The following is a 144,179-nucleotide window of genomic DNA, read 5'->3' on the forward strand; positions in this document are numbered from 1 at the left end:
ACCTAATTTCATGTCCCTCATGCCTCAAATAAAGGCAACGTTCATCAAGATTGAGCATTGTAAAATGAAGCCATGCCCATCGCAAAAGAAGATGACAAGGGTTTGTGGGAGCAATATCACATAATACTTCTTTCACACATTGTCTTGTACTGAATTTGATCCTTGCTTGATTCAGATGATGGCTTGTTGGTAACTTGAGTTTCTCCACCAATCTTTGGCTTACAACATTGTTGTCGCTTTCGTAAACGAATGCAACTAAACATGGGTGGCCTTCGATTAAACACCTTGTTCTCTACTACCTTTTCCATAATGTTTTTCTTTACTTCCTTTTCTTTTTCTTCAATTTCCCTTCCTTCTGCAGTTTATATTTCTTCTTTTTCTATTCTTTCTTTTTCTATTTTCTCCTTCAACGTATGTTGATCCTTCTTGGCTTGTCTTGGTGTCATAAATTTCAACTTCATTTCATGTCCCTCATTCCTCAAATAAAGGGAACGTTTATCAAGATTGAGCGTTTTAAAATGAAGCCATGCCCATCTCAACAGAAGATGACAAGGGTTCGTGGGAGCAATATCACATAATACTTCTTTCACACATTGTCTTGTAGTGAATTTGATCCTTGCTTGATTCGGATGAAAGGTTGTTGGTAATTTGAGTTTTTCACCAATCTGTGGCTTACAACATTGTTGTCGCTTTCATAAACGAATGCAACTAAACACGGGTGGCCTTTGATTAAACACCTTATTCTCTACTACCTTTTCCATAATCTTTTTCTTTACTTCCTTTTCTTTTTCTTAAATTTCCCTTCCTTCTACAGTTTATATTTCTTCTTTTTCTATTCTTTCTTTTTTCTGTTTTCTCCTTCAACGTATGTTGATCCTCCTTGGCTTGTCTTGGTGTCATGAATTTCAAATTTATTTCATGTCCCTCATGCCTCAAATAAAGGGAACATTCATCAAGATTGAGCGTTTTAAAATGAAGCCATGCCCATCTCAAAAGAAGATCACCACAGTTCAAGGGAGGAATATCACATAATACTTCTTTCACACATTGTCATGTACTGAATTTGATCCTTGCTTGATTCGGATGAAAGCTTCTTGGTAACTTGAGTTTCTCCACCAATCTTTGGCTTACAACATTGTTGTCGCTTTCGTAAACAAATGCAACTAAACATGGGTGGCTTTCGATTAAACACCTTGTTCTCTACTACCTTTTCCATAACCGTTTTCTTTACATCCTTTTCTTTTTCTTCAATTTCCCTTCCTTCTGCAGTTTATTTTTCTTCTTTTTCTATTCTTTCTTTTTCTATTTTCTCCTTCAACGTATGTTGATCCTTCTTGGCTTCTCTTGGTGTCATAAATTTCAACCTAATTTCATGTCCCTCATGCCTCAAATAAAGGCAACGTTCATCAAGATTGAGCATTGTAAAATGAAGCCATGCCCATCGCAAAAGAAGATGACAAGGGTTCGTGGGAGAATAATCACATAATACTTCTTTCACACATTGTCTTGTACTGAATTTGATCCTTGCTTGATTCAGATGAAGGCTTGTTGGTAACTTGAGTTTCTCCACCAATCTTTGGCTTACAACATTGTTGTCGCTTTCGTAAACGAATGCAACTAAACATGGGTGGCCTTCGATTAAACACCTTGTTCTCTACTACCTTTTCCATAATGTTTTTCTTTACTTCCTTTTCTTTTTCTTCAATTTCCCTTCCTTCTGCAGTTTATATTTCTTCTTTTTCTATTCTTTCTTTTTCTATTTTCTCCTTCAACGTATGTTGATCCTTCTTGGCTTGTCTTGGTGTCATAAATTTCAACTTCATTTCATGTCCCTCATTCCTCAAATAAAGGGAACGTTTATCAAGATTGAGCGTTTTAAAATGAAGCCATGCCCATCTCAACAGAAGATGACAAGGGTTCGTGGGAGCAATATCACATAATACTTCTTTCACACATTGTCTTGTAGTGAATTTGATCCTTGCTTGATTCGGATGAAAGGTTGTTGGTAATTTGAGTTTTTCACCAATCTGTGGCTTACAACATTGTTGTCGCTTTCATAAACGAATGCAACTAAACACGGGTGGCCTTTGATTAAACACCTTATTCTCTACTACCTTTTCCATAATCTTTTTCTTTACTTCCTTTTCTTTTTCTTAAATTTCCCTTCCTTCTATAGTTTATATTTCTTCTTTTTCTATTCTTTCTTTTTTCTGTTTTCTCCTTCAACGTATGTTGATCCTCCTTGGCTTGTCTTGGTGTCATGAATTTCAAATTTATTTCATGTCCCTCATGCCTCAAATAAAGGGAACATTCATCAAGATTGAGCGTTTTAAAATGAAGCCATGCCCATCTCAAAAGAAGATCACCAGAGTTCAAGGGAGGAATATCACATAATACTTCTTTCACACATTGTCATGTACTGAATTTGATCCTTGCTTGATTCGAATGAAAGCTTGTTGGTAACTTGAGTTTCTCCACCAATCTTTGGCTTACAACATTGTTGTCGCTTTCGTAAACAAATGCAACTAAACATGGGTGGCTTTCGATTAAACACCTTGTTCTCTACTACCTTTTCCATAACCATTTTCTTTACATCCTTTTCTTTTTCTTCAATTTCCCTTCCTTCTGCAGTTTATTTTTCTTCTTTTTCTATTCTTTCTTTTTCTATTTTCTCCTTCAACGTATGTTGATCCTTCTTGGCTTCTCTTGGTGTCATAAATTTCAACCTAATTTCATGTCCCTCATGCCTCAAATAAAGGCAACGTTCATCAAGATTGAGCATTGTAAAATGAAGCCATGCCCATCGCAAAAGAAGATGACAAGGGTTCGTGGGAGCAATATAACATAATACTTCTTTCACACATTGTCTTGTACTGAATTTGATCCTTGCTTGATTCAGATGATGGCTTGTTGGTAACTTGAGTTTCTCCACCAATCTTTGGCTTACAACATTGTTGTCGCTTTCGTAAACGAATGCAACTAAACATGGGTGGCCTTCGATTAAACACCTTGTTCTCTACTACCTTTTCCATAATGTTTTTCTTTACTTCCTTTTCTTTTTCTTCAATTTCCCTTGCTTCTGCAGTTTATATTTCTTCTTTTTCTATTCTTTCTTTTTCTATTTTCTCCTTCAACGTATGTTGATCCTTCTTGGCTTGTCTTGGTGTCATAAATTTCAACTTCATTTCATGTCCCTCATTCCTCAAATAAAGGGAACGTTTATCAAGATTGAGCGTTTTAAAATGAAGCCATGCCCATCTCAACAGAAGATGACAAGGGTTCGTGGGAGCAATATCACATAATACTTCTTTCACACATTGTCTTGTAGTGAATTTGATCCTTGCTTGATTCGGATTAAAGGTTGTTGGTAATTTGAGTTTTTCACCAATCTTTGGCTTACAACATTGTTATCGCTTTCATAAACGAATGCAACTAAACATGGGTGGCCTTTGATTAAACACCTTGTTCTCTACTACCTTTTCCATAATCTTTTTCTTTACTTCCTTTTCTTTTTCTTCAATTTCCCTTCCTTCTACAGTTTATATTTCTTCTTTTTCTATTCTTTCTTTTTTCTATTTTCTCCTTCAACGTATGTTGATCCTTCTTGGCCTGTCTTGGTGTCATGAATTTCAAATTTATTTCATGTCCCTCATGCCTCAAATAAAGGGATCATTCATCAAGATTGAGCGTTTTAAAATGAAGCCATGCCCATCTCAAAAGAAGATGACCAGAGTTCAAGGGAGGAATATCACATAATACTTCTTTCACACATTGTCATGTACTGAATTTGATCCTTGCTTGATTCGGATGAAAGCTTGTTGGTAACTTGAGTTTCTCCACCAATCTTTGGCTTACAACATTGTTGTCGCTTTCGTAAACAAATGCAACTAAACATGGGTGGCTTTCGATTAAACACCTTGTTCTCCACTACCTTTTCCATAATCGTTTTCTTTACATCCTTTTCTTTTTCTTCAATTTCCCTTCCTTCTGCAGTTTATTTTTCTTCTTTTTCTATTCTTTCTTTTTCTATTTTCTCCTTCAACGTATGTTGATCCTTCTTGGCTTCTCTTGGTGTCATAAATTTCAACCTAATTTCATGTCCCTCATTCCTCAAATAAAGGCAACGTTCATCAAGATTGAGCATTGTAAAATGAAGCCATGCCCATCGCAAAAGAAGATGACAAGGGTTCGTGGGAGCAATATCACATAATACTTCTTTCACACATGGTCTTGTACTGAATTTGATCCTTTCTTGATTCAGATGAAGGCTTGTTGGTAACTTGAGTTTCTCCACCAATCTTTGGCTTACAACATTGTTGTCGCTTTCGTAAACGAATGCAACTAAACATGGGTGGCCTTTGATTAAACACCTTGTTCTCTACTACCTTTTCTATAATCTTTTTCTTTACTTCCTTTTCTTTTTCTTCAATTTCCCTTCCTTCTACAGTTTATATTTCTTCTTTTTCTATTCTTTCTTTTTCTATTTTCTCCTTCAACGTATGTTGATCCTTCTTGGCTTGTCTTGGTGTCATGATTTCAAATTTATTTCATGTCCCTCATGCCTCAAATAAAGGGAACATTCATCAAGATTGAGCGTTTTAAAATGAAGCCATGCCCATCTCAAAAGAAGATGACCAGAGTTCAAGGGAGGAATATCACATAATACTTCTTTCACACATTGCCATGTACTGAATTTGATCCTTGCTTGATTCGGATGAAAGCTTGTTGGTAACTTGAGTTTCTCCACCAATCTTTGGCTTACAACATTGTTGTCGCTTTCGTAAACAAATGCAACTAAACATGGGTGGCTTTCGATTAAACACCTTGTTCTCTACTACCTTTTCCATAATCGTTTTCTTTACATCCTTTTCTTTTTCTTCAATTTCCCATCCTTCTGCAGTTTATTTTTCTTCTTTTTCTATTCTTTCTTTTTCTATTTTCTCCTTCAACGTATGTTGATCGTTCTTGGCTTCTCTTGGTGTCATAAATTTCAACCTAATTTCATGTCCCTCATGCCTCAAATAAAGGCAACGTTCATCAAGATTGAGCATTGTAAAATGAAGCCATGCACATCGCAAAAGAGGATGACAAGGGTTCGTGGGAGCAATATCACATAATACTTCTTTCACACATTGTCTTGTACTGAATTTGATCCTTGCTTGATTCAGATCAAGGCTTGTTGGTAACTTGAGTTTCTCCACCAATCTTTGGCTTACAACATTGTTGTCGCTTTCGTAAACAAATGCAACTAAACATAGGTGGCTTTCGATTAAACACCTTGTTCTCTACTACCTTTTCCATAATCTTTTTCTTTACTTCCTTTTCTTTTTCTTCAATTTCCCTTCCTTCTACACTTTATATTTCTTCATTTTCAATCTTTCTTTTTCTATTTTCTCCTTCAACGTATGTTGATCCTTCTTGGCTTCTGTTGGTGTCCGAAATTTGAACTTCATTTCATGTCCCTCATGCCTCAAATAAAGGGAACGTTCAACAAGATTGAGCATTGTAAAATGAAGCCGTGCCCATCTCAAAAGAAGATGACAAGGGTTCGTGGGAGCAATATCACATAATACTTCTTTCACACATTGTCTTGTACTGAATTTGATCCTTGCTTGATTCGGATGAAAGGTTGTTGGTAATTTGAGTTTTTCACCAATCTTTGGCTTACAACATTGTTGTCGCTTTCATAAACGAATGCAACTAAACATGGGTGGCCTTTGATTACACACCTTGTTCTCTACTACCTTTTCCATAACCGTTTTCTTTACATCCTTTTCTTTTTCTTCAATTTCCCTTCCTTCTGCAGTTTATTTTTCTTCTTTTTCTATTCTTTCTTTTTCTATTTTCTCCTTCAACGTATGTTGATCCTTCTTGGCTTCTCTTGGTGTCATAAATTTCAACCTAATTTCATGTCCCTCATGCCTCAAATAAAGGCAACGTTCATCAAGATTGAGCATTGTAAAATGAAGCCATGCCCATCGCAAAAGAAGATGACAAGGGTTCGTGGGAGAATAATCACATAATACTTCTTTCACACATTGTCTTGTACTGAATTTGATCCTTGCTTGATTCAGATGAAGGCTTGTTGGTAACTTGAGTTTCTCCACCAATCTTTGGCTTACAACATTGTTGTCGCTTTCGTAAACGAATGCAACTAAACATGGGTGGCCTTCGATTAAACACCTTGTTCTCTACTACCTTTTCCATAATGTTTTTCTTTACTTCCTTTTCTTTTTCTTCAATTTCCCTTCCTTCTGCAGTTTATATTTCTTCTTTTTCTATTCTTTCTTTTTCTATTTTCTCCTTCAACGTATGTTGATCCTTCTTGGCTTGTCTTGGTGTCATAAATTTCAACTTCATTTCATGTCCCTCATTCCTCAAATAAAGGGAACGTTTATCAAGATTGAGCGTTTTAAAATGAAGCCATGCCCATCTCAACAGAAGATGACAAGGGTTCGTGGGAGCAATATCACATAATACTTCTTTCACACATTGTCTTGTAGTGAATTTGATCCTTGCTTGATTCGGATGAAAGGTTGTTGGTAATTTGAGTTTTTCACCAATCTGTGGCTTACAACATTGTTGTCGCTTTCATAAACGAATGCAACTAAACACGGGTGGCCTTTGATTAAACACCTTATTCTCTACTACCTTTTCCATAATCTTTTTCTTTACTTCCTTTTCTTTTTCTTAAATTTCCCTTCCTTCTATAGTTTATATTTCTTCTTTTTCTATTCTTTCTTTTTTCTGTTTTCTCCTTCAACGTATGTTGATCCTCCTTGGCTTGTCTTGGTGTCATGAATTTCAAATTTATTTCATGTCCCTCATGCCTCAAATAAAGGGAACATTCATCAAGATTGAGCGTTTTAAAATGAAGCCATGCCCATCTCAAAAGAAGATCACCAGAGTTCAAGGGAGGAATATCACATAATACTTCTTTCACACATTGTCATGTACTGAATTTGATCCTTGCTTGATTCGAATGAAAGCTTGTTGGTAACTTGAGTTTCTCCACCAATCTTTGGCTTACAACATTGTTGTCGCTTTCGTAAACAAATGCAACTAAACATGGGTGGCTTTCGATTAAACACCTTGTTCTCTACTACCTTTTCCATAACCATTTTCTTTACATCCTTTTCTTTTTCTTCAATTTCCCTTCCTTCTGCAGTTTATTTTTCTTCTTTTTCTATTCTTTCTTTTTCTATTTTCTCCTTCAACGTATGTTGATCCTTCTTGGCTTCTCTTGGTGTCATAAATTTCAACCTAATTTCATGTCCCTCATGCCTCAAATAAAGGCAACGTTCATCAAGATTGAGCATTGTAAAATGAAGCCATGCCCATCGCAAAAGAAGATGACAAGGGTTCGTGGGAGCAATATAACATAATACTTCTTTCACACATTGTCTTGTACTGAATTTGATCCTTGCTTGATTCAGATGATGGCTTGTTGGTAACTTGAGTTTCTCCACCAATCTTTGGCTTACAACATTGTTGTCGCTTTCGTAAACGAATGCAACTAAACATGGGTGGCCTTCGATTAAACACCTTGTTCTCTACTACCTTTTCCATAATGTTTTTCTTTACTTCCTTTTCTTTTTCTTCAATTTCCCTTGCTTCTGCAGTTTATATTTCTTCTTTTTCTATTCTTTCTTTTTCTATTTTCTCCTTCAACGTATGTTGATCCTTCTTGGCTTGTCTTGGTGTCATAAATTTCAACTTCATTTCATGTCCCTCATTCCTCAAATAAAGGGAACGTTTATCAAGATTGAGCGTTTTAAAATGAAGCCATGCCCATCTCAACAGAAGATGACAAGGGTTCGTGGGAGCAATATCACATAATACTTCTTTCACACATTGTCTTGTAGTGAATTTGATCCTTGCTTGATTCGGATTAAAGGTTGTTGGTAATTTGAGTTTTTCACCAATCTTTGGCTTACAACATTGTTATCGCTTTCATAAACGAATGCAACTAAACATGGGTGGCCTTTGATTAAACACCTTGTTCTCTACTACCTTTTCCATAATCTTTTTCTTTACTTCCTTTTCTTTTTCTTCAATTTCCCTTCCTTCTACAGTTTATATTTCTTCTTTTTCTATTCTTTCTTTTTTCTATTTTCTCCTTCAACGTATGTTGATCCTTCTTGGCCTGTCTTGGTGTCATGAATTTCAAATTTATTTCATGTCCCTCATGCCTCAAATAAAGGGATCATTCATCAAGATTGAGCGTTTTAAAATGAAGCCATGCCCATCTCAAAAGAAGATGACCAGAGTTCAAGGGAGGAATATCACATAATACTTCTTTCACACATTGTCATGTACTGAATTTGATCCTTGCTTGATTCGGATGAAAGCTTGTTGGTAACTTGAGTTTCTCCACCAATCTTTGGCTTACAACATTGTTGTCGCTTTCGTAAACAAATGCAACTAAACATGGGTGGCTTTCGATTAAACACCTTGTTCTCCACTACCTTTTCCATAATCGTTTTCTTTACATCCTTTTCTTTTTCTTCAATTTCCCTTCCTTCTGCAGTTTATTTTTCTTCTTTTTCTATTCTTTCTTTTTCTATTTTCTCCTTCAACGTATGTTGATCCTTCTTGGCTTCTCTTGGTGTCATAAATTTCAACCTAATTTCATGTCCCTCATTCCTCAAATAAAGGCAACGTTCATCAAGATTGAGCATTGTAAAATGAAGCCATGCCCATCGCAAAAGAAGATGACAAGGGTTCGTGGGAGCAATATCACATAATACTTCTTTCACACATGGTCTTGTACTGAATTTGATCCTTTCTTGATTCAGATGAAGGCTTGTTGGTAACTTGAGTTTCTCCACCAATCTTTGGCTTACAACATTGTTGTCGCTTTCGTAAACGAATGCAACTAAACATGGGTGGCCTTTGATTAAACACCTTGTTCTCTACTACCTTTTCTATAATCTTTTTCTTTACTTCCTTTTCTTTTTCTTCAATTTCCCTTCCTTCTACAGTTTATATTTCTTCTTTTTCTATTCTTTCTTTTTCTATTTTCTCCTTCAACGTATGTTGATCCTTCTTGGCTTGTCTTGGTGTCATGATTTCAAATTTATTTCATGTCCCTCATGCCTCAAATAAAGGGAACATTCATCAAGATTGAGCGTTTTAAAATGAAGCCATGCCCATCTCAAAAGAAGATGACCAGAGTTCAAGGGAGGAATATCACATAATACTTCTTTCACACATTGCCATGTACTGAATTTGATCCTTGCTTGATTCGGATGAAAGCTTGTTGGTAACTTGAGTTTCTCCACCAATCTTTGGCTTACAACATTGTTGTCGCTTTCGTAAACAAATGCAACTAAACATGGGTGGCTTTCGATTAAACACCTTGTTCTCTACTACCTTTTCCATAATCGTTTTCTTTACATCCTTTTCTTTTTCTTCAATTTCCCATCCTTCTGCAGTTTATTTTTCTTCTTTTTCTATTCTTTCTTTTTCTATTTTCTCCTTCAACGTATGTTGATCGTTCTTGGCTTCTCTTGGTGTCATAAATTTCAACCTAATTTCATGTCCCTCATGCCTCAAATAAAGGCAACGTTCATCAAGATTGAGCATTGTAAAATGAAGCCATGCACATCGCAAAAGAGGATGACAAGGGTTCGTGGGAGCAATATCACATAATACTTCTTTCACACATTGTCTTGTACTGAATTTGATCCTTGCTTGATTCAGATCAAGGCTTGTTGGTAACTTGAGTTTCTCCACCAATCTTTGGCTTACAACATTGTTGTCGCTTTCGTAAACAAATGCAACTAAACATAGGTGGCTTTCGATTAAACACCTTGTTCTCTACTACCTTTTCCATAATCTTTTTCTTTACTTCCTTTTCTTTTTCTTCAATTTCCCTTCCTTCTACACTTTATATTTCTTCATTTTCAATCTTTCTTTTTCTATTTTCTCCTTCAACGTATGTTGATCCTTCTTGGCTTCTGTTGGTGTCCGAAATTTGAACTTCATTTCATGTCCCTCATGCCTCAAATAAAGGGAACGTTCAACAAGATTGAGCATTGTAAAATGAAGCCGTGCCCATCTCAAAAGAAGATGACAAGGGTTCGTGGGAGCAATATCACATAATACTTCTTTCACACATTGTCTTGTACTGAATTTGATCCTTGCTTGATTCGGATGAAAGGTTGTTGGTAATTTGAGTTTTTCACCAATCTTTGGCTTACAACATTGTTGTCGCTTTCATAAACGAATGCAACTAAACATGGGTGGCCTTTGATTACACACCTTGTTCTCTACTACCTTTTCCATAATCTTTTTCTTTACTTCCTTTTCTTTTTCTTCAATTTCCCTTCCTTCTACAGTTTATATTTCTTCTTTTTCTATTCTTTCTTTTTCTATTTTCTCCTTCAACGTATGTTGATCCTTCTTGGCTTGTCTTGGTGTCATGAATTTCAAATTTATTTCATGTCCCTCATGCCTCAAATAAAGGGAACGTTCATCAAGATTGAGCATTGTAAAATGAAGCCATGCCCATCTCAAATGAAGATGACAAGGGTTCGTGGGAGCAATATCACATAATACTTCTGTCACACATTGTTATGTACTGAATTTGATCCTTGCTTGATTCGGATGAAAGCTTGTTGGTAATTTGAGTTTTTCACCAATCTTTGGCTTACAACATTGTTGTCGCTTTCATAAACGAATGCAACTAAACATGGGTGGCCTTTGATTACACACCTTGTTCTCTACTACCTTTTTCATAATCGTTCTCTTTACATCCTTTTCTTTTTCTTCAATTTCCCTTCCTTCTGCAGTTTATTTTTCTTCTTTTTCTATTCTTTCTTTTTCTATTTTCTCCTTCAACGTATGTTGATCCTTCTTGGCTTCTCTTGGTGTCATAAATTTCAACCTTATTTCATGTCCCTCATGCCTCAAATAAAGGCAACGTTCATCAAGATGGAGCATTGTAAAATGAAGCCATGCCCATCGCAAAAGAAGATGACAAGGGTTCGTGGGAGCAATATCACATAATACTTCTTTCACACATTGTCTTGTACTGAATTTGATTGTTGCTTGATTCAGATGAAGGCTTATTGCTAACTTGAGTTTCTCCACCAATCTTTGGCTTATAACATTGTTGTCGCATTCGTAAACGAATGCAACTAAACATGGGTGGCCTTCGATTAAACAGCTTCTTCTCTACTACCTTTTCCATAATCTTTTTCTTTACTTCCTTTTCTTTTTCTTCAATTGCCCTTCCTTCTACAGTTTATATTTCTTCTTTTTCTATTCTTTCTTTTTCTATTTTCTCCTTCAACGTATGTTGATCCTTCTTGGCTTGTCTTGGTGTCATAAATTTCAACTTCATTTCATGTCCCTCATTCCTCAAATAAAGGGAACGTTTATCAAGATTGAGCGTTTTAAAATGAAGCCATGCCCATCTCAATAAAAGATGACAAGGGTTCGTGGGAGCATTATCACATAATACTTCTTTCACACATTGTCTTGTAGTGAATTTGATCCTTGCTTGATTCAGATGAAGGCTTGTTGGTAACTTTAGTTTCTCCACCAATCTTTGGCTTACAACATTGTTGTCGCTTTCGTAAACGAATGCAACTAAACATGGGTGGCCTTCGATTAAACACCTTGTTCTCTACTACCTTTTCCATAATCTTTTTCTTTAGTTCCTTTTCTTTTTCTTCAATTTCCATTCTACAGTTTATATTTCTTCTTTTTCTATTCTTTCTTTTTCTATTTTCTCCTTCAACGTATGTTGATCCTTCTTGGCTTGTCTTAGTGTCATGAATTTCAAATTTATTTCATGTCCCTCGTGCCTCAAATAAAGGGATCATTCATCAAGATTGAGCGTTTTAAAATGAAGCCATGCCCATCTCAAAAGAAGATGACCAGAGTTCAAGGGAGGAATATCACATAATACTTCTTTCACACATTGTCATGTACTGAATTTGATCCTTGCTTGATTCGGATGAAAGCTTGTTGGTAACTTGAGTTTCTCCACCAATTTTTGGCTTACCACATTGTTGTCGCTTTCGTAAACAAATGCAACTAAACATGGGTGGCTTGCGATTAAACACCTTGTTCTCTACTACCTATTCCATAATCGTTTTCTTTACATCGTTTTCTTTTTCTTCAATTTCACTTCCTTCTGCAATTTATTTTTCTTCTTTTTCTATTCTTTCTTTTTCTATTTTCTCCTTCAACGTATGTTGATCCTTCTTGGCTTCTCTTGGTGTCATAAATTTCAACCTAATTTCATGTCCCTCATGCCTCAAATAAAGGCAACGTTCATCAAGATTGAGCATTGTAAAATGAAGCCATGCCCATCGCAAAAGAAGATGACAAGGGTTCGTGGGAGCAATATCACATAATACTTCTTTCACACATTGTCTTGTACTGAATTTGATCCTTGCTTGATTCAGATGATGGCTTGTTGGTAACTTGAGTTTCTCCACCAATCTTTGGCTTACAACATTGTTGTCGCTTTCGTAAACGAATGCAACTAAACATGGGTGGCCTTCGATTAAACACCTTGTTCTCTACTACCTTTTCCATAATGTTTTTCTTTACTTCCTTTTCTTTTTCTTCAATTTCCCTTCCTTCTGCAGTTTATATTTCTTCTTTTTCTATTCTTTCTTTTTCTATTTCTCCTTCAACGTATGTTGATCCCTCTTGGCTTCTCTTGGTGTCATAAATTTCAACTTCATTTCATGTCCCTCATTCCTCAAATAAAGGGAACGTTTATCAAGATTGAGCGTTTTAAAATGAAGCCATGCCCATCTCAACAGAAAATGACAAGGGTTCGTGGGAGCAATATCACATAATACTTCTTTCACACATTGTCTTGTACTGAATTTGTTCCTTGCTTGATTCGGATGAAAGGTTGTTGGTAATTTGAGTTTTTCACCAATCTTTGGCTTACAACATTGTTGTCGCTTTCATAAACGAATGCAACTAAACACGGGTGGCCTTTGATTAAACACATTGTTCTCTACTACCTTTTCCATAATCTTTTTCTTTACTTCCTTTTCTTTTTCTTCAATTTCCCTTCCTTCTACAGTTTATATTTCTTCTTTTTCTATTCTTTCTTTTTTCTATTTTCTCCTTCAACGTATGTTGATCCTTCTTGGCCTGTCTTGGTGTCATGAATTTCAAATTTATTTCATGTCCCTCATGCCTCAAATAAAGGGATCATTCATCAAGATTGAGCGTTTTAAAATGAAGCCATGCCCATCTCAAAAGAAGATGACCAGAGTTCAAGGGAGGAATATCACATAATACTTCTTTCACACATTGTCATGTACTGAATTTGATCCTTGCTTGATTCGGATGAAAGCTTGTTGGTAACTTGAGTTTCTCCACCAATCTTTGGCTTACAACATTGTTGTCGCTTTCGTAAACAAATGCAACTAAACATGGGTGGCTTTCGATTAAACACCTTGTTCTCCACTACCTTTTCCATAATCGTTTTCTTTACATCCTTTTCTTTTTCTTCAATTTCCCTTCCTTCTGCAGTTTATATTTCTTCTTTTTCTATTCTTTCTTTTTCTATTTTCTCCTTCAACGTATGTTGATCCTTCTTGGCTTGTCTTGGTGTCATAAATTTCAACTTCATTTCATGTCCCTCATTCCTCAAATAAAGGGAACGTTTATCAAGATTGAGCGTTTTAAAATGAAGCCATGCCCATCTCAACAGAAGATGACAAGGGTTCGTGGGAGCAATATCACATAATACTTCTTTCACACATTGTCTTGTACTGAATTTGATCCTTGCTTGATTCAGATCAAGGCTTGTTGGTAACTTGAGTTTCTCCACCAATCTTTGGCTTACAACATTGTTGTCGCTTTCGTAAACAAATGCAACTAAACATAGGTGGCTTTCGATTAAACACCTTGTTCTCTACTACCTTTTCCATAATCTTTTTCTTTACTTCCTTTTCTTTTTCTTCAATTTCCCTTCCTTCTACACTTTATATTTCTTCATTTTCAATCTTTCTTTTTCTATTTTCTCCTTCAACGTATGTTGATCCTTCTTGGCTTCTGTTGGTGTCCGAAATTTGAACTTCATTTCATGTCCCTCATGCCTCAAATAAAGGGAACGTTCAACAAGATTGAGCATTGTAAAATGAAGCCGTGCCCATCTCAAAAGAAGATGACAAGGGTTCGTGGGAGCAATATCACATAATACTTCTTTCACACATTGTCTTGTACTGAATTTGATCCTTGCTTGATTCGGATGAAAGGTTGTTGGTAATTTGAGTTTTTCACCAATCTTTGGCTTACAACATTGTTGTCGCTTTCATAAACGAATGCAACTAAACATGGGTGGCCTTTGATTACACACCTTGTTCTCTACTACCTTTTCCACAATCTTTTTCTTTACTTCCTTTTCTTTTTCTTCAATTTCCCTTCCTTCTACAGTTTATATTTCTTCTTTTTCTATTCTTTCTTTTTCTATTTTCTCCTTCAACGTATGTTGATCCTTCTTGGCTTGTCTTGGTGTCATGAATTTCAAATTTATTTCATGTCCCTCATGCCTCAAATAAAGGGAACGTTCATCAAGATTGAGCATTGTAAAATGAAGCCATGCCCATCTCAAATGAAGATGACAAGGGTTCGTGGGAGCAATATCACATAATACTTCTGTCACACATTGTTATGTACTGAATTTGATCCTTGCTTGATTCGGATGAAAGCTTGTTGGTAACTTGAGTTTCTCCACCAATCTTTGGCTTACAACATTGTTGTCGCTTTCGTAAACAAATGCAACTAAACATGGGTGGCTTTCGATTAAACACCTTGTTCTCTACTACCTTTTTCATAATCGTTCTCTTTACATCCTTTTCTTTTTCTTCAATTTCCCTTCCTTCTGCAGTTTATTTTTCTTCTTTTTCTATTCTTTCTTTTTCTATTTTCTCCTTCAACGTATGTTGATCCTTCTTGGCTTCTCTTGGTGTCATAAATTTCAACCTTATTTCATGTCCCTCATGCCTCAAATAAAGGCAACGTTCATCAAGATGGAGCATTGTAAAATGAAGCCATGCCCATCGCAAAAGAAGATGACAAGGGTTCGTGGGAGCAATATCACATAATACTTCTTTCACACATTGTCTTGTACTGAATTTGATCCTTGCTTGATTCAGATGAAGGCTTATTGGTAACTTGAGTTTCTCCACCAATCTTTGGCTTACAACATTGTTGTCGCTTTCGTAAACGAATGCAACTAAACATGGGTGGCCTTCGATTAAACAGCTTCTTCTCTACTACCTTTTCCATAATCTTTTTCTTTACTTCCTTTTCTTTTTCTTCAATTTCCCTTCCTTCTGCAGTTTATATTTCTTCTTTTTCTATTCTTTCTTTTTCTATTTTCTCCTTCAACGTATGTTGATCCTTCTTGGCTTGTCTTGGTGTCATAAATTTCAACTTCATTTCATGTCCCTCATTCCTCAAATAAAGGGAACGTTTATCAAGATTGAGCGTTTTAAAATGAAGCCATGCCCATCTCAACAGAAGATGACAAGGGTTCGTGGGAGCAATATCACATAATAGTTCTTTCACACATTGTCTTGTAGTGAATTTGATCCTTGCTTGATTCAGATGAAGGCTTGTTGGTAACTTGAGTTTCTCCACCAATCTTTGGCTTACAACATTGTTGTCGCTTTCGTAAACGAATGCAACTAAACATGGGTGGCCTTCGATTAAACACCTTGTTCTCTACTACCTTTTCCATAATCTTTTTCTTTACTTCCCATTCTTTTTCTTCAATTTCCCATCTACAGTTTATATTTCTTCTTTTTCTATTCTTTCTTTTTCTATTTTCTCCTTCAACGTATGTTGATCCTTCTTGGCTTGTCTTAGTGTCATGAATTTCAAATTTATTTCATGTCCCTCATGCCTCAAATAAAGGGATCATTCATTAAGATTGAGCGTTTTAAAATGAAGCCATGCCCATCTCAAAAGAAGATGACCAGAGTTCAAGGGAGGAATATCACATAATACTTCTTTCACACATTGTCATGTACTGAATTTGATCCTTGCTTGATTCGGATGAAAGCTTGTTGGTAACTTGAGTTTCTCCACCAATCTTTGGCTTACCACATTGTTGTCGCTTTCGTAAACAAATGCAACTAAACATGGGTGGCTTCGGATTAAACACCTTGTTCTCTACTACCTATTCCATAATCGTTTTCTTTACATCGTTTTCTTTTTCTTCAATTTCACTTCCTTCTGCAATTTATTTTTCTTCTTTTTCTATTCTTTCTTTTTCTATTTTCTCCTTCAACGTATGTTGATCCTTCTTGGCTTCTCTTGGTGTCATAAATTTCAACCTAATTTCATGTCCCTCACGCCTCAAATAAAGGCAACGTTCATCAAGATTGAGCATTGTAAAATGAAGCCATGCCCATCGCAAAAGAAGATGACAAGGGTTCGTGGGAGCAATATCACATAATACTTCTTCCACACATTGTCATGTACTGAATTTGATCCTTGCTTGATTCGGATGAAAGCTTGTTGGTAACTTGAGTTTCTCCACCAATCTTTGGCTTACAACATTGTTGTCGCTTTCGTAAACAAATGCAACTAAACATGGGTGGCTTTCGATTAAACACCTTGTTCTCCACTACCTTTTCCATAATCGTTTTCTTTACATCCTTTTCTTTTTCTTCAATTTCCCTTCCTTCTGCAGTTTATATTTCTTCTTTTTCTATTCTTTCTTTTTCTATTTTCTCCTTCAACGTATGTTGATCCTTCTTGGCTTGTCTTGGTGTCATAAATTTCAACTTCATTTCATGTCCCTCATTCCTCAAATAAAGGGAACGTTTATCAAGATTGAGCGTTTTAAAATGAAGCCATGCCCATCTCAACAGAAGATGACAAGGGTTCGTGGGAGCAATATCACATAATACTTCTTTCACACATTGTCTTGTACTGAATTTGATCCTTGCTTGATTCAGATCAAGGCTTGTTGGTAACTTGAGTTTCTCCACCAATCTTTGGCTTACAACATTGTTGTCGCTTTCGTAAACAAATGCAACTAAACATAGGTGGCTTTCGATTAAACACCTTGTTCTCTACTACCTTTTCCATAATCTTTTTCTTTACTTCCTTTTCTTTTTCTTCAATTTCCCTTCCTTCTACACTTTATATTTCTTCATTTTCAATCTTTCTTTTTCTATTTTCTCCTTCAACGTATGTTGATCCTTCTTGGCTTCTGTTGGTGTCCGAAATTTGAACTTCATTTCATGTCCCTCATGCCTCAAATAAAGGGAACGTTCAACAAGATTGAGCATTGTAAAATGAAGCCGTGCCCATCTCAAAAGAAGATGACAAGGGTTCGTGGGAGCAATATCACATAATACTTCTTTCACACATTGTCTTGTACTGAATTTGATCCTTGCTTGATTCGGATGAAAGGTTGTTGGTAATTTGAGTTTTTCACCAATCTTTGGCTTACAACATTGTTGTCGCTTTCATAAACGAATGCAACTAAACATGGGTGGCCTTTGATTACACACCTTGTTCTCTACTACCTTTTCCACAATCTTTTTCTTTACTTCCTTTTCTTTTTCTTCAATTTCCCTTCCTTCTACAGTTTATATTTCTTCTTTTTCTATTCTTTCTTTTTCTATTTTCTCCTTCAACGTATGTTGATCCTTCTTGGCTTGTCTTGGTGTCATGAATTTCAAATTTATTTCATGTCCCTCATGCCTCAAATAAAGGGAACGTTCATCAAGATTGAGCATTGTAAAATGAAGCCATGCCCATCTCAAATGAAGATGACAAGGGTTCGTGGGAGCAATATCACATAATACTTCTGTCACACATTGTTATGTACTGAATTTGATCCTTGCTTGATTCGGATGAAAGCTTGTTGGTAACTTGAGTTTCTCCACCAATCTTTGGCTTACAACATTGTTGTCGCTTTCGTAAACAAATGCAACTAAACATGGGTGGCTTTCGATTAAACACCTTGTTCTCTACTACCTTTTTCATAATCGTTCTCTTTACATCCTTTTCTTTTTCTTCAATTTCCCTTCCTTCTGCAGTTTATTTTTCTTCTTTTTCTATTCTTTCTTTTTCTATTTTCTCCTTCAACGTATGTTGATCCTTCTTGGCTTCTCTTGGTGTCATAAATTTCAACCTTATTTCATGTCCCTCATGCCTCAAATAAAGGCAACGTTCATCAAGATGGAGCATTGTAAAATGAAGCCATGCCCATCGCAAAAGAAGATGACAAGGGTTCGTGGGAGCAATATCACATAATACTTCTTTCACACATTGTCTTGTACTGAATTTGATCCTTGCTTGATTCAGATGAAGGCTTATTGGTAACTTGAGTTTCTCCACCAATCTTTGGCTTACAACATTGTTGTCGCTTTCGTAAACGAATGCAACTAAACATGGGTGGCCTTCGATTAAACAGCTTCTTCTCTACTACCTTTTCCATAATCTTTTTCTTTACTTCCTTTTCTTTTTCTTCAATTTCCCTTCCTTCTGCAGTTTATATTTCTTCTTTTTCTATTCTTTCTTTTTCTATTTTCTCCTTCAACGTATGTTGATCCTTCTTGGCTTGTCTTGGTGTCATAAATTTCAACTTCATTTCATGTCCCTCATTCCTCAAATAAAGGGAACGTTTATCAAGATTGAGCGTTTTAAAATGAAGCCATGCCCATCTCAACAGAAGATGACAAGGGTTCGTGGGAGCAATATCACATAATAGTTCTTTCACACATTGTCTTGTAGTGAATTTGATCCTTGCTTGATTCAGATGAAGGCTTGTTGGTAACTTGAGTTTCTCCACCAATCTTTGGCTTACAACATTGTTGTCGCTTTCGTAAACGAATGCAACTAAACATGGGTGGCCTTCGATTAAACACCTTGTTCTCTACTACCTTTTCCATAATCTTTTTCTTTACTTCCCATTCTTTTTCTTCAATTTCCCATCTACAGTTTATATTTCTTCTTTTTCTATTCTTTCTTTTTCTATTTTCTCCTTCAACGTATGTTGATCCTTCTTGGCTTGTCTTAGTGTCATGAATTTCAAATTTATTTCATGTCCCTCATGCCTCAAATAAAGGGATCATTCATTAAGATTGAGCGTTTTAAAATGAAGCCATGCCCATCTCAAAAGAAGATGACCAGAGTTCAAGGGAGGAATATCACATAATACTTCTTTCACACATTGTCATGTACTGAATTTGATCCTTGCTTGATTCGGATGAAAGCTTGTTGGTAACTTGAGTTTCTCCACCAATCTTTGGCTTACCACATTGTTGTCGCTTTCGTAAACAAATGCAACTAAACATGGGTGGCTTCGGATTAAACACCTTGTTCTCTACTACCTATTCCATAATCGTTTTCTTTACATCGTTTTCTTTTTCTTCAATTTCACTTCCTTCTGCAATTTATTTTTCTTCTTTTTCTATTCTTTCTTTTTCTATTTTCTCCTTCAACGTATGTTGATCCTTCTTGGCTTCTCTTGGTGTCATAAATTTCAACCTAATTTCATGTCCCTCACGCCTCAAATAAAGGCAACGTTCATCAAGATTGAGCATTGTAAAATGAAGCCATGCCCATCGCAAAAGAAGATGACAAGGGTTCGTGGGAGCAATATCACATAATACTTCTTCCACACATTGTCATGTACTGAATTTGATCCTTGCTTGATTCGGATGAAAGCTTGTTGGTAACTTGAGTTTCTCCACCAATCTTTGGCTTACAACATTGTTGTCGCTTTCGTAAACAAATGCAACTAAACATGGGTGGCTTTCGATTAAACACCTTGTTCTCTACTACCTTTTTCATAATCGTTCTCTTTACTTCCTTTTCTTTTTCTTCAATTTCCCTTCCTTCTACACTTTATATTTCTTCATTTTCAATCTTTCTTTTTCTATTTTCTCCTTCAACGTATGTTGATCCTTCTTGGCTTCTGTTGGTGTCCGAAATTTCAACTTCATTTCATGTCCCTCATGCCTCAAATAAAGGGAACGTTCAACAAGATTGAGCATTGTAAAATGAAGTCGTGCCCATCTCAAAAGAAGATGACAAGGGTTCGTGGGAGCAATATCACATAATACTTCTTTCACACATTGTCTTGTACTGAATTTGATCCTTGCTTGATTCGGATGAAAGGTTGTTGGTAATTTGAGTTTTTCACCAATCTTTGGCTTACAACATTGTTGTCGCTTTCATAAACGAATGCAACTAAACATGGGTGGCCTTTGATTAAACACCTTATTCTCTACTACCTTTTCCATAATCTTTTTCTTTACTTCCTTTTCTTTTTCTTCAATTTCCCTTCCTTCTACAGTTTATATTTCTTCTTTTTCTATTCTTTCTTTTTCTATTTTCTCCTTCAACGTATGTTGATCCTTCTTGGCTTGTCTTGGTGTCATGAATTTCAAATTTATTTCATGTCCCTCATGCCTCAAATAAAGGGATCATTCATCAACATTGAGCGTTTTAAAATGAAGCCATGCCCATCTCAAAAGAAGATGACCAGAGTTCAAGGGAGGAATATCACATAATACTTCTTTCACACATTGTCATGTACTGAATTTGATCCTTGCTTGATTCGGATGAAAGCTTGTTGGTAACTTGAGTTTCTCCACCAATCTTTGGCTTACAACATTGTTGTCGCTTTCGTAAACAAATGCAACTAAACATGGGTGGCTTTCGATTAAACACCTTGTTCTCTACTACCTTTTTCATAATCGTTCTCTTTACATCCTTTTCTTTTTCTTCAATTTCCCTTCCTTCTGCAGTTTATTTTTCTTCTTTTTCTATTCTTTCTTTTTCTATTTTCTCCTTCAACGTATGTTGATCCTTCTTGGCTTCTCTTGGTGTCATAAATTTCAACCTAATTTCATGTCCCTCATGCCTCAAATAAAGGCAACGTTCATCAAGATTGAGCATTGTAAAATGAAGCCATGCCCATCGCAAAAGAAGATGACAAGGGTTCGTGGGAGCAATATCACATAATACTTCTTTCACACATTGTCTTGTACTGAATTTGATCCTTGCTTGATTCAGATGAAGGCTTGTTGGTAACTTGAGTTTCTCCACCAATCTTTGGCTTACAACATTGTTGTCGCTTTCGTAAACGAATGCAACTAAACATGGGTGGCCTTCGATTAAACACCTTGTTCTCTACTACCTTTTCCATAATGTTTTTCTTTACTTCCTTTTCTTTTTCTTCAATTTCCCTTCGTTCTGCAGTTTATATTTCTTCTTTTTCTATTCTTTCTTTTTCTATTTTCTCCTTCAACGTATGTTGATCCTTCTTGGCTTGTCTTGGTGTCATAAATTTCAACCTAATTTCATGTCCCTCATGCCTCAAATAAAGGGATCATTCATCAAGATTGAGCGTTTTAAAATGAAGCCATGCCCATCTCAAAAGAAGATGACCAGAGTTCAAGGGAGGAATATCACATAATACTTCTTTCACACATTGTCATGTACTGAATTTGATCCTTGCTTGATTCGGATGAAAGCTTGTTGGTAACTTGAGTTTCTCCACCAATCTTTGGCTTACCACATTGTTGTCGCTTTCGTAAACAAATGCAACTAAACATGGGTGGCTTCGGATTAAACACCTTGTTCTCTACTACCTATTCCATAATCGTTTTCTTTACATCGTTTTCTTTTTCTTCAATTTCACTTCCTTCTGCAATTTATTTTTCTTCTTTTTCTATTCTTTCTTTTTCTATTTTCTCCTTCAACGTATGTTGATCCTTCTTGGCTTCTCTTGGTGTCATAAATTTCAACCTAATTTCATGTCCCTCACGCCTCAAATAAAGGCAACGTTCATCAAGATTGAGCATTGTAAAATGAAGCCATGCCCATCGCAAAAGAAGATGACAAGGATTCGTGGGAGCAATATCACATAATACTTCTTCCACACATTGTCATGTACTGAATTTGATCCTTGCTTGATTCGGATGAAAGCTTGTTGGTAACTTGAGTTTCTCCACCAATCTTTGGCTTACAACATTGTTGTCGCTTTCGTAAACAAATGCAACTAAACATGGGTGGCTTTCGATTAAACACCTTTTTCTCTACTACCTTTTTCATAATCGTTCTCTTTACTTCCTTTTCTTTTTCTTCAATTTCCCTTCCTTCTACACTTTATATTTCTTCATTTTCAATCTTTCTTTTTCTATTTTCTCCTTCAACGTATGTTGATCCTTCTTGGCTTCTGTTGGTGTCCGAAATTTCAACTTCATTTCATGTCCCTCATGCCTCAAATAAAGGGAAAGTTCAACAAGATTGAGCATTGTAAAATGAAGTCGTGCCCATCTCAAAAGAAGATGACAAGGGTTCGTGGGAGCAATATCACATAATACTTCTTTCACACATTGTCTTGTACTGAATTTGATCCTTGCTTGATTCGGATGAAAGGTTGTTGGTAATTTGAGTTTTTCACCAATCTTTGGCTTACAACATTGTTGTCGCTTTCATAAATGAATGCAACTAAACATGGGTGGCCTTTGATTAAACACCTTATTCTCTACTACCTTTTCCATAATCTTTTTCTTTACTTCCTTTTCTTTTTCTTCAATTTCCCTTCCTTCTACAGTTTATATTTCTTCTTTTTCTATTCTTTCTTTTTCTATTTTCTCCTTCAACGTATGTTGATCCTTCTTGGCTTGTCTTGGTGTCATGAATTTCAAATTTATTTCATGTCCCTCATGCCTCAAATAAAGGGATCATTCATCAACATTGAGCGTTTTAAAATGAAGCCATGCCCATCTCAAAAGAAGATGACCAGAGTTCAAGGGAGGAATATCACATAATACTTCTTTCACACATTGTCATGTACTGAATTTGATCCTTGCTTGATTCGGATGAAAGCTTGTTGGTAACTTGAGTTTCTCCACCAATCTTTGGCTTACAACATTGTTGTCGCTTTCGTAAACAAATGCAACTAAACATGGGTGGCTTTCGATTAAACACCTTGTTCTCTACTACCTTTTTCATAATCGTTCTCTTTACATCCTTTTCTTTTTCTTCAATTTCCCTTCCTTCTGCAGTTTATTTTTCTTCTTTTTCTATTCTTTCTTTTTCTATTTTTTCCTTCAACGTATGTTGATCCTTCTTGGCTTCTCTTGGTGTCATAAATTTTAACCTTATTTCATGTCCCTCATGCCTCAAATAAAGGCAACGTTCATCAAGATGGAGCATTGTAAAATGAAGCCATGCCCATCGCAAAAGAAGATGACAAGGGTTCGTGGGAGCAATATCACATAATACTTCTTTCACACATTGTCTTGTACTGAATTTGATCCTTGCTTGATTCAGATGAAGGCTTATTGGTAACTTGAGTTTCTCCACCAATCTTTGGTTTACAACATTGTTGTCGCTTTCGTAAACGAATGCAACTAAATATGGGTGGCTTTCGATTAAACACCTTGTTCTCTACTACCTTTTTCATAATCGTTCTCTTTACATCCTTTTCTTTTTCTTCAATTTCCCTTCCTTCTGCAGTTTATTTTTCTTCTTTTTCTATTCTTTCTTTTTCTATTTTCTCCTTCAACGTATGTTGATCCTTCTTGGCTTGTCTTGGTGTCATAAATTTCAACTTCATTTCATGTCCCTCATTCCTCAAATAAAGGGAACGTTTATCAAGATTGAGCGTTTTAAAATGAAGCCATGCCCATCTCAACAGAAGATGACAAGGGTTCGTGGGAGCAATATCACATAATAGTTCTTTCACACATTGTCATGTAGTGAATTTGATCCTTGCTTGATTCAGATGAAGGCTTGTTGGTAACTTGAGTTTCTCCACCAATCTTTGGCTTACAACATTGTTGTCGCTTTCGTAAACGAATGCAACTAAACATGGGTGGCCTTCGATTAAACACCTTGTTCTCTACTACCTTTTCCATAATCTTTTTCTTTACTTTTCTTTTTCTTCAATTTCCCTTCTACAGTTTATATTTCTTCTTTTTCTATTCTTTCTTTTTCTATTTTCTCCTTCAACGTATGTTGATCCTTCTTGACTTGTCTTGGTGTCATGAATTTCAAATTTATTTCATGTCCCTCATGCCTCAAATAAAGGGATCATTCATCAAGATTGAGCGTTTTAAAATGAAGCCATGCCCATCTCAAAAGAAGATGACCAGAGTTCAAGGGAGGAATATCACATAATACTTCTTTCACACATTGTCATGTACTGAATTTGATCCTTGCTTGATTCCGATGAAAGCTTGTTGGTAACTTGAGTTTCTCCACCAATCCTTGGCTTACCACATTGTTGTCGCTTTCGTAAACAAATGCAACTAAACATGGGTGGCTTTCGATTAAACACCTTGTTCTCTACTACGTATTCCATAATCGTTTTCTTTACATCGTTTTCTTTTTCTTCAATTTCCCTTCCTTCTGCAATTTATTTTTCTTCTTTTTCTATTCTTTCTTTTTCTATTTTCTCCTTCAACGTATGTTGATCCTTCTTGGCTTCTCTTGGTGTCATAAATTTCAACCTAATTTCATGTCCCTCACGCCTCAAATAAAGGCAACGTTCATCAAGATTGAGCATTGTAAAATGAAGCCATGCCCATCGCAAAAGAAGATGACAAGGGTTCGTGGGAGCAATATCACATAATACTTCTTTCACACATTGTCATGTACTGAATTTGATCCTTGCTTGATTCGGATGAAAGCTTGTTGGTAACTTGAGTTTCTCCACCAATCTTTGGCTTACAACATTGTTGTCGCTTTCGTAAACAAATGCAGCTAAACATGGGTGGCTTTCGATTAAACACCTTGTTCTCTACTACCTTTTTCATAATCGTTCTCTTTACATCCTTTTCTTTTTCTTCAATTTCCCTTCCTTCTGCAGTTTATTTTTCTTCTTTTTCTATTCTTTCTTTTTCTATTTTCTCCTTCAACGTATGTTGATCCTTCTTGGCTTCTCTTGGTGTCATAAATTTCAACCTAATTTCATGTCCCTCATGCCTCAAATAAAGGCAACGTTCATCAAGATTGAGCATTGTAAAATGAAGCCATGCCCATCGCAAAAGAAGATGACAAGGGTTCGTGGGAGCAATATCACATAATACTTCTTTCACACATTGTCTTGTACTGAATTTGATCCTTGCTTGATTCAGATGAAGGCTTGTTGGTAACTTGAGTTTCTCCACCAATCTTTGGCTTACAACATTGTTGTCGCTTTCGTAAACGAATGCAACTAAACATGGGTGGCCTTCGATTAAACACCTTGTTCTCTACTACCTTTTCCATAATGTTTTTCTTTACTTCCTTTTCTTTTTCTTCAATTTCCCTTCGTTCTGCAGTTTATATTTCTTCTTTTTCTATTCTTTCTTTTTCTATTTTCTCCTTCAACGTATGTTGATCCTTCTTGGCTTGTCTTGGTGTCATAAATTTCAACCTAATTTCATGTCCCTCATGCCTCAAATAAAGGGATCATTCATCAAGATTGAGCGTTTTAAAATGAAGCCATGCCCATCTCAAAAGAAGATGACCAGAGTTCAAGGGAGGAATATCACATAATACTTCTTTCACACATTGTCATGTACTGAATTTGATCCTTGCTTGATTCGGATGAAAGCTTGTTGGTAACTTGAGTTTCTCCACCAATCTTTGGCTTACCACATTGTTGTCGCTTTCGTAAACAAATGCAACTAAACATGGGTGGCTTCGGATTAAACACCTTGTTCTCTACTACCTATTCCATAATCGTTTTCTTTACATCGTTTTCTTTTTCTTCAATTTCACTTCCTTCTGCAATTTATTTTTCTTCTTTTTCTATTCTTTCTTTTTCTATTTTCTCCTTCAACGTATGTTGATCCTTCTTGGCTTCTCTTGGTGTCATAAATTTCAACCTAATTTCATGTCCCTCACGCCTCAAATAAAGGCAACGTTCATCAAGATTGAGCATTGTAAAATGAAGCCATGCCCATCGCAAAAGAAGATGACAAGGATTCGTGGGAGCAATATCACATAATACTTCTTCCACACATTGTCATGTACTGAATTTGATCCTTGCTTGATTCGGATGAAAGCTTGTTGGTAACTTGAGTTTCTCCACCAATCTTTGGCTTACAACATTGTTGTCGCTTTCGTAAACAAATGCAACTAAACATGGGTGGCTTTCGATTAAACACCTTTTTCTCTACTACCTTTTTCATAATCGTTCTCTTTACTTCCTTTTCTTTTTCTTCAATTTCCCTTCCTTCTACACTTTATATTTCTTCATTTTCAATCTTTCTTTTTCTATTTTCTCCTTCAACGTATGTTGATCCTTCTTGGCTTCTGTTGGTGTCCGAAATTTCAACTTCATTTCATGTCCCTCATGCCTCAAATAAAGGGAAAGTTCAACAAGATTGAGCATTGTAAAATGAAGTCGTGCCCATCTCAAAAGAAGATGACAAGGGTTCGTGGGAGCAATATCACATAATACTTCTTTCACACATTGTCTTGTACTGAATTTGATCCTTGCTTGATTCGGATGAAAGGTTGTTGGTAATTTGAGTTTTTCACCAATCTTTGGCTTACAACATTGTTGTCGCTTTCATAAATGAATGCAACTAAACATGGGTGGCCTTTGATTAAACACCTTATTCTCTACTACCTTTTCCATAATCTTTTTCTTTACTTCCTTTTCTTTTTCTTCAATTTCCCTTCCTTCTACAGTTTATATTTCTTCTTTTTCTATTCTTTCTTTTTCTATTTTCTCCTTCAACGTATGTTGATCCTTCTTGGCTTGTCTTGGTGTCATGAATTTCAAATTTATTTCATGTCCCTCATGCCTCAAATAAAGGGATCATTCATCAACATTGAGCGTTTTAAAATGAAGCCATGCCCATCTCAAAAGAAGATGACCAGAGTTCAAGGGAGGAATATCACATAATACTTCTTTCACACATTGTCATGTACTGAATTTGATCCTTGCTTGATTCGGATGAAAGCTTGTTGGTAACTTGAGTTTCTCCACCAATCTTTGGCTTACAACATTGTTGTCGCTTTCGTAAACAAATGCAACTAAACATGGGTGGCTTTCGATTAAACACCTTGTTCTCTACTACCTTTTTCATAATCGTTCTCTTTACATCCTTTTCTTTTTCTTCAATTTCCCTTCCTTCTGCAGTTTATTTTTCTTCTTTTTCTATTCTTTCTTTTTCTATTTTCTCCTTCAACGTATGTTGATCCTTCTTGGCTTCTCTTGGTGTCATAAATTTTAACCTTATTTCATGTCCCTCATGCCTCAAATAAAGGCAACGTTCATCAAGATGGAGCATTGTAAAATGAAGCCATGCCCATCGCAAAAGAAGATGACAAGGGTTCGTGGGAGCAATATCACATAATACTTCTTTCACACATTGTCTTGTACTGAATTTGATCCTTGCTTGATTCAGATGAAGGCTTATTGGTAACTTGAGTTTCTCCACCAATCTTTGGTTTACAACATTGTTGTCGCTTTCGTAAACGAATGCAACTAAATATGGGTGGCTTTCGATTAAACACCTTGTTCTCTACTACCTTTTTCATAATCGTTCTCTTTACATCCTTTTCTTTTTCTTCAATTTCCCTTCCTTCTGCAGTTTATTTTTCTTCTTTTTCTATTCTTTCTTTTTCTATTTTCTCCTTCAACGTATGTTGATCCTTCTTGGCTTGTCTTGGTGTCATAAATTTCAACTTCATTTCATGTCCCTCATTCCTCAAATAAAGGGAACGTTTATCAAGATTGAGCGTTTTAAAATGAAGCCATGCCCATCTCAACAGAAGATGACAAGGGTTCGTGGGAGCAATATCACATAATAGTTCTTTCACACATTGTCATGTAGTGAATTTGATCCTTGCTTGATTCAGATGAAGGCTTGTTGGTAACTTGAGTTTCTCCACCAATCTTTGGCTTACAACATTGTTGTCGCTTTCGTAAACGAATGCAAGTAAACATGGGTGGCCTTCGATTAAACACCTTGTTCTCTACTACCTTTTCCATAATCTTTTTCTTTACTTTTCTTTTTCTTCAATTTCCCTTCTACAGTTTATATTTCTTCTTTTTCTATTCTTTCTTTTTCTATTTTCTCCTTCAACGTATGTTGATCCTTCTTGACTTGTCTTGGTGTCATGAATTTCAAATTTATTTCATGTCCCTCATGCCTCAAATAAAGGGATCATTCATCAAGATTGAGCGTTTTAAAATGAAGCCATGCCCATCTCAAAAGAAGATGACCAGAGTTCAAGGGAGGAATATCACATAATACTTCTTTCACACATTGTCATGTACTGAATTTGATCCTTGCTTGATTCCGATGAAAGCTTGTTGGTAACTTGAGTTTCTCCACCAATCCTTGGCTTACCACATTGTTGTCGCTTTCGTAAACAAATGCAACTAAACATGGGTGGCTTTCGATTAAACACCTTGTTCTCTACTACGTATTCCATAATCGTTTTCTTTACATCGTTTTCTTTTTCTTCAATTTCCCTTCCTTCTGCAATTTATTTTTCTTCTTTTTCTATTCTTTCTTTTTCTATTTTCTCCTTCAACGTATGTTGATCCTTCTTGGCTTCTCTTGGTGTCATAAATTTCAACCTAATTTCATGTCCCTCACGCCTCAAATAAAGGCAACGTTCATCAAGATTGAGCATTGTAAAATGAAGCCATGCCCATCGCAAAAGAAGATGACAAGGGTTCGTGGGAGCAATATCACATAATACTTCTTTCACACATTGTCATGTACTGAATTTGATCCTTGCTTGATTCGGATGAAAGCTTGTTGGTAACTTGAGTTTCTCCACCAATCTTTGGCTTACAACATTGTTGTCGCTTTCGTAAACAAATGCAGCTAAACATGGGTGGCTTTCGATTAAACACCTTGTTCTCTACTACCTTTTTCATAATCGTTCTCTTTACATCCTTTTCTTTTTCTTCAATTTCCCTTCCTTCTGCAGTTTATTTTTCTTCTTTTCCTATTCTTTCTTTTTCTATTTTCTCCTTCAACGTATGTTGATCCTTCTTGGCTTCTCTTGGTGTCATAAATTTCAACCTTATTTCATGTCCCTCATGCCTCAAATAAAGGCAACGTTCATCAAGATTGAGCACTGTAAAATGAAGCCATGCCCATCGCAAAAGAAGATGACAAGGGTTCGTGGGAGCAATATCACATAATACTTCTTTCACACATTGTCTTGTACTGAATTTGATCCTTGCTTGATTCAGATGAAGGCTTGTTGTTAACTTGAGTTTCTCCACCAATCTTTGGCTTACAACATTGTTGTCGCTTTCGTAAACGAATGCAACTAAACATGGGTGGCCTTCGATTAAACAGTTTCTTCTCTACTACCTTTTCCATAATCTTTTTCTTTACTTCCTTTTCTTTTTCTTCAATTTCCCTTCCTTCTGCAGTTTATATTTCTTCTTTTTCTATTCTTTCTTTTTCTATTTTCTCCTTCAACGTATGTTGATCCTTCTTGGCTTGTCTTGGTGTCATAAATTTCAACTTCATTTCATGTCCCTCATTCCTCAAATAAAGGGAACGTTTATCAAGATTGAGCGTTTTAAAATGAAGCCATGCCCATCTCAACAGAAGATGACAAGGGTTCGTGGGAGCAATATCACATAATACTTCTTTCACACATTGTCTTGTAGTGAATTTGATCCTTGCTTGATTCAGATGAAGGCTTGTTGGTAACTTGAGTTTCTCCACCAATCTTTGGCTTACAACATTGTTGTCGCTTTCGTAAACGAATGCAACTAAACATGGGTGGCCTTCGATTAAACACCTTGTTCTCTACTACCTTTTCCATAATCTTTTTCTTTACTTCCTTTTCTTTTTCTTCAATTTCCCTTCTACAGTTTATATTTCTTCTTTTTCTATTCTTTCTTTTTCTATTTTCTCCTTCAACGTATGTTGATCCTTCTTGGCTTGTCTTGGTGTCATGAATTTCAAATTTATTTCATGTCCCTCATGCCTCAAATAAAGGGATCATTTATCAAGATTGAGCGTTTTAAAATGAAGCCATGCCCATCTCAAAAGAAGATGACCAGAGTTCATGGGAGGAATATCACATAATACTTCTTTCACACATTGTCATATACTGAATTTGATCCTTGCTTGATTCGGATAAAAGCTTGTTGGTAACTTGAGTTTCTCCACCAATCTTTGGCTTACCACATTGTTGTCGCTTTCGTAAACAAATGCAACTAAACATGGGTGGCTTTCGATTAAACACCTTGTTCTCTACTACCTATTCCATAATTGTTTTCTTTACATCGTTTTCTTTTTCTTCAATTTCACTTCCTTCTGCAATTTATTTTTCTTCTTTTTCTATTCTTTCTTTTTCTATTTTCTCCTTCAACATATGTTGATCCTTCTTGGCTTCTCTTGGTGTCATAAATTTCAACCTAATTTCATGTCCCTCACGCCTCAAATAAAGGCAACGTTCATCAAGATTGAGCATTGTAAAATGAAGCATTGCCCATCGCAAAAGAAGATGACAAGCGTTCGTGGGAGCAATATCACATAATACTTCTTTCACACATTGTCATGTACTGAATTTGATCCTTGCTTGATTCGGATGAAAGCTTGTTGGTAACTTGAGTTTCTCCACCAATCTTTGGCATACAACATTGTTGTCGCTTTCGTAAACAAATGCAACTAAACATGGGTGGCTTTCGATTAAACACCTTGTTCTCTACTACCTTTTTCATAATCGTTCTCTTTACATCCTTTTCTTTTTCTTCAATTTCCCTTCCTTCTGCAGTTTATTTTTCTTCTTTTTCTATTCTTTCTTTTTCTATTTTCTCCTTCAACGTATGTTGATCCTTCTTGGCTTCCCTTGGTGTCATAAATTTCAACCTTATTTCATGTCCCTCATGCCTCAAATAAAGGCAACGTTCATCAAGATTGAGCATTGTAAAATGAAGCCATGCCCATCGCAAAAGAAGATGACAAGGGTTCGTGGGAGCAATATCACATAATACTTCTTTCACACATTGTCTTGTACTGAATTTGATCCTTGCTTGATTCAGATGAAGGCTTGTTGGTAACTTGAGTTTCTCCACCAATCTTTGGCTTACAACATTGTTGTCGCTTTCGTAAACGAATGCAACTAAACATGGGTGGCCTTCGATTAAACAGCTTCTTCACTACTACCTTTTCCATAATCTTTTTCTTTGTTTCCTTTTCTTTTTCTTCAATTTCCCTTCCTTCTGCAGTTTATATTTCTTCTTTTTCTATTCTTTCTTTTTCTATTTTCTCCTTCAACGTATGTTGATCCTTCTTGGCTTGTCTTGGTGTCATAAATTTCAACTTCATTTCATGTCCCTCATTCCTCAAATAAAGGGAACGTTTATCAAGATTGAGCGTTTTAAAATGAAGCCATGCCCATCTCAACAAAAGAAGACAAGGGTTCGTGGGAGCAAGATCACATAATACTTCTTTCACACATTGTCTTGTAGTGAATTTGATCCTTGCTTGATTCAGATGAAGGCTTGTTGGTAACTTGAGTTTCTCCACCAATCTTTGGCTTACAACATTGTTGTCGCTTTCGTAAACGAATGCAACTAAACATGGGTGGCCTTCGATTAAACACCTTGTTCTCTACTACCTTTTCCATAATCTTTTTCTTTACTTCCTTTTCTTTTTCTTCAATTTCCCTTCCTTCTACAGTTTATATTTCTTCTTTTTCTATTCTTTCTTTTTCTATTTTCTCCTTAAACGTATGTTGATCCTTCTTGGCTTGTCTTGGTGTCATGAATTTCAAATTTATTTCATGTCCCTCATGCCTCAAATAAAGGGATCATTCATCAAGATTGAGCGTTTTAAAATGAAGCCATGCCCATCTCAAAAGAAGATGACCAGAGTTCAAGGGAGGAATATCACATAATACTTCTTTCACACATTGTCATGTACTGAATTTGATCCTTGCTTGATTCGGATGAAAGCTTGTTGGTAACTTGAGTTTCTCCACCAATCTTTGGCTTACAACATTGTTGTCGCTTTCGTAAACAAATGCAGCTAAACATGAGTGGCCTTCGATTAAACACCTTGTTCTCTACTACTTTTTCCATAATCTTTTTCTTTACTTCCTTTTCTTTTTCTTCAATTTCCCTTCCTTCTGCAGTTTATATTTCTTCTTTTTCTATTCTTTCTTTTTCTATTTTCTCCTTCAACGTATGTTGATCCTTCTTGGCTTGTCTTGGTGTCATAAATTTCAACTTCATTTCATGTCCCTCATTCCTCAAATAAAGGGAACGTTTATCAAGATAGAGCGTTTTAAAATGAAGCCATGCCCATCTCAACAGAAGATGACAAGGGTTCGTGGGAGCAATATCACATAATACTTCTTTCACACATTGTCTTGTAGTGAATTTGATCCTTGCTTGATTCAGATGAAGGCTTGTTGGTAACTTGAGTTTCTCCACCAATCTTTGGCTTACAACATTGTTGTCGCTTTCGTAAACGAATTCAACTAAACATGGGTGGCCTTCGATTAAACACCTTGTTCTCTACTACCTTTTCCATAATCTTTTTCTTTACTTCCTTTTCTTTTTCTTCAATTTCCCTTCCTTCTACAGTTTATATTTCTTCTTTTTCTATTCTTTCTTTTTCTATTTTCTCCGTCAACGTATGTTGATCCTTCTTGGCTTGTCTTGGTGTCATGAATTTCAAATTTATTTCATGTCCCTCATGCCTCAAATAAAGGGATCATTCATCAAGATTGAGCGTGTTAAAATGAAGCCATGCCCATCTCAAAAGAAGATGACCAGAGTTCAATGGAGGAATATCACATAATACTTCTTTCACACATTGTCATGTACTGAATTTGATCCTTATTTGATTCGGATGAAAGCTTGTTGGTAACTTGAGTTTCTCCACCAATCTTTGGCTTACCACATTGTTGTCGCTTTCGTAAACAAATGCAACTAAACATGGGTGGCTTTCGATTAAACACCTTGTTCTCTACTACCTATTCCATAATCGTTTTCTTTACATCGTTTTCTTTTTCTTCAATTTCCCTTCCTTCTGCAATTTATTTTTCTTCCTTTTCTATTCTTTGTTTTTCTATTTTCTCCTTCAACGTATGTTGATCCTTCTTGGCTTCTCTTGGTGTCATAAATTTCAACCTAATTTCATGTCCCTCACGCCTCAAATAAAGGCAACGTTCATCAAGATTGAGCATTGTAAAATGAAGCCATGCCCATCGCAAAAGAAGATGACAAGGGTTCGTGGGAGCAATATCACATAATACTTCTTTCACACATTGTCATGTACTGAATTTGATCCTTGCTTGATTCGGATGAAAGCTTGTTGGTAACTTGAGTTTCTCCACCAATCTTTGGCTTACAACATTGTTGTCGCTTTCGTAAACAAATGCAACTAAACATGGGTGGCTTTCGATTAAACACCTTGTTCTCTACTACCTTTTTCATAATCGTTCTCTTTACATCCTTTTCTTTTTCTTCAATTTCCCTTCCTTCTGCAGTTTATTTTTCTTCTTTTCCTATTCTTTCTTTTTCTATTTTCTCCTTCAACATATGTTGATCCTTCTTGGCTTCTCTTGGTGTCATAAATTTCAACCTTATTTCATGTCCCTCATGCCTCAAATAAAGGCAACGTTCATCAAGATTGAGCATTGTAAAATGAAGCCATGCCCATCGCAAAAGAAGATGACAAGGGTTCGTGGGAGCAATATCACATAATACTTCTTTCACACATTGTCTTGTACTGAATTTGATCCTTGCTTGATTCAGATGAAGGCTTGTTGGTAACTTGAGTTTCTCCACCAATCTTTGGCTTACAACATTGTTGTCGCTTTCGTAAACGAATGCAACTAAACATGGGTGGCCTTCGATTAAACAGCTTCTTCACTACTACCTTTTCCATAATCTTTTTCTTTGTTTCCTTTTCTTTTTCTTCAATTTCCCTTCCTTCTGCAGTTTATATTTCTTCTTTTTCTATTCTTTCTTTTTCTATTTTCTCCTTCAACGTATGTTGATCCTTCTTGGCTTGTCTTGGTGTCATAAATTTCAACTTCATTTCATGTCCCTCATTCCTCAAATAAAGGGAACGTTTATCAAGATTGAGCGTTTTAAAATGAAGCCATGCCCATCTCAACAAAAGAAGACAAGGGTTCGTGGGAGCAAGATCACATAATACTTCTTTCACACATTGTCTTGTAGTGAATTTGATCCTTGCTTGATTCAGATGAAGGCTTGTTGGTAACTTGAGTTTCTCCACCAATCTTTGGCTTACAACATTGTTGTCGCTTTCGTAAACGAATGCAACTAAACATGGGTGGCCTTCGATTAAACACCTTGTTCTCTACTACCTTTTCCATAATCTTTTTCTTTACTTCCTTTTCTTTTTCTTCAATTTCCCTTCCTTCTACAGTTTATATTTCTTCTTTTTCTATTCTTTCTTTTTCTATTTTCTCCTTAAACGTATGTTGATCCTTCTTGGCTTGTCTTGGTGTCATGAATTTCAAATTTATTTCATGTCCCTCATGCCTCAAATAAAGGGATCATTCATCAAGATTGAGCGTTTTAAAATGAAGCCATGCCCATCTCAAAAGAAGATGACCAGAGTTCAAGGGAGGAATATCACATAATACTTCTTTCACACATTGTCATGTACTGAATTTGATCCTTGCTTGATTCGGATGAAAGCTTGTTGGTAACTTGAGTTTCTCCACCAATCTTTGGCTTACAACATTGTTGTCGCTTTCGTAAACAAATGCAGCTAAACATGAGTGGCCTTCGATTAAACACCTTGTTCTCTACTACTTTTTCCATAATCTTTTTCTTTACTTCCTTTTCTTTTTCTTCAATTTCCCTTCCTTCTGCAGTTTATATTTCTTCTTTTTCTATTCTTTCTTTTTCTATTTTCTCCTTCAACGTATGTTGATCCTTCTTGGCTTGTCTTGGTGTCATAAATTTCAACTTCATTTCATGTCCCTCATTCCTCAAATAAAGGGAACGTTTATCAAGATAGAGCGTTTTAAAATGAAGCCATGCCCATCTCAACAGAAGATGACAAGGGTTCGTGGGAGCAATATCACATAATACTTCTTTCACACATTGTCTTGTAGTGAATTTGATCCTTGCTTGATTCAGATGAAGGCTTGTTGGTAACTTGAGTTTCTCCACCAATCTTTGGCTTACAACATTGTTGTCGCTTTCGTAAACGAATTCAACTAAACATGGGTGGCCTTCGATTAAACACCTTGTTCTCTACTACCTTTTCCATAATCTTTTTCTTTACTTCCTTTTCTTTTTCTTCAATTTCCCTTCCTTCTACAGTTTATATTTCTTCTTTTTCTATTCTTTCTTTTTCTATTTTCTCCGTCAACGTATGTTGATCCTTCTTGGCTTGTCTTGGTGTCATGAATTTCAAATTTATTTCATGTCCCTCATGCCTCAAATAAAGGGATCATTCATCAAGATTGAGCGTGTTAAAATGAAGCCATGCCCATCTCAAAAGAAGATGACCAGAGTTCAATGGAGGAATATCACATAATACTTCTTTCACACATTGTCATGTACTGAATTTGATCCTTATTTGATTCGGATGAAAGCTTGTTGGTAACTTGAGTTTCTCCACCAATCTTTGGCTTACCACATTGTTGTCGCTTTCGTAAACAAATGCAACTAAACATGGGTGGCTTTCGATTAAACACCTTGTTCTCTACTACCTATTCCATAATCGTTTTCTTTACATCGTTTTCTTTTTCTTCAATTTCCCTTCCTTCTGCAATTTATTTTTCTTCCTTTTCTATTCTTTGTTTTTCTATTTTCTCCTTCAACGTATGTTGATCCTTCTTGGCTTCTCTTGGTGTCATAAATTTCAACCTAATTTCATGTCCCTCACGCCTCAAATAAAGGCAACGTTCATCAAGATTGAGCATTGTAAAATGAAGCCATGCCCATCGCAAAAGAAGATGACAAGGGTTCGTGGGAGCAATATCACATAATACTTCTTTCACACATTGTCATGTACTGAATTTGATCCTTGCTTGATTCGGATGAAAGCTTGTTGGTAACTTGAGTTTCTCCACCAATCTTTGGCTTACAACATTGTTGTCGCTTTCGTAAACAAATGCAACTAAACATGGGTGGCTTTCGATTAAACACCTTGTTCTCTACTACCTTTTTCATAATCGTTCTCTTTACATCCTTTTCTTTTTCTTCAATTTCCCTTCCTTCTGCAGTTTATTTTTCTTCTTTTCCTATTCTTTCTTTTTCTATTTTCTCCTTCAACATATGTTGATCCTTCTTGGCTTCTCTTGGTGTCATAAATTTCAACCTTATTTCATGTCCCTCATGCCTCAAATAAAGGCAACGTTCATCAAGATTGAGCATTGTAAAATGAAGCCATGCCCATCGCAAAAGAAGATGACAAGGGTTCGTGGGAGCAATATCACATAATACTTCTTTCACACATTGTCTTGTACTGAATTTGATCCTTGCTTGATTCAGATGAAGGCTTGTTGGTAACTTGAGTTTCTCCACCAATCTTTGGCTTACAACATTGTTGTCGCTTTCGTAAACGAATGCAACTAAACATGGGTGGCCTTCGATTAAACAGTTTCTTCTCTACTACCTTTTCCATAATCTTTTTCTTTACTTCCTTTTCTTTTTCTTCAATTTCCCTTCCTTCTGCAGTTTATATTTCTTCTTTTTCTATTCTTTCTTTTTCTATTTTCTCCTTGAATGTATGTTGATCCTTCTTGGCTTGTCTTGGTGTCATAAATTTCAACTTCATTTCATGTCCCTCATTCCTCAAATAAAGGGAACGTTTATCAAGATTGAGCGTTTTAAAATGAAGCCATGCCCATCTCAACAGAAGATGACAAGGGTTCGTGGGAGCAATATCACATAATACTTCTTTTACACATTGTCTTGTAGTGAATTTGATCCTTGCTTGATTCAGATGAAGGCTTGTTGGTAACTTGAGTTTCTCCGCCAATCTTTGGCTTACAACATTGTTGTCGCTTTCCTAAACGAATGCAACTAAACATGGGTGGCCTTCGATTAAACACCTTGTTCTCTACTACCTTTTCCATAATCTTTTTCTTTACTTCCTTTTCTTTTTCTTCAATTTCCCTTCCTTCTACAGTTTATATTTCTTCTTTTTCTATTCTTTCTTTTTCTATTTTCTCCTTCAACGTATGTTGATCCTTCTTGGCTTGTCTAGGTGTCATGAATTTCAAATTTCTTTCATGTCCCTCATGCCTCAAATAAAGGGATCATTCATCAAGATTGAGCGTTTTAAAATGAAGCCATGCCCATCTCAAAAGAAGATGACCAGAGTTCAAGGGAGGAATATCACATAATACTTCTTTCACACATTGTCATGTACTGAATTTGATCCTTGCTTGATTCGGATGAAAGCTTGTTGGTAACTTGAGTTCTCCACCAATCTTTGGCTTACCACATTGTTGTCGCTTTCGTAAACAAATGCAACTAAACATGGGTGGCTTTCGATTAAACACCTTGTTCTCTACTACCTATTCCATAATCGTTTTCTTTACATCGTTTTCTTTTTCTTCAATTTCCCTTCCTTCTGCAATTTATTTTTCTTCTTTTTCTATTCTTTCTTTTTCTATTTTCTCCTTCAACGTATGTTGATCCTTCTGGGCTTCTCTTGGTGTCATAAATTTCAACCTAATTTCATGTCCCTCATGCCTCAAATAAAGGCAACGTTCATCAAGATTGAACATTGTAAAATGAAGCCATGCCCATCGCAAAAGAAGATGACAAGGGTTCGTGGGAGCAATATCACATAATACTTCTTTCACACATTGTCTTGTACTGAATTTGATCCTTGCTTGATTCAGATTAAGGCTTGTTGGTAACTTGAGTTTCTCCACCAATCTTTGGCTTACAACATTGTTGTCGCTTTCGTAAACGAATGCAACTAAACATGGGTGGCCTTCGATTAAACACCTTGTTCTCTACTACTTTTTCCATAATCGTTTTCTTTACTTCCTTTTCTTTTTCTTCAATTTCCCTTCCTTCTGCAGTTTATTTTTCTTCATTTTCAATCTTTCTTTTTCTATTTTCTCCTTCAACGTATGTTGATCCTTCTTGGCTTCTGTTGGTGTCCGAAATTTCATCTTCATTTCATGTCCCTCATGCCTCAAATAAAGGGAACGTTCAACAAGATTGAGCATTGTAAAATGAAGCCGTGCCCATCTCAAAAGAAGATGACAAGGGTTCGTGGGAGCAATATCACATAATACTTCTTTCACACATTGTCTTGTAGTGAATTTGATCCTTGCTTGATTCAGATGAAGGCTTGTTGGTAACTTGAGTTTCTCCACCAATTTTTGGCTTACAACATTGTTGTCGCTTTCGTAAACGAATGCAACTAAACATGGGTGGCTTTCGATTAAACACCTTGTTCTCTACTACCTTTTCCATAATCGTTTTCTTTACTTCCTTTTCTTTTTCTTCAATTTCCCTTCCTTCTGCAGTTTATTTTTCTTCATTTTCAATCTTTCTTTTTCTATTTTCTCCTTCAACGTATGTTGATCCTTCTTGGCTTCTGTTGGTGTCCGAAATTTCAACTTCATTTCATGTCCCTCATGCCTCAAATAAAGGGAACGTTCAACATGATTGAGCATTGTAAAATGAAGCCGTGCCCATCTCAAAAGAAGATGACAAGGGTTCGTGGGAGCAATATCACATAATACTTCTTTCACACATTGTCTTGTACTGAATTTGATCCTTGCTTGATTCGGATGAAAGGTTGTTGGTAATTTGAGTTTTTCACCAATCTTTGGCTTACAACATTGTTGTCGCTTTCATAAACGAATGCAACTAAACATGGGTGGCCTTTGATTAAACACCTTGTTCTCTACTACCTTTTCCATAATCTTTTTCTTTACTTCCTTTTCTTTTTCTTCAATTTCCCTTCCTTCTACAGTTTATATTTCTTCTTTTTCTATTCTTTCTTTTTCTATTTTCTCCTTCAACGTATGTTGATCCTTCTTGGATTGTCTTGGTGTCATGAATTTCAAATTTATTTCATGTCCCTCATGCCTCAAATAAAGGGATCTTTCATCAAGATTGAGCGTTTCAAAATGAAGTCATGCCCATCTCAAAAGAAGATGACCAGAGTTCAAGGGAGGAATATCACATAATACTTCTTTCACACATTGTCATGTACTGAATTTGATCCTTGCTTGATTCATATGAAGGCTTGTTGGTAACTTGAGTTTCTCCACCAATGTTTGGCTTACAACATTGTTGTCGCTTTCGTAAACGAATGCAACTAAACATGGGTGGCCTTTGATTAAACACCTTGTTCTCTACTACCTTTTCCATAATCTTTTTCTTTACTTCCTTTTCTTTTTCTTCAATTTCCCTTCCTTCTACAGTATATATTTCTTCTTTTTCTATTCTTTCTTTTTCTATTTTCTCCTTCAACGTATGTTGATCCTTCTTCGCTTGTCTTGGTGTCATAAATTTCAACTTCATTTCATGTCCCTCATTCCTCAAATAAAGGAAACGTTCATCAAGATTGAGCATTGTAAAATGAAGCCATGCCCATCGCAAAAGAAGATGACAAGGGTTCGTGGGAGCAATATCACATAATACTTCTTTCACACATTGTCATGTACTGAATTTGATCCTTGCTTGATTCGGATGAAAGCTTGTTGGTAACTTGAGTTTCTCCACCAATCTTTGGCTTACAACATTGTTGTCGCTTTCGTAAACGAATGCAACTAAACATGGGTGGCCTTCGATTAAACAGTTTCTTCTCTACTACCTTTTCCATAATCTTTTTCTTTACTTCCTTTTCTTTTTCTTCAATTTCCCTTCCTTCTGCAGTTTATATTTCTTCTTTTTCTATTCTTTCTTTTTCTATTTTCTCCTTCAACGTATGTTGATCCTTCTTGGCTTGTCTTGGTGTCATAAATTTAAACTTCATTTCATGTCCCTCATTCCTAAAATAAAGGGAACGTTTATCAAGATTGAGCGTTTTAAAATGAAGCCATGCCCATCTCAACAGAAGATGACAAGGGTTCGTGGGAGCAATATCACATAATACTTCTTTCACACATTGTCTTGTAGTGAATTTGATCCTTGCTTGATTCAGATGAAGGCTTGTTGGTAACTTGAGTTTCTCCACCAATCTTTGGCTTACAACATTGTTGTCGCTTTCGTAAACGAATGCAACTAAACATGGGTGGCCTTCGATTAAACACCTTGTTCTCTACTACCTTTTCCATAATCTTTTTCTTTACTTCCTTTTCTTTTTCTTCAATTTCCCTTCCTTCTACAGTTTATATTTCTTCTTTTTCTATTCTTTCTTTTTCTATTTTCTCCTTCAACGTATGTTGATCCTTCTTGGCTTGTCTAGATGTCATGAATTTCAAATTTATTTCATGTCCCTCATGCCTCAAATAAAGGGATCATTCATCAAGATTGAGCGTTTTAAAATGAAGCCATGCCCATCTCAAAAGAAGATGACCAGAGTTCAAGGGAGGAATATCACATAATACTTCTTTCACACATTGTCATGTACTGAATTTGATCCTTGCTTGATTCGGATGAAAGCTTGTTGGTAACTTGAGTTTCTCCACCAATCTTTGGCTTACCACAGTGTTGTCGCTTTCGTAAACAAATGCAACTAAACATGGGTGGCTTTCGATTAAACACCTTATTCTCTACTACCTATTCCATAATCGTTTTCTTTACATCGTTTTCTTTTTCTTCAATTTCCCTTCCTTCTGCAGTTTATTTTTCTTCTTTTTCTATTTTCTCCTTCAACGTATGTTGATCCTTCTTGGCTTCTCTTGGTGTCATAAATTTCAACCTAATTTCATGTCCCTCATGCCTCAAATAAAGGCAACGTACATCAAGATTGAGCATTGTAAAATGAAGCCATGCCCATCGCAAAAGAAGATGACAAGGGTTCGTGGGAGCAATATCACATAATACTTCTTTCACACATTGTTTTGTACTGAATTTGATCCTTGCTTGATTCAGATGAAGGCTTGTTGGTAACTTGAGTTTCTCCACCAATCTTTGGCTTACAACATTGTTGTCGCTTTCGTAAACGAATGCAACTAAACATGGGTGGCCTTCGATTAAACACCTTGTTCTCTACTACCTTTTCCATAATCTTTTTCTTTACTTCCTTTTCTTTTTCTTCAATTTCCCTTCCTTCTACAGTTTATATTTCTTCTTTTTCTATTCTTTCTTTTTCTATTTTCTCCTTCAACGTATGTTGATCCTTCTTGGCTTGTCTAGATGTCATGAATTTCAAATTTATTTCATGTCCCTCATGCCTCAAATAAAGGGATCATTCATCAAGATTGAGCGTTTTAAAATGAAGCCATGCCCATCTCAAAAGAAGATGACCAGAGTTCAAGGGAGGAATATCACATAATACTTCTTTCACACATTGTCATGTACTGAATTTGATCCTTGCTTGATTCGGATGAAAGCTTGTTGGTAACTTGAGTTTCTCCACCAATCTTTGGCTTACCACAGTGTTGTCGCTTTCGTAAACAAATGCAACTAAACATGGGTGGCTTTCGATTAAACACCTTATTCTCTACTACCTATTCCATAATCGTTTTCTTTACATCGTTTTCTTTTTCTTCAATTTCCCTTCCTTCTGCAGTTTATTTTTCTTCTTTTTCTATTTTCTCCTTCAACGTATGTTGATCCTTCTTGGCTTCTCTTGGTGTCATAAATTTCAACCTAATTTCATGTCCCTCATGCCTCAAATAAAGGCAACGTACATCAAGATTGAGCATTGTAAAATGAAGCCATGCCCATCGCAAAAGAAGATGACAAGGGTTCGTGGGAGCAATATCACATAATACTTCTTTCACACATTGTTTTGTACTGAATTTGATCCTTGCTTGATTCAGATGAAGGCTTGTTGGTAACTTGAGTTTCTCCACCAATGTTTGGCTTACAACATTGTTGTCGCTTTCGTAAACGAATGCAACTAAACATGGGTGGCCTTTGATTAAACACCTTGTTCTCTACTACCTTTTCCATAATCTTTTTCTTTACTTCCTTTTCTTTTTCTTCAATTTCCCTTCCTTCTGCAGTTTATATTTCTTCTTTTTCTATTCTTTCTTTTTCTATTTTCTTCTTCAACGTATGTTGATCCTTCTTCGCTTGTCTTGGTGTCATAAATTTCAACTTCATTTCATGTCCCTCATTCCTCAAATAAAGGAAACGTTTATCAAGATTGAGCGTTTTAAAATGAAGCCATGCCCATCTCAACAGAAGATGACAAGGGTTCGTGGGAGCAATATCACATAATACTTCTTTCACACATTGTCTTGTAGTGAATTTGATCCTTGCTTGATTCGGATGAAAGGTTGTTGGTAATTTGAGTTTTTCACCAATCTGTGGCTTACAACATTGTTGTCGCTTTCATAAACGAATGCAACTAAACATGGGTGGCCTTTGATTAAACACCTTATTCTCTACTACCTTTTCCATAATCTTTTTCTTTACTTCCTTTTCTTTTTCTTCAATTTCCCTTCCTTCTACAGTTTATATTTCTTCTTTTTCTATTCTTTCTTTTTCTATTTTCTCCTTCAACGTATGTTGATCCTTCTTGGCTTGTCTTGGTGTCATGAATTTCAAATTTATTTCATGTCCCTCATGCCTCAAATAAAGGGAACATTCATCAAGATTGAGCGTTTTAAAATAAAGCCATGCGCATCTCAAAAGAAGATTACCAGAGTTCAAGGGAGGAATATCACATAATACTTCTTTCACACATTGTCATGTACTGAATTTGATCCTTGCTTGATTCGGATGAAAGCTTGTTGGTAACTTGAGTTTCTCCACCAATCTTTGACTTACAACAATGTTGTCGCTTTCGTAAACAAATGCAACTAAACATGGGTGGCCTTCGATTAAACACCTTGTTCTCTACTACCTTTTCCATAATCGTTTTCTTTACTTCCTTTTCTTTTTCTTCAATTTCCCTTCCTTCTGCAGTTTATTTTTCTTCATTTTCAATCTTTCTTTTTCTATTTTCTCCTTCAACGTATGTTGATCCTTCTTGGCTTCTGTTGGTGTCCGAAATTTCAACTTCATTTCATGTCCCTCATGCCTCAAATAAAGGGAACGTTCAACAAGATTGGGCATTGTAAAATGAAGTCGTGCCCATCTCAAAAGAAGATGACAAGGGTTCGTGGGAGCAATATCACATAATACTTCTTTCACACATTGTCTTGTACTGAATTTGATCCTTGCTTGATTGGGATGAAAGGTTGTTGGTAATTTGAGTTTTTCACCAATCTGTGGCTTACAACATTGTTGTCGCTTTCATAAACGAATGCAACTAAACATGGATGGCCTTTGATTAAACACCTTATTCTCTACTACCTTTTCCATAATCTTTTTCTTTACTTCCTTTTCTTTTTCTTCAATTTCCCTTCCTTCTACAGTTTATATTTCTTCTTTTTCTATTCTTTCTTTTTCTATTTTCTCCTTCAACGTATGTTGATCCTTCTTGGCTTGTCTTGGTGTCATGAATTTCAAATTTATTTCATGTCCCTCATGCCTCAAATAAAGGGAACATTCATCAAGATTGAGCGTTTTAAAATAAAGCCATGCCCATCTCAAAAGAAGATGACCAGAGTTTAAGAGAGGAATATCACATAATACTTCTTTCACACATTGTCATGTACTGAATTTGATCCTTGCTTGATTCGGATGAAAGCTTGTTGGTAACTTGAGTTTCTCCACCAATCTTTGGCTTACCACATTGTTGTCGCTTTCGTAAACGAATGCAACTAAACATGGGTGGCTTTCGATTAAACACCTTGTTCTCTACTACCTTTTCCATAATCTTTTTCTTTACTTTCTTTTCTTTTTCTTCAATTTCCCTTCCTTCTGCAGTTTATTTTTCTTCTTTTTCTATTCTTTCTTTTTCTATTTTCTCCTTCAACGTATGTTGATCCTTCTTGGCTTGTCTTGGTGTCATAAAATTCAACTTCATTTCATGTCCTTTATGCCTCAAATAAAGGGAACGCTCATCAAGGTTGAGCGTTTTAAAATGAACCGATGCCCATCTCAAAAAAAGATGACAAGAGTTCGTGGGAGCAATATCACATAATACTACTTTCACAAATTGTCATGTACTGAATTTGATCCTTGCTTGATTCGGGTGAAAGCTATTTGGTAACTGTAGTTTCTCCACCATTCTTTGGCTTACAACATTGTTGTCGCTTTCGTAAACGAATGCAACTAAACATGGGTGGCCTTCGATTAAACAACTTGTTCTCTACTACCTTTTTCATAATCTTTTTCTTTACTTCCTTTTCTTTTTCTTCAATTTCCCTTCCTTCTGCAGTTTATTTTTCTTCTTTTTCTATTCTTTCTTTTTCTAATTTAACCTTCAACGTATGTTGATCCTTCTTGGCTTGTCTTGGTGTCATAAATTTCAACTTCATTTCATATCCCTCATGCCTCAAATAAAGGGAACGTTCATCAAGATTGAGCGTTTTAAAATGAAGCCATGCCCATCTCAAAAGAAGATGACAAGAGTTCGTGGGAACAATATCACATCATACCTCTTTCACACACTGTCCTGTACTGAATTTGATCCTTGCTTGATTCAGATGAAAGCTTGTTGGTAACTTCAGTTTCTCCACCAATCTTTGGCTTACAACATTGTTGTCGCTTTCGTAAACGAATGCAACTAAACATGGGTGGCTTTCGATTAAACACCTTGTTCTCTACTACCTTTTCCATAATCTTTTTCTTTACTTCCTTTTCTTTTTCTTCAATTTCCCTTCCTTCTGCACTTTATTTTTCTTCTTTTTCTATTCTTTCTTTTTCTATTTTCTCCTTCAACGTATGTTGATCCTTCTTGGCTTGTCTTGGTGTCATAAAATTCAACTTCATTTCATGTCCTTTATGCCTTATATAAAGGGAACGCTCATCAAGATTGAGCGTTTTAAAATGAACCGATGCCCATCTCAAAAGAAGATGACAAGAGTTCGTGGGAGCAATATCACATAATACTTCTTTCACACATTGTCCTGTACTGAATTTGACCCTTGATTGATTCGGATGAAAGCTTGTTGGTAACTTCAGTTTCTCCACCAATCTTTGGATTACAACATTGTTGTCGCTTTCGTAAACGAATGCAACTAAACATGGGTGGCTTTCGATTAAACACCTTGTTCTCTACTACCTTTTCCATAATCTTTTTTTTTACTTCCTTTTCTTTTTCTTCAATTTCCCTTCCTTCTACAGTTTATTTTTCTTCTTTTTCTATTCTTTCTTTTTCTATTTTCTCCTTCAACGTATGTTGATCCTTCTTGGCTTGTCTTGGTGTCGTAAATTGCAACTTCATTTCATGTCCTTTATGCCTCAAATAAAGGGAACGCTCATCAAGGTTGAGCGTTTTAAAATGAACCGATGCCCATCTCAAAAGAAGATGACAAGAGTTCGTGGGAGCAATATCACATAATACTACTTTCACAAATTGTCATGTACTGAATTTGATCCTTGCTTGATTCGGGTGAAAGCTATTTGGTAACTGTAGTTTCTCCACCATTCTTTGGCTTACAACATTGTTGTCGCTTTCGTAAACGAATGCAACTAAACATGGGTGGCCTTCGATTAAACAACTTGTTCTCTACTACCTTTTTCATAATCTTTTTCTTTACTTCCTTTTCTTTTTCTTCAATTTCCCTTCCTTCTGCAGTTTATTTTTCTTCTTTTTCTATTCTTTCTTTTTCTAATTTAACCTTCAACGTATGTTGATCCTTCTTGGCTTGTCTTGGTGTCATAAATTTCAACTTCATTTCATATCCCTCATGCCTCAAATAAAGGGAACGTTCATCAAGATTGAGCGTTTTAAAATGAAGCCATGCCCATCTCAAAAGAAGATGACAAGAGTTCGTGGGAACAATATCACATCATACCTCTTTCACACACTGTCCTGTACTGAATTTGATCCTTGCTTGATTCAGATGAAAGCTTGTTGGTAACTTCAGTTTCTCCACCAATCTTTGGCTTACAACATTGTTGTCGCTTTCGTAAACGAATGCAACTAAACATGGGTGGCTTTCGATTAAACACCTTGTTCTCTACTACCTTTTCCATAATCTTTTTCTTTACTTCCTTTTCTTTTTCTTCAATTTCCCTTCCTTCTGCACTTTATTTTTCTTCTTTTTCTATTCTTTCTTTTTCTATTTTCTCCTTCAACGTATGTTGATCCTTCTTGGCTTGTCTTGGTGTCATAAAATTCAACTTCATTTCATGTCCTTTATGCCTTATATAAAGGGAACGCTCATCAAGATTGAGCGTTTTAAAATGAACCGATGCCCATCTCAAAAGAAGATGACAAGAGTTCGTGGGAGCAATATCACATAATACTTCTTTCACACATTGTCCTGTACTGAATTTGACCCTTGATTGATTCGGATGAAAGCTTGTTGGTAACTTCAGTTTCTCCACCAATCTTTGGATTACAACATTGTTGTCGCTTTCGTAAACGAATGCAACTAAACATGGGTGGCTTTCGATTAAACACCTTGTTCTCTACTACCTTTTCCATAATCTTTTTCTTTACTTCCTTTTCTTTTTCTTCAATTTCCCTTCCTTCTACAGTTTATTTTTCTTCTTTTTCTATTCTTTCTTTTTCTATTTTCTCCTTCAACGTATGTTGATCCTTCTTGGCTTGTCTTGGTGTCGTAAATTGCAACTTCATTTCATGTCCTTTATGCCTCAAATAAAGGGAACGCTCATCAAGGTTGAGCGTTTTAAAATGAACCGATGCCCATCTCAAAAGAAAATGACAAGAGTTCGTGGGAGCAATATCACATAACACTTCTTCAACACATTGTCTTGTACTGAATTTGATCCTTGCTTGATTCGGGTGAAAGCTTGTTGGTAACTTGAGTTTCTCCGCCAATCTTTGGCTTACAACATTGTTGACGCTTTCCTAAACGAATGCAACTAAACATGGGTGGCTTTCGATTAAACACCTTGTTCTCTACAACCTTTTCCATAATCTTTTTCTTTACTTCCTTTTCTTTTTCTTCAATTTCCCTTCCTTCTGCAGTTTATATTTCTTCTTTTTCTATTCTTTCTTTTTCTATTTTCTCCTTCAACGTATGTTGATCCTTCTTGGCTTGTCTTGGTGTCATAAATTTCAACTTCATTTCATGTCCCTCATGCCTCAAATAAAGGGAACGTTCATCAAGATTGAGCGTTTTAAAATGAAGCCATGCCCATCTCAAAAGAAGATGACAAGAGTTCGTGGGAGCAATATCACATAATACTTCTTTCACAAATTGTCATGTACTGAATTTGATCCTTGCTTGATTCGGGTGAAAGCTTGTTGGTAATTGTAGTTTCTCCACCAAGCTTTGGCTTACAACATTGTTGTCGCTTTCGTAAACGAATGCAACTAAACATGGGTGGCCTTCGATTAAACACCTTGTTCTCTATTACCTTTTTTATATTCTTTTTCTTTACTTCCTTTTCTTTTTGTTCAACTTCCCTTCCCTCTGCAGTTGATTTTGCTAGTTTTTGTATTTTAACCTTCAACGTATGTTGATCCTTCTTGGCTTGTCTTGGTGTCATAAATTTCAACTTCATTTCATGTCCCTCATGCCTCAAATAAATGGAACGTTCATCAAGATTGAGCGTTTTAAAATGAAGTCATGCCCATCTCAAAAGAAGATGGCAAGATTTTGTGGGAACAATATCACATCATACTTCTTTCACACATTGTCTTCTACTGAATTTGATCCTTGCTTGATTCAGATGAAAGCTTGTTGGTAACTTGAGTTTCTCCACCAATCTTTGGCTTACAACATTGTTGTCGCTTTCGTAAACGAATGCAACTAAACATGGGTGGCTTTCGATTAAACACCTTGTTCTCTACTACCTTTTCCATAATCTTTTTCTTTACTTTCTTTTCTTTTTCTTCAATTTCCCTTCCTTCTGCAGTTTATTTTTCTTCTTTTTCTATTCTTTCTTTTTCTATTTTCTCCTTCAACGTATGTTGATCCTTCTTGGCTTGTCTTGGTGTCATAAAATTCAACTTCATTTCATGTCCTTTATGCCTTATATAAAGGGAACGCTCATCAAGATTGAGCGTTTTAAAATGAACCGATGCCCATCTCAAAAGAAGATGACAAGAGTTCGTGGGAGCAATATCACATAATACTTCTTTCACACATTGTCCTGTACTGAATTTGACCCTTGATTGATTCGGATGAAAGCTTGTTGGTAACTTCAGTTTCTCCACCAATCTTTGGATTACAACATTGTTGTCGCTTTCGTAAACGAATGCAACTAAACATGGGTGGCTTTCGATTAAACACCTTGTTCTCTACTACCTTTTCCATAATCTTTTTCTTTACTTCCTTTTCTTTTTCTTCAATTTCCCTTCCTTCTACGTTTATTTTTCTTCTTTTTCTATTCTTTCTTTTTCTATTTTCTCCTTCAACGTATGTTGATCCTTCTTGGCTTGTCTTGGTGTCGTAAATTGCAACTTCATTTCATGTCCTTTATGCCTCAAATAAAGGGAACGCTCATCAAGGTTGAGCGTTTTAAAATGAACCGATGCCCATCTCAAAAAAAGATGACAAGAGTTCGTGGGAGCAATATCACATAATACTACTTTCACAAATTGTCATGTACTGAATTTGATCCTTGCTTGATTCGGGTGAAAGCTATTTGGTAACTGTAGTTTCTCCACCATTCTTTGGCTTACAACATTGTTGTCGCTTTCGTAAACGAATGCAACTAAACATGGGTGGCCTTCGATTAAACAACTTGTTCTCTACTACCTTTTTCATAATCTTTTTCTTTACTTCCTTTTCTTTTTCTTCAATTTCCCTTCCTTCTGCAGTTTATTTTTCTTCTTTTTCTATTCTTTCTTTTTCTAATTTAACCTTCAACGTATGTTGATCCTTCTTGGCTTGTCTTGGTGTCATAAATTTCAACTTCATTTCATATCCCTCATGCCTCAAATAAAGGGAACGTACATCAAGATTGAGCGTTTTAAAATGAAGCCATGCCCATCTCAAAAGAAGATGACAAGAGTTCGTGGGAACAATATCACATCATACCTCTTTCACACACTGTCCTGTACTGAATTTGATCCTTGCTTGATTCAGATGAAAGCTTGTTGGTAACTTCAGTTTCTCCACCAATCTTTGGCTTACAACATTGTTGTCGCTTTCGTAAACGAATGCAACTAAACATGGGTGGCTTTCGATTAAACACCTTGTTCTCTACTACCTTTTCCATAATCTTTTTCTTTACTTCCTTTTCTTTTTCTTCAATTTCCCTTCCTTCTGCACTTTATTTTTCTTCTTTTTCTATTCTTTCTTTTTCTATTTTCTCCTTCAACGTATGTTGATCCTTCTTGGCTTGTCTTGGTGTCATAAAATTCAACTTCATTTCATGTCCTTTATGCCTTATATAAAGGGAACGCTCATCAAGATTGAGCGTTTTAAAATGAACCGATGCCCATCTCAAAAGAAGATGACAAGAGTTCGTGGGAGCAATATCACATAATACTTCTTTCACACATTGTCCTGTACTGAATTTGACCCTTGATTGATTCGGATGAAAGCTTGTTGGTAACTTCAGTTTCTCCACCAATCTTTGGATTACAACATTGTTGTCGCTTTCGTAAACGAATGCAACTAAACATGGGTGGCTTTCGATTAAACACCTTGTTCTCTACTACCTTTTCCATAATCTTTTTTTTTACTTCCTTTTCTTTTTCTTCAATTTCCCTTCCTTCTACAGTTTATTTTTCTTCTTTTTCTATTCTTTCTTTTTCTATTTTCTCCTTCAACGTATGTTGATCCTTCTTGGCTTGTCTTGGTGTCGTAAATTGCAACTTCATTTCATGTCCTTTATGCCTCAAATAAAGGGAACGCTCATCAAGGTTGAGCGTTTTAAAATGAACCGATGCCCATCTCAAAAGAAGATGACAAGAGTTCGTGGGAGCAATATCACATAATACTACTTTCACAAATTGTCATGTACTGAATTTGATCCTTGCTTGATTCGGGTGAAAGCTATTTGGTAACTGTAGTTTCTCCACCATTCTTTGGCTTACAACATTGTTGTCGCTTTCGTAAACGAATGCAACTAAACATGGGTGGCCTTCGATTAAACAACTTGTTCTCTATTACCTTTTTCATAATCTTTTTCTTTACTTCCTTTTCTTTTTCTTCAATTTCCCTTCCTTCTGCAGTTTATTTTTCTTCTTTTTCTATTCTTTCTTTTTCTAATTTAACCTTCAACGTATGTTGATCCTTCTTGGCTTGTCTTGGTGTCATAAATTTCAACTTCATTTCATATCCCTCATGCCTCAAATAAAGGGAACGTTCATCAAGATTCAGCGTTTTAAAATGAAGCCATGCCCATCTCAAAAGAAGATGACAAGAGTTCGTGGGAACAATATCACATCATACCTCTTTCACACACTGTCCTGTACTGAATTTGATCCTTGCTTGATTCAGATGAAAGCTGGTTGGTAACTTCAGTTTCTCCACCAATCTTTGGCTTACAACATTGTTGTCGCTTTCGTAAACGAATGCAACTAAACATGGGTGGCTTTCGATTAAACACCTTGTTCTCTACTACCTTTTCCATAATCTTTTTCTTTACTTCCTTTTCTTTTTCTTCAATTTCCCTTCCTTCTGCAGTTTATTTTTCTTCTTTTTCTATTCTTTCTTTTTCTATTTTCTCCTTCAACGTATGTTGATCCTTCTTGGCTTGTCTTGGTGTCATAAAATTCAACTTCATTTCATGTCCTTTATGCCTTATATAAAGGGAACGCTCATCAAGATTGAGCGTTTTAAAATGAACCGATGCCCATCTCAAAAGAAGATGACAAGAGTTCGTGGGAGCAATATCACATAATACTTCTTTCACACATTGTCCTGTACTGAATTTGACCCTTGATTGATTCGGATGAAAGCTTGTTGGTAACTTCAGTTTCTCCACCAATCTTTGGATTACAACATTGTTGTCGCTTTCGTAAACCAATGCAACTAAACATGGGTGGCTTTCGATTAAACACCTTGTTCTCTACTACCTTTTCCATAATCTTTTTCTTTACTTCCTTTTCTTTTTCTTCAATTTCCCTTCCTTCTACAGTTTATTTTTCTTCTTTTTCTATTCTTTCTTTTTCTATTTTCTCCTTCAACGTATGTTGATCCTTCTTGGCTTGTCTTGGTGTCGTAAATTGCAACTTCATTTCATGTCCTTTATGCCTCAAATAAAGGGAACGCTCATCAAGGTTGAGCGTTTTAAAATGAACCGATGCCCATCTCAAAAGAAGATGACAAGAGTTCGTGGGAGCAATATCACATAATACTACTTTCACAAATTGTCATGTACTGAATTTGATCCTTGCTTGATTCGGGTGAAAGCTATTTGGTAACTGTAGTTTCTCCACCATTCTTTGGCTTACAACATTGTTGTCGCTTTCGTAAACGAATGCAACTAAACATGGGTGGCCTTCGATTAAACAACTTGTTCTCTACTACCTTTTTCATAATCTTTTTCTTTACTTCCTTTTCTTTTTCTTCAATTTCCCTTCCTTCTGCAGTTTATTTTTCTTCTTTTTCTATTCTTTCTTTTTCTAGTTTAACCTTCAACGTATGTTGATCCTTCTTGGCTTGTCTTGGTGTCATAAATTTCAACTTCATTTCATATCCCTCATGCCTCAAATAAAGGGAACGTTCATCAAGATTGAGCGTTTTAAAATGAAGCCATGCCCATCTCAAAAGAAGATGACAAGAGTTCGTGGGAACAATATCACATCATACCTCTTTCACACACTGTCCTGTACTGAATTTGATCCTTGCTTGATTCAGATGAAAGCTTGTTGGTAACTTCAGTTTCTCCACCAATCTTTGGCTTACAACATTGTTGTCGCTTTCGTAAACGAATGCAACTAAACATGGGTGGCTTTCGATTAAACACCTTGTTCTCTACTACTTTTTCCATAATCTTTTTCTTTACTTCCTTTTCTTTTTCTTCAATTTCCCTTCCTTCTGCACTTTATTTTTCTTCTTTTTCTATTCTTTCTTTTTCTATTTTCTCCTTCAACGTATGTTGATCCTTCTTGGCTTGTCTTGGTGTCATAAAATTCAACTTCATTTCATGTCCTTTATGCCTTATATAAAGGGAACGCTCATCAAGATTGAGCGTTTTAAAATGAACCGATGCCCATCTCAAAAGAAGATGACAAGAGTTCGTGGGAGCAATATCACATAATACTTCTTTCACACATTGTCCTGTACTGAATTTGACCCTTGATTGATTCGGATGAAAGCTTGTTGGTAACTTCAGTTTCTCCACCAATCTTTGGATTACAACATTGTTGTCGCTTTCGTAAACGAATGCACTCAAACATGGGTGGCTTTCGATTAAACACCGTGTTCTCTACTACCTTTTCCATAATCTTTTTCTTTACTTCCTTTTCTTTTTCTTCAATTTCCCTTCCTTCTACAGTTTATTTTTCTTCTTTTTCTATTCTTTCTTTTTCTATTTTCTCCTTCAACGTATGTTGATCCTACTTGGCTTGTCTTGGTGTCGTAAATTTCAACTTCATTTCATGTCCCTCATGCCTCAAAGAAAGGGAACATTCATCAAGATTGAGCATTGTTAAATGAACCCATGCCCATCTCAAAAGAAGATGACAAGAGTTCGTGGGAGTAATATCACGTAATACTTCTTTCACACATTGTCCTGTACTAAATTTGATCCTTGCTTGATTCGGATGAAAGCTTGTTGGTAACTTGAGTTTCTCCAGCAATCTTTGGATTACAACATTGTTGTCGCTTTCGTAAACGAATGCACTCAAACATGGGTGGCTTTCGATTAAACATCGTGTTCTCTACTACCTTTTCCATAATCTTTTTCTTTACTTCCTTTTCTTTTTCTTCAATTTCCCTTCCTTCTACAGTTTATTTTTCTTCTTTTTCTATTCTTTCTTTTTCTATTTTCTCCTTCAACGTATGTTGATCCTTCTTGGCTTGTCTTGGTGTCATGAATTTCAAATTCATTTCATGTCCCTCATGCCTCAAATAAAGGGAACATTCATCAAGATTGAGCGTTTTAAAATGAACCGATGCCCATCTCAAAAGAAGATGACAAGAGTTCGTGGGAGCAATATCACATAATACTTCTTTCACACATTGTCATGTACTGAATTTGATCCTTGCTTGATTCGGATGAAAGCTTGTTGGTAACTTGACTTTCTCCACCAATCTTTGGCTTACAAAATTGTTGTCGCTTTCGTAAACCAATTCAACTAAACATGGGTGGCTTTCGATTAAACACCTTGTTCTCTACTACCTTTTCCATAATCTTTTTCTTTACTTCCTTTTCTTTTCCTTCAATTTCCCTTCCTTCTACAATTTATATTTCTTCTTTTTCTATTCTTTCTTTTTCTATTTTCTCCTTCAACGTATGTTGATCCTTCTTGGCTTCTCTTGGTGTCATGAATTTCAAATTCATTTCATGTCCCTCATGCCTCAAATAAAGGGAACATTCATCAAGATTGAGCGTTTTAAAATGAAGCCATACCCATCTCAAAAGAAGATGACAAGAGTTCTTCTTTCACACATTGTCTTGTACTGAATTTGATCCTTGCTTGATTCGGATGAAAGATTGTTGGTAACTTGAGTTTCTCCGCAATCTTTGGCTTACAACATTGTTGTCGCTTTCATACACGAATGCAGCTAAACATGGGTGGCCTTTAATTAAACACCATGTTCTCTACTACATTTTCCATAATCTTTTTCTTTACTTCCTTTTCTTTTTCTTCAATTTCCCTTCCTTCTGCAGTTTATATTTCTTCTTTTTCTATTATCTCCTTCAACGTATGTTGATCCTTCTTCGCTTGTCTTGGTGTCAAGAATTTCAAATTCATTTCATGTCCCTCATGCCTCAAATAAAGGAAACATTCATCAAGATTGAGCATTTTAAAATGAAGCCATGCCATCCCAAAAGAAGATGACAAGAGTTCTTCTTTCACACATTGTCTTGTACTGAATTTGATCCTTGCTTGATTCGGGTGAAAGCTTGTTGGTAACTTGAGTTTCTCCGCCAATCTTTGGCTTACAACATTGTTGTCGCTTTCATAAACGAATGCAGCTAAACATGGGTGGCCTTTAATTAAACACCATGTTCTCTACTACATTTTCCATAATCTTTTTCTTTACTTCCTTTTCTTTTTCTTCAATTTCCCTTCCTTCTACAAATTATATTTCTTCTTTTTCTATTCTTTCTTTTTCTATTTTCTCCTTCAACGTATGTTGATCCTTCTTGGCTTGTCTTGGTGTCATGAATTTCAAATTCATTTCGTGTCCCTCATGCCTCAAATAAAGGGAACATTCATCAAGATTGAGCGTTTTAAAATGAAGCCATGCCCATCTCAGAAGAAGATGACAAGAGTTCTTCTCTCACACATTGTCTTGTACTGAATTTGATCCTTGCTTGATTCGGGTGAAAGCTTGTTGGTAACTTGAGTTTCTCCGCCAATCTTTGGCTTACAACATTGTTGTCGCTTTCCTAAACGAATGCAACTAAACATGGGTGGCCTTCGATTAAACACCTTGTTCTCTACTACCTTTTCCATAATCTTTTGCTTTACTTCCTTTTCTTTTTCTTCAATTTCCCTTCCTTCTGCAGTTTATTTTTCTTCTTTTTCTATTCTTTCCTTTTCTATTATCTCCTTCAACGTATGTTGATCCTTCTTGGCTTGTCTTGGTGTCATAAATTTCAACTTCATTTCACGTCCCTCATGCCTCAAATAAAGGGAACGTTTATCAAGATTGAGCATTGTAAAATGAACCGATGCCCATCTCAAAAGAAGATAACAAGAGTTCGTGGGAGCAATATCACATAATACTTCTTTCACACATTGTCCTATACTGAATTTGATCCTTGCTTAATTCAGATGAAAGCTTGTTGGTAACTTGAGTTTCTGCACCAATCTTTGGCTTACAACATTGTTGTCGCTTTCGTAAATGAATGCAACTAAACATGGTTGGCTTTCGATTAAACACCTTGTTCTCTACTACCTTTTCCATAATCTTTTTCTTTACTTCCTTTTCTTTTTCTTCAATTTCCCTTCCTTCTGCAGTTTATATTTCTTCTTTTTCTATTCTTTCTTTTTCTATTTTCTCCTTCAACGTATGTTGATCCTTCTTGGCTTATCTTGGTGTCATGAATTTCAAATTCATTTCATGTCCCTCCAGCCTCAAATAAAGGGAACATTCATCAAGATTGAGCGTTTTAAAATGAAGCCATGCCCATCTCAAAAGAAGATGACAAGAGTTCTTCTTTCACACATTGTCTTGTACTGAATTTGATCCTTGCTTGATTCGGGTGAAAGCTTGTTGGTAACTTGAGTTTCTCCGCCAATCTTTGGCTTACAACATTGTTGTCGCTTTCCTAAACGAATGCAACTAAACATGGGTGGCTTTCGATTAAACACCTTGTTCTCTACAACCTTTTCCATAATCTTTTTCTTTACTTCCTTTTCTTTTTCTTCAATTTCCCTTCCTTCTGCAGTTTATATTTCTTCTTTTTCTATTTTCTCCTTCAACGTATGTTGATCCTTCTTCGCTTGTCTTGGTGTCAAGAATTTAGAATTCATTTCATGTCCCTCATGCCTCAAATAAAGGAAACATTCATCAAGATTGAGCATTTTAAAATGAAGCCATGCCATCCCAAAAGAAGATGACAAGAGTTCTTCTTTCACACATTGTCTTGTACTGAATTTGATCCTTGCTTGATTCGGGTGAAAGCTTGTTGGTAACTTGAGTTTCTCCGCCAATCTTTGGCTTACAACATTGTTGTCGCTTTCCTAAACGAATGCAACTAAACATGGGTGGCCTTCGATTAAACACCTTGTTCTCTACTACCTTTTCCATAATCTTTTGCTTTACTTCCTTTTCTTTTTCTTCAATTTCCCTTCCTTCTGCAGTTTATTTTTCTTCTTTTTCTATTCTTTCCTTTTCTATTTTCTCCTTCAACGTATGTTGATCCTTCTTGGCTTGTCTTGGTGTCATAAATTTCAACTTCATTTCACGTCCCTCATGCCTCAAATAAAGGGAACGTTTATCAAGATTGAGCATTGTAAAATGAACCGATGCCCATCTCAAAAGAAGATGACAAGAGTTCGTGGGAGCAATATCACATAATACTTCTTTCACACATTGTCCTATACTGAATTTGATCCTTGCTTAATTCAGATGAAAGCTTGTTGGTAACTTGAGTTTCTGCACCAATCTTTGGCTTACAACATTGTTGTCGCTTTCGTAAATGAATGCAACTAAACATGGTTGGCTTTCGATTAAACACCTTGTTCTCTACTACCTTTTCCATAATCTTTTTCTTTACTTCCTTTTCTTTTTCTTCAATTTCCCTTCCTTCTGCAGTTTATATTTCTTCTTTTTCTATTCTTTCTTTTTCTATTTTCTCCTTCAACGTATGTTGATCCTTCTTGGCTTATCTTGGTGTCATGAATTTCAAATTCATTTCATGTCCCTCCAGCCTCAAATAAAGGGAACATTCATCAAGATTGAGCGTTTTAAAATGAAGCCATGCCCATCTCAAAAGAAGATGACAAGAGTTCTTCTTTCACACATTGTCTTGTACTGAATTTGATCCTTGCTTGATTCGGGTGAAAGCTTGTTGGTAACTTGAGTTTCTCCGCCAATCTTTGGCTTACAACATTGTTGTCGCTTTCCTAAACGAATGCAACTAAACATGGGTGGCTTTCGATTAAACACCTTGTTCTCTACAACCTTTTCCATAATCTTTTTCTTTACTTCCTTTTCTTTTTCTTCAATTTCCCTTCCTTCTGCAGTTTATATTTCTTCTTTTTCTATTTTCTCCTTCAACGTATGTTGATCCTTCTTCGCTTGTCTTGGTGTCAAGAATTTCAAATTCATTTCATGTCCCTCATGCCTCAAATAAAGGGAACATTCATCAAGATTGAGCATTTTAAAATGAAGCCATGCCATCCCAAAAGAAGATGACAAGAGTTCTTCTTTCACACATTGTCTTGTACTGAATTTGATCCTTGCTTGATTCGGATGAAAGCTTGTTGGTAACTTGAGTTTCTCCACCAATCTTTGGCTTACAACATTGTTGTCGCTTTCGTAAACCAATGCAACTAAACATGGGTGGCTTTCGATTAAACACCTTGTTCTCTACTACCTTTTCCATAATCTCTTTCTTTACTTCCTTTTCTTTTTCTTCAATTTCCCTTCCTTCTACAATTTATATTTCTTCTTTTTCTATTCTTTCTTTTTCTATTTTCTCCTTCAACGTATGTTGATTCTTCTTGGCTTATCTTGGTGTCATGAATTTCAAATTCATTTCATGTCCCTCCTACCTCAAATAAAGGGAACATTCATCAAGATTGAGCGTTTTAAAATGAAGCCATGCCCATCTCAAAAGAAGATGACAAGAGTTCTTCTTTCACACATTGTCTTGTACTGAATTTGATCCTTGCTTGATTCGGGTGAAAGCTTGTTGGTAACTTGAGTTTCTCCTCCAATCTTTGGCTTACAACATTGTTGTCGCTTTCCTAAACGAATGCAACTAAACATGGGTGGCTTTCGATTAAACACCTTGTTCTCTACAACCTTTGCCATAATCTTTTTCTTTACTTCCTTTTCTTTTTCTTCAATTTCCCTTCCTTCTGCAGTTTATATTTCTTCTTTTTCTATTCTTTCTTTTTCTATTTTCTCCTTCAACGTATGTTGATCCTTCTTGGCTTGTCTTGGTGTCATAAATTTCAACTTCATTTCATGTCCCTCATGCCTCAAATAAAGGGAACGTTCATCAAGATTGAGCGTTTTAAAATGAAGCCATGCCCATCTCAAAAGAAGATGACAAGATTTCGTGGGAGCAATATCACATAATACTTCTTTCGCAAATTGTCATGTACCAAATTTGATCCTTGCTTGATTCGGGTGAAAGCTTGTTGGTCACTGTAGTTTCTCCACCAATCTTTGGCTTACAACATTGTTGTCGCTTTCGTAAATGAATGCAACTAAACATGGTTGGCTTTCGATTAAACACCTTGTTCTCTACTACCTTTTCCATAATCTTTTTCCTTACTTCCTTTTCTTTTTCTTCAATTTCCCTTCCTTCTACAATTTTTATTTATTCTTTTTCTATTCTTTCTTTTTCTATTTTCTCCTTCAACGTATGTTGATCCTTCTTGGCTTGTCTTGGTGTCATAAATTTCAACTTCATTTCATGACCCTCATGCCTCAAATAAAGGGAACGTTCATCAAGATTGAGCGTTTTAAAATGAAGTCATACCCATCTCAAAAGAAGATGACAAGAGTTCTTCTTTCACACATTGTCTTGTACTGAATTTGATCCTTGCTTGATTCGGATGAAAGCTTGTTGGTAACTTGAGTTTCTCCGTCAATCTTTGGCTTACAACATTGTTGTCGCTTTCCTAAACGAATGCAGCTAAACATGGGTGGCCTTCGATTAAACACCATGTTCTCTACTACCTTTTCCATAATCTTTTTCTTTACTTCCTTTTCTTTTTCTTCAATTTCCCTTCCTTCTACAATTTATATTTCTTCTTTTTCTATTCTTTCTTTTTCTATTTTCTCCTTCAACGTATGTTGATCCTTCTTGGCTTGTCTTGGTGTCATCAATTTAAAATTCATTTCATGTCCCTCATGCTTAAAATAAAGGGAACATTCATCAAGATTGAGAATTTTAAAATGAAGCCATGCCCATCTCTAAAGAAGATGACAAGAGTTCTTCTTTCACACTTTGTCTTGTACAGAATTTGATCCTTGCTTGATTCGGGTGATAGCTTGTTGGTAACTTTAGTTTCTCCGCCAATCTTTGGCTTACAAAATTGTTGTCGCTTTCCTAAACGAATGCAACTAAACATGGGTGGCCTTCGATTAAACACCTTGTTCTCTACTACGTTTTCCATAATCTTTTGCTTTACTTCCTTTTCTTTTTCTTCAATTTCCCTTCCTTCTGCAGTTTATTTTTCTTCTTTTTCTATTCTTTCTTTTTCTATTTTCTCCTTCAACGTATGTTGATCCTTCTTGGCTTGTCTTGGTGTCATAAATTTCAACTTCATTTCATGTCCCTCATGCCTCAAATAAAGGGAACGTTCATCAAGATTGAGCATTGTAAAATGAACCCATGCCCATGTCAAAAGAAGATGACAAGAGTTCGTGGGAGGAATATCACCTAATTCTTCTTTCACACATTGTCTTGTACTAAATTTGATCCTTGCTTGATTCGGATGAAAGCTTGTTGGTAACTTGAGTTTCTCCACCAATCTTTGGCTTACAACATTGATGTCGCTTTCGTAAATGAATGCAACTAAACATGGGTGGCTTTCGATTAAACACCTTGTTCTCTACTACCTTTTCCATAATCTTTTTCTTTACTTCCTTTTCTTTTTCTTCAATTTCCCTTCCTTCTACAATTTATATTTCTTCTTTTTATATTCTTTCTTTTTCTATTTTCTCCTTCAACGTATGCTGATCCTTCTTGGCTTGTCTTGGTGTCATGATTTTCAAATTCATTTCATGTCCCTCATGCCTCAAATAAAGGGAACATTCATCAAGATTGAGCGTGTTAAAATGAAGCCATGCCCATCTCAAAAGAAGATGACAAGAGTTCTTCTTTCACACATTGTCATGTACTGAATTTGATCCTTGCTTGATTCGGATGAAAGCTTGTTGGTAACTTGAGTTACTCCACCAATCTTTGGCTTACAACATTGATGTCGCTTTCGTAAATGAATGCAACTAAACATGGGTGGCTTTCGATTAAACACCTTGTTCTCTACTACCTTTTCCATAATCTTTTTCTTTACTTCCTTTTCTTTTTCTTCAATTTCCCTTCCTTCTACAATTTATATTTCTTCTTTTTCTATTCTTTCTTTTTCTATTTTCTCCTTCAACGTATGCTGATCCTTCTTGGCTTGTCCTGGTGTCATGAACTTCAAATTCATTTCATATCCCTCATGCCTCAAATAAAGGGAACATTCATCAAGATTGAGCGTGTTAAAATGAAGCCATGCCCATCTCAAAAGAAGATGACAAGAGTTCTTCTTTCACACATTGTCATGTACTGAATTTGATCCTTGCTTGATTCGGATGAAAGCTTGTTGGTAACTTGAGTTTCTCCACCAATCTTTGGCTTACAACATTGATGTCGCTTTCGTAAAGGAATGCAACTAAACATGGGTGGCTTTCGATTAAACACCTTGTTCTCTACTACCTTTTCCATAATCTTTTTCTTTACTTCCTTTTCTTTTTGTTCAATTTCCCTTCCTTCTACAATTTATATTTCTTCTTTTTCTATTCTTTCTTTTTCTATTTTCTCCTTCAACGTATGTTGATCCTTCTTGGCTTGTCTTGGTGTCATGAATTTCAAATTTATTTCATGTCCCTCATGCCTCAAATAAAGGGAACATTCATCAAGATTGAGCGTGTTAAAATGAAGCCATGCCCATCTCAAAAGAAGATGACAAGAGTTCTTCTTTAATACATTGTCATGTACTGAATTTGATCCTTGCTTGATTCGGATGAAAGCTTGTTGGTAACTTGAGTTTCTCCGCCAATCTTTGGCTTACAACATTGTTGTCGCTTTCCTAAACGAATGCAACTAAACATGGGTGGCCTTCGATTAAACACCTTGTTCTCTACTACCTTTTCCATAATCTTTTGCTTTCCTTCCTTTTCTTTTTCTTCAATTTGCCTTCCTTCTGCAGTTTATTTTTCTTCTTTTTCTATTCTTTCTTTTTCTATTTTCTCCTTCAACGTATGTTGATCCTTCTTGGCTTGTCTTGGTGTCATAAATTTCAACTTCATTTCATGTCCCTCATGCCTCAAATAAAGGGAACGTTCATCAAGATTGAGCATTGTAAAATGAACCCATGCCCATCTCAAAAGAAGAAGACAAGAGTTCGTGGGAGGAATATCACATAATTCTTCTTTCACACATTGTCTTGTACTGAATTTGATCCTTGCTTGATTCGGATGAAAGCTTGTTGGTAACTTGAGTTTCTCCACCAATCTTTGGCTTACAACATTGTTGTCGCTTTCGTAAACGAATGCAACTAAACATGGGTAGCTTTTGGTTAAACACCTTGTTCTCTACTACCTTTTCCATAATCTTTTTCTTTACTTCCTTTTCTTTTTCTTATATTTCCCTTCCTTCTACAATTTATATTGCTTCTTTTTCTATTCTTTCTTTTTCTATTTTCTCCTTCAACGTATGCTGATCCTTCTTGGCTTGTCTTGGTGTCATGAACTTCAAATTCATTTCATGTCCCTCATGCCTCAAATAAAGGGAACATTCATCAAGATTGAGCGTGTTAAAATGAAGCCATGCCCATCTCAAAAGAAGATGACAAGAGTTCTTCTTTCACACATTGTCATGTACTGAATTTGATCCTTGCTTGATTCGGATGAAAGCTTGTTGGGAACTTGAGTTTCTCCACCATTCTTTGGCTTACAACATTGTTGTCGCTTTCGTAAACGAATGCAACTAAACATGGGTGGCTTTCGATTATACACCTTGTTCTCTACTACCTTTTCCATAATCTTTTTCTTTACTTCCTTTTCTTTTTCTTCAATTTCCCTTCCTTCTACAATTTATATTGCTTCTTTTTCTATTCTTTCTTTTTCTATTTTCTCCTTCAACGTATGTTGATCCTTCTTGGCTTGTCTTGGTGTCATAAATTTCAACTTCATTTCATGTCCCTCATGCCTCAAATAAAGGGAACGTTCATCAAGATTGAGCATTGTAAAATGAACCCATGCCCATCTCAAAAGAAGAAGACAAGAGTTCGTGGGAGGAATATCACATAATTCTTCTTTCACACATTGTCTTGTACTGAATTTGATCCTTGCTTGATTCGGATGAAAGCTTGTTGGTAACTTGAGTTTCTCCACCAATCTTTGGCTTACAACATTGTTGTCGCTTTCGTAAACGAATGCAACTAAACATGGGTAGCTTTTGGTTAAACACCTTGTTCTCTACTACCTTTTCCATAATCTTTTTCTTTACTTCCTTTTCTTTTTCTTCAATTTCCCTTCCTTCTACAATTTATATTGCTTCTTTTTCTATTCTTTCTTTTTCTATTTTCTCCTTCAACGTATGCTGATCCTTCTTGGCTTGTCTTGGTGTCATGAACTTCAAATTCATTTCATGTCCCTCATGCCTCAAATAAAGGGAACATTCATCAAGATTGAGCGTGTTAAAATGAAGCCATGCCCATCTCAAAAGAAGATGACAAGAGTTCTTCTTTCACACATTGTCATGTACTGAATTTGATCCTTGCTTGATTCGGATGAAAGCTTGTTGGGAACTTGAGTTTCTCCACCATTCTTTGGCTTACAACATTGTTGTCGCTTTCGTAAACGAATGCAACTAAACATGGGTGGCTTTCGATTATACACCTTGTTCTCTACTACCTTTTCCATAATCTTTTTCTTTACTTCCTTTTCTTTTTCTTCAATTTCCCTTCCTTCTGCAGTTTATTTTTCTTCTTTTTCTACTCTTTCTTTTTCTATTTTCTCCTTCAACGTATGTTGATCCTTCTTGGCTTGTCTTGGTGTCATAAATTTCAACTTCATTTCATGTCCCTCATGCCTCAAATAAAGGGAACGTTCATCAAGATTGAGCATTGTAAAATGAACCCATGCCCATCTCAAAAGAAGATGACAAGAGTTCGTGGGAGGAATATCACATAATTCTTCTTTCACACATTGTCTTGTACTGAATTTGATCCTTGCTTGATTCGGATGAAAGCTTGTTGGTAACTTGAGTTTCTCCACCAATCTTTGGCTTACAACATTGTTGTCGCTTTCGTAAACGAATGCAACTAAACATGGGTAGCTTTTGGTTAAACACCTTGTTCTCTACTACCTTTTCCATAATCTTTTTCTTTACTTCCTTTTCTTTTTCTTCAATTTCCCTTCCTTCTACAATTTATATTTCTTCTTTTTCTATTCTTTCTTTTTCCATTTTCTCCTTCAACGTATGCTGATCCTTCTTGGCTTGTCTTGGTGTCATGAACTTCAAATTCATTTCATGTCCCTCATGCCTCAAATAAAGGGAACATTCATCAAGATTGAGCGTGTTAAAATGAAGCCATGCCCATCTCAAAAGAAGATGACAAGAGTTCTTCTTTCACACATTGTCATGTACTGAATTTGATCCTTGCTTGATTCGGATGAAAGCTTGTTGGTAACTTGAGTTTCTCCACCATTCTTTGGCTTACAACATTGATGTCGCTTTCGTAAATGAATGCAACTAAACATGGGTGGCTTTCGATTAAACACCTTGTTCTCTACTACCTTTTCCATAATCTTTTTCTTTACTTCCTTTTCTTTTTCTTCAATTTCCCTTCCTTCTACAATTTATATTTCTTCTTTTTCTATTCTTTCTTTCTCTATTTGCTCCTTCAACGTATGTTGATCCTTCTTGGCTTGTCTTGGTGTCATGAATTTCAAATTCATTTCATGTCCCTCATGCCTCAAATAAAGGGAACATTCATCAAGATTGAGCGTGTTAAAATGAAGCCATGCCCATCTCAAAAGAAGATGACAAGAGTTCTTCTTTAATACATTGTCATGTACTGAATTTGATCCTTGCTTGATTCGGATGAAAGCTTGTTGGTAACTTGAGCTTCTCCGCCAATCTTTGGCTTACAACATTGTTGTCGCTTTCCTAAACGAATGCAACTAAACATGGGTGGCCTTCGATTAAACACCTTGTTCTCTACTACCTTTTCCATAATCTTTTGCTTTACTTCCTTTTCTTTTTCTTCAATTTGCCTTCCTTCTGCTTTATTTTTCTTCTTTTTCTATTCTTTCTTTTTCTATTTTCTCCTTCAACGTATGTTGATCCTTCTTGGCTTGTCTTGGTGTCATAAATTTCAACTTCATTTCATGTCCCTCATGCCTCAAATAAAGGGAACGTTCATCAAGATTGAGCGTTTTAAAATGAACCCATGCCCATCTCAAAAGAAGATGACAACAGTTCGTGGGAGCAATATCACATAATACTTCTTTCAAACATTGTCCTGTACTGAATTTGATCCTTGCTTGATTCGGATGAAAGCTTGTTGGTAACTTGAGTTTCTCCACCAATCTTTGGCTTACAACATTGTTGTCGCTTTCGTAAACGAATGCAACTAAACATGGGTAGCTTTTGGTTAAACACCTTGTTCTCTACTACCTTTTCCATAATCTTTTTCTTTACTTCCTTTTCTTTTTCTTCAATTTCCCTTCCTTCTACAATTTATATTGCTTCTTTTTCTATTCTTTCTTTTTCTATTTTCTCCTTCAACGTATGCTGATCCTTCTTGGCTTGTCTTGGTGTCATGAACTTCAAATTCATTTCATGTCCCTCATGCCTCAAATAAAGGGAACATTCATCAAGATTGAGCGTGTTAAAATGAAGCCATGCCCATCTCAAAAGAAGATGACAAGAGTTCTTCTTTCACACATTGTCATGTACTGAATTTGATCCTTGCTTGATTCGGATGAAAGCTTGTTGGGAACTTGAGTTTCTCCACCATTCTTTGGCTTACAACATTGTTGTCGCTTTCGTAAACGAATGCAACTAAACATGGGTGGCTTTCGATTATACACCTTGTTCTCTACTACCTTTTCCATAATCTTTTTCTTTACTTCCTTTTCTTTTTCTTCAATTTCCCTTCCTTCTGCAGTTTATTTTTCTTCTTTTTCTACTCTTTCTTTTTCTATTTTCTCCTTCAACGTATGTTGATCCTTCTTGGCTTGTCTTGGTGTCATAAATTTCAACTTCATTTCATGTCCCTCATGCCTCAAATAAAGGGAACGCTCATCAAGATTGAGCATTGTAAAATGAACCCATGCCCATCTCAAAAGAAGATGACAAGAGTTCGTGGGAGGAATATCACATAATTCTTCTTTCACACATTGTCTTGTACTGAATTTGATCCTTGCTTGATTCGGATGAAAGCTTGTTGGTAACTTGAGTTTCTCCACCAATCTTTGGCTTACAACATTGTTGTCGCTTTCGTAAACGAATGCAACTAAACATGGGTAGCTTTTGGTTAAACACCTTGTTCTCTACTACCTTTTCCACAATCTTTTTCTTTACTTCCTTTTCTTTTTCTTCAATTTCCCTTCCTTCTACAATTTATATTTCTTCTTTTTCTATTCTTTCTTTTTCCATTTTCTCCTTCAACGTATGCTGATCCTTCTTGGCTTGTCTTGGTGTCATGAACTTCAAATTCATTTCATGTCCCTCATGCCTCAAATAAAGGGAACATTCATCAAGATTGAGCGTGTTAAAATGAAGCCATGCCCATCTCAAAAGAAGATGACAAGAGTTCTTCTTTCACACATTGTCATGTACTGAATTTGATCCTTGCTTGATTCGGATGAAAGCTTGTTGGTAACTTGAGTTTCTCCACCATTCTTTGGCTTACAACATTGATGTCGCTTTCGTAAACGAATGCAACTAAACATGGGTAGCTTTTGGTTAAACACCTTGTTCTCTACTACCTTTTCCATAATCTTTTTCTTTACTTCCTTTTCTTTTTCTTCAATTTCCCTTCCTTCTACAATTTATATTGCTTCTTTTTCTATTCTTTCTTTTTCTATTTTCTCCTTCAACGTATGCTGATCCTTCTTGGCTTGTCTTGGTGTCATGAACTTCAAATTCATTTCATGTCCCTCATGCCTCAAATAAAGGGAACATTCATCAAGATTGAGCGTGTTAAAATGAAGCCATGCCCATCTCAAAAGAAGATGACAAGAGTTCTTCTTTCACACATTGTCATGTACTGAATTTGATCCTTGCTTGATTCGGATGAAAGCTTGTTGGGAACTTGAGTTTCTCCACCATTCTTTGGCTTACAACATTGTTGTCGCTTTCGTAAACGAATGCAACTAAACATGGGTGGCTTTCGATTATACACCTTGTTCTCTACTACCTTTTCCATAATCTTTTTCTTTACTTCCTTTTCTTTTTCTTCAATTTCCCTTCCTTCTGCAGTTTATTTTTCTTCTTTTTCTACTCTTTCTTTTTCTATTTTCTCCTTCAACGTATGTTGATCCTTCTTGGCTTGTCTTGGTGTCATAAATTTCAACTTCATTTCATGTCCCTCATGCCTCAAATAAAGGGAACGCTCATCAAGATTGAGCATTGTAAAATGAACCCATGCCCATCTCAAAAGAAGATGACAAGAGTTCGTGGGAGGAATATCACATAATTCTTCTTTCACACATTGTCTTGTACTGAATTTGATCCTTGCTTGATTCGGATGAAAGCTTGTTGGTAACTTGAGTTTCTCCACCAATCTTTGGCTTACAACATTGTTGTCGCTTTCGTAAACGAATGCAACTAAACATGGGTAGCTTTTGGTTAAACACCTTGTTCTCTACTACCTTTTCCACAATCTTTTTCTTTACTTCCTTTTCTTTTTCTTCAATTTCCCTTCCTTCTACAATTTATATTTCTTCTTTTTCTATTCTTTCTTTTTCCATTTTCTCCTTCAACGTATGCTGATCCTTCTTGGCTTGTCTTGGTGTCATGAACTTCAAATTCATTTCATGTCCCTCATGCCTCAAATAAAGGGAACATTCATCAAGATTGAGCGTGTTAAAATGAAGCCATGCCCATCTCAAAAGAAGATGACAAGAGTTCTTCTTTCACACATTGTCATGTACTGAATTTGATCCTTGCTTGATTCGGATGAAAGCTTGTTGGTAACTTGAGTTTCTCCACCATTCTTTGGCTTACAACATTGATGTCGCTTTCGTAAATGAATGCAACTAAACATGGGTGGCTTTCGATTAAACACCTTGTTCTCTACTACCTTTTCCATAATCTTTTTCTTTACTTCCTTTTCTTTTTCTTCAATTTCCCTTCCTTCTACAATTTATATTTCTTCTTTTTCTATTCTTTCTTTCTCTATTTGCTCCTTCAACGTATGTTGATCCTTCTTGGCTTGTCTTGGTGTCATGAATTTCAAATTCATTTCATGTCCCTCATGCCTCAAATAAAGGGAACATTCATCAAGATTGAGCGTGTTAAAATGAAGCCATGCCCATCTCAAAAGAAAATGACAAGAGTTCTTCTTTAATACATTGTCATGTACTGAATTTGATCCTTGCTTGATTCGGATGAAAGCTTGTTGGTAACTTGAGCTTCTCCGCCAATCTTTGGCTTACAACATTGTTGTCGCTTTCCTAAACGAATGCAACTAAACATGGGTGGCCTTCGATTAAACACCTTGTTCTCTACTACCTTTTCCATAATCTTTTGCTTTACTTCCTTTTCTTTTTCTTCAATTTGCCTTCCTTCTGCTTTATTTTTCTTCTTTTTCTATTCTTTCTTTTTCTATTTTCTCCTTCAACGTATGTTGATCCTTCTTGGCTTGTCTTGGTGTCATAAATTTCAACTTCATTTCATGTCCCTCATGCCTCAAATAAAGGGAACGTTCATCAAGATTGAGCGTTTTAAAATGAACCCATGCCCATCTCAAAAGAAGATGACAATAGTTCGTGGGAGCAATATCACATAATACTTCTTTCAAACATTGTCCTGTACTGAATTTGATCCTTGCTTGATTCGGATGAAAGCTTGTTGGTAACTTGAGTTTTTCCACCAATCTTTGGCTTACAACATTGTTGTCGCTTTCGTAAACGAATGCAACTAAACATGGGTGGCTTTCGATTAAACACCTTGTTCTCTACTACCTTTTCCATAATCTTTTTCCTTACTTCCTTTTCTTTTTCTTCAATTTCCCTTCCTTCTACAATTTATATTTCTTCTTTTTCTATTCTTTCTTTTTCTATTTTCTCCTTCAACGTATGTTGATCCTTCTTGGCTTGTCTTGGTGTCATGAACTTCAAATTCATTTCATGTCCCTCATGACTCAAATAAAGGGAACATTCATCAAGATTGAGCGTGTTAAAATGAAGCCATGCCCATCTCAAAAGAAGATGACAAGAGTTCTTCTTTCACACATTGTCATGTACTGAATTTGATCCTTGCTTGATTCGGATGAAAGCTTGTTGGTAACTTGAGTTTCTCCACCATTCTTTGGCTTACAACATTGTTGTCGCTTTCGTAAACGAATGCAACTAAACATGGGTGGCTTTCGATTAAACACCTTGTTCTCTACTACCTTTTCCATAATCTTTTTCTTTACTTCCTTTTCTTTTTCTTCAATTTCCCTTCCTTCTGCAGTTTATTTTTCTTCTTTTTCTACTCTTTCTTTTTCTATTTTCTCCTTCAACGTATGTTGATCCTTCTTGGCTTGTCTTGGTGTCATAAATTTCAACTTCATTTCATGTCCCTCATGCCTCAAATAAAGGGAACGTTCATCAAGATTGAGCATTGTAAAATGAACCCATGCCCATCTCAAAAGAAGATGACAAGAGTTCGTGGGAGGAATATCACATAATTCTTCTTTCACACATTGTCTTGTACTGAATTTGATCCTTGCTTGATTCAGATGAAAGCTTGTTGGTAACTTGAGTTTCTCCACCAATCTTTGGCTTACAACATTGTTGTCGCTTTCGTAAACGAATGCAACTAAACATGGGTAGCTTTTGGTTAAACACCTTGTTCTCTACTACCTTTTCCATAATCTTTTTCTTTACTTCCTTTTCTTTTTCTTCAATTTCCCTTCCTTCTACAATTTATATTTCTTCTTTTTCTATTCTTTGTTTTTCTATTTTCTCCTTCAACGTATGCTGATCCTTCTTGGCTTGTCTTGGTGTCATGAACTTCAAATTCATTTCATGTCCCTCATGCCTCAAATAAAGGGAACATTCATCAAGATTGAGCGTGTTAAAATGAAGCCATGCCCATCTCAAAAGAAAATGACAAGAGTTCTTCTTTCACACATTGTCATGTACTGACTTTTGATCCTTGCTTGATTCGGATGAAAGCTTGTTGGTAACTTGAGTTTCTCCACCATTCTTTGGCTTACAACATTGTTGTCGCTTTCGTAAACGAATGCAACTAAACATGGGTGGCTTTCGATTAAACACCTTGTTCTCTACTACCTTTTCCATAATCTTTTTCCTTACTTCCTTTTCTTTTTCTTCAATTTCCCTTCCTTCTACAATTTATATTTCTTCTTTTTCTATTCTTTCTTTTTCTATTTTCTCCTTCAACGTATGTTGATCCTTCTTAGCTTGTCTTGGTGTCATAAATTTCAACTTCATTTCATGTCCCTCATGCCTCAAATAAAGGGAACGTTCATCAAGATTGAGCGTTTTAAAATGAAGTCATACCCATCTCAAAAGAAGATGACAAGAGTTCTTCTTTCACACATTGTCTTGTACTGAATTTGATCCTTGCTTGATTCGGATGAAAGCTTGTTGGTAACTTGAGTTTCTCCGTCAATCTTTGGCTTACAACATTGTTGTCGCTTTCCTAATCGAATGCAGCTAAACATGGGTGGCCTTCGATTAAACACCATGTTCTCTACTACCTTTTCCATAATCTTTTTCTTTACTTCCTTTTCTTTTTCTTCAATTTCCCTTCCTTCTACAATTTATATTTCTTCTTTTTCTATTCTTTCTTTTTCTATTTTCTCCTTCAACGTTTGTTGATCCTTCTTGGGTTGTCTTGGTGTCATCAATTTCAAATTCATTTCATGTCCCTCATGCTTAAAATAAAGGGAACATTCATCAAGATTGAGAATTTTAAAATGAAGCCATGCCCATCTCTAAAGAAGATGACAAGAGTTCTTCTTTCACACTTTGTCTTGTACAGAATTTGATCCTTGCTTGATTCGGGTGATAGCTTGTTGGTAACTTGAGTTTCTCCGCCAATCTTTGGCTTACAAAATTGTTGTCGCTTTCCTAAACGAATGCAACTAAACATGGGTGGCCTTCGATTAAACACCTTGTTCTCTACTACGTTTTCCATAATCTTTTGCTTTACTTCCTTTTCTTTTTCTTCAATTTCCCTTCCTTCTGCAGTTTATTTTTCTTCTTTTTCTATTCTTTCTTTTTCTATTTTCTCCTTCCACGTATGTTGATCCTTCTTGGCTTGTCTTGGTGTCATAAATTTCAACTTCATTTCATGTCCCTCATGCCTCAAATAAAGGGAACGTTCATCAAGATTGAGCATTGTAAAATGAACCCATGCCCATCTCAAAAGAAGATGACAAGAGTTCGTGGGAGGAATATCACATAATTCTTCTTTCACACATTGTCTTGTACTAAATTTGATCCTTGCTTGATTCGGATGAAAGCTTGTTGGTAACTTGAGTTTCTCCACCAATCTTTGGCTTACAACATTGATGTCGCTTTCGTAAACGAATGCAACTAAACATGGGTGGCTTTCGATTAAACACCTTGTTCTCTACTACCTTTTCCATCATCTTTTTCTTTACTTCCTTTTCTTTTTCTTCAATTTCCCTTCCTTCTGCAGTTTATTTTTCTTCTTTTTCTACTCTTTCTTTTTCTATTTTCTCCTTCAACGTATGTTGATCCTTCTTGGCTTGTATTGGTGTCATAAATTTCAACTTCATTTCATGTCCCTCATGCCTCAAATAAAGGGAACGTTCATCAAGATTGAGCATTGTAAAATGAACCCATGCCCATCTCAAAAGAAGATGACAAGAGTTCGTGGGAGGAATATCACATAATTCTTCTTTCACACATTGTCTTGTACTGAATTTGATCCTTGCTTGATTCGGATGAAAGCTTGTTGGTAACTTCAGTTTCTCCACCAATCTTTGGCTTACAACATTGTTGTCGCTTTCGTAAACGAATGCAACTAAACATGGGTACCTTTTGGTTAAACACCTTGTTCTCTACTACCTTTTCCATAATCTTTTTCTTTACTTCCTTTTCTTTTTCTTCAATTTCCCTTCCTTCTACAATTTATATTTCTTCTTTTTCTATTCTTTCTTTTTCTATTTTCTCCTTCAACGTATGTTGATCCTTCTTGGCTTGTCTTGGTGTCATGAATTTCAAATTCATTTCATGTCCCTCATGCCTCAAATAAATGGAACATTCATCAAGATTGAGCGTGTTAAAATGAAGCCATGCCCATCTCAAAAGAAGATGACAAGAGTTCTTCTTTAATACATTGTCATGTACTGAATTTGATCCTTGCTTGATTCGGATGAAAGCTTGTTGGTAACTTGAGTTTCTCCGCCAATTTTATGCTGACAACATTGTTGTCGCTTTCCTAAACGAATGCAACTAAACATGGGTGGCCTTCGATTAAACACCTTGTTCTCTACTACCTTTTCCATAATCTTTTGCTTTACTTCCTTTTCTTTTTCTTCAATTTGCCTTCCTTCTGCAGTTTATTTTTCTTCTTTTTCTATTCTTTCTGTTTCTATTTTCTCCTTCAACGTATGTTGATCCTTCTTGGCTTGTCTTGGTGTCATAAATTTCAACTTCATTTCATGTCCCTCATGCCTCAAATAAAGGGAACGTTCATCAAGATTGAGCGTTTTAAAATGAACCCATGCCCATCTCAAAAGAAGATGACAACAGTTCGTGGGAGCAATATCACATAATACTTCTTTCAAACATTGTCCTGTACTGAATTTGATCCTTCCTTGATTCGGATGAAAGCTTGTTGGTAACTTGAGTTTCTCCACCAATCTTTGGCTTACAACATTGTTGTCGCTTTCGTAAACGAATGCAACTAAACATGGGTGGCTTTCGATTAAACACCTTGTTCTCTACTACCTTTTCCATAATCTTTTTCCTTACTTCCTTTTCTTTTTCTTCAATTTCCCTTCTTTCTACAATTTATATTTCTTCTTTTTCTATTCTTTCTTTTTCTATTTTCTCCTTCAACGTATGTTGATCCTTCTTGGCTTGTCTTGGTGTCATAAATTTCAACTTCATTTCATGTCCCTCATGCCTCAAATAAAGGGAACGTTCATCAAGATTGAGCATTTTAAAATGAAATCATACCCATCTCAAAAGAAGATGACAAGAGTTCTTCTTTCACACATTGTCTTGTACTGAATTTGATCCTTGCTTGATTCGGATGAAAGCTTGTTGGTAACTTGAGTTTCTCCACCAATCTTTGGCTTACAACATTGATGTCGCTTTCGTAAATGAATGCAACTAAACATGGGTGGCTTTCGATTAAACACCTTGTTCTCTACTACCTTTTCCATAATCTTTTTCCTTACTTCCTTTTCTTTTTCTTCAATTTCCCTTCCTTCTACAATTTATATTTCTTCTTTTTCTATTCTTTCTTTTTCTATTTTCTCCTTCAACGTATGCTGATCCTTCTTGGCTTGTCTTGGTGTCATGAATTTCAAATTCATTTCATGTCCCTCATGCCTCAAATAAAGGGAACATTCATCAAGATTGAGCGTGTTAAAATGAAGCCATGCCCATCTCAAAAGAAGATGACAAGAGTTCTTCTTTAATACATTGTCATGTACTGAATTTGATCCTTGCTTGATTCGGATGAAAGCTTGTTGGTAACTTGAGTTTCTCCGCCAATCTTTGGCTTACAACATTGTTGTCGCTTTCCTAAACGAATGCAACTAAACATGGGTGGCCTTCGATTAAACACCTTGTTCTCTACTACCTTTTCCATAATCTTTTGCTTTACTTCCTTTTCTTTTTCTTCAATTTGCCTTCCTTCTGCAGTTTTTTTTTCTTCTTTTTCTATTCTTTCTTTTTCTATTTTCTCCTTCAACGTATGTTGATCCTTCTTGGCTTGTCTTGGTGTCATAAATTTCAACTTCATTTCATGTCCCTCATGCCTCAAATAAAGGGAACGTTCATCAAGATTGAGCGTTTTAAAATGAACCCATGCCCATCTCAAAAGAAGATGACAACAGTTCGTGGGAGCAATGTCACATAATACTTCTTTCAAACATTGTCCTGTACTGAATTTGATCCTTGCTTGATTCGGATGAAAGCTTGTTGGTAACTTGAGTTTCTCCACCAATCTTTGGCTTACAACATTGTTGTCGCTTTCGTAAACGAATGCAACTAAACATGGGTGGCTTTCGATTAAACACCTTGTTCTCTACTACCTTTTCCATAATCTTTTTCCTTACTTCCTTTTCTTTTTCTTCAATTTCCCTTCCTTCTACAATTTATATCTCTTCTTTTTCTATTCTTTCTTTTTCTATTTTCTCCTTCAACGTATGTTGATCCTTCTTGGCTTATCTTGGTGTCATAAATTTCAACTTCATTTCATGTCCCTCATGCCTCAAATAAAGGGAACGTTCATCAAGATTGAGCGTTTTAAAATGAAGTCATACCCATCTCAAAAGAAGATGACAAGAGTTCTTCTTTCACACATTGTCTTGTACTGAATTTGATCCTTGCTTGATTCGGATGAAAGCTTGTTGGTAACTTGAGTTTCTCCGCCAATCTTTGGCTTACAACATTGTTGTCGCTTTCCTAAACGAATGCAACTAAACATGGGTGGCCTTCGATTAAACACCTTGTTCTCTACTACCTTTTCCATAATCTTTTGCTTTACTTCCTTTTCTTTTTCTTCAATTTGCCTTCCTTCTGCAGTTTTTTTTTCTTCTTTTTCTATTCTTTCTTTTTCTATTTTCTCCTTCAACGTATGTTGATCCTTCTTGGCTTGTCTTGGTGTCATAAATTTCAACTTCATTTCATGTCCCTCATGCCTCAAATAAAGGGAACGTTCATCAAGATTGAGCGTTTTAAAATGAACCCATGCCCATCTCAAAAGAAGATGACAACAGTTCGTGGGAGCAATGTCACATAATACTTCTTTCAAACATTGTCCTGTACTGAATTTGATCCTTGCTTGATTCGGATGAAAGCTTGTTGGTAACTTGAGTTTCTCCACCAATCTTTGGCTTACAACATTGTTGTCGCTTTCGTAAACGAATGCAACTAAACATGGGTGGCTTTCGATTAAACACCTTGTTCTCTACTACCTTTTCCATAATCTTTTTCCTTACTTCCTTTTCTTTTTCTTCAATTTCCCTTCCTTCTACAATTTATATTTCTTCTTTTTCTATTCTTTCTTTTTCTATTTTCTCCTTCAACGTATGTTGATCCTTCTTGGCTTATCTTGGTGTCATAAATTTCAACTTCATTTCATGTCCCTCATGCCTCAAATAAAGGGAACGTTCATCAAAATTGAGCGTTTTAAAATGAAGTCATACCCATCTCAAAAGAAGATGACAAGAGTTCTTCTTTCACACATTGTCTTGTACTGAATTTGATCCTTGCTTGATTCGGATGAAAGCTTGTTGGTAACTTGTGTTTCTCCGTCAATCTTTGGCTTACAACATTGTTGTCGCTTTCCTAAACGAATGCAGCTAAACATGGGTGGCCTTCGATTAAACACCATGTTCTCTACTACCTTTTCCATAATCTTTTTCTTTACTTCCTTTTCTTTTTCTTCAATTTCCCTTCCTTCTACAATTTATATTTCTTCTTTTTCTATTCTTTCTTTTTCTATTTTCTCCTTCAACGTATGTTGATCCTTCTTGGCTTGTCTTGGTGTCATGAATTTCAAATTCATTTCATGTCCCTCATGCCTAAAATAAAGGGAACATTCATCAAGATTGAGAATTTTAAAATGAAGCCATGCCCATCTCAAAAGAAGATGACAAGAGTTCTTCTTTCACACTTTGTCTTGTACAGAATTTGATCCTTGCTTGATTCGGGTGATAGCTTGTTGGTAACTTGAGTTTCTCCGCCAATCTTTGGCTTACAACATTGTTGTCGCTTTCCTAAACGAATGCAACTAAACATGGGTGGCCTTCGATTAAACACCTTGTTCTCTACTACCTTTTCCATAATCTTTTGCTTTACTTCCTTTTCTTTTTCTTCAATTTCCCTTCCTTCTGCAGTTTTTTTTTCTTCTTTTTCTATTCTTTCTTTTTCTATTTTCTCCTTCAACGTATGTTGATCCTTCTTGGCTTGTCTTGGTGTCATAAATTTCAACTTCATTGCATGTCCCTCATGCCTCAAATAAAGGGAACGTTCATCAAGATTGAGCATTGTAAAATGAACCCATGCCCATCTCAAAAGAAGATGACAAGAGTTCGTGGGAGGAATATCACATAATTCTTCTTTCACACATTGTCTTGTACTAAATTTGATCCTTGCTTGATTCGGATGAAAGCTTGTTGGTAACTTGAGTTTCTCCACCAATCTTTGGCTTACAACATTGATGTCGCTTTCGTAAACGAATGCAACTAAACATGGGTGGCTTTCGATTAAACACCTTGTTCTCTACTACCTTTTCCATAATCTTTTTCCTTACTTCCTTTTCTTTTTCTTCAATTTCCCTTCCTTCTACAATTTATATTTCTTCTTTTTCTATTCTTTCTTTTTCTATTTTCTCCTTCAACGTATGTTGATCCTTCTTGGCTTGTCTTGGTGTCATAAATTTCAACTTCATTTCATGTCCCTCATGCCTCAAATAAAGGGAACGTTCATCAAGATTGAGCGTTTTAAAATGAAGTCATACCCATCTCAAAAGAAGATGACAAGAGTTCTTCTTTCACACATTGTCTTGTACTGAATTTGATCCTTGCTTGATTCGGATGAAAGCTTGTTGGTAACTTGAGTTTCTCCACCAATCTTTGGCTTACAACATTGATGTCGCTTTCGTAAATGAATGCAACTAAACATGGGTGGCTTTCGATTAAACACCTTGTTCTCTACTACCTTTTCCATAATCTTTTTCCTTACTTCCTTTTCTTTTTCTTCAATTTCCCTTCCTTCTACAATTTATATTTCTTCTTTTTCTATTCTTTCTTTTTCTATTTTCTCCTTCAACGTATGCTGATCCTTCTTGGCTTGTCTTGGTGTCATGAATTTCAAATTCATTTCATGTCCCTCATGCCTCAAATAAAGGGAACATTCATCAAGATTGAGCGTGTTAAAATGAAGCCATGCCCATCTCAAAAGAAGATGACAAGAGTTCTTCTTTAATACATTGTCATGTACTGAATTTGATCCTTGCTTGATTCGGATGAAAGCTTGTTGGTAACTTGAGTTTCTCCGCCAATCTTTGGCTTACAACATTGTTGTCGCTTTCCTAAACGAATGCAACTAAACATGGGTGGCCTTCGATTAAACACCTTGTTCTCTACTACCTTTTCCATAATCTTTTGCTTTACTTCCTTTTCTTTTTCTTCAATTTGCCTTCCTTCTGCAGTTTTTTTTCTTCTTTTTCTATTCTTTCTTTTTCTATTTTCTCCTTCAACGTATGTTGATCCTTCTTGGCTTGTCTTGGTGTCATAAATTTCAACTTCATTTCATGTCCCTCATGCCTCAAATAAAGGGAACGTTCATCAAGATTGAGCGTTTTAAAATGAACCCATGCCCATCTCAAAAGAAGATGACAACAGTTCGTGGGAGCAATGTCACATAATACTTCTTTCAAACATTGTCCTGTACTGAATTTGATCCTTGCTTGATTCGGATGAAAGCTTGTTGGTAACTTGAGTTTCTCCACCAATCTTTGGCTTACAACATTGTTGTCGCTTTCGTAAACGAATGCAACTAAACATGGGTGGCTTTCGATTAAACACCTTGTTCTCTACTACCTTTTCCATAATCTTTTTCCTTACTTCCTTTTCTTTTTCTTCAATTTCCCTTCCTTCTACAATTTATATTTCTTCTTTTTCTATTCTTTCTTTTTCTATTTTCTCCTTCAACGTATGTTGATCCTTCTTGGCTTATCTTGGTGTCATAAATTTCAACTTCATTTCATGTCCCTCATGCCTCAAATAAAGGGAACGTTCATCAAGATTGAGCGTTTTAAAATGAAGTCATACCCATCTCAAAAGAAGATGACAAGAGTTCTTCTTTCACACATTGTCTTGTACTGAATTTGATCCTTGCTTGATTCGGATGAAAGCTTGTTGGTAACTTGAGTTTCTCCGTCAATCTTTGGCTTACAACATTGTTGTCGCTTTCCTAAACGAATGCAGCTAAACATGGGTGGCCTTCGATTAAACACCATGTTCTCTACTACCTTTTCCATAATCTTTTTCTTTACTTCCTTTTCTTTTTCTTCAATTTCCCTTCCTTCTACAATTTATATTTCTTCTTTTTCTATTCTTTCTTTTTCTATTTTCTCCTTCAACGTATGTTGATCCTTCTTGGCTTGTCTTGGTGTCATGAATTTCAAATTCATTTCATGTCCCTCATGCCTAAAATAAAGGGAACATTCATCAAGATTGAGAATTTTAAAATGAAGCCATGCCCATCTCAAAAGAAGATGACAAGAGTTCTTCTTTCACACTTTGTCTTGTACAGAATTTGATCCTTGCTTGATTCGGGTGATAGCTTGTTGGTAACTTGAGTTTCTCCGCCAATCTTTGGCTTACAACATTGTTGTCGCTTTCCTAAACGAATGCAACTAAACATGGGTGGCCTTCGATTAAACACCTTGTTCTCTACTACCTTTTCCATAATCTTTTGCTTTACTTCCTTTTCTTTTTCTTCAATTTCCCTTCCTTCTGCAGTTTTTTTTTCTTCTTTTTCTATTCTTTCTTTTTCTATTTTGTCCTTCAACGTATGTTGATCCTTCTTGGCTTGTCTTGGTGTCATAAATTTCAACTTCATTTCATGTCCCTCATGCCTCAAATAAAGGGAACGTTCATCAAGATTGAGCATTGTAAAATGAACCCATGCCCATCTCAAAAGAAGATGACAAGAGTTCGTGGGAGGAATATCACATAATTCTTCTTTCACACATTGTCTTGTACTAAATTTGATCCTTGCTTGATTCGGATGAAAGCTTGTTGGTAACTTGAGTTTCTCCACCAATCTTTGGCTTACAACATTGATGTCGCTTTCGTAAACGAATGCAACTAAACATGGGTGGCTTTCGATTAAACACCTTGTTCTCTACTACCTTTTCCATAATCTTTTTCCTTACTTCCTTTTCTTTTTCTTCAATTTCCCTTCCTTCTACAATTTATATTTCTTCTTTTTCTATTCTTTCTTTTTCTATTTTCTCCTTCAACGTATGTTGATCCTTCTTGGCTTGTCTTGGTGTCATAAATTTCAACTTCATTTCATGTCCCTCATGCCTCAAATAAAGGGAACGTTCATCAAGATTGAGCGTTTTAAAATGAAGTCATACCCATCTCAAAAGAAGATGACAAGAGTTCTTCTTTCACACATTGTCTTGTACTGAATTTGATCCTTGCTTGATTCGGATGAAAGCTTGTTGGTAACTTGAGTTTCTCCACCAATCTTTGGCTTACAACATTGATGTCGCTTTCGTAAATGAATGCAACTAAACATGGGTGGCTTTCGATTAAACACCTTGTTCTCTACTACCTTTTCCATAATCTTTTTCCTTACTTCCTTTTCTTTTTCTTCAATTTCCCTTCCTTCTACAATTTATATTTCTTCTTTTTCTATTCTTTCTTTTTCTATTTTCTCCTTCAACGTATGCTGATCCTTCTTGGCTTGTCTTGGTGTCATGAATTTCAAATTCATTTCATGTCCCTCATGCCTCAAATAAAGGGAACATTCATCAAGATTGAGCGTGTTAAAATGAAGCCATGCCCATCTCAAAAGAAGATGACAAGAGTTCTTCTTTAATACATTGTCATGTACTGAATTTGATCCTTGCTTGATTCGGATGAAAGCTTGTTGGTAACTTGAGTTTCTCCGCCAATCTTTGGCTTACAACATTGTTGTCGCTTTCCTAAACGAATGCAACTAAACATGGGTGGCCTTCGATTAAACACCTTGTTCTCTACTACCTTTTCCATAATCTTTTGCTTTACTTCCTTTTCTTTTTCTTCAATTTCCCTTCCTTCTGCAGTTTTTTTTCTTCTTTTTCTATTCTTTCTTTTTCTATTTTCTCCTTCAACGTATGTTGATCCTTCTTGGCTTGTCTTGGTGTCATAAATTTCAACTTCATTTCATGTCCCTCATGCCTCAAATAAAGGGAACGTTCATCAAGATTGAGCGTTTTAAAATGAACCCATGCCCATCTCAAAAGAAGATGACAACAGTTCGTGGGAGCAATGTCACATAATACTTCTTTCAAACATTGTCCTGTACTGAATTTGATCCTTGCTTGATTCGGATGAAAGCTTGTTGGTAACTTGAGTTTCTCCACCAATCTTTGGCTTACAACATTGTTGTCGCTTTCGTAAACGAATGCAACTAAACATGGGTGGCTTTCGATTAAACACCTTGTTCTCTACTACCTTTTCCATAATCTTTTTCCTTACTTCCTTTTCTTTTTCTTCAATTTCCCTTCCTTCTACAATTTATATTTCTTCTTTTTCTATTCTTTCTTTTTCTATTTTCTCCTTCAACGTATGTTGATCCTTCTTGGCTTATCTTGGTGTCATAAATTTCAACTTCATTTCATGTCCCTCATGCCTCAAATAAAGGGAACGTTCATCAAGATTGAGCGTTTTAAAATGAAGTCATACCCATCTCAAAAGAAGATGACAAGAGTTCTTCTTTCACACATTGTCTTGTACTGAATTTGATCCTTGCTTGATTCGGATGAAAGCTTGTTGGTAACTTGAGTTTCTCCGCCAATCTTTGGCTTACAACATTGTTGTCGCTTTCCTAAACGAATGCAACTAAACATGGGTGGCCTTCGATTAAACACCTTGTTCTCTACTACCTTTTCCATAATCTTTTGCTTTACTTCCTTTTCTTTTTCTTCAATTTGCCTTCCTTCTGCAGTTTTTTTTTCTTCTTTTTCTATTCTTTCTTTTTCTATTTTCTCCTTCAACGTATGTTGATCCTTCTTGGCTTGTCTTGGTGTCATAAATTTCAACTTCATTTCATGTCCCTCATGCCTCAAATAAAGGGAACGTTCATCAAGATTGAGCGTTTTAAAATGAACCCATGCCCATCTCAAAAGAAGATGACAACAGTTCGTGGGAGCAATGTCACATAATACTTCTTTCAAACATTGTCCTGTACTGAATTTGATCCTTGCTTGATTCGGATGAAAGCTTGTTGGTAACTTGAGTTTCTCCACCAATCTTTGGCTTACAACATTGTTGTCGCTTTCGTAAACGAATGCAACTAAACATGGGTGGCTTTCGATTAAACACCTTGTTCTCTACTACCTTTTCCATAATCTTTTTCCTTACTTCCTTTTCTTTTTCTTCAATTTCCCTTCCTTCTACAATTTATATTTCTTCTTTTTCTATTCTTTCTTTTTCTATTTTCTCCTTCAACGTATGTTGATCCTTCTTGGCTTATCTTGGTGTCATAAATTTCAACTTCATTTCATGTCCCTCATGCCTCAAATAAAGGGAACGTTCATCAAGATTGAGCGTTTTAAAATGAAGTCATACCCATCTCAAAAGAAGATGACAAGAGTTCTTCTTTCACACATTGTCTTGTACTGAATTTGATCCTTGCTTGATTCGGATGAAAGCTTGTTGGTAACTTGAGTTTCTCCGTCAATCTTTGGCTTACAACATTGTTGTCGCTTTCCTAAACGAATGCAGCTAAACATGGGTGGCCTTCGATTAAACACCATGTTCTCTACTACCTTTTCCATAATCTTTTTCTTTACTTCCTTTTCTTTTTCTTCAATTTCCCTTCCTTCTACAATTTATATTTCTTCTTTTTCTATTCTTTCTTTTTCTATTTTCTCCTTCAACGTATGTTGATCCTTCTTGGCTTGTCTTGGTGTCATGAATTTCAAATTCATTTCATGTCCCTCATGCCTAAAATAAAGGGAACATTCATCAAGATTGAGAATTTTAAAATGAAGCCATGCCCATCTCAAAAGAAGATGACAAGAGTTCATCTTTCACACTTTGTCTTGTACAGAATTTGATCCTTGCTTGATTCGGGTGATAGCTTGTTGGTAACTTGAGTTTCTCCGCCAATCTTTGGCTTACAACATTGTTGTCGCTTTCCTAAACGAATGCAACTAAACATGGGTGGCCTTCGATTAAACACCTTGTTCTCTACTACCTTTTCCATAATCTTTTGCTTTACTTCCTTTTCTTTTTCTTCAATTTCCCTTCCTTCTGCAGTTTATTTTTCTTCTTTTTCTATTCTTTCTTTTTCTATTTTCTCCTTCAACGTATGTTGATCCTTCTTGGCTTGTCTTGGTGTCATAAATTTCAACTTCATTTCATGTCCCTCATGCCTCAAATAAAGGGAACGTTCATCAAGATTGAGCATTGTAAAATGAACCCATGCCCATCTCAAAAGAAGATGACAAGAGTTCGTGGGAGGAATATCACATAATTCTTCTTTCACACATTGTCTTGTACTAAATTTGATCCTTGCTTGATTCGGATGAAAGCTTGTTGGTAACTTGAGTTTCTCCACCAATCTTTGGCTTACAACATTGATGTCGCTTTCGTAAACGAATGCAACTAAACATGGGTGGCTTTCAATTAAACACCTTGTTCTCTACTACCTTTTCCATAATCTTTTTCCTTACTTCCTTTTCTTTTTCTTCAATTTCCCTTCCTTCTACAATTTATATTTCTTCTTTTTCTATTCTTTCTTTTTCTATTTTCTCCTTCAACGTATGTTGATCCTTCTTGGCTTGTCTTGGTGTCATAAATTTCAACTTCATTTCATGTCCCTCATGCCTCAAATAAAGGGAACGTTCATCAAGATTGAGCGTTTTAAAATGAAGTCATACCCATCTCAAAAGAAGATGACAAGAGTTCGTGGGAGGAATATCACATAATTCTTCTTTCACACATTGTCCTGTACTGAATTTGATCCTTGCTTGTTTCGGATGAAAGCTTGTTGGTAACTTGAGTTTTTCCACCAATCTTTGGCTTACAACATTGTTGTCGCTTTCGTAAACGAATGCAACTAAACATGGGTGGCTTTCGATTAAACACCTTGTTCTCTACTACCTTTTCCATAATCTTTTTCCTTACTTCCTTTTCTTTTTCTTCAATTTCCCTTCCTTCTACAATTTATATTTCTTCTTTTTCTATTCTTTCTTTTTCTATTTTCTCCTTCAACGTATGTTGATCCTTCTTGGCTTGTCTTGGTGTCATAAATTTCAACTTCATTTCATGTCCCTCATGCCTCAAATAAAGGGAACGTTCATCAAGATTGAGCGTTTTAAAATGAAGTCATACCCATCTCAAAAGAAGATGACAAGAGTTCTTCTTTCACACATTGTCTTGTACTAAATTTGATCCTTGCTTGATTCGGATGAAAGCTTGTTGGTAACTTGAGTTTCTCCGTCAATCTTTGGCTTACAACATTGTTGTCGCTTTCCTAAACGAATGCAGCTAAACATTGGTGGCCTTCGATTAAACACCATGTTCTCTACTACCTTTTCCATAATCTTTTTCTTTACTTCCTTTTCTTTTTCTTCAATTTCCCTTCCTTCTACAATTTATATTTCTTATTTTTCTATTCTTTCTTTTTCTATTTTCTCCTTCAACGTATGTTGATCCTTCTTGGCTTGTCTTGGTGTCATAAATTTCAACTTCATTTCATGTCCCTCATGCCTCAAATAAAGGGAACGTTCATCAAGATTGAGCGTTTTAAAATGAAGTCATACCCATCTCAAAAGAAGATGACAAGAGTTCTTCTTTCACACATTGTCTTGTACTGAATTTGATCCTTGCTTGATTCGGATGAAAGCTTGTTGGTAACTTGAGTTTCTCCGTCAATCTTTGGCTTACAACATTGTTGTCGCTTTCCTAAACGAATGCAGCTAAACATCGGTGGCCTTCGATTAAACACCATGTTCTCTACTACCTTTTCCATAATCTTTTTCTTTACTTCCTTTTCTTTTTCTTCAATTTCCCTTCCTTCTACAATTTATATTTCTTATTTTTCTATTCTTTCTTTTTGTATTTTCTCCTTCAACGTATGTTGATCCTTCTTGGCTTGTCTTGGTGTCATGAATTTCAAATTCATTTCATGTCCCTCATGCCTAAAATAAAGGGAACATTCATGAAGATTGAGAATTTTAAAATGAAGCCATGCCCATCTCAAAAGAAGATGACAAGAGTTCTTCTTTCACACTTTGTCTTGTACAGAATTTGATCCTTGCTTGATTCGGGTGATAGCTTGTTGGTAACTTGAGTTTCTCCGCCAATCTTTGGCTTACAACATTGTTGTCGCTTTCCTAAACGAATGCAACTAAACATGGCTGGCCTTCGATTAAACACCTTGTTCTCTACTACCTTTTCCATAATCTTTTGCTTTACTTCCTTTTCTTTTTCTTCAATTTCCCTTCCTTCTGCAGTTTATTTTTCTTCTTTTTCTATTCTTTCTTTTTCTATTTTCTCCTTCAACGTATGTTGATCCTTCTTGGCTTGTCTTGGTGTCATGAATTTCAAATTCATTTCATGTCCTTCATGCCTCAAATAAAGGGAACGTTCATCAAGATTGAGCATTTTAAAATGAAGCCATACCCATCTCAAAAGAAGATGACAAGAGTTCTTCTTTCACACATTGTCATGTACTGAATTTGATCCTTGCTTGATTCGGATGAAAGGTTGTTGGTAACTTGAGTTTCTCCACCAATCTTTGGCTTACAACATTGATGTCGCTTTCGTAAATGAATGCAACTAAACATGGGTGGCTTTCGATTAAACACCTTGTTCTCTACTACCTTTTCCATAATCGTTTTCTTTACTTCCTTTTCTTTTTCTTCAATTTCCCTTCCTTCTGCAGTTTATTTTTCTTCTTTTTCTATTCTTTCTTTTTCTATTTTCTCCTTCAACGTATGTTGATCCTTCTTGGCTTGTCTTGGTGTCATGAATTTCAAATTCATTTCATGTCCTTCATGCCTCAAATAAAGGGAACGTTCATCAAGATTGAGCATTTTAAAATGAAGCCATACCCATCTCAAAAGAAGATGACAAGAGTTCTTCTTTCACACATTGTCATGTACTGAATTTGATCCTTGCTTGATTTGGATGAAAGGTTGTTGGTAACTTGAGTTTCTCCACCAATCTTTGGCTTACAACATTGATGTCGCTTTCGTAAATGAATGCAACTAAACATGGGTGGCTTTCGATTAAACACCTTGTTCTCTACTACCTTTTCCATAATCTTTTTCTTTACTTCCTTTTCGTTTTCTTCAATTTCCCTTCCTTCTACAATTTATATTTCTTCTTTTTCTATTCTTTCTTTTTCTATTTTCTCTTTCAACGTATGTTGATCCTTCTTGGCTTGTCTTGGTGTCATGAATTTCAAATTCATTTCATGTCCCTCATGCCTCAAATAAAGGGAACATTCATCAAGATTGAGCGTTTTAAAATGAAGCCATGCCCATCTCAAAAGAAGATGACAAGAGTTCTTCTTTCACACATTGTCTTCTACTGAATTTGATCCTTGCTTGATTCGGATGAAAGCTTGTTGGTAACTTGAGTTTCTCCACCATTCTTTGGCTTACAACATTGTTGTCGCTTTCGTAAACGAATGCAACTAAACATGGGTGGCTTTCGATTAAACACCTTGTTCTCTACTACCTTTTCCATAATCTTTTTCTTTACTTCCTTTTCTTTTTCTTCAATTTCCCTTCCTTCTGCAGTTTATTTTTCTTCTTTTTCTACTCTTTCTTTTTCTATTTTCTCCTTCAACGTATGTTGATCCTTCTTGGCTTGTCTTGGTGTCATAAATTTCAACTTAATTTCATGTCCCTCATGCCTCAAATAAAGGGAACGTTCATCAAGATTGAGCATTGTAAAATGAACCCATGCCCATCTCAAAAGAAGATGACAACAGTTCGTGGGAGCAATATCACATAATTCTTCTTTCACACATTGTCTTGTACTGAATTTGATCCTTGCTTGATTCGGACGAAAGCTTGTTGGTAACTTGAGTTTCTCCACCAATCTTTGGCTTACAACATTGTTGTCGCTTTCGTAAACGAATGCAACTAAACATGGGTGGCTTTCGATTAAACACCTTGTTCTCTACTACCTTTTCCATAATCTTTTTCCTTACTTCCTTTTCTTTTTCTTCAATTTCCCTTCCTTCTACAATTTATATTTCTTCTTTTTCTATTCTTTCTTTTTCTATTTTCTCCTTCAACGTATGTTGATCCTTCTTGGCTTGTCTTGGTGTCATAAATTTCAACTTCATTTCATGTCCCTCATGCCTCAAATAAAGGGAACGTTCATCAAGATTGAGCGTTTTAAAATGAAGTCATACCCATCTCAAAAGAAGATGACAAGAGTTCTTCTTTCACACATTGTCTTGTACTGAATTTGATCCTTGCTTGATTCGGATGAAAGCCTGTTGGTAACTGGAGTTTCTCCGTCAATCTTTGGCTTACAACATTGTTGTCGCTTTCCTAAACGAATGCAGCTAAACATGGGTGGCCTTCGATTAAACACCATGTTCTCTACTACCTTTTCCATAATCTTTTTCTTTACTTCCTTTTTGATGAAGGATTATCTTGTTCCTTTTTAAGATTATTGAATATGGTGTGAGTTGATTAAGAAAACCAAGGAAATCCCCACTGGACATTAAGATAGCAAGCTATCTAGATGTGAAGGTTCCTTTCCAAGGTTCTAGAGAGGAGGAGAATGGATTGATGGGGAGTAAGAAATCAAAAGGAAAAACATATAATAGAAACAATATAAACCAAGAAGAGTAAAGAAACATAAAATGAAAAGCAAGGGAAATGGGAGGAATGGAGGATTCACGCCACTACAAGGCTAGGCTAGAAGAAGCCATGGCAACCTTGAAGATGAGTGGTGTATGCCGCCACTTGCCAAGGCAAGATAAGGCTTGAAAGAACTCCACTCCCTAAGGAGGAATGCTCTCACAAAAGGTTGAAACACAAAGTGTATAATTTCTCCAAAATGTTCAACCCTTGTACAAGTGTTAGAGGTCCCCTTAAATAGACAAGTCTAGGGGCCCCTTAGCAAAACAACTAAGTTAAAGGATTACAAAAGAAACCTAGCATGTTCTAGAAAGTAGGTCATCCTAGGGTGCACATGGGTGAATTTTCGTCCAAGCCATCTAGGTGGCAAGTCTTCATGGCCAAGGCTCCCAAAGGAAGGTTCTAGAACATTCTAGAAGACTTGGTGTCCAAGGCATGTGGGCCTCCCCTTTCTAGATGCTTCTAGAAAGTCTTATTCCTTCTCTCTCTTCCTTAGGACGCCAAGTGTCTCCTATGTGGTCCTCCTCCTTTCTTATTCCTACAAAAGCAAATTAAGGAATTTATTAGCATGTTGGTTTAAGGTTAAGTTAATCTTTTGAGTCAACAAGTCAACCCAAAGTCAAGGTCAACAAGTCAACTCAAAAATAGTCAACCAAGCCAACTTAAAGGAATTTTAAAGTAAAGAAAATAAAAGCAAAGGAAGGGATCAAGGAACTCCCTTTCTTCTAAGCATGTGCCATGGGCCATCATCCTTGGTAGGGATCAATCCTTTATCATTCTCCCCTTGTTGGAGAGAATTTGACCTCAAATTCTTGAAGTCTTTGTTGATGGAGCTTGACTTGAGTTGATGAGAACTTTCTTCATCTTTAATGATTTGATCCCTATTCTTGGAGGTGCCCTCTTTCTTTTTAATGCCACTCTCCTTTTCTTGCTTGTGTTTTTGTTCATCTCTCTTTGTTTGGGAAGAGAATGAAGAGTGGTGTTGCACCTCTTGCTTTGAAAAACTCTTTTTGTAGGCAAGTAACTCCTTGGTGAAAGCTTGCCCCTTTTCTTTTTCTTTTTCATCTTTTATTTTATTTTTGTCCTCATTTTCTTGTGGAGGTGGGAGAGGTAGGATTGTGAACTTCTTTCCTAGGGAGGAAAAAACATAAGTGTTTGCATGGCCATCATAAACAACTTTTCTATCAAATTGCCATGGCCTACCTAGCAAAATATGGTTGGCTTCCATAGGCACAATGTCACATAATACCTCATCCTTAAAGTTGCCAATTGAAAAGTTAATGAGGACTTGTTTAGTTACTTTTATTTCTTCTTCCTTAAGCCATGATAGGTTGTAGGGTTTGACATGAGGAATGGTTTTCAAGCCAAACTTGTCCACCACCCTTGGGCTAGCCATATTTACACAACTTCCACTATCTATGATGAAGTGACATATCTTGTCATTGATAAGGCACCCTCCATGAAAAAGGTTTTGTCTTTGAGAAGGATCAAGTTCTTTGGGAACTTGCCCTAGTTGGCGCCTTACCATTAACAATCCACTTTCAAAGGGTTTAGTCCTTTCAATTGAAGAAGAAGTATGGGAAGAAGTATTTTGGGGGGAAGGGGAAGAAAAATGTTCACTCTCATCATCACTCTTCTTTAAGATCATTGTCCTCTTCATTGGGCAATTCAAAGCAATGTGTTTATACCCCAAACATTTAAAACATTTAATGGAACTTGATCTTTGAGAAGTGGAATGGTGAGTGTGACCACTTGGTAACTTATTTTTACTTGATGGTACTTGGTGAGGCTTAGAAGGAAATTTATCATGTTTCTCTTTAGCTTTTCCCTTCCATGAGTGACTATAGTAGTGGTTGGGTGAGTAACTCTTCCTTGCCCTATTCTTTCTTTTCAAATGAGTTTCAATCCTAAGAGCAAGTGTGAAAACATTTTGAAGAGTGGAGTACTCATACAACTCTACTTGGTCTTGTATGTCTCTCCTAAGACCATTCACAAACCTTTTCATTTTTTCTTTGTTAGTTTCTCTTATTCCAACCCTAAACATTTGAGACTCTAATTCTTTAAAGTACTCACTCACACACATAGGACCTTGGTGAAGCCTTTGGAGCTTCAAAAGAAGTTCCTTCCTATAGGAGGGAGGAACAAATCTAGCGCGCATAAGAGTTTTAATGTCCATCCAAGAAGCCGCGGGTGGCCCTTGGTCATAATTTTTACAAACTTTATGCCACCAAGTTTTGGCATACTCAAAAAATCCTAACACTACTAGATCAACTTGTGTTTGATCCTTTACATGATTTTCATTGAAAATTTGATCAACTTTAGCTTCCCAATCAAGGAAGATTTTGGGATCACTTCCTCCATAGAACTTAGGAATCTTTGGAGTTTGCTTCTCTTGTGATGGGTTGCGCCTAAAATGCCCTCTTTTCCTAGCCCCTCTTTCTTGCTCTTTAGCTTCAAGCCTTTGAATGTGCTCTTGGATTCTTAGGTCACTTTGCTCCTTGTCTTTTCTCAATTGTTCAAAGGCCTCCTTCCTAGACAACTCCAAATCCCGAAGCAATCTCATCAATGTATTGTTTTTGTTTGGTGTAGGTGCATTTGATGAACTTGCCATGATTCCTACAACAAAACACTCAAAGCCAAAACAAAATAAATGAATTAGGGGTTAGACAACATGAAAACCAAGACCAATTCCAACCCAAAATGTAACCCAAGTGTTTAGATCACTCTCCCAAAGTAACAAGGCAAGGCTACACTCAAAGCTCCTCCAAAAGAGTGAAGCAAACACTTTTAAAAACTTGTTCAAAACCTTTCAAATGCAAGACAAGTGATTCGGCCACAACATCCCAAGAGTTTCAAGAAAAGAAAACTACTAAGACAAAACAAAGAACACCTAGTGACAAGCAAGAAAAGCACAAGAACAAGGAAAGCTAAACTCTAAAGAAGAAAAGTTTGAGACAAAACTTTTAACAAGACTAAAACAAGAAAAGCACATTTTAAAGACTCTATGGAAAGCACTTGACAAGCATCTTCAAGTCTTAAATCATGCATACACCAAGAAAGATCATAACCAAGTTAAAGCATGGAACTAATTTGCCAATATCACCCACTTCTCAAGCATGAAACTAGTTGCATAACACTTAGTGAAAAACACACTTTTAGGTCACCAATGAGCAAGATTGCTCTTGGTTTTTAGACAATATTTGGTGCAAAAATTTTCTTCTTTCCACAACTAGTTTCATAAAATGGTGAGAAAGAGTTTTAGGTGGCTTGAACACTTAGTTCCTCAAGTTTTAGGCCAAAATCAATTTCATGGAGCATACATCAAGCAAGACATAAAGTGAAAGCAAGATTCAAATACTTAGAAAAACAAGAATAATAAAACTTCAAGTTAACATATGACATATGACTCAAGCAAAAGTTAGGCACATTTAAAGACTCAACATGACATACACAAAGACACAAACATGTAGCTATCATGCATTTAAACTCATGGATTTGAGGCTCAAAGAGTAAGCATCAAAAGACATGTTATCCAACCACATTTAGGAGCAAAAGAGTCACAAAACCGAAGCCAAAATTGCCACAACATAACCTGAAAACGTTGTTTTTCGTATTCTCGGCAGCTCTGACCTTTGCTCACTCATTTGATCATAACTCTCTTCACAGAACTCCAAATGCGTTAATTCTTTTTTTGTTGGAAACTAGACTCACAGAGCTTTCTTTTGATATAAAGAACTTTACATTTGGACCACTGAGATAGCTGCAGTATTTTTTTCAAAAACGCACACGTTGCTGCCAGCACTGTTTTTATGTGGACCATTCAAAGATAGCTACACAAGACAAGGTTAGAACATGAAAACACCATATTCAAGGACAACCAAAGCTCTAGATACCAAATGATGAAGGATTATCTTGTTCCTTTTTAAGATTATTGAATATGGTGTGAGTTGATTAAGAAAACCAAGGAAATCCCCACTGGACATTAAGATAGCAAGCTATCTAGATGTGAAGGTTCATTTCCAAGGTTCTAGAGAGGAGGAGAATGGATTGATGGGGAGTAAGAAATCAAAAGGAAAAACATATAATAGAAACAATATAAACCAAGAAGAGTAAAGAAACATAAAATGAAAAGCAAGGGAAATGGGAGGAATGGAGGATTCACGCCACTACAAGGCTAGGCTAGAAGAAGCCATGGCAACCTTGAAGATGAGTGGTGTATGCCGCCACTTGCCAAGGCAAGATAAGGCTTGAAAGAACTCCACTCCCTAAGGAGGAATGCTCTCACAAAAGGTTGAAACACAAAGTGTATAATTTCTCCAAAATGTTCAACCCTTGTACAAGTGTTAGAGGTCCCCTTAAATAGACAAGTCTAGGGGCCCCTTAGCAAAACAACTAAGTTAAAGGATTACAAAAGAAACCTAGCATGTTCTAGAAAGTAGGTCATCCTAGGGTGCACATGGGTGAATTTTCGTCCAAGCCATCTAGGTGGCAAGTCTTCATGGCCAAGGCTCCTAAAGGAAGGTTCTAGAACATTCTAGAAGACTTGGTGTCCAAGGCATGTGGGCCTCCCCTTTCTAGATGCTTCTAGAAAGTCTTATTCCTTCTCTCTCTTCCTTAGGACGCCAAGTGTCTCCTATGTGGTCCTCCTCCTTTCTTATTCCTACAAAAGCAAATTAAGGAATTTATTAGCATGTTGGTTTAAGGTTAAGTTAATCTTTTGAGTCAACAAGTCAACCCAAAGTCAAGGTCAACAAGTCAACTCAAAAATAGTCAACCAAGCCAACTTAAAGGAATTTTAAAGTAAAGAAAATAAAAGCAAAGGAAGGGATCAAGGAACTCCCTTTCTTCTAAGCATGTGCCATGGGCCATCATCCTTGGTAGGGATCAATCCTTTATCACTTTTCTTTTTCTTCAATTTCCCTTCCTTCTACAATTTATATTTCTTCTTTTTCTATTCTTTCTTTTTCTATTTTCTCCTTCAACGTATGTTGATCCTTCTTGGCTTGTCTTGGTGTCATGAATTTCAAATTCATTTCATGTCCCTCATGCCTCAAATAAAGGGAACATTCATCAAGATTGAGCATTTTAAAATGAAGCCATGCCCATCTCAAAAGAAGATGACAAGAGTTCTTCATTCACACTTTGTCTTGTACTGAATTTGATCCTTGCTTGATTCGGGTGATAGCTTGTTGGTAACTTGAGTTTCTCCGCCAATCTTTGGCTTACAACATTGTTGTCGCTTTCCTAAACGAATGCAACTAAACATGGGTGGCCTTCGATTAAACACCTTGTTCTCTACTACCTTTTCCATAATCTTTTGCTTTACTTCCTTTTCTTTTTCTTCAATTTCCCTTCCTTCTGCAGTTTATTTTTCTTCTTTTTCTATTCTTTCTTTTTCTATTTTCTCCTTCAACGTATGTTGATCCTTCTTGGCTTGTCTTGGTGTCATAAATTTCAACTTCATTTCATGTCCCTCATGCCTCAAATAAAGGGAACGTTCATCAAGATTGAGCATTGTAAAATGAACCCATGCCCATCTCAAAAGAAGATGACAAGAGTTCGTGGGAGGAATATCACATAATTCTTCTTTCACACATTGTCTTGTACTGAATTTGATCCTTGCTTGATTCGGATGAAAGCTTGTTGGTAACTTGAGTTTCTCCACCAATCTTTGGCTTACAACATTGATGTCGCTTTCGTAAACGAATGCAACTAAACATGGGTGGCTTTCGATTAAACACCTTGTTCTCTACTACCTTTTCCATAATCTTTTTCTTTACTTCCTTTTCTTTTTCTTCAATTTCCCTTCCTTCTGCAGTTTATTTTTCTTCTTTTTCTACTCTTTCTTTTTCTATTTTCTCCTTCAACGTATGTTGATCCTTCTTGGCTTGTCTTGGTGTCATAAATTTCAACTTCATTTCATGTCCCTCATGCCTCAAATAAAGGGAACGTTCATCAAGATTGAGCATTGTAAAATGAACCCATGCCCATCTCAAAAGAAGATGACAAGAGTTCGTGGGAGGAATATCACATAATTCTTCTTTCACACATTGTCTTGTACTGAATTTGATCCTTGCTTGATTCGGATGAAAGCTTGTTGGTAACTTGAGTTTCTCCACCAATCTTTGGCTTACAACATTGATGTCGCTTTCGTAAACGAATGCAACTAAACATGGGTGGCTTTCGATTAAACACCTTGTTCTCTACTACCTTTTCCATAATCTTTTTCTTTACTTCCTTTTCTTTTTCTTCAATTTCCCTTCCTTCTGCAGTTTATTTTTCTTCTTTTTCTACTCTTTCTTTTTCTATTTTCTCCTTCAACGTATGTTGATCCTTCTTGGCTTGTCTTGGTGTCATAAATTTCAACTTCATTTCATGTCCCTCATGCCTCAAATAAAGGGAACGTTCATCAAGATTGAGCATTGTAAAATGAACCCATGCCCATCTCGAAAGAAGATGACAAGAGTTCGTGGGAGGAATATCACATAATTCTTCTTTCACACATTGTCTTGTACTGAATTTGATCCTTGCTTGATTCGGATGAAAGCTTGTTGGTAACTTGAGTTTCTCCACCAATCTTTGGCTTACAACATTGATGTCGCTTTCGTAAACGAATGCAACTAAACATGGGTGGCTTTCGATTAAACACCTTGTTCTCTACTACCTTTTCCATAATCTTTTTCTTTACTTCCTTTTCTTTTTCTTCAATTTCCCTTCCTTCTGCAGTTTATTTTTCTTCTTTTTCTACTCTTTCTTTTTCTATTTTCTCCTTCAACGTATGTTGATCCTTCTTGGCTTGTCTTGGTGTCATAAATTTCAACTTCATTTCATGTCCCTCATGCCTCAAATAAAGGGAACATTCATCAAGATTGAGCGTGTTAAAATGAAGCCATGCCCATCTCAAAAGAAGATGACAAGAGTTCTTCTTTCACACATTGTCATGTACTGAATTTGATCCTTGCTTGATTCGGATGAAAGCTTGTTGGTAACTTGAGTTTCTCCACCAATCTTTGGCTTACAACATTGATGTCGCTTTCGTAAATGAATGCAACTAAACATGGGTGGCTTTCGATTAAACACCTTGTTCTCTACTACCTTTTCCATAATCTTTTTCTTTACTTCCTTTTCTTTTTCTTTAATTTCCCTTCCTTCTACAATTTATATTTCTTCTTTTTCTATTCTTTCTTTTTCTATTTTCTCCTTCAACGTATGTTGATCCTTCTTGGCTTGTCTTGGTGTCATGAATTTCAAATTCATTTCATGTCCCTCATGCCTCAAATAAAGGGAACATTCATCAAGATTGAGCGTGTTAAAATGAAGCCATGCCCATCTCAAAAGAAGATGACAAGAGTTCTTCTTTAATACATTGTCATGTACTGAATTTGATCCTTGCTTGATTCGGATGAAAGCTTGTTGGTAACTTGAGTTTCTCCACCAATCTTTGGCTTACAACATTGTTGTCGCTTTCGTAAACGAATGCAACTAAACATGGGTGGCTTTTGATTAAACACCTTGTTCTCTACTACCTTTTCCATAATCTTTTTCCTTACTTCCTTTTCTTTTTCTTCAATTTCCCTTCATTCTACAATTTATATTTCTTCTTTTTCTATTCTTTCTTTTTCTATTTTCTCCTTCAACGTATGTTGATCCTTCTTGGCTTGTCTTGGTGTAATAAATTTCAACTTCATTTCATGTCCCTCATGCCTCAAATAAAGGGAACGTTCATCAAGATTGAGCGTTTTAAAATGAAGTCATACCCATCTCAAAAGAAGATGACAAGAGTTCTTCTTTCACACATTGTCTTGTACTGAATTTGATCCTTGCTTGATTCGGATGAAAGCCTGTTCGTAACTTGAGTTTCTCCGTCAATCTTTGGCTTACAACATTGTTGTCGCTTTCCTAAACGAATGCAGCTAAACATGGGTGGCCTTCGATTAAACACCATGTTCTCTACTACCTTGTCCATAATCTTTTTCTTTACTTCCTTTTCTTTTTCTTCAATTTCCCTTCCTTCTACAATTTATATTTCTTCTTTTTCTATTCTTTCTTTTTCTATTTTCTCCTTCAACGTATGTTGATCTTTCTTGGCTTGTCTTGGTGTCATGAATTTCAAATTCATTTCATGTCCCTGATGCCTCAAATAAAGGGAACATTCATCAAGATTGAGCATTTTAAAATGAAGCCATGCCCATCTCAAAAGAAGATGACAAGAGTTCTTCATTCACACTTTGTCTTGTACTGAATTTGATCCTTGCTTGATTCGGGTGATAGCTTGTTGGTAACTTGAGTTTCTCCGCCAATCTTTGGCTTACAACATTGTTGCCGCTTTCCTAAACGAATGCAACTAAACATGGGTGGCCTTCGATTAAACACCTTGTTCTCTACTACCTTTTCCATAATCTTTTGCTTTACTTCCTTTTCTTTTTCTTCAATTTCCCTTCCTTCTGCAGTTTATTTTTCTTCTTTTTCTATTCTTTCTTTTTCTATTCTTTCTTTTTCTATTTTCTCCTTCAACGTATGTTGATCCTTCTTGGCTTGTCTTGGTGTCATAAATTTCAACTTCATTTCATGTCCCTCATGCCTCAAATAAAGGGAACGTTCATCAAGATTGAGCATTGTAAAATGAACCCATGCCCATCTCAAAAGAAGATGACAAGAGTTCGTGGGAGGAATATCACATAATTCTTCTTTCACACATTGTCTTGTACTGAATTTGATCCTTGCTTGCTTCGGATGAAAGCTTGTTGGTAACTTGAGTTTCTCCACCAATCTTTGGCTTACAACATTGATGTCGCTTTCGTAAACGAATGCAACTAAACATGGGTGGCTTTCGATTAAACACCTTGTTATCTACTACCTTTTCCATAATCTTTTTCTTTACTTCCTTTTCTTTTTCTTCAATTTCCCTTCCTTCTGCAGTTTATTTTTCTTCTTTTTCTACTCTTTCTTTTTCTATTTTCTCCTTCAACGTATGTTGATCCTTCTTGGCTTGTCTTGGTGTCATAAATTTCAACTTCATTTCATGTCCCTCATGCCTCAAATAAAGGGAACGTTCATCAAGATTGAGCATTATAAAATGAACCCATGCCCATCTCAAAAGAAGATGACAAGAGTTCGTGGGAGGAATATCACATAATTCTTCTTTCACACATTGTCTTGTACTGAATTTGATCCTTGCTTGATTCGGATGAAAGCTTGTTGGTAACTTGAGTTTCTCCACCAATCTTTGGCTTACAACATTGTTGTCGCTTTCGTAAACGAATGCAAGTAAACATGGGTACCTTTTGGTTAAACACCTTGTTCTCTACTACCTTTTCCATAATCTTTTTCTTTACTTCCTTTTCTTTTTCTTCAATTTCCCTTCCTTCTACAATTTATATTTCTTCTTTTTATATTCTTTCTTTTTCTATTTTCTCCTTCAACGTATGCTGATCCTTCTTGGCTTGTCTTGGTGTCATGAACTTCAAATTCATTTCATGTCCCTCGTGCCTCAAATAAAGGGAACATTCATCAAGATTGAGCGTGTTAAAATGAAGCCATGCCCATCTCAAAAGAAGATGACAAGAGTTCTTCTTTCACACATTGTCATGTACTGAATTTGATCCTTGCTTGATTCGGATGAAAGCTTGTTGGTAACTTGAGTTTCTCCACCAATCTTTGGCTTACAACATTGATGTCGCTTTCGTAAATGAATGCAACTAAACATGGGTGGCTTTCGATTAAACACCTTGTTCTCTACTACCTTTTCCATAATCTTTTTCTTTACTTCCTTTTCTTTTTCTTCAATTTCCCTTCCTTCTACAATTTATATTTCTTCTTTTTCTATTCTTTCTTTTTCTATTTTCTCCTTCAACGTATGTTGATCCTTCTTGGCTTGTCTTGGTGTCATGAATTTCAAATTCATTTCATGTCCCTCATGCCTCAAATAAAGGGAACATTCATCAAGATTGAGCGTGTTAAAATGAAGCCATGCCCATCTCAAAAGAAGATGACAAGAGTTCTTCTTTAATACATTGTCATGTACTGAATTTGATCCTTGCTTGATTCGGATGAAAGCTTGTTGGTAACTTGAGTTTCTCCACCAATCTTTGGCTTACAACATTGTTGTCGCTTTCGTAAACGAATGCAACTAAACATGGGCGGCTTTCGATTAAACACCTTGTTCTCTACTACCTTTTCCATAATCTTTTTCCTTACTTCCTTTTCTTTTTCTTCAATTTCCCTTCCTTCTACAATTTATATTTCTTCTTTTTCTATTCTTTCTTTTTCTATTTTCTCCTTCAACGTATGTTGATCCTTCTTGGCTTGTCTTGGAGTAATAAATTTCAACTTCATTTCATGTCCCTCATGCCTCAAATAAAGGGAACGTTCATCAAGATTGAGCGTTTTAAAATGAAGTCATACCCATCTCAAAAGAAGATGACAAGAGTTCTTCTTTCACACATTGTCTTGTACTGAATTTGATCCTTGCTTGATTCGGATGAAAGCCTGTTCGTAACTTGAGTTTCTCCGTCAATCTTTGGCTTACAACATTGTTGTCGCTTTCCTAAACGAATGCAGCTAAACATGGGTGGCCTTCGATTCAACACCATGTTCTCTACTACCTTTTCCATAATCTTTTTCTTTACTTCCTTTTCTTTTTCTTCAATTTCCCTTCCTTCTACAATTTATATTTCTTCTTTTTCTATTCTTTCTTTTTCTATTTTCTCCTTCAACGTATGTTTATCCTTCTTGGCTTGTCTTGGTGTCATGAATTTCAAATTCATTTCATGTCCCTCATGCCTCAAATAAAGGGAACATTCATCAAGATTGAGCATTTTAAAATGAAGCCATGCCCATCTCAAAAGAAGATGACAAGAGTTCTTCATTCACACTTTGTCTTGTACTGAATTTGATCCTTGCTTGATTCGGGTGATAGCTTGTTGGTAACTTGAGTTTCTCCGCCAATCTTTGGCTTACAACATTGTTGTCGCTTTCCTAAACGAATGCAACTAAACATGGGTGGCCTTCGATTAAACACCTTGTTCTCTACTACCTTTTCCATAATCTTTTGCTTTACTTCCTTTTCTTTTTCTTCAATTTGCCTTCCTTCTGCAGTTTATTTTTCTTCTTTTTCTATTCTTTCTTTTTCTATTTTCTCCTTCAACGTATGTTGATCCTTCTTGGCTTGTCTTGGTGTCATAAATTTCAACTTCATTTCATGTCCCTCATGCCTCAAATAAAGGGAACGTTCATCAAGATTGAGCATTGTAAAATGAACCCATGCCCATCTCAAAAGAAGATGACAAGAGTTCGTGGGAGGAATATCACATAATTCTTCTTTCACACATTGTCTTGTACTGAATTTGATCCTTGCTTGATTCGGATGAAAGCTTGTTGGTAACTTGAGTTTCTCCACCAATCTTTGGCTTACAACATTGATGTCGCTTTCGTAAACGAATGCAACTAAACATGGGTGGCTTTCGATTAAACACCTTGTTCTCTACTACCTTTTCCATAATCTTTTTCTTTACTTCCTTTTCTTTTTCTTCAATTTCCCTTCCTTCTGCAGTTTATATTTCTTCTTTTTCTATTCTTTCTTTTTCTATTTTCTCCTTCAACGTATGTTGATCCTTCTTGGCTTGTCTTGGTGTCATAAATTTCAACTTCATTTCATGTCCCTCATGCCTCAAATAAAGGGAACGTTCATCAAGATTGAGCATTGTAAAATGAACCCATGCCCATCTCAAAAGAAGATGACAAGAGTTCGTGGGAGGAATATCACATAATTCTTCTTTCACACATTGTCTTGTACTGAATTTGATCCTTGCTTGATTCGGATGAAAGCTTGTTGGTAACTTGAGTTTCTCCACCAATCTTTGGCTTACAACATTGATGTCGCTTTCGTAAACGAATGCAACTAAACATGGGTGGCTTTCGATTAAACACCTTGTTCTCTACTACCTTTTCCATAATCTTTTTCTTTACTTCCTTTTCTTTTTCTTCAATTTCCCTTCCTTCTGCAGTTTATTTTTCTTCTTTTTCTACTCTTTCTTTTTCTATTTTCTCCTTCAACGTATGTTGATCCTTCTTGGCTTGTCTTGGTGTCATAAATTTCAACTTCATTTCATGTCCCTCATGCCTCAAATAAAGGGAACGTTCATCAAGATTGAGCATTGTAAAATGAACCCATGCCCATCTCAAAAGAAGATGACAAGAGTTCGTGGGAGGAATATCACATAATTCTTCTTTCACACATTGTCTTGTACTGAATTTGATCCTTGCTTGATTCGGATGAAAGCTTGTTGGTAACTTGAGTTTCTCCACCAATCTTTGGCTTACAACATTGTTGTCGCTTTCGTAAACGAATGCAACTAAACATGGGTACCTTTTGGTTAAACACCTTGTTCTCTACTACCTTTTCCATAATCTTTTTCTTTACTTCCTTTTCTTTTTCTTCAATTTCCCTTCCTTCTACAATTTATATTTCTTCTTTTTATATTCTTTCTTTTTCTATTTTCTCCTTCAACGTATGCTGATCCTTCTTGGCTTGTCTTGGTGTCATGAACTTCAAATTCATTTCATGTCCCTCATGCCTCCAATAAAGGGAACATTCATCAAGATTGAGCGTGTTAAAATGAAGCCATGCCCATCTCAAAAGAAGATGACAAGAGTTCTTCTTTCACACATTGTCATGTACTGAATTTGATCCTTGCTTGATTCGGATGAAAGCTTGTTGGTAACTTGAGTTTCTCCACCAATCTTTGGCTTACAACATTGATGTCGCTTTCGTAAATGAATGCAACTAAACATGGGTGGCTTTCGATTAAACACCTTGTTCTCTACTACCTTTTCCATAATCTTTTTCTTTACTTCCTTTTCTTTTTCTTCAATTTCCCTTCCTTCTACAATTTATATTTCTTCTTTTTCTATTCTTTCTTTTTCTATTTTCTCCTTCAACGTATGTTGATCCTTCTTGGCTTGTCTTGGTGTCATGAATTTCAAATTCATTTCATGTCCCTCATGCCTCAAATAAAGGGAACATTCATCAAGATTGAGCGTGTTAAAATGAAGCCATGCCCATCTCAAAAGAAGATGACAAGAGTTCTTCTTTAATACATTGTCATGTACTGAATTTGATCCTTGCTTGATTCGGATGAAAGCTTGTTGGTAACTTGAGTTTCTCCACCAATCTTTGGCTTACAACATTGTTGTCGCTTTCGTAAACGAATGCAACTAAACATGGGTACCTTTTGGTTAAACACCTTGTTCTCTACTACCTTTTCCATAATCTTTTTCCTTACTTCCTTTTCTTTTTCTTCAATTTCCCTTCCTTCTACAATTTATATTTCTTCTTTTTCTATTCTTTCTTTTTCTATTTTCTCCTTCAACGTATGTTGATCCTTCTTGGCTTGTCTTGGTGTAATAAATTTCAACTTCATTTCATGTCCCTCATGCCTCAAATAAAGGGAACGTTCATCAAGATTGAGCATTGTAAAATGAACCCATGCCCATCTCAAAAGAAGATGACAAGAGTTCGTGGGAGGAATATCACATAATTCTTCTTTCACACATTGTCTTGTACTGAATTTGATCCTTGCTTGATTCGGATGAAAGCTTGTTGGTAACTTGAGTTTCTCCACCAATCTTTGGCTTACAACATTGATGTCGCTTTCGTAAACGAATGCAACTAAACATGGGTGGCCTTCGATTAAACACCTTGTTCTCTACTACCTTTTCCATAATCTTTTGCTTTACTTCCTTTTCTTTTTCTTCAATTTCCCTTCCTTTTGCAGTTTATTTTTCTTCTTTTTCTATTCTTTCTTTTTCTATTTTCTCCTTCAACGTATGTTGATCCTTCTTGGCTTGTCTTGGTGTCATAAATTTCAACTTCATTTCATGTCCCTCATGCCTCAAATAAAGGGAACGTTCTTCAAGATTGAGCATTGTAAAATGAACCCATGCCCATCTCAAAAGAAGATGACAAGAGTTCGTGGGAGGAATATCACATAATTCTTCTTTCACACATTGTCTTGTACTGAATTTGATCCTTGCTTGATTCGGATGAAAGCTTGTTGGTAACTTGAGTTTCTCCACCAATCTTTGGCTTACAACATTGATGTCGCTTTCGTAAACGAATGCAACTAAACATGGGTGGCTTTCGATTAAACACCTTGTTCTCTACTACCTTTTCCATAATCTTTTTCTTTACTTCCTTTTCTTTTTCTTCAATTTCCCTTCCTTCTGCAGTTTATTTTTCTTCTTTTTCTACTCTTTCTTTTTCTATTTTCTCCTTCAACGTATGTTGATCCTTCTTGGCTTGTCTTGGTGTCATAAATTTCAACTTCATTTCATGTCCCTCATGCCTCAAATAAAGGGAACGTTCATCAAGATTGAGCATTGTAAAATGAAGCCATGCCCATCTCAAAAGAAGATGACAAGAGTTCGTGGGAGGAATATCACATAATTCTTCTTTCACACATTGTCTTGTACTGAATTTGATCCTTGCTTGATTCGGATGAAAGCTTGTTGGTAACTTGAGTTTCTCCACCAATCTTTGGCTTACAACATTGTTGTCGCTTTCGTAAACGAATGCAACTAAACATGGGTACCTTTTGGTTAAACACCTTGTTCTCTACTACCTTTTCCATAATCTTTTTCCTTACTTCCTTTTCTTTTTCTTCAATTTCCCTTCCTTCTACAATTTATATTTCTTCTTTTTCTATTCTTTCTTTTTCTATTTTCTCCTTCAACGTATGTTGATCCTTCTTGGCTTGTCTTGGTGTAATAAATTTCAACTTCATTTCATGTCCCTCACGCCTCAAATAAAGGGAACGTTCATCAAGATTGAGCGTTTTAAAATGAAGTCATACCCATCTCAAAAGAAGATGACAAGAGTTCTTCTTTCACACATTGTCTTGTACTGAATTTGATCCTTGCTTGATTCGGATGAAAGCCTGTTCGTAACTTGAGTTTCTCCGTCAATCTTTGGCTTACAACATTGTTGTCGCTTTCCTAAACGAATGCAGCTAAACATGGGTGGCCTTCGATTAAACACCATGTTCTCTACTACCTTTTCCATAATCTTTTTCTTTACTTCCTTTTCTTTTTCTTCAATTTTTCCTTCCACAATTTATATTTGTTCTTTTTCTATTCTTTCTTTTTCTATTTTCTCCTTCAACGTATGTTGATCCTTCTTGGCTTGTCTTGGTGTCATGAATTTCAAATTCATTTCATGTCCCTCATGCCTCAAATAAAGGGAACATTCATCAAGATTGAGCATTTTAAAATGAAGCCATGCCCATCTCAAAAGAAGATGACAAGAGTTCTTCTTTAATACATTGTCATGTACTGAATTTGATCCTTGCTTGATTCGGATGAAAGCTTGTTGGTAACTTGAGTTTCTCCACCAATCTTTGGCTTACAACATTGTTGTCGCTTTCGTAAACGAATGCAACTAAACATGGGTACCTTTTGGTTAAACACCTTGTTCTCTACTACCTTTTCCATAATCTTTTTCCTTACTTCCTTTTCTTTTTCTTCAATTTCCCTTCCTTCTACAATTTATATTTCTTCTTTTTCTATTCTTTCTTTTTCTATTTTCTCCTTCAACGTATGTTGATCCTTCTTGGCTTGTCTTGGTGTAATAAATTTCAACTTCATTTCATGTCCCTCATGCCTCAAATAAAGGGAACGTTCATCAAGATTGAGCATTGTAAAATGAACCCATCCCCATCTCAAAAGAAGATGACAAGAGTTCGTGGGAGGAATATCACATAATTCTTCTTTCACACATTATCTTGTACTGAATTTGATCCTTGCTTGATTCGGATGAAAGCTTGTTGGTAACTTGAGTTTCTCCACCAATCTTTGGCTTACAACATTGATGTCGCTTTCGTAAACGAATGCAACTAAACATGGGTGGCTTTCGATTAAACACCTTGTTCTCTACTACCTTTTCCATAATCTTTTTCTTTACTTCCTTTTCTTTTTCTTCAATTTCCCTTCCTTCTACAATTTATATTTCTTCTTTTTATATTCTTTCTTTTTCTATTTTCTCCTTCAACGTATGCTGATCCTTCTTGGCTTGTCTTGGTGTCATGAACTTCAAATTCATTTCATGTCCCTCATGCCTCAAATAAAGGGAACATTCATCAAGATTGAGCGTGTTAAAATGAAGCCATGCCCATCTCAAAAGAAGATGACAAGAGTTCTTCTTTCACACATTGTCATGTACTGAATTTGATCCTTGCTTGATTCAGATGAAAGCTTGTTGGTAACTTGAGTTTCTCCACCAATCTTTGGCTTACAACATTGATGTCGCTTTCGTAAATGAATGCAACTAAACATGGGTGGCTTTCGATTAAACACCTTGTTCTCTACTACCTTTTCCATAATCTTTTTCTTTACTTCCTTTTCTTTTTCTTCAATTTCCCTTCCTTCTACAATTTATATTTCTTCTTTTTCTATTCTTTCTTTTTCTATTTTCTCCTTCAACGTATGTTGATCCTTCTTGGCTTGTCTTGGTGTCATGAATTTCAAATTCATTTCATGTCCCTCATGCCTCAAATAAAGGGAACATTCATCAAGATTGAGCGTGTTAAAATGAAGCCATGCCCATCTCAAAAGAAGATGACAAGAGTTCTTCTTTAATACATTGTCATGTACTGAATTTGATCATTGCTTGATTCGGATGAAAGCTTGTTGGTAACTTGAGTTTCTCCGCCAATCTTTGGCTTACAACATTGTTGTCGCTTTCCTAAACGAATGCAACTAAACATGGGTGGCCTTCGATTAAACACCTTGTTCTCTACTACCTTTTCCATAATCTTTTGCTTTACTTCCTTTTCTTTTTCTTCAATTTGCCTTCCTTCTGCAGTTTATTTTTCTTCTTTTTCTATTCTTTCTTTTTCTATTTTCTCCTTCAACGTATGTTGATCCTTCTTGGCTTGTCTTGGTGTCATAAATTTCAACTTCATTTCATGTCCCTCATGCCTCAAATAAAGGGAACGTTCATCAAGATTGAGCATTGTAAAATGAACCCATGCCCATCTCAAAAGAAGATGACAAGAGTTCGTGGGAGGAATATCACATAATTCTTCTTTCACACATTGTCTTGTACTGAATTTGATCCTTGCTTGATTCGGATGAAAGCTTGTTGGTAACTTGAGTTTCTCCACCAATCTTTGGCTTACAACATTGATGTCGCTTTCGTAAACGAATGCAACTAAACATGGGTGGCTTTCGATTAAACACCTTGTTCTCTACTACCTTTTTCATAATCTTTTTCTTTACTTCCTTTTCTTTTTCTTCAATTTCCCTTCCTTCTGCAGTTTATTTTTCTTCTTTTTCTACTCTTTCTTTTTCTATTTTCTCCTTCAACGTATGTTGATCCTTCTTGGCTTGTCTTGGTGTCATAAATTTCAACTTCATTTCATGTCCCTCATGCCTCAAATAAAGGGAACGTTCATCAAGATTGAGCATTGTAAAATGAACCCATGCCCATCTCAAAAGAAGATGACAAGAGTTCGTGGGAGGAATATCACATAATTCTTCTTTCACACATTGTCTTGTACTGAATTTGATCCTTGCTTGATTCGGATGAAAGCTTGTTGGTAACTTGAGTTTCTCCACCAATCTTTGGCTTACAACATTGTTGTCGCTTTCGTAAACGAATGCAACTAAACATGGGTACCTTTTGGTTAAACACCTTGTTCTCTACTACCTTTTCCATAATCTTTTTCTTTACTTCCTTTTCTTTTTCTTCAATTTCCCATCCTTCTACAATTTATATTTCTTCTTTTTATATTCTTTCTTTTTCTATTTTCTCCTTCAACGTATGCTGATCCTTCTTGGCTTGTCTTGGTGTCATGAACTTCAAATTCATTTCATGTCCCTCATGCCTCAAATAAAGGGAACATTCATCAAGATTGAGCGTGTTAAAATGAAGCCATGCCCATCTCAAAAGAAGATGACAAGAGTTCTTCTTTCACACATTGTCATGTACTGAATTTGATCCTTGCTTGATTCAGATGAAAGCTTGTTGGTAACTTGAGTTTCTCCACCAATCTTTGGCTTACAACATTGATGTCGCTTTCGTAAATGAATGCAACTAAACATGGGTGGCTTTCGATTAAACACCTTGTTCTCTACTACCTTTTCCATAATCTTTTTCTTTACTTCCTTTTCTTTTTCTTCAATTTCCCTTCCTTCTACAATTTTTATTTCTTCTTTTTCTATTCTTTCTTTTTCTATTTTCTCCTTCAACGTATGTTGATCCTTCTTGGCTTGTCTTGGTGTCATGAATTTCAAATTCATTTTATGTCCCTCATGCCTCAAATAAAGGGAACATTCATCAAGATTGAGCGTGTTAAAATGAAGCCATACCCATCTCAAAAGAAGATGACAAGAGTTCTTCTTTAATACATTGTCATGTACTGAATTTGATCATTGCTTGATTCGGATGAAAGCTTGTTGGTAACTTGAGTTTCTCCGCCAATCTTTGGCTTACAACATTGTTGTCGCTTTCCTAAACGAATGCAACTAAACATGGGTGGCCTTCGATTAAACACCTTGTTCTCTACTACCTTTTCCATAATCTTTTGCTTTACTTCCTTTTCTTTTTCTTCAATTTGCCTTCCTTCTGCAGTTTATTTTTCTTCTTTTTCTATTCTTTCTTTTTCTATTTTCTCCTTCAACGTATGTTGATCCTTCTTGGCTTGTCTTGGTGTCATAAATTTCAACTTCATTTCATGTCCCTCATGCCTCAAATAAAGGGAACGTTCATCAAGATTGAGCATTGTAAAATGAACCCATGCCCATCTCAAAAGAAGATGACAAGAGTTCGTGGGAGGAATATCACATAATTCTTCTTTCACACATTGTCTTGTACCGAATTTGATCCTTGCTTGATTCGGATGAAAGCTTGTTGGTAACTTGAGTTTCTCCACCAATCTTTGGCTTACAACATTGATGTCGCTTTCGTAAACGAATGCAACTAAACATGGGTGGCTTTCGATTAAACACCTTGTTCTCTACTACCTTTTTCATAATCTTTTTCTTTACTTCCTTTTCTTTTTCTTCAATTTCCCTTCCTTCTGCAGTTTATTTTTCTTCTTTTTCTACTCTTTCTTTTTCTATTTTCTCCTTCAACGTATGTTGATCCTTCTTGGCTTGTCTTGGTGTCATAAATTTCAACTTCATTTCATGTCCCTCATGCCTCAAATAAAGGGAACGTTCATCAAGATTGAGCATTGTAAAATGAACCCATGCCCATCTCAAAAGAAGATGACAAGAGTTCGTGGGAGGAATATCACATAATTCTTCTTTCACACATTGTCTTGTACTGAATTTGATCCTTGCTTGATTCGGATGAAAGCTTGTTGGTAACTTGAGTTTCTCCACCAATCTTTGGCTTACAACATTGTTGTCGCTTTCGTAAACGAATGCAACTAAACATGGGTACCTTTTGGTTAAACACCTTGTTCTCTACTACCTTTTCCATAATCTTTTTCTTTACTTCCTTTTCTTTTTCTTCAATTTCCCATCCTTCTACAATTTATATTTCTTCTTTTTATATTCTTTCTTTTTCTATTTTCTCCTTCAACGTATGCTGATCCTTCTTGGCTTGTCTTGGTGTCATGAACTTCAAATTCATTTCATGTCCCTCATGCCTCAAATAAAGGGAACATTCATCAAGATTGAGCGTGTTAAAATGAAGCCATGCCCATCTCAAAAGAAGATGACAAGAGTTCTTCTTTCACACATTGTCATGTACTGAATTTGATCCTTGCTTGATTCAGATGAAAGCTTGTTGGTAACTTGAGTTTCTCCACCAATCTTTGGCTTACAACATTGATGTCGCTTTCGTAAATGAATGCAACTAAACATGGGTGACTTTCGATTAAACACCTTGTTCTCTACTACCTTTTCCATAATCTTTTTCTTTACTTCCTTTTCTTTTTCTTCAATTTCCCTTCCTTCTACAATTTATATTTCTTCTTTTTCTATTCTTTCTTTTTCTATTTTCTCCTTCAACGTATGTTGATCCTTCTTGGCTTGTCTTGGTGTAATAAATTTCAACTTCATTTCATGTCCCTCAGGCCTCAAATAAAGGGACCATTCATCAAGATGGAGCGTTTTAAAATAAAGCCATGCCCATCTCAAAAGAAGATGACAAGAGTTCAAGGGAGCAATATCACATAATACTTCTTTCACACATTGTCATGTACTGAATTTGATCCTTGCTTGATTCGGATGAAAGCTTGTTGGTAACTTGAGTTTCTCCACCAATCTTTGGCTTACAACATTGTTGTCGCTTTTGTAAACGAATGCAACTAAACATGGGTGGCTTTCGATTAAACACCTGTTCTCTACTACCTTTTCCATAATCTTTTTCTTTACTTCCTTTTCTTTTTCTTCAATTTCCCATCCTTCTACAATTTATATTTCTTCTTTTTATATTCTTTCTTTTTCTATTTTCTCCTTCAACGTATGCTGATCCTTCTTGGCTTGTCTTGGTGTCATGAACTTCAAATTCATTTCATGTCCCTCATGCCTCAAATAAAGGGAACATTCATCAAGATTGAGCGTGTTAAAATGAAGCCATGCCCATCTCAAAAGAAGATGACAAGAGTTCTTCTTTCACACATTGTCATGTACTGAATTTGATCCTTGCTTGATTCAGATGAAAGCTTGTTGGTAACTTGAGTTTCTCCACCAATCTTTGGCTTACAACATTGATGTCGCTTTCGTAAATGAATGCAACTAAACATGGGTGACTTTCGATTAAACACCTTGTTCTCTACTACCTTTTCCATAATCTTTTTCTTTACTTCCTTTTCTTTTTCTTCAATTTCCCTTCCTTCTACAATTTATATTTCTTCTTTTTCTATTCTTTCTTTTTCTATTTTCTCCTTCAACGTATGTTGATCCTTCTTGGCTTGTCTTGGTGTAATAAATTTCAACTTCATTTCATGTCCCTCAGGCCTCAAATAAAGGGACCATTCATCAAGATGGAGCGTTTTAAAATAAAGCCATGCCCATCTCAAAAGAAGATGACAAGAGTTCAAGGGAGCAATATCACATAATACTTCTTTCACACATTGTCATGTACTGAATTTGATCCTTGCTTGATTCGGATGAAAGCTTGTTGGTAACTTGAGTTTCTCCACCAATCTTTGGCTTACAACATTGTTGTCGCTTTCCTAAACGAATGCAACTAAACATGGGTGGCTTTCGATTAAACACCTGTTCTCTACTACCTTTTCCATAATCTTTTTCTTTACTTCCTTTTCTTTTTCTTCAATTTCCATTCCTTGTGCAGTTTATTTTTCTTCTTTTTCTATTCTTTCTTTTTCTATTTTCTCGTTCAACGTATGTTGATCCTTCTTGGCTTGTCTTGGTGTCATAAATTTCAACTTCATTTTGTGTCCCTCATGCCTCAAATAAAGGGAACGTTCATCAAGATTGAGCATTGTAAAATGAACCCATGCCCATCTCAAAAGAAGATGACAAGAGTTCGTGGTAGGAATATCAGATAATACTTCTTTCACACATTGTCCTTAACTGAATTTGATCCTTGCGTGATTCGGATCAAAGCTTGTTGGTAACTTGAGTTTGTCTACCAATCTTTTGCTTACAACATTGTTGTCGCTTTCCTAAACGAATGCAGCTAAACATGGGTGGCTTTCGATTAAACACCTTGTTCTCTACTACCTTTCCCATAATCTTTTTGTTTACTTCCTTTTCTTTTTCTTCAATTTCCCTTCCTTCTGCAGTTTATTTTTCTTCTTTTTCTATTTTCTCCTTCAACGTATGTTGATCCTTCTTGGCTTGTTTTGGTGTCATAAATTTCAACTTCATTTCATTTCCCTCATGCCTCAAATAAAGGGAACATTCATCAAGATTGAGCATTGTAAAATGAACCCATGCCCATCTCAAAAGAAGATGAGAAGAGTTCGTGGGAGGAATATCACATAATACTCCTTTCACACATTGTCCTGTACTGAATTTGATCCTTGCTTCATTCGGATGAAAGCTTGTTGGTAACCTGAGTTTCTCCACCATTCTTTGGCTTACAACATTGTTGTCGCTTTCGTAAACGAATGCAACTAAACATGGGTGGCTTTCAATTAAACACCTTGTTCTCTACTACCTTTCCCATAATCTTTTTATTTACTTCCTTTTCTTTTTCTTCAATTTCCCTTCCTTCTGCAGTTTATTTTTCTTCTTTTTCTATTCTTTCTTTTTCTATTTTCTCCTTCAACATATGTTGATCCTTCTTGGCTTGTCTTGGTGTCATAAATTTCAACTTCATTTCATGTCCCTCATGCCTCAAATAAAGGGAACGTTCATCAAGATTGAGCATTGTAAAATGAACCCATGCCCATCTCAAAAGAAGATGACAAGAGTTCGTGGGAGGAATATCACATAATACTTCTTTCACACATTGTCCTGTACTGAATTTGATCCTTGCTTGATTCAGATGAAAGCTTGTTGGTAACTTGAGTTTCTTCACCAATTTTTGGCTTACAACATTGTTGTCGCTTTCGTAAACGAATGCAACTAAACATGGGTGACCTTCGATTAAACACCTTCTTCTCTATTACCTTTTTCATAATCTTTTTCTTTACTTCCTTTTCATTTTCTTCAATTTCCCTTCCTTCTGTAGTTTATTTTTCTTCTTTTTCAATCTTTCTCTTTCTACTTTCTCCTTCAACGTATGTTGCTCCTTCTTGGCTTGTCTTGGTGTAATAAATTTCAATTTCATTTCATGTCCCTCATTCCTCAAATAAAGGGAACGTTCATCAAGATTGAGTATTGTAAATTGAAGCCTTGTCCATCTCAAAAGAAGATGACAAGGGTTCGTCGGAGCAATATCAGATAATACTTCTTTCACACATTGTCATGTACTGAATTTGATCCTTGCTTGATTCGGATGAAAGCTTGTTGGTAACTTGAGTTTCTCTACCAATCTTTTGCTTACAACATTGTTGTCGCTTTCGTAAACGAATGCAACTAAACATGGGTGGCTTTCGATTAAACACCTTGTTCTCTACTACCTTTCCCATAATCTTTTTGTTTACTTCCTTTTCTTTTTCTTCAATTTCCCTTCCTTCTGCAGTTTATTTTTCTTCTTTTTCTATTTTCTCCTTCAACGTATGTTGATCCTTCTTGGCTTGTTTTGGTGTCATAAATTTCAACTTCATTTCATGTCCCTCGTGCCTCAAATAAAGGGAACGTTCATCAAGATTGAGCATTGTAAAATGAACCCATGCCCATCTCAAAAGAAGATGAGAAGAGTTCGTGGGAGGAATATCACATAATACTCCTTTCACACATTGTCCTGTACTGAATTTGATCCTTGCCTGATTCGGATGAAAGCTTGTTGGTAACCTGAGTTTCTCCACCAATCTTTGGCTTACAACATTGTTGTCGCTTTCGTAAATGAATGCAACTAAACATGGGTGGCTTTCAATTAAACACCTTGTTCTCTACTACCTTTCCCATAATCTTTTTCTTTACTTCCTTTTCTTTTTCTTCAATTTCCCTTCCTTCTGCAGTTTATTTTTCTTCTTTTTCTATTCTTTCTTTTTCTATTTTCTCCTTCAACATATGTTGATCCTTCTTGGCTTGTCTTGGTGTCATAAATTTCAACTTCATTTCATGTTCCTCACGCCTCAAATAAAGGGAACGTTCATCAAGATTGAGCATTGTAAAATGAACCCATGCCCATCTCAAAAGAAGATGACAAGAGTTCGTGGGAGGAATATCACATAATACTTCTTTCACACATTGTCCTGTGCTGAATTTGATCCTTGCTTGATTCGGATGAAAGCTTGTTGGTAACTTGAGTTTCTCCACCAATCTTTGGCTTACAACATTGTTGTCGCTTTCGTAAACGAATGCAACTAAACATGGGTGACCTTCGATTAAACACCTTGTTCTCTATTACCTTTTTCATAATCTTTTTCTTTACTTCCTTTTCATTTTCTTCAATTTCCCTTCCTTCTGCAGTGTATTTTTCTTCTTTTTCTATTCTTTCTTTTTCTATTTTCTCCTTCAACATATGTTGATCCTTCTTGGCTTGTCTTGGTGTCATAAATTTCAACTTCATTTCATGTCCCTCAGGCCTCAAATAAAGGGAACGTTCATCAAGATTGAGCATTGTAAAATGAACCCATGCCCATCTCAAAAGAAGATGACAAGAGTTCGTGGGAGGAATATCACATAATACTTCTTTCACACATTGTCCTGTGCTGAATTTGATCCTTGCTTGATTCGGATGAAAGCTTGTTGGTAACTTGAGTTTCTCCACCAATCTTTGGCTTACAACATTGTTGTCGCTTTCGTAAACGAATGCAACTAAACATGGGTGACCTTCGATTAAACACCTTGTTCTCTATTACCTTTTTCATAATCTTTTTCTTTACTTCCTTTTCATTTTCTTCAATTTCCCTTCCTTCTGTAGTTTATTTTTCTTCTTTTTCAATCTTTCTTTTTCTACTTTCTCCTTCAACGTATGTTGCTCCTTCTTGGCTTGTCTTGGTGTAATAAATTTCAACTTCATTTCATGTCCCTCATTCCTCAAATAAAGGGAACGTCCATCAAGATTGAGCGTTTTAAAATGAAGCCATGCCCATCTCAAAAGAAGATGACAAGAGTTTGTGGGAGCAATATCACATAATACTTCTTTCACACATTGTCCTGTACTGAATTTGATCCTTGCTTGATTCGGATGAAAGCTTGTTGGTAACTTGAGTTTCTCCACCATTCTTTGGCTTACAACATTGTTGTCGCTTTCGTTAATGAATGCAACTAAACATGGGTGGCTTTCGATTAAACACCTTGTTCTCTACTACCTTTTCCATAATCTTTTTCTTTACTTCCTTTTCTTTTTCTTCAATTTCCCTTCCTTCTGCAGTTTATTTTTCTTCTTTTTCTATTCTTTCTTTTTCTATTTTCTCGTTCAACGTATGTTGATCCTTCTTGGCTTGTCTTGGTGTCATAAATTTCAACTTCATTTCGTGTCCCTCATGCCTCAAATAAAGGGAACGTTCATGAAGATTGAGCGTTTTAAAATAAAGCCGTGCCCATCTCAAAAGAAGATGACAAGAGTTCAAGGGAGCAATATCACATAATACTTCTTTCACACATTGTCATGTACTGAATTTGATCCTTGCTTGATTCGGATGAAAGCTTGTTGGTAACTTGAGTTTCTCCACCAATCTTTGGCTTACAACATTGTTGTCGCTTTCCTAAACGAATGCAACTAAACATGGGTGGCTTTCGATTAAACACCTGTTCTCTACTACCTTTTCCATAATCTTTTTCTTTACTTCCTTTTCTTTTTCTTCAATTTCCATTCCTTGTGCAGTTTATTTTTCTTCTTTTTCTATTCTTTCTTTTTCTATTTTCTCGTTCAACGTATGTTGATCCTTCTTGGCTTGTCTTGGTGTCATAAATTTCAACTTCATTTTGTGTCCCTCATGCCTCAAATAAAGGGAACGTTCATCAAGATTGAGCATTGTAAAATGAACCCATGCCCATCTCAAAAGAAGATGACAAGAGTTCGTGGTAGGAATATCAGATAATACTTCTTTCACACATTGTCCTTAACTGAATTTGATCCTTGCGTGATTCGGATCAAAGCTTGTTGGTAACTTGAGTTTGTCTACCAATCTTTTGCTTACAACATTGTTGTCGCTTTCCTAAACGAATGCAACTAAACATGGGTGGCTTTCGATTAAACACCTTGTTCTCTACTACCTTTCCCATAATCTTTTTGTTTACTTCCTTTTCTTTTTCTTCAATTTCCCTTCCTTCTGCAGTTTATTTTTCTTCTTTTTCTATTTTCTCCTTCAACGTATGTTGGTCCTTCTTGGCTTGTTTTGGTGTCATAAATTTCAACTTCATTTCATGTCCCTCATGCCTCAAATAAAGGGAACGTTCATCAAGATTGAGCATTGTAAAATGAACCCATGCCCATCTCAAAAGAAGATGACAAGAGTTCGTGGGAGGAATATCACATAATACTTCTTTCACACATTGTCCTGTACTGAATTTGATCCTTGCTTGATTCAGATGAAAGCTTGTTGGTAACTTGAGTTTCTTCACCAATTTTTGGCTTACAACATTGTTGTCGCTTTCGTAAACGAATGCAACTAAACATGGGTGACCTTCGATTCAACACCTTGTTCTCTATTACCTTTTTCATAATCTTTTTCTTTACTTCCTTTTCATTTTCTTCAATTTCCCTTCCTTCTGTAGTTTATTTTTCTTCTTTTTCAATCTTTCTCTTTCTACTTTCTCCTTCAACGTATGTTGCTCCTTCTTGGCTTGTCTTGGTGTTATAAATTTCAACTTCATTTCATGTCCCTCATTCCTCAAATAAAGGGAACGTTCATCAAGATTGAGTATTGTAAATTGAAGCCTTGTCCATCTCAAAAGAAGATGACAAGGGTTCGTCGGAGCAATATCAGATAATACTTCTTTCACACATTGTCATGTACTGAATTTGATCCTTGCTTGATTCGGATGAAAGCTTGTTGGTAACTTGAGTTTCTCTACCAATCTTTTGCTTACAACATTGTTGTCGCTTTCGTAAACGAATGCAACTAAACATGGGTGGCTTTCGATTAAACACCTTGTTCTCTACTACCTTTCCCATAATCTTTTTGTTTACTTCCTTTTCTTTTTCTTCAATTTCCCTTCCTTCTGCAGTTTATTTTTCTTCTTTTTCTATTTTCTCCTTCAACGTATGTTGATCCTTCTTGGCTTGTTTTGGTGTCATAAATTTCAACTTCATTTCATGTCCCTCGTGCCTCAAATAAAGGGAACGTTCATCAAGATTGAGCATTGTAAAATGAACCCATGCCCATCTCAAAAGAAGATGAGAAGAGTTCGTGGGAGGAATATCACATAATACTCCTTTCACACATTGTCCTGTACTGAATTTGATCCTTGCCTGATTCGGATGAAAGCTTGTTGGTAACCTGAGTTTCTCCACCAATCTTTGGCTTACAACATTGTTGTCGCTTTCGTAAATGAATGCAACTAAACATGGGTGGCTTTCAATTAAACACCTTGTTCTCTACTACCTTTCCCATAATCTTTTTCTTTACTTCCTTTTCTTTTTCTTCAATTTCCCTTCCTTCTGCAGTTTATTTTTCTTCTTTTTCTATTCTTTCTTTTTCTATTTTCTCCTTCAACATATGTTGATCCTTCTTGGCTTGTCTTGGTGTCATAAATTTCAACTTCATTTCATGTCCCTCACGCCTCAAATAAAGGGAACGTTCATCAAGATTGAGCATTGTAAAATGAACCCATGCCCATCTCAAAAGAAGATGACAAGAGTTCGTGGGAGGAATATCACATAATACTTCTTTCACACATTGTCCTGTGCTGAATTTGATCCTTGCTTGATTCGGATGAAAGCTTGTTGGTAACTTGAGTTTCTCCACCAATCTTTGGCTTACAACATTGTTGTCGCTTTCGTAAACGAATGCAACTAAACATGGGTGACCTTCGATTAAACACCTTGTTCTCTATTACCTTTTTCATAATCTTTTTCTTTACTTCCTTTTCATTTTCTTCAATTTCCTTTCCTTCTGTAGTTTATTTTTCTTCTTTTTCAATCTTTCTTTTTCTACTTTCTCCTTCAACGTATGTTGCTCCTTCTTGGCTTGTCTTGGTGTAATAAATTTCAACTTCATTTCATGTCCCTCATTCCTCAAATAAAGGGAACGTTCATCAAGATTGAGTATTGTAAATTGAAGCCATGCCCATCTCAAAAGAAGATGACAAGGGTTCGTCGGAGCAATATCACATAATACTTCTTTCACACATTGTCATGTACTGAATTTGATCCTTGCTTGATTCGGATGAAAGCTTGTTGGTAACTTGAGTTTCTCCACCAATCTTTGGCTTACAACATTGTTGTCGCTTTCGTAAACGAATGCAACAAAACATGGGTGGCTTTCGATTAAACACCTTGTTCTCTACTACCTTTTCCATAATGTTTTTCTTTACTTCCTTTTCTTTTTCTTCAATTTCCTTTCCTTCTGCAGTTTATTTTTCATCTTTTTCTATTTTCTCCTTCAACGTATGTTGATCCTTCTTGGCTTGTCTTAGTGTCGTAAATTTCAACTTCATTTCATGTCCCTCATGCCTCAAATAAAGGGAACGTTCATCAAGATTGAGCATTGTAAAATGAACCCATGCCCATCTTAAAAGAAGATGACAAGAGTTCGTGGGAGGAGTATCACATAATACTTCTTTCACACATTGTCCTGTACTGAATTTGATCCTTGCTTGATTCAGATGAAAGCTTGTTGGTAACTTGAGTTTCTCCACCAATCTTTGGCTTACAACATTGTTGTCGCTTTCGTAAACGAATGCAACTAAACATGGGTGACCTTCGATTAAACACCTTGTTCTCTATTACCTTTTTCATAATCTTTTTCTTTACTTCCTTTTCATTTTCTTCAATTTCCCTTCCTTCTGTAGTTTATTTTTCTTCTTTTTCAATCTTTCTTTTTCTACTTTCTCCTTCAACGTATGTTGCTCCTTCTTGGCTTGTCTTGGTGTAATAAATTTGAACTTCATTTCATGTTCCTCATTCCTCAAATAAAGGGAACGTTCATCAAGATTGAGTATTGTAAATTGAAGCCATGCCCATCTCAAAAGAAGATGACAAGGGTTCGTCAGAGCAATATCAGATAATACTTCTTTCACACATTGTCATGTACTGAATTTGATCCTTGCTTGATTCGGATGAAAGCTTGTTGGTAACTTGAGTTTCTCCACCAATCTTTGGCTTACAACATTGTTGTCGCTTTCGTAAACGAATGCAACTAAACATGGGTGACCTTCGATTAAACACCTTGTTCTCTATTACCTTTTTCATAATCTTTTTCTTTACTTCCTTTTCATTTTCTTCAATTTCCCTTCCTTCTGTAGTTTATTTTTCTTCTTTTTCAATATTTCTTTTTCTACTTTCTCCTTCAACGTATGTTGCTCCTTCTTGGCTTGTCTTGGTGTATTAAATTTCAACTTCATTTCATGTCCCTCATTCCTCAAATAAAGGGAACGTTCATCAGGATTGAGTATTGTAAATTGAAGCCATGCCCATCTCAAAAGAAGATGACAAGGGTTCGTCGGAGCAATATCACATAATACTTCTTTCACACATTGTCATGTACTGAATTTGATCCTTGCTTGATTCGGATGTAAGCATGTTGGTAACTTGAGTTTCTCAACCAATCTTTGGCTTACAACATTGTTGTCGCTTTCGTAAACAAATGCAACTAAACATGGGTGGCTTTCGATTAAACACCTTGTTCTCTACTACCTTTTGCATAATCTTTTTCTTTACTTCCCTTTCTTTTTCTTCAATTTCCCTTCCTTCTACAGTTTATATTTATTCTTTTTCTAATTTCTCCTTCAACGTATGTTGATCCTTCTTGGCTTGTCTTGGTGTCATAAATTTCAACTTCATTTCATGTCCATCATGCCTCAAAAAAAGGGAACGTTCATCAAGATTGAGCGTTTTAAAATGAACTCATGCCCATCTCAAAAGAAGATGACAAGAGTTCAAGGGAGCAATATCACATAATACTTCTTTCACACATTGTCATGTACTGAATTTGATCCTTGCTTGATTCGGATGTAAGCTTGTTGGTAACTTGAGTTTCTCCACCAATCTTTGGCTTACAACATTGTTGTCGCTTTCGTAAACGAATGCAACTAAACATGGGTGACCTTCGATTAAACACCTTGTTCTCTACTACCTTTTGCATAATCTTTTTCTTTACTTCCCTTTCTTTTTCTTCAATTTCCCTTCCTTCTACAGTTTATATTTATTCTTTTTCTAATTTCTCGTTCAACGTATGTTGATCCTTCTTGGCTTGTCTTGGTGTCATAAATTTCAACTTCATTTCATGTCCATCATGCCTCAAATAAAGGGAATGTTCATCAAGATTGAGCGTTTTAAAATGAACTCATGCCCATCTCAAAAGAAGATGACAAGAGTTCAAGGGAGCAATATCACATAATACTTCTTTCACACATTGTCATCTACTGAATTTGATCCTTGCCTGATTCGGATGAAAGCTTGTTCGTAACATGAGTTTCTCCACCAAGCTTTGGCTTAGAACATTGTTGTCGCTTTCGTAAACGAATGCAACTAAACATGGGTGGCCTTCGATTAAACACCTTGTTCTCTACTACCTTTTCTATAATCTTTTTCTTTACTTCCTTTTCTTTTTCTTCAATTTTCCTTCCTTCTACAATTTATATTTCTTCTTTTTCTATTCTTTCTTTTTCTATTTTCTCCTTCAACGTATGTTGATCCTTCTTGGCTTGTCTTGGTGTCATGAATTTCAGATTCATTTCGTGTCCCTCATGCCTCAAATAAAGGGAACATTCATCAAGATTGAGCATTTTAAAATGAAGCTATGCCCATCTCAAAAGAAGATGACAAGAGTTCTTCTTGCACACATTGTCTTGTCCTGAATTTGATCCTTGCCTGATTCGGATGAAAGCTTGTTGGTAACATGAGTTTCTCCAGCAATCTTTGGCGTACAACATTGTTGTCGCTTTCGTAAACGAATGCAACTAAACATGGTTGGCTTTCGATTAAACACCTTGTTCTCTACTACCTTTTCCATAACGTTTTTGTTTACTTCCTTTTCATTTTCTTCAATTTCCCTTCCTTCTGCAGTTTATTTTTCATCTTTTTCTATTTTCTCCTTCAACGTATATTGATCCTTCTTGCGTTGTCTTGGTGTCGTAAATTTCAACTTCATTTCATGTACCTCATGCCTCAAATAAAGGGAATGTTCATCAAGATTGAGCGTTTTAAAATGAACCCATGCCCATCTCAAAAGAAGATGACAAGAGTTCGTGCGACCAATATCAAATAATACTTCTTTCACACATTGTCTTGTACTGAATTTGATCCTTGCTTGATTCGGATGAAAGCTTGTTGGTAACTTGAGTTTCTCCACCAATCTTTGGCTTACAACATTGTTATCGCTTTCGTAAACGAATGCAACTAAACATGGGACGCTTTCGATTAAACACCTTGTTCTTTACTACCTTTTCCATAATCTTTTTCTTTACATCTTTTTCTTTTTCTTCAATTTCCCTTCCTTCTACAGTTTATATTTATTCTTTTTCTATTCTTTCTTTTTCTATTTTCTCCTTCAATGTATGTTGATCCTTCTTGGCTTGTCTTGCTGTCATAAAGATTGACAAGAGTTCGTGGGAGCAATATCAAATAATACTTCTTTCACACATTGTCTTGTACTGAATTTGATCATTGCTTGATTCGGATGAAAGCTTGTTGGTAAGTTGAGTTTCTCCACCAATCTTTGGCTTACAACATTGTTGTCGCTTTCGTAAACGAATGCAACTAAACATGGGTGGATTTCGATTAAACACCTTGTTCTTTACTACCTTTTCCATAATCTTTTTCTTTACTTCTTTTTCTTTTTCTTCAATTTCCCTTCCTTCTACAGTTTATATTTATTCTTTTTCTATTCTTTCTTTTTCTATTTTCTCCTGCAATGTATGTTGATCCTTCTTGGCTTGTCTTGGTGTCATAAAGATTGACAAGAGTTCGTGGGAGCAATATCAAATAATACTTCTTTCACACATTGTCTTGTACTGAATTTGATCATTGCTTGATTCGGATGAAAGCTTGTTGGTAACTTGAGTTTCCTCACCAATCTTTGGCTTACAACATTGTTGTCGCTTTCGTAAACGAATGCAACTAAACATGGGTGGCTTTCCATTAAACACCTTGTTCTTTACTACCTTTTCCATAATCTTTTTCTTTACTTCTTTTTCTTTTTCTTCAATTTCCCTTCCTTCTACAGTTTATATTTATTCTTTTTCTATTCTTTCTTTTTCTATCTTCTCCTTCAATGTATGTTGATCCTTCTTGGCTTGTCTTGGTGTCATAAATTTCAACTTCATTTCATGTCCATGATGCCTCAAATAAAGGGAACGTTCATCAAGATTGAGCGTTTTAAAATGAATCCATGCCCATCTCAAAAGAAGATGACACGAGTTCAAGGGAGCAATATCACATAATACTTCTTTCACACATTGTCATGTACTGCATTTGATCCTTGCTTGATTCGGATGTAAGCATGTTGGCAACTTGAGTTTCTCAACCAATCTTTGGCTTACAACATTGTTGTCGCTTTCGTAAAAAAATGCAACTAAACATGGGTGGCTTTCGATTAAACATCTTGTTCTCTACTACCTTTTGCATAATCTTTTTCTTTACTTCCCTTTCTTTTTCTTCAATTTCCCTTCCTTCTACAGTTTATATTTATTCTTTTTCTAATTTCTCCTTCAACGTATGTTGATCCTTCTTGGCTTGTCTTGGTGTCATAAATTTCAACTTCATTTCATGTCCATCATGCCTCAAATAAAGGGAATGTTCATCAAGATTGAGCGTTTTAAAATGAACTCATGCCCATCTCAAAAGAAGATGACAAGAGTTCAAGGGAGCAATATCACATAATACTTCTTTCACACATTGTCATGTACTGAATTTGATCCTTGCCTGATTCGGATGAAAGCTTGTTGGTAACATGAGTTTCTCCACCAATCTTTGGCTTACAACATTGTTGTCGCTTTCGTAAACGAATGCAACTAAACATGGTTGGCTTTCGATTAAACACCTTGTTCTCTACTACCTTTTCCATAATGTTTTTGTTTACTTCCTTTTCTTTTTCTTCAATTTCCCTTCCTTCTGCAGTTTATTTTTCATCTTTTTCTATTTTCTCCTTCAACGTATATTGATCCTTCTTGCGTTGTCTTGGTGTCGTAAATTTCAACTTCATTTCATGTACCTCATGCCTCAAATAAAGGGAATGTTCATCAAGATTGAGCGTTTTAAAATGAACCCATGCCCATCTCAAAAGAAGATCACAAGAGTTTGTGGGACCAATATCAAATAATACTTCTTTCACACATTGTCTTGTACTGAATTTGATCCTTGCTTGATTCGGATGAAAGCTTGTTGGTAACTTGAGTTTCTCCACCAATCTTTGGCTTACAACATTGTTGTCGCTTTCGTAAACGAATGCAACTAAACATGGGACGCTTTCGATTAAACACCTTGTTCTTTACTACCTTTTCCATAATCTTTTTCTTTACTTCTTTTTCTTTTTCTTCAATTTCCCTTCCATCTACAGTTTATATTTATTCTTTTTCTATTCTTTCTTTTTCTATTTTCTCCTTCAATGTATGTTGATCCTTCTTGGCTTGTCTTGCTGTCATAAAGATTAACAAGAGTTCGTGGGAGCAATATCAAATAATACTTCTTTCACACATTGTCTTGTACTGAATTTGATCATTGCTTGATTCGGATGAAAGCTTGTTGGTAAGTTGAGTTTCTCCACCAATCTTTGGCTTACAACATTGTTGTCGCTTTCGTAAACGAATGCAACTAAACATGGGTGGATTTCGATTAAACACCTTGTTCTTTACTACCTTTTCCATAATCTTTTTCTTTACTTCTTTTTCTTTTTCTTCAATTTCCCTTCCTTCTACAGTTTATATTTATTCTTTTTCTATTCTTTCTTTTTCTATTTTCTCCTTCAATGTATGTTGATCCTTCTTGGCTTGTCTTGGTGTCATAAAGATTGACAAGAGTTCGTGGGAGCAATATCAAATAATACTTCTTTCACACATTGTCTTGTACTGAATTTGATCGTTGCTTGATTCGGATGAAAGCTTGTTGGTAAGTTGAGTTTCTCCACCAATCTTTGGCTTACAACATTGTTGTCGCTTTCGTAAACGAATGCAACTAAACATGGGTGGCTTTCGATTAAACACCTTGTTCTTTACTACCTTTTCCATAATCTTTTTCTTTACTTCTTTTTCTTTTTCTTCAATTTCCCTTCCTTCTACAATTTATATTTATTCTTTTTCTATTCTTTCTTTTTCTATCTTCTCCTTCAATGTATGTTGATCCTTCTTGGCTTGTCTTGGTGTCATAAATTTCAACTTCATTTCATGTCCATGATGCCTCAAATAAAGGGAACGTTCATTAAGATTGAGCGTTTTAAAATGAACCCATGCCCATCTAAAAAGAAGATGACAAGAGTTCAAGGGAGCAATATCACATAATACTTCTTTCACACATTGTCATGTACTGAATTTGATCCTTGCTTGATTCGGATGTAAGCTTGTTGGTAACTTGAGTTTCTCAACCAATCTTTGGCTTACAACATTGTTGTCGCTTTCGTAAACAAATGCAACTAAACATGGGTGGCTTTCGATTAAACACCTTGTTCTCTACTACCTTTTGCATAATCTTTTTCTTTACTTCCCTTTCTTTTTCTTCAATTTCCCTTCCTTCTACAGTTTATATTTATTCTTTTTCTAATTTCTCCTTCAACGTATGTTGATCCTTCTTGGCTTGTCTTGGTGTCATAAATTTCAACTTCATTTCATGTCCATCATGCCTCAAAAAAAGGGAACGTTCATCAAGATTGAGCGTTTTAAAATGAACACATGCCCATCGCAAAAGAAGATGACAAGAGTTCAAGGGAGCAATATCACATAATACTTCTTTCACAGATTGTCATGTACTGAATTTGATCCTTGCTTGATTCGGATGTAAGCTTGTTGGTAACTTGAGTTTCTCAACCAATCTTTGCCTTACAACATTGTTGTCGCTTTCGTAAACAAATGCAACTAAACATTGGTGGCTTTCGATTAAACACCTTGTTCTCTACTACCTTTTCCATAATGTTTTTCTTTACTTCCTTTTCTTTTTCTTCAATTTCCCTTCCTTCTGCAGTTTATTTTTCATCTTTTTCTATTTTCTCCTTCAACGTATATTGATCCTTCTTGCGTTGTCTTGGTGTCGTAAATTTCAACTTCATTTCATGTCCATGATGCCTCAAATAAAGGGAACGTTCATCAAGATTGAGCGTTTTAAAATGAACCCATGCCCATCTCAAAAGAAGATGACAAGAGTTCAAGGGAGCAATATCACATAATACTTCTTCCACACATTGTCATGTACTGAATTTGATCCTTGCTTGATTCGGATGTAAGCATGTTGGTAACTTGAGTTTCTCAACCAATCTTTGGCTTACAACATTGTTGTCGCTTTCGTAAACAAATGCAACTAAACATGGGTGGCTTTCGATTAAACACCTTGTTCTCTACTACCTTTTCCATAATCTTTTTCTTTACTTCCTTTTCTTTTTCTTCAATTTCCCTTCCTTCTACAGTTTATATTTATTCTTTTTCTATTCTTTTTTTTTTTCTATTTTCTCCTTCAACGTATGTTGATCCTTCTTGGCTTGTCTTGGTGTCATAAATTTCAACTTCATTTCATGTCCATCATGCCTCAAAAAAAGGGAACGTTCATCAAGATTGAGCGTTTTAAAATGAACTCATGCCCATCTCAAAAGAAGATGACAAGAGTTCAAGGGAGCAATATCACATAATACTTCTTTCACACATTGTCATGTACTGAATTTGATCCTTGCTTGATTCGGATGTAAGCTTGTTGGTAACTTGAGTTTCTCAACCAATCTTTGCCTTACAACATTGTTGTCGCTTTCATAAACAAATGCAACTAAACATGGGTGGCTTTCGATTAAACACCTTGTTCTCTACTAACTTTTCCATAATATTTTTCTTTACTTCCTTTTCTTTTTCTTCAATTTCCCTTCCTTCTGCACTTTATATTTCTTCTTTTTCTATTCTTTGTTTTTCTATTTTCTCCTTCAATGTATGTTGATCCTTCTTGGCTTGTCTTGGTGTCATGAATTAAAAATTCATTTCATGTCCCTCATGCCTCAAATAAAGGGAACATTCATCAAGATTGAGCGTTTTAAAATGAAGCCATGCCGATCTCAAAAGAAGATGACAAGACTTCTTCTTTCACACATTGTCTGATACTGAATTTGATCTTTGCTTGATTCGGATGAAAGCTTGTTGGTAACCTGAGTTTCTCAACCAATCTTTGGCTTACAACATTGTTTTCGTTTTCGTAAAGGAATGCAACTAAATATGGGTGGCTTTCGATTAAACACCTTGTTCTCTACTACCTTTTCCATTATCTTTTTCTTTACTTCCTTTTCTTTTTCTTCAATTTCCCTTCCTTCTACAGTTTATATTTATTCTTTTTCTATTCTTTCTTTTTCTATTTTCTCCTTCAACTTATGTTGATCCTTCTTGGCTTGTCTTGGTGTCATAAATTTCAACTTCATTTCATGTCCATCATGCCTCAAAAAAAGGGAACGTTCATCAAGATTGAGCGTTTTAAAATGAACCCATGCCCATCTCAAAAGAAGATGACAAGAGTTCAAGGGAGGAAGATCACATAATACTTCGTTCACACATTGTCATGTACTGAATTTGATCCTTGCTTGATTCGAATGTAAGCTTGTTGGTAACTTGAGTTTCTCAACCAATCTTTGGCTTACAACATTGTGTTCGCTTTCGTAAATAAATGCAACTAAACATGGGTGGCTTTCGATTAAACACCTTGTTCTCTACTACCTTTTGCATAATATTTTTCTTTACTTCCTTTTCTTTTTCTTCAATTTCCCTTCCTTCTGCACTTTATATTTCTTCTTTTTCTATTCTTTCTTTTTCTATTTTCTCCTTCAACGTATGTTGATCCTTCTTGGCTTGTCTTGGTGTCATGAATTTCAAATTCATTTCATGTCCCTCATGCCTCAAATAAAGGGAACATTCATCAGGATTGAGCGTTTTAAAATGAAGCCATGACCATCTCAAAAGAAGATGACAAGAGTTCTTCTTTCACACATTGTCTTGTACTGAATTTGATCCTTGCTTGATTCGGATGAAAGCTTTTTGGTAACTTGAGTTTCTCCACCAATCTTTGGCTTGTAACATTGTTGTCGCTTTCGTAAACGAATGCAACTAAACATGGGTGGCTTTCGATTAAACACCTTGTTCTCTACTACCTTTTCCATAATCTTTTTCTTTACTGGCTTTTATTTTTCTTCAATTTCCCTTCCTTCTACAGTTTATTTTTCTTCTTTTTCTATTCTCTCTTTTTCTATTTTGTCCTTCAACGTATGTTGATCCTTCTTGGCTTCTCTTTGTGTCATGAACTTCAAATTCATTTCATGTCCCTCATGCCTCAAATAAAGGGAACGTTCATCAAGATTGAGCGTTTTAAAATGAACCCATGCTCATCTCAAAAGAAGATGACAAGAGTTCAAGGGAGCAATATCACATAATACTTCTTTCACACATTGTCATGTACTGAATTTGATCCTTGCCTGATTCGGATGAAAGCTTGTTGGTAACATGAGTTTCTCCACCAATCTTTGGCTTACAACATTGTTGTCGCTTTCGTAAACGAATGCAACTAAACATGGTTGGCTTTCGATTAAACACCTTGTTCTCTACTACCTTTTCCATAATGTTTTTGTTTACTTCCTTTTCTTTTTCTTCAATTTCCCTTCCTTCTGCAGTTTATTTTTCATCTTTTTCTATTTTCTCCTTCAACGTATATTGATCCTTCTTGCGTTGTCTTGGTGTCGTAAATTTCAACTTTATTTCATGTACCTCATGCCTCAAATAAAGGGAATGTTCATCAAGATTGAGCGTTTTAAAATGAACCCATGCCCATCTCAAAAGAAGATGACAAGAGTTCGTGCGACCAATATCAAATAATACTTCTTTCACACATTGTCTTGTACTGAATTTGATCCTTGCTTGATTCGGATGAAAGCTTGTTGGTAACTTGAGTTTCTCCACCAATCTTTGGCTTACAACATTGTTGTCGCTTTCGTAAACGAATGCAACTAAACATGGGACGCTTTCGATTAAACACCTTGTTCTTTACTACCTTTTCCATAATCTTTTTCTTTACATCTTTTTCTTTTTCTTCAATTTCCCTTCCTTCTACAGTTTATATTTATTCTTTTTCTATTCTTTCTTTTTCTATTTTCTCCTTCAATGTATGTTGATCCTTCTTGGCTTGTCTTGCTGTCATAAAGATTGACAAGAGTTCGTGGGAGCAATATCAAATAATACTTCTTTCACACATTGTCTTGTACTGAATTTGATCATTGCTTGATTCGGATGAAAGCTTGTTGGTAAGTTGAGTTTCTCCACCAATCTTTGGCTTACAACATTGTTGTCGCTTTCGTAGACGAATGCAACTAAACATGGGTGGATTTCGATTAAACACCTTGTTCTTTACTACATTTTCCATAATCTTTTTCTTTACTTCTTTTTCTTTTTCTTCAATTTCCCTTCCTTCTACAGTTTATATTTATTCTTTTTCTATTCTTTCTTTTTCTATTTTCTCCTTCAATGTATGTTGATCCTTCTTGGCTTGTCTTGGTGTCATAAAGATTGACAAGAGTTCGTGGGAGCAATATCAAATAATACTTCTTTCACACATTGTCTTGTACTGAATTTGATCGTTGCTTGATTCGGATGAAAGCTTGTTGGTAACTTGAGTTTCTCCACCAATCTTTGGCTTACAACATTGTTGTCGCTTTCGTAAACGAATGCAACTAAACATGGGTGGCTTTCGATTAAACACCTTGTTCTTTACTACCTTTTCCATAATCTTTTTCTTTACTTCTTTTTCTTTTTCTTCAATTTCCCTTCCTTCTACAGTTTATATTTATTCTTTTTCTATTCTTTCTTTTTCTATCTTCTCCTTCAATGTATGTTGATCCTTCTTGGCTTGTCTTGGTGTCATAAATTTCAACTTCATTTCATGTCCATGATGCCTCAAATAAAGGGAACGTTCATCAAGATTGAGCGTTTTAAAATGAATCCATGCCCATCTCAAAAGAAGATGACAAGAGTTCAAGGGAGCAATATCACATAATACTTCTTTCACACATTGTCATGTACTGCATTTGATCCTTGCTTGATTCGGATGTAAGCATGTTGGCAACTTGAGTTTCTCAACCAATCTTTGGCTTACAACATTGTTGTCGCTTTCGTAAACAAATGCAACTAAACATGGGTGGCTTTCGATTAAACATCTTGTTCTCTACTACCTTTTGCATAATCTTTTTCTTTACTTCCCTTTCTTTTTCTTCAATTTCCCTTCCTTCTACAGTTTATATTTATTCTTTTTCTAATTTCTCCTTCAACGTATGTTGATCCTTCTTGGCTTGTCTTGGTGTCATAAATTTCAACTTCATTTCATGTCCATCATGCCTCAAATAAAGGGAATGTTCATCAAGATTGAGCGTTTTAAAATGAACTCATGCCCATCTCAAAAGAAGATGACAAGAGTTCAAGGGAGCAATATCACATAATACTTCTTTCACACATTGTCATGTACTGAATTTGATCCTTGCCTGATTCGGATGAAAGCTTGTTGGTAACATGAGTTTCTCCACCAATCTTTGGCTTACAACATTGTTGTCGCTTTCGTAAACGAATGCAACTAAACATGGTTGGCTTTCGATTAAACACCTTGTTCTCTACTACCTTTTCCATAATGTTTTTGTTTACTTCCTTTTCTTTTTCTTCAATTTCCCTTCCTTCTGCAGTTTATTTTTCATCTTTTTCTATTTTCTCCTTCAACATATATTGATCCTTCTTGCGTTGTCTTGGTGTCGTAAATTTCAACTTCATTTCATGTACCTCATGCCTCAAATAAAGGGAATGTTCATCAAGATTGAGCGTTTTAAAATGAACCCATGCCCATCTCAAAAGAAGATCACAAGAGTTCGTGGGACCAATATCAAATAATACTTCTTTCACACATTGTCTTGTACTGAATTTGATCCTTGCTTGATTCGGATGAAAGCTTGTTGGTAACTTGAGTTTCTCCACCAATCTTTGGCTTACAACATTGTTGTCGCTTTCGTAAACGAATGCAACTAAACATGGGACGCTTTCGATTAAACACCTTGTTCTTTACTACCTTTTCCATAATCTTTTTCTTTACTTCTTTTTCTTTTTCTTCAATTTCCCTTCCATCTACAGTTTATATTTATTCTTTTTCTATTCTTTCTTTTTCTATTTTCTCCTTCAATGTATGTTGATCCTTCTTGGCTTGTCTTGCTGTCATAAAGATTGACAAGAGTTCGTGGGAGCAATATCAAATAATACTTCTTTCACACATTGTCTTGTACTGAATTTGATCATTGCTTGATTCGGATGAAAGCTTGTTGGTAAGTTGAGTTTCTCCACCAATCTTTGGCTTACAACATTGTTGTCGCTTTCGTAAACGAATGCAACTAAACATGGGTGGATTTCGATTAAACACCTTGTTCTTTACTACCTTTTCCATAATCTTTTTCTTTACTTCTTTTTCTTTTTCTTCAATTTCCCTTCCTTCTACAGTTTATATTTATTCTTTTTCTATTCTTTCTTTTTCTATTTTCTCCTTCAATGTATGTTGATCCTTCTTGGCTTGTCTTGGTGTCATAAAGATTGACAAGAGTTCGTGGGAGCAATATCAAATAATACTTCTTTCACACATTGTCTTGTACTGAATTTGATCGTTGCTTGATTCGGATGAAAGCTTGTTGGTAACTTGAGTTTCTCCACCAATCTTTGGCTTACAACATTGTTGTCGCTTTCGTAAACGAATGCAACTAAACATGGGTGGCTTTCGATTAAACACCTTGTTCTTTACTACCTTTTCCATAATCTTTTTCTTTACTTCTTTTTCTTTTTCTTCAATTTCCCTTCCTTCTACAGTTTATATTTATTCTTTTTCTATTCTTTCTTTTTCTATCTTCTCCTTCAATGTATGTTGATCCTTCTTGGCTTGTCTTGGTGTCATAAATTTCAACTTCATTTCATGTCCATGATGCCTCAAATAAAGGGAACGTTCATTAAGATTGAGCGTTTTAAAATGAACCCATGCCCATCTCAAAAGAAGATGACAAGAGTTCAAGGGAGCAATATCACATAATACTTCTTTCACACATTGTCATGTACTGAATTTGATCCTTGCTTGATTCGGATGTAAGCTTGTTGGTAACTTGAGTTTCTCAACCAATCTTTGGCTTACAACATTGTTGTCGCTTTCGTAAACAAATGCAACTAAACATGGGTGGCTTTCGATTAAACACCTTGTTCTCTACTACCTTTTGCATAATCTTTTTCTTTACTTCCCTTTCTTTTTCTTCAATTTCCCTTCCTTCTACAGTTTATATTTATTCTTTTTCTAATTTCTCCTTCAACGTATGTTGATCCTTCTTGGCTTGTCTTGGTGTCATAAATTTCAACTTCATTTCATGTCCATCATGCCTCAAAAAAAGGGAACGTTCATCAAGATTGAGCGTTTTAAAATGAACACATGCCCATCGCAAAAGAAGATGACAAGAGTTCAAGGGAGCAATATCACATAATACTTCTTTCACAGATTGTCATGTACTGAATTTGATCCTTGCTTGATTCGGATGTAAGCTTGTTGGTAACTTGAGTTTCTCAACCAATCTTTGCCTTACAACATTGTTGTCGCTTTCGTAAACAAATGCAACTAAACATTGGTGGCTTTCGATTAAACACCTTGTTCTCTACTACCTTTTCCATAATGTTTTTCTTTACTTCCTTTTCTTTTTCTTCAATTTCCCTTCCTTCTGCAGTTTATTTTTCATCTTTTTCTATTTTCTCCTTCAACGTATATTGATCCTTCTTGCGTTGTCTTGGTGTCGTAAATTTCAACTTCATTTCATGTCCATGATGCCTCAAATAAAGGGAACGTTCATCAAGATTGAGCGTTTTAAAATGAATCCATGCCCATCACAAAAGAAGATGACAAGAGTTCAAGGGAGCAATATCACATAATACTTCTTTCACACATTGTCATGTACTGCATTTGATCCTTGCTTGATTCGGATGTAAGCATGTTGGCAACTTGAGTTTCTCAACCAATCTTTGGCTTACAACATTGTTGTCGCTTTCGTAAACAAATGCAACTAAACATGGGTGGCTTTCGATTAAACATCTTGTTCTCTACTACCTTTTGCATAATCTTTTTCTTTACTTCCCTTTCTTTTTCTTCAATTTCCCTTCCTTCTACAGTTTATATTTATTCTTTTTCTAATTTCTCCTTCAACGTATGTTGATCCTTCTTGGCTTGTCTTGGTGTCATAAATTTCAACTTCATTTCATGTCCATCATGCCTCAAATAAAGGGAATGTTCATCAAGATTGAGCGTTTTAAAATGAACTCATGCCCATCTCAAAAGAAGATGACAAGAGTTCAAGGGAGCAATATCACATAATACTTCGTTCACACATTGTCATGTACTGAATTTGATCCTTGCCTGATTCGGATGAAAGCTTGTTGGTAACATGAGTTTCTCCACCAATCTTTGGCTTACAACATTGTTGTCGCTTTCGTAAACGAATGCAACTAAACATGGTTGGCTTTCGATTAAACACCTTGTTCTCTACTACCTTTTCCATAATGTTTTTGTTTACTTCCTTTTCTTTTTCTTCAATTTCCCTTCCTTCTGCAGTTTATTTTTCATCTTTTTCTATTTTCTCCTTCAACGTATATTGATCCTTCTTGCGTTGTCTTGGTGTCGTAAATTTCAACTTCATTTCATGTACCTCATGCCTCAAATAAAGGGAATGTTCATCAAGATTGAGCGTTTTAAAATGAACCCATGCCCATCTCAAAAGAAGATCACAAGAGTTCGTGGGACCAATATCAAATAATACTTCTTTCACACATTGTCTTGTACTGAATTTGATCCTTGCTTGATTCGGATGAAAGCTTGTTGGTAACTTGAGTTTCTCCACCAATCTTTGGCTAACAACATTGTTGTCGCTTTCGTAAACGAATGCAACTAAACATGGGACGCTTTCGATTAAACACCTTGTTCTTTACTACCTTTTCCATAATCTTTTTCTTTACTTCTTTTTCTTTTTCTTCAATTTCCCTTCCATCTACAGTTTATATTTATTCTTTTTCTATTCTTTCTTTTTCTATTTTCTCCTTCAATGTATGTTGATCCTTCTTGGCTTGTCTTGCTGTCATAAAGATTGACAAGAGTTCGTGGGAGCAATATCAAATAATACTTCTTTCACACATTGTCTTGTACTGAATTTGATCCTTGCTTGATTCGGATGAAAGCTTGTTGGTAAGTTGAGTTTCTCCACCAATCTTTGGCTTACAACATTGTTGTCGCTTTCGTAAACGAATGCAACTAAACATGGGTGGATTTCGATTAAACACCTTGTTCTTTACTACCTTTTCCATAATCTTTTTCTTTACTTCTTTTTCTTTTTCTTCAATTTCCCTTCCTTCTACAGTTTATATTTATTCTTTTTCTATTCTTTCTTTTTCTATTTTCTCCTTCAATGTATGTTGATCCTTCTTGGCTTGTCTTGCTGTCATAAAGATTGACAAGAGTTCGTGGGAGCAATATCAAATAATACTTCTTTCACACATTGTCTTGTACTGAATTTGATCATTGCTTGATTCGGATGAAAGCTTGTTGGTAAGTTGAGTTTCTCCACCAATCTTTGGCTTACAACATTGTTGTCGCTTTCGTAGACGAATGCAACTAAACATGGGTGGATTTCGATTAAACACCTTGTTCTTTACTACCTTTTCCATAATCTTTTTCTTTACTTCTTTTTCTTTTTCTTCAATTTCCCTTCCTTCTACAGTTTATATTTATTCTTTTTCTATTCTTTCTTTTTCTATTTTCTCCTTCAATGTATGTTGATCCTTCTTGGCTTGTCTTGGTGTCATAAAGATTGACAAGAGTTCGTGGGAGCAATATCAAATAATACTTCTTTCACACATTGTCTTGTACTGAATTTGATCGTTGCTTGATTCGGATGAAAGCTTGTTGGTAACTTGAGTTTCTCCACCAATCTTTGGCTTACAACATTGTTGTCGCTTTCGTAAACGAATGCAACTAAACATGGGTGGCTTTCGATTAAACACCTTGTTCTTTACTACCTTTTCCATAATCTTTTTCTTTACTTCTTTTTCTTTTTCTTCAATTTCCCTTCCTTCTACAGTTTATATTTATTCTTTTTCTATTCTTTCTTTTTCTATCTTCTCCTTCAATGTATGTTGATCCTTCTTGGCTTGTCTTGGTGTCATAAATTTCAACTTCATTTCATGTCCATGATGCCTCAAATAAAGGGAACGTTCATCAAGATTGAGCGTTTTAAAATGAATCCATGCCCATCTCAAAAGAAGATGACAAGAGTTCAAGGGAGCAATATCACATAATACTTCTTTCACACATTGTCATGTACTGCATTTGATCCTTGCTTGATTCGGATGTAAGCATGTTGGCAACTTGAGTTTCTCAACCAATCTTTGGCTTACAACATTGTTGTCGCTTTCGTAAACAAATGCAACTAAACATGGGTGGCTTTCGATTAAACATCTTGTTCTCTACTACCTTTTGCATAATCTTTTTCTTTACTTCCCTTTCTTTTTCTTTAATTTCCCTTCCTTCTACAGTTTATATTTATTCTTTTTCTAATTTCTCCTTCAACGTATGTTGATCCTTCTTGGCTTGTCTTGGTGTCATAAATTTCAACTTCATTTCATGTCCATCATGCCTCAAATAAAGGGAATGTTCATCAAGATTGAGCGTTTTAAAATGAACTCATGCCCATCTCAAAAGAAGATGACAAGAGTTCAAGGGAGCAATATCACATAATACTTCTTTCACACATTGTCATGTACTGAATTTGATCCTTGCCTGATTCGGATGAAAGCTTGTTGGTAACATGAGTTTCTCCACCAATCTTTGGCTTACAACATTGTTGTCGCTTTCGTAAACGAATGCAACTAAACATGGTTGGCTTTCGATTAAACACCTTGTTCTCTACTACCTTTTCCATAATGTTTTTGTTTACTTCCTTTTCTTTTTCTTCAATTTCCCTTCCTTCTGCAGTTTATTTTTCATCTTTTTCTATTTTCTCCTTCAACATATATTGATCCTTCTTGCGTTGTCTTGGTGTCGTAAATTTCAACTTCATTTCATGTACCTCATGCCTCAAATAAAGGGAATGTTCATCAAGATTGAGCGTTTTAAAATGAACCCATGCCCATCTCAAAAGAAGATCACAAGAGTTCGTGGGACCAATATCAAATAATACTTCTTTCACACATTGTCTTGTACTGAATTTGATCCTTGCTTGATTCGGATGAAAGCTTGTTGGTAACTTGAGTTTCTCCACCAATCATTGGCTTACAACATTGTTGTCGCTTTCGTAAACGAATGCAACTAAACATGGGACGCTTTCGATTAAACACCTTGTTCTTTACTACCTTTTCCATAATCTTTTTCTTTACTTCTTTTTCTTTTTCTTCAATTTCCCTTCCATCTACAGTTTATATTTATTCTTTTTCTATTCTTTCTTTTTCTATTTTCTCCTTCAATGTATGTTGATCCTTCTTGGCTTGTCTTGCTGTCATAAAGATTGACAAGAGTTCGTGGGAGCAATATCAAATAATACTTCTTTCACACATTGTCTTGTACTGAATTTGATCATTGCTTGATTCGGATGAAAGCTTGTTGGTAAGTTGAGTTTCTCCACCAATCTTTGGCTTACAACATTGTTGTCGCTTTCGTAAACGAATGCAACTAAACATGGGTGGATTTCGATTAAACACCTTGTTCTTTACTACCTTTTCCATAATCTTTTTCTTTACTTCTTTTTCTTTTTCTTCAATTTCCCTTCCTTCTACAGTTTATATTTATTCTTTTTCTATTCTTTCTTTTTCTATTTTCTCCTTCAATGTATGTTGATCCTTCTTGGCTTGTCTTGGTGTCATAAAGATTGACAAGAGTTCGTGGGAGCAATATCAAATAATACTTCTTTCACACATTGTCTTGTACTGAATTTGATCGTTGCTTGATTCGGATGAAAGCTTGTTGGTAACTTGAGTTTCTCCACCAATCTTTGGCTTACAACATTGTTGTCGCTTTCGTAAACGAATGCAACTAAACATGGGTGGCTTTCGATTAAACACCTTGTTCTTTACTACCTTTTCCATAATCTTTTTCTTTACTTCTTTTTCTTTTTCTTCAATTTCCCTTCCTTCTACAGTTTATATTTATTCTTTTTCTATTCTTTCTTTTTCTATCTTCTCCTTCAATGTATGTTGATCCTTCTTGGCTTGTCTTGGTGTCATAAATTTCAACTTCATTTCATGTCCATGATGCCTCAAATAAAGGGAACGTTCATTAAGATTGAGCGTTTTAAAATGAACCCATGCCCATCTCAAAAGAAGATGACAAGAGTTCAAGGGAGCAATATCACATAATACTTCTTTCACACATTGTCATGTACTGAATTTGATCCTTGCTTGATTCGGATGTAAGCTTGTTGGTAACTTGAGTTTCTCAACCAATCTTTGGCTTACAACATTGTTGTCGCTTTCGTAAACAAATGCAACTAAACATGGGTGGCTTTCGATTAAACACCTTGTTCTCTACTACCTTTTGCATAATCTTTTTCTTTACTTCCCTTTCTTTTTCTTCAATTTCCCTTCCTTCTGCAGTTTATTTTTCATCTTTTTCTATTTTCTCCTTCAACGTATATTGATCCTTCTTGCGTTGTCTTGGTGTCGTAAATTTCAACTTCATTTCATGTCCATGATGCCTCAAATAAAGGGAACGTTCATCAAGATTGAGCGTTTTAAAATGAATCCATGCCCATCTCAAAAGAAGATGACAAGAGTTCAAGGGAGCAATATCACATAATACTTCTTTCACACATTGTCATGTACTGAATTTGATCCTTGCCTGATTCGGATGAAAGCTTGTTGGTAACATGAGTTTCTCCACCAATCTTTGGCTTACAACATTGTTGTCGCTTTCGTAAACGAATGCAACTAAACATGGTTGGCTTTCGATTAAACACCTTGTTCTCTACTACCTTTTCCATAATGTTTTTCTTTACTTCCTTTTCTTTTTCTTCAATTTCCCTTCCTTCTGCAGTTTATTTTTCATCTTTTTCTATTTTCTCCTTCAACGTATATTGATCCTTCTTGCGTTGTCTTGGTGTCGTAAATTTCAACTTCATTTCATGTCCATGATGCCTCAAATAAAGGGAACGTTCATCAAGATTGAGCGTTTTAAAATGAACCCATGCCCATCTCAAAAGAAGATGACAAGAGTTCAAGGGAGCAATATCACATAATACTTCTTCCACACATTGTCATGTACTGAATTTGATCCTTGCTTGATTCGGATGTAAGCATGTTGGTAACTTGAGTTTCTCAACCAATCTTTGGCTTACAACATTGTTGTCGCTTTCGTAAACAAATGCAACTAAACATGGGTGGCTTTCGATTAAACACCTTGTTCTCTACTACCTTTTCCATAATCTTTTTCTTTACTTCCTTTTCTTTTTCTTCAATTTCCCTTCCTTCTACAGTTTATATTTATTCTTTTTCTATTCTTTTTTTTTCTATTTTCTCCTTCAACGTATGTTGATCCTTCTTGGCTTGTCTTGGTGTCATAAATTTCAACTTCATTTCATGTCCATCATGCCTCAAAAAAAGGGAACGTTCATCAAGATTGAGCATTTTAAAATGAACTCATGCCCATCTCAAAAGAAGATGACAAGAGTTCAAGGGAGCAATATCACATAATACTTCTTTCACACATTGTCATGTACTGAATTTGATCCTTGCTTGATTCGGATGTAAGCTTGTTGGTAACTTGAGTTTCTCAACCAATCTTTGCCTTACAACATTGTTGTCGCTTTCATAAACAAATGCAACTAAACATGGGTGGCTTTCGATTAAACACCTTGTTCTCTACTAACTTTTCCATAATATTTTTCTTTACCTCCTTTTCTTTTTCTTCAATTTCCCTTCCTTCTGCACTTTATATTTCTTCTTTTTCTATTCTTTGTTTTTCTATTTTCTCCTTCAATGTATGTTGATCCTTCTTGGCTTGTCTTGGTGTCATGAATTAAAAATTCATTTCATGTCCCTCATGCCTCAAATAAAGGGAACATTCATCAAGATTTAGCGTTTTAAAATGAAGCCATGCCGATCTCAAAAGAAGATGACAAGACTTCTTCTTTCACACATTGTCTGATACTGAATTTGATCTTTGCTTGATTCGGATGAAAGCTTGTTGGTAACCTGAGTTTCTCAACCAATCTTTGGCTTACAACATTGTTTTCGTTTTCGTAAAGGAATGCAACTAAATATGGGTGGCTTTCGATTAAACACCTTGTTCTCTACTACCTTTTCCATTATCTTTTTCTTTACTTCCTTTTCTTTTTCTTCAATTTCCCTTCCTTCTACAGTTTATATTTATTCTTTTTCTATTCTTTCTTTTTCTATTTTCTCCTTCAACTTATGTTGATCCTTCTTGGCTTGTCTTGGTGTCATAAATTTCAACTTCATTTCATGTCCATCATGCCTCAAAAAAAGGGAACGTTCATCAAGATTGAGCGTTTTAAAATGAACCCATGCCCATCTCAAAAGAAGATGACAAGAGTTCAAGGGAGGAAGATCACATAATACTTCGTTCACACATTGTCATGTACTGAATTTGATCCTTGCTTGATTCGGATGTAAGCTTGTTGGTAAATTGAGTTTCTCAACCAATCTTTGGCTTACAACATTGTTGTCGCTTTCGTAAATAAATGCAACTAAACATGGGTGGCTTTCGATTAAACACCTTGTTCTCTACTACCTTTTGCATAATATTTTTCTTTACTTCCTTTTCTTTTTCTTCAATTTCCCTTCCTTCTGCACTTTATATTTCTTCTTTTTCTATTCTTTCTTTTTCTATTTTCTCCTTCAATGTATATTGATCCTTCTTGGCTTGTCTTGGTGTCATGAATTTCAAATTCATTTCATGTCCCTCATGCCTCAAATAAAGGGAACATTCATCAGGATTGAGCGTTTTAAAATGAAGCCATGACCATCTCAAAAGAAGATGACAAGAGTTCTTCTTTCACACATTGTCTTGTACTGAATTTGATCCTTGCTTGATTCGGATGAAAGCTTTTTGGTAACTTGAGTTTCTCCACCAATCTTTGGCTTGTAACATTGTTGTCGCTTTCGTAAACGAATGCAACTAAACATGGGTGGCTTTCGATTAAACACCTTGTTCTCTACTACCTTTTCCATAATCTTTTTCTTTACTGCCTTTTATTTTTCTTCAATTTCCCTTCCTTCTACAGTTTATTTTTCTTCTTTTTCTATTCTCTCTTTTTCTATTTTGTCCTTCAACGTATGTTGATCCTTCTTGGCTTCTCTTTGTGTCATGAACTTCAAATTCATTTCATGTCCCTCATGCCTCAAATAAAGGGAACGTTCATCAAGATTGAGCGTTTTAAAATGAACCCATGCTCATCTCAAAAGAAGATGACAAGAGTTCAAGGGAGCAATATCACATAATACTTCTTTCACACATTGTCATGTACTGAATTTGATCCTTGCTTGATTCGGATGTAAGCTTGTTGGTAACTTGAGTTTCTCAACCAATCTTTGGCTTACAACATTGTTGTCGCTTTCGTAAACAAATGCAACTAAACCTGGGTGGCTTTCGATTAAACAGCTTGTTCTCTACTAACTTTTCCATAATCTTTTTCTTTACTTCCTTTCCTTTTTCTTCAATTTCCCTTCGTTCTACAGTTTATATTTATTTTTTTTCTATTCTTTCTTTTTCTATTTTCTCCTTCAACATATGTTGATCCTTCTTGGCTTGTCTTGGTGTCATAAATTTCAACTTCATTTCATGTCCATCATGCCTCAAAAAAAGGGAACGTTCATCAAGATTGAGCGTTTTAAAATGAACCCATGCCCATCTCAAAAGAAGATGACAAGAGTTCTTCTTTCACACATTGTCTTCTACTGAATTTGATCCTCGCTTGATTCGGATGAAAGCTTGTTGGTAACTTGAGTTTCTCCACCAATCTTTGGCTTACAACATTGTTGTCGCTTTCGTTAACGAATGCAACTAAACATGGGTGGCTTTCGATTAAACACCTTGTTCTCTACTACCTTTTCCATAATCTTTTTCTTTACTTCCTTTTCTTTTTCTTCAATTTCCCTTCCTTCTATAGTTTATATTTATTCTTTTTCTATTCTTTCTTTTTCTATTTTCTCCTTCAACGTATGTTGATCCTTCTTGGCTTGTCTTGGTGTCATAAATTTTAACTTCATTTCCTGTCCATCATGCCTCAAAAAAAGGGAACGTTCATCAAGATTGAGCGTTGTAAAATGAACCCATGCCCATCTCAAAAGAAGATGACAAGAGTTCAAGGGAGCAATATCACATAATACTTCTTTCACACATTGTCATGTACTGAATTTGATCCTTGCTTGTTTCGGATGTAAGCTTGTTGGTAACTTGAGTTTCTCAACCAATCTTTGGCTTACAACATTGTTGTCGCTTTCGTAAACGAATGCAACTAAACATGGGTGGCTTTCGATTAAACACCTTGTTCTCTACTACCTTTTCCATAATCTTTTTCTTTACTTCCTTTTCTTTTTCTTCAATTTCCCTTCCTTCTACAGTTTATATTTATTCTTTTTCTATTCTTTCTTTTTCTATTTTCTCCTTCAACGTATGTTGATCCTTCTTGGCTTGTCTTGGTGTCATAAATTTCAACTTCATTTCATGTCCATCATGCCTCAAAAAAAGGGAACGTTCATCAAGATTGAGCGTTTTAAAATGAACCCATGCCCATCTCAAAAGAAGATGAAAAGAGTTCAAGGGAGGAAGATCACACAATACTTCTTTCACACATTGTCATGTACTGAATTTGATCCTTGCTTGATTCAGATGTAAGCTTGTTGGTAACTTGAGTTTCTCAACCAATCTTTGGCTTACAACATTGTTGTCGCTTTCGTAAAGAAATGCAACTAAACATGGGTGGCTTTCGATTAAACACTTTGTTCTCTACTAACTTTTCCATAATCTTTTTCTTTACTTCGTTTTCTTTTTCTTCAATTTCCCTTCCTTCTGCACTTTATATTTCTTCTTTTTCTATTCTTTGTTTTTCTATTTTCTCCTTCAATGTATGTTGATCCTTCTTGGCTTGTCTTGGTGTCATGAATTTCAAATTCATTTCATGTCCCTCATGCCTTAAATAAAGGGAACATTCATCAAGATTGAGCGTTTTAAAATGAAGCCATGCCAATCTCAAAACAAGATGACAAGAGTTCTTCTTTCACACATTGTCTTGTACTGAATTTGATCTTTGCTTGATTCGGATGAAAGCTTGTTGGTAACTTGAGTTTCTCAACCAATCTTTGGCTTACAACATTGTTGTCGTTTTCGTAAAGGAATGCAACTAAATATGGGTGGCTTTCGATTAAACACCTTGTTCTCTACTACCTTTTCCATAATCTTTTTCTTTACTTCCTTTTCTTTTTCTTCAATTTCCCTTCCTTCTACAGTTTATATTTATTCTTTTTCTATTCTTTCTTTTTCTATTTTCTCCTTCAACGTATGTTGATCCTTCTTGGCTTGTCTTGGTGTCATAAATTTCAACTTCATTTCATGTCCATCATGCCTCAAAAAAAGGGAACGTTCATCAAGATTGAGCGTTTTAAAATGAACCCATGCCCATCTCAAAAGAAGATGACAAGAGTTCAAGGGGGGAAGATCACATAATACTTCGTTCACACATTGTCATGTACTGAATTTGATCCTTGCTTGATTCGGATGTAAGCTTGTTGGTAACTTGAGTTTCTCAACCAATCTTTGGCTTACAACATTCTTGTCGCTTTCGTAAATAAATGCAACTAAACATGGGTGGCTTTCGATTAAACACCTTGTTCTCTACTACCTTTTGCATAATATTTTTCTTTACTTCCTTTTCTTTTTCTTCAATTTCCCTTCCTTCTGCACTTTATATTTCTTCTTTTTCTATTCTTTCTTTTTCTATTTTCTCCTTCAACGTATGTTGATCCTTATTGGCTTGTCTTGGTGTCATGAATTTCAAATTCATTTCATGTCCCTCATGCCTCAAATAAAGGGAACATTCATCAGGATTGAGCGTTTTAAAATGAAGCCATGACCATCTCAAAAGAAGATGACAAGACTTCTTCTTTCACACATTGTCTTGTACTGAATTTGATCATTGCTTGATTCGGATGAAAGCTTGTTGGTAACTTGAGTTTCTCAACCAATCTTTGGCTTACAACATTCTTGTCGCTTTCGTAAATAAATGCAACTAAACATGGGTGGCTTTCGATTAAACACCTTGTTCTCTACTACCTTTTCCATAATCGTTTTCTTTACTTCCTTTTCTTTTTCTTCAATTTCCCTTCCTTCTCCACTTTATATTTCTTCTTTTTCTATTCTTTCTTTTTCTATTTTCTCCTTCAACGTATGCTGATCCTTCTTGGCTTGTCTTGGTGCCATGAATTTCAAATTCATTTCATGTCCCTCATACCTCAAATAAAGGGAACATTCATCAAGATTTAGCGTTTTAAAATGAAGCCATGCCCATCTCAAAAGAAGATGACACGAGTTCTTCTTTCACACATTGTCTTCTACTGAATTTGATCCTTACTTGATTCAGATGAAAGCTTGTTGGTAACTTGAGTTTCTCTACCAATCTTTGGCTTACAACATTGTTGTCGCTTTCGTAAACAAATGCAACTAAACATGGGTGGCTTTCGATTAAACACCTTGTTCTCTACTACCTTTTCCATAATCTTTTTCGTTACTTCCTTTTCTTTTTCTTCAATTTCCCTTCCTTCTACAGTTTATACTTATTCTTTTTCTATTCTTTCTTTTTCTATTTTCTCCTTCAACGTATGTTGATCCTTCTTGGCTTGTTTTGGTGTCATAAATTTCAACTTCATTTCATGTCCATCATACCTCAAAAAAAGGGAACGTTCATCAAGATTTAGCGTTTTAAAATGAACCCATGCCCATCTCAAAAGAAGATGACAAGAGTTCAAGGGAGGAAGATCACATAATACTTCGTTCACACATTGTCATGTACTGAATTTGATCCTTGCTTGATTCGGATGTAAGCTTGTTGGTAACTTGAGTTTCTCAACCAATCTTTGGCTTACAACATTGTTGTCGCGTTCGTAAATAAATGCAACTAAACATGGGTGGCTTTCGATTAAACACCTTGTTCTCTACTACCTTTTGCATAATATTTTTCTTTACTTCCTTTTCTTTTTCTTCAATTTCCCTTCCTTCTGCACTTTATATTTCTTCTTTTTCTATTCTTTGTTTTTCTATTTTCTCCTTCAATGTATGTTGATCCTTCTTGGCTTGTCTTGGTGTCATGAATTTCAAATTCATTTCATGTCCCTCATGCCTTAAATAAAGGGAACATTCATCAAGATTGAGCGTTTTAAAATGAAGCCATGCCAATCTCAAAACAAGATGACAAGAGTTCTTCTTTCACACATTGTCTTGTACTGAATTTGATCTTTGCTTGATTCGGATGAAAGCTTGTTGGTAACTTGAGTTTCTCAACCAATCTTTGGCTTACAACATTGTTGTCGTTTTCGTAAAGGAATGCAACTAAATATGGGTGGCTTTCGATTAAACACCTTGTTCTCTACTACCTTTTCCATAATCTTTTTCTTTACTTCCTTTTCTTTTTCTTCAATTTCCCTTCCTTCTACAGTTTATATTTATTCTTTTTCTATTCTTTCTTTTTCTATTTTCTCCTTCAACGTATGTTGATCCTTCTTGGCTTGTCTTGGTGTCATAAATATCAACTTCATTTCATGTCCATCATGCCTCAAAAAATGGGAACGTTCATCAAGATTGAGCGTTTTAAAATGAACCCATGCCCATCTCAAAAGAAGATGACAAGAGTTCAAGGGAGGAAGATCACATAATACTTCGTTCACACATTGTCATGTACTGAATTTGATCCTTGCTTGATTCGGATGTAAGCTTGTTGGTAACTTGAGTTTCTCAACCAATCTTTGGCTTACAACATTGTTGTCGCTTTCGTAAATAAATGCAACTAAACATGGGTGGCTTTCGATTAAACACCTTGTTCTCTACTACCTTTTGCATAATATTTTTCTTTACTTCCTTTTCTTTTTCTTCAATTTCCCTTCCTTCTGCACTTTATATTTCTTCTTTTTCTATTCTTTCTTTTTCTATTTTCTCCTTCAACGTATGTTGATCCTTCTTGGCTTGTCTTGGTGTCATGAATTTCAAATTCATTTCATGTCCCTCATGCCTCAAATAAAGGGAACATTCATCCGGATTGAGCGTGTTAAAATGAAGCCATGACCATCTCAAAAGAAGATGACAAGACTTCTTCTTTCACACATTGTCTTGTACTGAATTTGATCCTTGCTTGATTCGGGTGAAAGCTTTTTGGTAACTTGAGTTTCTCCACCAATATTTGGCTTGCAACATTGTTGTCGCTTTCGTAAACGAATGCAACTAAACATGGGTGGCTTTCGATTAAACACCTTGTTCTCTACTACCTTTTCCATAATCTTTTTCTTTACTTCCTTTTATTTTTCTTCAATTTCCCTTCCTTCTGCAGTGTATTTTTCTTCTTTTTTTTCTATTCTCTCTTTTTCTATTTTGTCCTTCAACGTATGTTGATCCTTCTTGGCGTCTCTTTGTGTCATAAATTTCAACTTCATTTCATGTCCCTCATGCCTCAAATAAAGGGAACGTTCATCAAGATTGAGCTTTTTAAAATGAACCCATGCCCATCTCAAAAGAAGATGACAAGAGTTCAAGGGAGCAATATCACATAATACTTCTTTCACACATTGTCATGTACTGAATTTGATCCTTGCTTGATTCAGATGTAAGCTTGTTGGTAACTTGAGTTTGTCAACCAATCTTTGGCTTACAACATTGTTGTCGCTTTCGTAAACAAATGCAACTAAACATGGGTGGCTTTCGATTAAACAACTTGTTCTCTACTAACTTTTCCATAATCTTTTTCTTTACTTCCTTTTCTTTTTCTTCAATTTCCCTTCCTTCTACAGTTTATATTTATTTTTTTTTCTATTCTTTCTTTTTCTATTTTCTCCTTCAACGTATGTTGATCCTTCTTGGCTTGTCTTGGTGTCATAAATTTCAACTTCATTTCATGTCCCTCATGCCTCAAATAAAGGGAACATTCATCAAGATTGAGCGTTTTAAAATGAAGCCATGCCCATCTCAAAAGAAGATGACAAGAGTTCTTCTTTCACACATTGTCTTCTACTGAATTTGATCCTTACTTGATTTGGATGAAAGCTTGTTGGTAACTTGAGTTTCTCTACCAATCTTTGGCTTACAACATTGTTGTCGCTTTCGTAAACAAATGCAACTAAACATGGGTGGCTTTCGATTAAACACCTTGTTCTCTACAACCTTTTCCATAATCTTTTTCTTTACTTCCTTTTCTTTTTCTTCAATTTCCCTTCCTTCTACAGTTTATACTTATTCTTTTTCTATTTTTTCCTTCAACGTATGTTGATCCTTCTTGGCTTGTCTTGGTGTCATAAATTTCAACTTCATTTCATGTCCATCATGCCTCAAAAAAAGGGAATGTTCATCAAGATTGAGCGTTTTAAAATGAAGCCATGCCCATCTCAAAAGAAGATGACAAGAGTTCAAGGGAGCAATATCACATAATAATTCTTTCACACATTGTCATGTACTGAATTTGATCCTTGCTTGATTCGGATGAAAGCTTGTTGGTAACTTGAGTTTCTCCACCAATCTTTGGCTCACAACATTGTTGTCGCTTTCGTAAACGAATGCAACTAAACATGGGTGACTTTCGATTAAACACCTTGTTTTCTACTACCTTTTCCATAATCTTTTTCTTTACTTCCTTTTCTTTTTCTTCAATTTCCCTTCCTTCTCCACTTTATATTTCTTCTTTTTCTATTCTTTCTTTTTCTATTTTCTCCTTCAACGTATGCTGATCCTTCTTGGCTTGTCTTGGTGCCATGAATTTCAAATTCATTTCATGTCCCTCATGCCTCAAATAAAGGGAACATTCATCAAAATTGAGCGTTTTAAAATGAAGCCATGCCCATCTCAAAAGAAGATGACAAGAGTTCTTCTTTCACACATTGTCTTCTACTGAATTTGATCCTTACTTGATTTGGATGAAAGCTTGTTGGTAACTTGAGTTTCTCTACCAATCTTTGGCTTACAACATTGTTGTCGCTTTCGTAAACAAATGCAACTAAACATGGGTGGCTTTCGATTAAACACCTTGTTCTCTACAACCTTTTCCATAATCTTTTTCTTTACTTCCTTTTCTTTTTCTTCAATTTCCCTTCCTTCTACAGTTTATACTTATTCTTTTTCTATTTTTTCCTTCAACGTATGTTGATCCTTCTTGGCTTGTCTTGGTGTCATAAATTTCAACTTCATTTCATGTCCATCATGCCTCAAAAAAAGGGAATGTTCATCAAGATTGAGCGTTTTAAAATGAAGCCATGCCCATCTCAAAAGAAGATGACAAGAGTTCAAGGGAGCAATATCACATAATAATTCTTTCACACATTGTCATGTACTGAATTTGATCCTTGCTTGATTCGGATGAAAGCTTGTTGGTAACTTGAGTTTCTCCACCAATCTTTGGCTCACAACATTGTTGTCGCTTTCGTAAACGAATGCAACTAAACATGGGTGACTTTCGATTAAACACCTTGTTTTCTACTACCTTTTCCATAATCTTTTTCTTTACTTCCTTTTCTTTTTCTTCAATTTCCCTTCCTTCTCCACTTTATATTTCTTCTTTTTCTATTCTTTCTTTTTCTATTTTCTCCTTCAACGTATGCTGATCCTTCTTGGCTTGTCTTGGTGCCATGAATTTCAAATTCATTTCATGTCCCTCATGCCTCAAATAAAGGGAACATTCATCAAGATTTAGCGTTTTAAAATGAAGCCATGCCCATCTCAAAAGAAGATGACACGAGTTCTTCTTTCACACATTGTCTTCTACTGAATTTGATCCTTACTTGATTCGGATGAAAGCTTGTTGGTAACTTGAGTTTCTCTACCAATCTTTGGCTTACAACATTGTTGTCGCTTTCGTAAACAAATGCAACTAAACATGGGTGTCTTTCGATTAAACACCTTGTTCTCTACTACCTTTTCCATAATCTTTTTCTTTACTTCCTTTTCTTTTTCTTCAATTTCCCTTCCTTCTACAGTTTATACTTATTCTTTTTCTATTCTTTCTTTTTCTATTTTCTCCTTCAACGTATGTTGATCCTTCTTGGCTTGTTTTGGTGTCATAAATTTCAACTTCATTTCATGTCCATCATGCCTCAAAAAAAGGGAACGTTCATCAAGATTTAGCGTTTTAAAATGAACCCATGCCCATCTCAAAAGAAGATGACAAGAGTTCAAGGGAGCAATATCACATAATACTTCTTTCGCACATTGTCATGTACTGAATTTGATCCTTGCTTGATTCGGATGTAAGTTTGTTGGTAACTTGAGTTTCTCAACCAATCTTTGGCTTAGAACATTGTTGTCGTTTTCGTAAACAAATGCAACTAAACATGGGTGGCTTTTGATTAAACACCTTGTTCTCTACTACCTTTTCCATAATCTTTTTCTTTACTTCCTTTTCTTTTTCTTCGATTTCCCGTCCTTCTATAGTTTATATTTATTTATTTTTTCTATTCTTTCTTTTTCTATTTTTTCCTTCAACGTATGTTGATCCTTCTTGGCTTGTCTTGGTGTCATAAATTTCAACTTCATTTCATGTCCATCATGCCTCAAAAAAAGGGAATGTTCATCAAGATTGAGCGTTTTAAAATGAAGCCATGCCCATCTCAAAAGAAGATGACAAGAGTTCAAGGGAGCAATATCACATAATAATTCTTTCACACATTGTCATGTACTGAATTTGATCCTTGCTTGATTCGGATGAAAGCTTGTTGGTAACTTGAGTTTCTCCACCAATCTTTGGCTTACAACATTGTTGTCGCTTTCGTAAACGAATGCAACTAAACATGGGTGACTTTCGATTAAACACCTTGTTCTCTACTACCTTTTCCATAATCTTTTTCTTTACTTCCTTTTCTTTTTCTTCAATTTCCCTTCCTTCTCCACTTTATATTTCTTCTTTTTCTATTCTTTCTTTTTCTATTTTCTCCTTCAACGTATGCTGATCCTTCTTGGCTTGTCTTGGTGCCATGAATTTCAAATTCATTTCATGTCCCTCATGCCTCAAATAAAGGGAACATTCATCAAGATTTAGCGTTTTAAAATGAAGCCATGCCCATCTCAAAAGAAGATGACACGAGTTCTTCTTTCACACATTGTCTTCTACTGAATTTGATCCTTACTTGATTCGGATGAAAGCTTGTTGGTAACTTGAGTTTCTCCACCAATCTTTGGCTTACAACATTGTTGTCGCTTTCGTAAACGAATGCAACTAAACATGGGTGACTTTCGATTAAACACCTTGTTCTCTACTACCTTTTCCATAATCTTTTTCTTTACTTCCTTTTCTTTTTCTTCAATTTCCCTTCCTTCTCCACTTTATATTTCTTCTTTTTCTATTCTTTCTTTTTCTATTTTCTCCTTCAACGTATGCTGATCCTTCTTGGCTTGTCTTGGTGCCATGAATTTCAAATTCATTTCATGTCCCTCATGCCTCAAATAAAGGGAACATTCATCAAGATTGAGCGTTTTAAAATGAAGCCATGCCCATCTCAAAAGAAGATGACAAAAGTTCTTCTTTCACACATTGTCTCC

Source organism: Vigna unguiculata, chromosome 8 (genome assembly GCF_037176805.1).
Source record: "Vigna unguiculata cultivar grain cowpea cultivar isolate G323 ecotype 2 chromosome 8, ASM3717680v1, whole genome shotgun sequence".
NCBI lineage: Eukaryota > Viridiplantae > Streptophyta > Magnoliopsida > Fabales > Fabaceae > Vigna > Vigna unguiculata.